Source organism: Ixodes scapularis, unplaced genomic scaffold (genome assembly GCF_016920785.2).
Source record: "Ixodes scapularis isolate PalLabHiFi unplaced genomic scaffold, ASM1692078v2 PGA_scaffold0__279_contigs__length_252992795, whole genome shotgun sequence".
Taxonomy (NCBI): Eukaryota; Metazoa; Arthropoda; class Arachnida; order Ixodida; family Ixodidae; genus Ixodes; species Ixodes scapularis.
This window is the reverse complement of record NW_024609835.1, coordinates 11,466,219-11,610,397: the sequence shown is the minus strand read 5'-3', so window position 1 is coordinate 11,610,397 and position 144,179 is coordinate 11,466,219. Positions and strand designations below refer to the sequence as shown.

At 46.1% G+C, this 144,179-nt stretch overlaps 3 protein-coding genes and 1 pseudogene across 6 annotated transcripts in view; all 4 read right to left on the bottom strand.

Moving 5' to 3' along the window:
* Positions 1–15,631: 15,631 nt before the first annotated feature.
* On the bottom strand, positions 15,632–21,097 carry LOC120846875. Its single transcript, XM_040218777.1, has 3 exons — positions 21,086–21,097; positions 20,934–21,021; positions 15,632–16,131 (listed from the first exon to the last, which is right to left on the bottom strand). Exons 1-3 carry the CDS (start codon positions 21,095–21,097, stop codon positions 15,632–15,634), a joined length of 600 nt encoding a protein of 199 aa, XP_040074711.1.
* A 1,401-nt stretch (positions 21,098–22,498) lies between these two features.
* LOC115318257 lies at positions 22,499–23,301 on the bottom strand (annotated as a pseudogene).
* Positions 23,302–31,534: 8,233 nt separating this feature from the next.
* Positions 31,535–97,252, bottom strand: LOC120846874 (cytochrome P450 3A24-like). The gene is made up of 13 exons (XM_040503978.2): positions 97,157–97,252; positions 87,493–87,545; positions 87,316–87,412; positions 76,612–76,728; positions 69,132–69,220; positions 66,439–66,584; positions 63,552–63,667; positions 42,147–42,294; positions 39,133–39,293; positions 32,705–32,796; positions 32,471–32,614; positions 31,732–31,894; positions 31,535–31,647 (listed from the first exon to the last, which is right to left on the bottom strand). The coding sequence occupies exons 1-13, from the start codon at positions 97,166–97,168 to the stop codon at positions 31,567–31,569; spliced, it is 1,419 nt and encodes a 472-aa protein (XP_040359912.2). The 5' UTR covers positions 97,169–97,252; the 3' UTR covers positions 31,535–31,566.
* A 29,056-nt stretch (positions 97,253–126,308) lies between these two features.
* Positions 126,309–144,179, bottom strand: part of LOC120846867 (C2 domain-containing protein 2) — a 170,554-nt gene continuing 152,683 nt past the window's right edge. For all 4 annotated transcript variants that reach the window (XM_042289321.1, XM_042289295.1, XM_042289301.1 and 1 more), the window contains 6 exons: positions 140,115–140,138; positions 137,184–137,313; positions 133,459–133,566; positions 131,580–131,650; positions 130,863–130,944; positions 126,309–128,211 (listed from right to left, as the gene is read on the bottom strand). In XM_042289321.1, the coding sequence (XP_042145255.1) occupies positions 128,166–128,211; positions 130,863–130,944; positions 131,580–131,650; positions 133,459–133,566; positions 137,184–137,313; positions 140,115–140,138 (461 nt within the window). In that variant the 3' untranslated portion in view covers positions 126,309–128,165. The remainder of the gene's footprint in view (positions 128,212–130,862; positions 130,945–131,579; positions 131,651–133,458; positions 133,567–137,183; positions 137,314–140,114; positions 140,139–144,179) is intronic.

Here is a 144,179-nt window from a genome sequence, read left to right as displayed (position 1 = left end):
TAATCTTTTTTCTAGTCAATAATGCGTACATTAGCTATCTTAATGAGCTGTACCACTCGGCTATCAAGCCCCTCGTAGAATTTGGGGCCTCCTGTTTGACTGTAGGGCGCTGTACGTCGAATTGAAGTTTTGGAATGCATTATATGGGACAAAGGGTGTAATAATACAGCATTTTTTCTGAGAGTGTACATACCTTGCTCAGAAGGAGTGATTTATTTATTCCTTTCCCCTATCATGCGGCACATATAACACAGGACAAACTGGAAGATGTATTAATGACAGATTAAGGGAACCAAACAACAACACCCGATTAGCAAACTCAGGACTTTCGGGCATTCACTGCCGTGACTGTGGGCGCGCCGCGGACTTCAAAAATGGCACCATAATCGGAAAGAACCATCATCAGTTAACACGTGAGGTAATAGAGGCAGGTAACATCATAAAAAGGAGTGACACCTGTTAGTAGTCCATCCATAACGCTTAGGAAAAAGAATTGTCATATCTTGATTCTCGAAGGTAATGTGCGATAGACATTGCTAATTGTTTTGTACAGAAGAGAACGAAGTGAGATGACAAATTAAATACGGGTAAAAGAAAAATGAAAGAAGACGAAAATACGATTTGAGTTGAAAGTCAGCGCGACGTGAGTGACCGTTTTTCTGGTGTGAATGTGAGTGTGAGGGTGCGTGAGTCTACTTTAGCGCTTCTCCTATAACAAAAAAGAGAAATAATGAACAGCTTCCTGCGTCTGTGGGCAAGGTAACGGTAACCTTGACACTTCGTTTGCATTTAAAATGAAGCCACACTTTCTATACTGTATAATGTACTGGTAACTGGCAAGTAAGTTGGACCAGCGTGCATTCTTGCGGCAGCTACGGAACTAGAATGCCTTTTTAGGATCAAAAATGTGCTTGAGCGGTTGGAGGTCTGTTACGATGGTAAACAAACCTCCATACAGATTCTTATAAACTGTCTGTGTGCTATACAAGCTCGCCAACGCTTCTCTTTCGATATAGGCGTAGCTCCGCTCAGCGGCGCTTAACGTTTGCAACGCATAGGCCACTGGCATTTCTTGTCCGTTGGCAACATGATAGATAACTGTACCAACTACATAAGAAGTCATATCAGATGTCAGTTTGAGCGGTTTCGCACCGTAATAAAGCTAGAAAACAGCGTTGCTGCACAGTAGCTGTCTGCAACACTCGAAATTTGCTTTACACTCCTGCGTCCATTTCCATGGGTATTGTTTTTGTCCGAGTTGTTTGTGCCTCGGTTCTGATGTTGAGGCAAGGCGAAAATTTCGCTTAGAAGCTCAGTAAGCCTAAAAAAAACCTCAAATAGTTTTCGTTCTGTGGCTTTGGCGCTTTCAGCGCCGATTCGACCTTTCTTTTTGTTGGCTGCAGTCCACCGCTGCTTATCTCGTGTCCGAGATTCCTGACACTTCTCCGAAACAATCTACACTTTTTGAAATTTACGCAGACTCCGTGCTTCCGCTGTCGCTCCAAAACACGGTCGAAGTTTTCTGCGCTTTCTCGTGTGTTATAATGGAAATTAGAACATCGTCGATGTAACAAGCACTGCTTGGAGTCTGATCCATTACTGACTGAAACAACGCAGGCGCACCTGTTACTCCATAGGGAAGTCGTTGGAACCGGTGTAACCCGAAGTGGGTGTTTACCGTTAGAAGCTCTTGCGAGTGCTCCTCGAGCTCTCGTTACAAGAAGATTTCTATAAGTCGAGGACAGTGAAAACTGTCACTCCCACTACTGCCACAAATTATGTTCCAGGTAGTGGGAACGGGTAGCGATTTCCCTTCAAAAGAAGATTTATTTGACGCAAAATTCCCCACAGAGTCCCATTGTCTTGTTTTTCCTTGGAACAAAGACTGAGGGTGCTGCCGCATCGCTATGTTAAACTCGGTAGATTACACCGCTTTCTTTCAAAGCATTCAGCTCTTTTTCTACGCATTCTCGGAGGGCATAAGGCACAGGCTTTGCTTCGCAAAAGATAGGCCGGGCGTTATTTTATAAAAGTAAGCTTTTTTTGAAGCCCTCGATTACGCCGAATCTACTTTCAAACACGTCACTGTACTAATATTTCAATAGAACTTTTGTCGTGTTCGCGTGCAGTGAAATAATCTGAGAACAGTTCAGTGGCACTTTTGATAACCAGTCGCGACCCGGCAAGGTTACCGTGAATTACCGTTTTTGCATTCTGCGCAAAGATCAACGGCAGAGTGGGGTCGTTTCCCTCGTATCTTTACTCGAACGTTAAGATACCGTTTCACTAGAAACAATCTTTTATTGTAAGCTTTTAGCCTTAAGTCACTTTTTTCGCAGCGTTTGTTCCCGAACGTTTAACGAATTGTGTTTTCGCTCATTATCGAAACAACAGATATTGTACCCACTTTCATTTCGACCTGTTTAACGTCGATCATTACGTTCACTCAGTAGGTGTTTCCTTCGGGTTTCGTTCAACTTTGAAGAATTCAGTTTCCTTTCTCTGCCGTTGTTACTGCTTTGATACTTGTTCTACGCATTTTCGCATTGTGGCCAGGATGTGAGCATTTAAAACACAAGCTCGTTATTTGCGGCCATACCTTTTTGGTTTGTGGGCTACCAGATCCAGTACACGCAACATTTGTCTTTGAATCCGGAAAGTTACTTTTACCTTGACGCTGCGTAGACCTCCGCTGCATCTGACGTCAGTCTGCACGATGGTGCTAGCTGATGGTTCCTCTGTGCGCCTAGAGTCATTAAATAAGCTACGCTTTCAGAGTACCGCATTCCTTTTCTTCGGCACTTTGCCGACAATACAGTCGCTCTATTCAACAATATTCTAGTTCGCTGCGGTATCATTGGACAGCGACAGTCACGTGAGTTGCTATCATCATCATCGCGCTCTTTCAACGCCACCATCTTGGGTCCAGCTACCTTCTGCCTGCTGCTGTTTGCTGTTTACTGCGCGCGCACGCTGAAGTCTGTCGCTCAACACGCACTTCTTCCTTCTTACGTCGAGATACGAACAACACGACCTTGATTCGCTGCCACAGCTGCGGCTACGGCAGCTGGCGCAGGCGACGGCTACAGCTCGGCATGGCTCAGCTACAGTCACTCCTCCATCTGCGCGTGGACCCAAGATGGCGCCGCCTGACGCGCTTCAGACGCGTACTTTGGGAGTTTCGGTACTCTCAAAGCATATTTAGTGACTCTATGTGCGCCGAGCTTCCTTGCTTTTAGGGGCGAAGCTCCTTAGGGGCTAGCCATGTCCGTATGTCCGTCCGCCGTCGGGGGCAGGTGCTCCTGCTTGTAAGCTCACGCGCTCACGTGCTCACGAGCACGTGAGCACGTGCTCTCGTGCTCGTGTAGGGCAAAAAAAGAACCACATCTCCACGTGGTGAATGATGTTGATTGGGGCGATGCTCTGGTGGTGCTTGTCTGCGTAGACGGTGAGCCGCAGCATGCCGAGCCTTTCGTTCGTTTTCATCCATGTCAGAAAGAGAATGTGTGGTATGGAACGTGGTTATATACGCATTTGGATGAAAACGAACGAAAGGCTCGGCACGATGCGGCTCAGCGTCTACGCAGACAAGCACCACCAGAGCTTCGCCCCAATCAACATCATTCACCACGTGGAGATGCGGTTGTTTTTTTCTTTGCGCCTCTTCCATTTCCAAGGCAGAGCTGTTGGCACGGTCAAAAATGAGGTCTTTGTCCTCTGTCCCCGGCTGCCTGCAGCGGATTGCATCATTTGGTTGTCTCACGATGAGAAGGTCTCAAAATGCCTTTTCTAGAAAAGTCCCTCGGTGGCACGTAGCTGCCACTTTCTTGATTTCCACGACATCGTTAATGATGATTTCACCTCGACGTTGATCCCTTCGGTAGAATCTGTATCGTTCCACGAACGCCGAACGCTTGGGAGCGTACATGTTCAGCAGGATCTTAAACACGCCGTCGTGTTTTGCTTCCGCAAGCTCTTTTGGAAAGAGCTGATCTAGAAGCGGGATGAACGCAGCCTCGCCGATAAGCGTGAAAAATATCTGCTGCTTGGTAGCCGGGTCAATCTTGCTTGCAGTTGCGAAAGCTTCAAAGCATTCCACGTAATTTTCTAAGTCGCCCTTCTGCGGTGAGAATTCCGGGAGGTGTCCCAAGACGGGACTGTTGTACAAGGTCCTCTCGGATGTCGTGTAGTCGTTTCCCACGCGCATGGTTATTGAGCAAATAGACTTGCTGACCCACATCCTCCTCGGCACTCTTTCGTTGTGCAAAATACGGACAGACGCTGGGGCAGCAAAGCTTACCGCTTTAGTGACAACATGGCCAACCGTCAAGAAGGAACAAGGATCAAGTGCAAAAGTACTTGTCTTTGCGCTAGTTGGTGATCACTGTTTTGAACCATGGTTAAAAGCGCGAAAAAGACGAACACAAGAAAAAAGGCAAACACGAGAGCTACTCACAACTATATATAAAAAAAGGAAAGGAGTATATATATATATATATATATATATATATATATATATATATATATATATATATATATATATATTTATATATATATATACATATATCATGTTGATACATCTATCGTAACATAGGCTACACAGGCGCAAAGATACCCGCCCTTCTATTCGTTTACATAACTTTATATATTTAAAAAAAAAAACGTATTCTGGCATTATACCGTGCAGTCGACATGTCACTGACGAATTAGGGCGCCTTCTTCGTAATGAAGTGCGCCTCTCGCAGTTCGGGTGCTCTTTGATTCTTGCTTCTACCTAAAATCTTGGTTTTTGGTTCTTGGTCATTGATAAAAAAACGAAGTCATTTAGCCAACAGGCAGACTTTTTTTTATTGGGTCTTTAGGGTCAGAGCAGGTGCAGGTGACAATTAAAAATGAATCAACCAATAAGATCCATGACATATATTTTAAAAGTATGCCCCTTGCAATATATGCCTTTTAGACAGCTGCACTCAATATAAGTTCTTTTACTAAATTTTACTTTTCTGTTTGTCATCTTTCCTCTAAAATATGTATGTAATATCTGCTTTGCCCTTCTTTATTGCGAAGCAAGTTTATTACGATCTGTTTTCGCTCTCAAGAAGGGCTAATACAAACAGATATTTATCTTAGCAGAAAAAAAGAAAAACTGATTCAAAGCAATGTAATCAGTTTCGTTGTGATGTTTATATTACGCTGCACAAATTTAAACATTTATAAACGTTTATAAAGGGGACAAATAAAGACGCAATTAAAACGCGCTTTTGAACACATTGATTATCAGGAAGGTTTGTATAACCAGTTTTCGAGGCATGTTTTTGTGTTTATTACATACCTAGAACCCAGCCCCACCAGTAAATTTGCCCATCATATTGCTGCCTTCTGGAGGATTCATTGTATTAAAGGACATCCATGTGACAAACCACAGTCCTATCGAAGTCAGGGACCTCTCAGTTGGTGGCCGTTCAATAATTAGGCGGAACAAACCACTAGTGTCATCGAATTGGACTAGCATGGGTGCATATGGTGACCGATATAGAGATACGTATTTTTTAACATTTTTTGTTGGTTTGCGTAGATTACTTTCAAAACAAGCATCGTAGCACTTGAGAGTCATTTTATTATTTTGACCTTGTAATTTAAAGCGAGATAACGAATTGATAAACAATATATTGTACCTTATTTCAGTATTGCTAGCCAATGTTTTGAGAAAACAATGTTAAAATATAAATACGTTTTTACAAAATATTTCTAGTTTAAAAATGAACTTTACTTAGCGCATTAATAGTGAATTTTGCTTGCTTTATATTGTGTACTTGCAAATAAGCAAACCTTTGTGGAAGCTTTTAGATAAGATCAAACGACCATGATTGGTCAACATTCCTAATTCACATAAAATAAATTTGTCTATACATTAAAACAAATTTCACATTTTTTGGGGGGAAAATAAAATTTATTTTACGGAACAAATGTGATACAATCGCTGTCGGTGAGATGCGTGTTTTGCGACTTGCGCGGAGTCGGCATTTTGAATAGTTATCTAACACAAAGGTTTGTCGGTAGAGCCTAATCTCTTTTATGTAGAGACTGGGCATACCGTGAAATGATTTAACATTTGTATTGCTTACCAAGAATTGTTTTTTGTAATAAAAAATGGATACAAAATACATAATGAAAAAATTTTTGAATACGGAACTACGTGTCCACGCACTAACGTATTACAGAAAATCGAGAATATTTAGGATTATTGGGACACGTGTACGTGTTCACTGCTTATAAAAGTTTCTATACAAATTTAAGACACTTATTTTTTTTAAACCTTAGCTCAAACGTGGCAGATTACTTATTCTGAAATGTTTTGAATAATCTTTTCAGAAAAGGCCATCTGTATTTTATTGTTCAATTTTCAGAAAATGAGGCCAATATTGAGCTTCATACGCGTCCCTTGATAAAGATATGCGCTAATTTTTGTATTTGCAATTTATGGCGAGTTCAATACTACTAAATTATGAGAACTGTCGTTATTAGAGTAAAGAAAGATAATAAGCTCTAGATTTGAAGGAGGGACAAGAAAAAGCCTGAAAGATATGAGCCTGTGAGCAGAGTCACCCTTGCAAGATTTTGTTGAAATGAGCTGTTCATAAGGAAAGGTTTCTTTTTTTTTTTTTTTTGCTTTAGGTTTTGAGTACGCCATACAACTTTTTTTTTTTGGACAATGAAGAGACTGTACCGATTCCTTGATTTTTGTAACCTCTCTTTTACTTACAAATGTCGGTGTGGGAATGAACTTACAGTGCTCAGCTTACACTCGTCTCTTTATTGAGCCGGATATTTGGCGGCGGTCAATTCAATCGAAAAGTGAGGAACGGGAATGCCGGCGCTAAGAGCTACGAAATATAAGGAGTAATTATTTTAAAAGGTTTTTGTTCTGGTTAATTAAAAAAGAGTCTGCATACGTTTTCCGGTACACAAACAAACAAAAATATATACTTGGTAAGAATTAAAAGTGTCAACCGGGCATGATTGTTCGACCTTATCCGCAAACGCTCTTGTGACAAAATTTGTGTCTTTCTGACAACTTCATTTTAGTTAACATATAACTTAGTTTGCGACTTGAAATATTTTTGTAAATGTTTATCATCGTGACGAACGACTTACCACCAAACACAGGGGCTATTCGCATAAACTATGCATTTCAAATTGTTTTGTAAATGATATGACATATCTAGAACCGAGAAGAAATGCAACAAGCGTGTTTCACCAATCTATACAGCGAACAAAAAGAATATTTGAAGCGATCTGGGCAATATCGCTATGGTGCCTGGATCACGTCTTCGACTGGTGTGTTTAGCGTCCTATCTCGGCCATACATCAAAAGTGGTCCCAATGTGGCAACGAATGACGTCGCAGAAGCCGGAGTGTCAGGCTGTTGCCTGTCGCGATCCTGGCGGTTGGCCGTAGAAATGCTGTCGAAAAGCACGAGCGAACGCGAGTGTCGCTGTCATGACGGCGTCCCAGGCGTCCCAACTTCCAGTTGCTTTAACCTCCGTGGACTGTCGCAGTGGAGAGCGACCTGCAGGAGAACAGGCGTCTGCCACATACACCAGAGCTATTGGGACGCCGCCAGGTTCGCGACCGGCGACAGCAGGACACCTCTATGACGTCATGAGGCGGAAATCGAGGGACTACTTTTTTGGAAGCGGTAAACACACCAGTCGGAGACGCGTTCCAGGCACCTTAGTATCACTAGGGTTGAATATACAAATTTTGATTCGCCCTACGAAAATGCGCTGTAGCTTCTGGAATTGTAACATATTTGGAAGTTTTTGTCTTATAGTAACCACAAAGTGCCTGATGATCTATGTCGAATGAGAATGTTACAATATCTATAGTGCGAGGCTATTTTCAACAAAGAGAGGTCGTTTACTTGGAGCGTACGTAATGGAGATTATATGCACCAACTCATGTTTACAAACAAACCTGAGCGCCCCTAGCGGACGCCACCGGCGCCGCGCATGCGCGAGGGGGGTGTGGGCAAGAAGCTCGCCGTCTCCCATAAACAAACCATTGAAACGCGATGTTGTCGGCGTCGGTGTGAGTCCCCCTGCCCTTTTTCGAGTTCGAATTGTTGATTCTACGTCTTCCTGGCGATGTCTCACTATCTTGAGCGGCGTCAGCGAAATTACCGAAGCTCGTTACACCGCAAACGTTCGCGTGAATAATGTGACATGTGGCGATTCATTCCGCGTGGACGCCGCAGTATCTACGCTAAAGCCTGATTCGCGTGATGAAATTTTGGTCGCAATTTTCAGTCCCGACGCCACTCGGGCTGCAAAAGCGTGAACCGCAGCTGAGATGGTCGACGTCGATACTGAAAATTGCAAGCAGAATCGGACCCACTGAATTAGGCATAACAAGTCGGTGACGGTCACTGGTAATTATGATCAACATCTCCTTGTATCTACTGTTTACATCGAGCCTGCTTACCAATCTTTAAATTTAAGTCTTTTGAGGCCTGCACTTACTTCTTATCGCAAGTACCGGGCCAACATTTAGTCTACGGGCCGGCGTCGTCTAAGAAAGCAGACGACAAGCAGAAACGTTTGACAGAGCAGACGACAGTTCGAACGATCAGGCGGCCGTTTGAACTTGAAGACGCACTGAACGTAGTCCGCAGGTAGTCCGCACAACTTGACGGTTTTCTCGCGTTCATGTTGGAACAAAACAAATTAATCTGATGACCACAAGTATCCGTGAATTCAACCCAAAGTGCTTACCGCCTGAGGAATCGTTGTCCGACGGCGTCTGCTTTTCCCTTTTCACGGCGCATATCCAGATTCTCGGACGAACCGAGCACGTGAAAACTGACCTTCAAATCTTTCCCGACACTTTTGGTACGGCCCCAGTAGCGGCGTTTTGACGAGAAGGCAGGTTTTTGTCTGGTTCCTTTCAAAACAACGCAGGAATACACGTCTGGCATGGGGACTTCTGCCCACAGCCCCAAACCGGAAGTGCGACCGACGCGCCACCACCGCGCCGTGACGTCACAGAGCTGAGTTCGTGTATTAAAATGCCTGAAATAGAAACGTGAAAGAAGAGGAATAAAGTCTTAACGAGAGCGCTGGTAACGGCAGCGACAACAGAAAAGAATAAACACACACCAGGCGAGATACACAGCGGAGCACAGAAGCATCATAAGCACAAAAGGACAAGAAATACAGCATTCTTTACAAAAATACTATGAACCACTGGTATGTAACACGATATGGTTCTATTTTTGTTATTTTGATTCATTGAACGATATTGAGGTCAGGTGAAGTAAAAGAGCTGAAATAACGAGTGTAACCATCTCCTGTTTTCAACAGATTTTAACACATTATTAAATTATTGAGTTCATATATTTATACATTTGTGTTACTTCTGTTTATAAGGTCGTTTAGTCTTGTTCAATATATGCCTGACCAACAACTTATCTGCATTTCCTGAACTAGCTCTGGAGATAATTCTTTCAGTTTCATCTTATTTGTCCTTAGGATATCACGGATTTTTTTACCGTCCACCATACACAATAGTTGATGTTATAAACATGAGTTACGTAGGTTGCTATGGAGCATTTTGCTATGCAGAATTTTGAATGCTTGTTATTTTACGTTAGAGGACATATTATAAGAGGATACTGAAAAGTATTTAGGTTGTTTCATACACTTTTTACTCAAAATGCACTCTAAATGTTTAGGGCTGTGCGTAGTGACGCTATTGGACCCAATAACGCTTTTTAAATTGCATAACGTTAATGGTGTTTCAGCCAGTGTTGCAACTCAAAAATTAAATATCCGCAAAATGCATTCGGAGACGCGCTAAAAACAACTGATGTCAGAGAGCAGGGCAGGAGAATTTGGATTTCAATTTGCTAATTTTTGACTTAGACGCACATTCATGGCGCTTTTGTTTTGAAAACAAAAGCGCCATAAGAGAATGTTCTTTTTACTCAGCTTCCCCCCCCCCCTTTTATACGCAGAACAATGTGCGCTTGTTCACCTTGCTTTTACCGTTAGTCCCAGGTATTTTGCCACGACTAACAAAATTGGCCTCCGCCATCTTGAAGTTTCGTGCGGCAATCGATGCAACTCAAAGTTTCTATAAAACCTTCCACGCATTGCGGAAACGTGTTTACACGGGTGAACTTGACTTGTCTGGCGTGGCCTTGAACTTTTTTTAACCAGTGTAGAAATTTAGGAGCATAAAAACTCCTTTTTCAATTTATGAATATTCTATCAGGCCTAATTAATCTGACGCACTTTGAAAACGCATGCAGGCGTTCACGCGCGGGTCAGTTCACAACATGTTTTAGTGCTTTTCAACATAATATCTAAATGACATTGCTAGCGGCTTTATTTAACCCGCCATATTATGTTGGGAGTAAGCAATGCTGACCAGCACTATGACTTACCAACCAAGCTCACCAAGTAAGTTAGCACTTTGTGATGAATAAACATAAATTCATACATGAAAGACCGCCAGAAAGAACACTAATATGACCTATACCCGGCTTAAAATTTCACCAACTTGAAGACGAAAATTTCTTAATCGCAGACAATATCTAAAAAAAACACACACATTAAACTAGCAACAAGGCGTTAACGCTTTAGTTTTCGAGTTGGGTTATTGCTTGGCTAATGTTTTATTTAAGGTTATTTTCTTTCGATATTGTTATACGCTATCAGTAGTCTGCTTGACGTGTTGCAGTGTTTGGTGTCGTACCCCTAAGCAGGATGTGATCATTTAGATGAGCATAATTATGTACGCCACCACTGATTACACCGAATTTATTGCAGTCTCCTTCGTCGAAATTAGTGATAGCTCATAAAAAACCTTACGCGGACAACTCTGATCACGTGGAACGAAGTCGTGACTGGATCGTTGATTCCGCTTGAACGCACGAAGGAAGACCTTGAATATTTTCTTGACTAGAAGTAACATTCCGTCTCTTGCATTGTCGAGAAACAGATATGTAACTGCTTTGGGGGTTGAAAAACTTGGTCGCCATATCATGCACAACTCGTTATATTTTAAATAAGGAGTACCTAAAAAACCTTTACGCCCCGAATGATACAGTGCTAGAACCAAAAGGACAATGCAGCGCTGTTAGACTTGTTGTTATAAACATATCTGGCGCAATGTTTGGTGATGGTTCTGGTTATTAAGTGTCTAAGATTTTCTTAATAAATATGCGGTTGACAAGGGCAAAGGTTTTCACATTTTAAACAAAAAATTACAGCCTCTCGACGTACACCTTGAAGTGTGGAAACATGCATTTCGGGGTGGGTTGCAGAAAAAAACCGCCGTGTTTCATGCACATATCTGACACGGTATCTATTACTTTTCAGTGCAATACCTAGCTTTTTGCGCAAAACCTTTGGACAGCGTGTCGCGGAACACTAGAAATTATGCCACAAAACACAGCAAAAAGGACGTTTTTCTTTGAACATTTTTATAAGGTTGACCATTTTATGGACCCGTTCCTCACCGCATAATTCCGTGGCTCGGTTGAAATTAGACTTATTTTGATTTCACAAACCCCAAAGGCCCCATCGGGATTCCCTAGAGTGTGTTTCTGTAAAATCACTCAAACAAGGGATGCAACACGGAACAACTATTCCATGCAAACATTTACGAAAACGCGCTATGAACCATCATAAAACATATTCACAAAAAAGTCAGCTAAAAAAAGGGTTACTTCGATTCATCCTGGACAAAAAAATACACTCCAAATTGCAAACGACTAATATAAGGAACAAAAATTAAGCACGGATTCAAAAACAAAATTATCAATATTTAGCAGAGAAAAAGAGGGCTACATTTCAGTTTGGCCTTCGAGGATCGAGAAGAGAGCAATCAGGAATTCAGAATATTATGTTAAAGTGACTATGCACTAAATAATAAACGTTTCACCATGTTAAATATTTAACTAAATGACGTCTATTCGCATTTTCGTTATCATTTTGACGCACCGCTGCCTTTCCATCTATATAACTCTGCTATGAAGGAGTGATCTAAAAAGAGCAGCATATGTCTGTTCCAACATTAATTTCTTCTTGCATGTACCCTCAACTCAAGAGTTCAGAACATGACAATTGCCATTCCTCCGGAGCACCTAGAGGACGACGCAGGTCTTCTTTTCATCGGTATGCAATACTGGAACAATTACAGCCAAGTGAGCGGTGTTTCAAAAATTGTGGAGGTCGGGATTGAAAAGTCTATAAAGTCAACTTCTACAAGTATTACGCCTGAATCAAGAAGAGCAACCTGGACTGGAACCTCAGGAACAGCCTCAAGCGCCCCAGAAATTTTCCAAACAGTGCGGAGTTCGACGATTCCACCACAACAGTCATGTGCGGGAGCATCCATTCTACTGGGTTCTGCTCTACTCGCATTGTTTTTCACAGTCATGTGTGCAGCCCATGTAATAGTGAGTCGGCGCAACGATGGCGCCGAGCATCGCGAAGAGGCTACTACTTCAGGAACTGGTTGCGTTTCTAGCTGACACGAAATGTGCGGTAATAAATTACAAACTAGGCAACACACCTTGCGAGTTTTAAGCATTTTTCTTTTTGTCAACATAGATAAAATCCCACAATTGTGATGAACAAGCCGATTTGGTGGACCTCGCAACTTTCATTGAATTGTTGTATTTCACATTTTAATATTTCATTATAGTACACATGAAAGCATCGGATGGAAGCATCCGTTCAGCGTCTTCTTATATTGTTGTTGAATAATTCTTATTCCAAAAACGGCCGAATTTGAGCTGCAAATCCGCAGACACACAATATATCAGGACGCTCTGAAAGGAGTACTCCAAATGTTTTTGAGATACCTCCTAACTACATTTTATGACTTTTCGGCCTTTACCCGTCCCGGTATGCTATTCAACGTCTCGAAACTCATAATAGTTATTGCGCAAGCAGGAAAGTAAAATGTTGTAGCACCAACAAACAAATATACCCGCACTTTTCAGTGCCATGACGTCAGTAATAGGGAGGCTTGCTAGTTGAGCAAGCCGTCTAAAAAATAGAATATGCCAATCATTAGTTCCTTGCTAAAGCGCGGGTACTGGAGCGAGCTTCCGAAGCCTCCATTTGACAGCATGAAACTGCTTCGAGTCGGTTGGGAACAAGTTTTACAATTCAAAAGGTGGACCCCTGCCTTTCGCTGACGTCACCTTTTTGTTGTCGCCAGCAGAGACTTTCAGTTTGAAAAACACGGTGAGGACCAAAATTGTAAAATCAATAACTTCGTGAAAAAAAAATTATTTGACCTAATATTTGGGATACTATTTTGACGATGTTTGTTGGTGAGTTCAGCGAAATTTGAAGCAAAGCGGAAGCAATGAAAAACCTGCGGAGTAACCCTTATTTCTCCATTATTTGCGACATTCTGGTTTATTTACTGAAATGCGTTATGGAGGGATATTTAAACGTTTTCTACACCGTGGAAGCCCCGAGCTATCCTTCTTCCGCTAGTTGAATCATTCATTAATTTGCAAACAACAAATTGCACACGTCAGACACAATTTAAATGCTAAAAATATGAGTTAAAATATCAAAAATAACTGCACCAAGGATAGTATACAAGCGTTGTGGGCCGGTGATACTAATCGAGATAATTGAATGAGCAAAGAGAGTAGGAGAAACTCGCGGAACTCACGTCGTAAAGTGAACATGACCAAATAACGTGAGATAAAGACAGTCAAACAAACAGTCAAAGCGTTTATTAGAAAATATTAAATCTTGCTTACATTTTCATGAGCTCAAAGTGGGCAATTGAATGTCCCAAGAAGCTGAAGGGGAGGAGATGAGAGCACGTCAGAACGCCGAGCACTGGTTGGAATGGTTAGTTGTTAGACTTAAAGGAGCTGTGCAACAATTTCAGGGTTTTGCTTAAATAATTGTGGAAGTTGATGCCTGATACTTCTGAAGTGCACTACACAAAACAGATTTTGCCTGGGTACCCTACTTTTTATTTAAAAAATTAAAAAGATCCAGGTTTTTGCAACCTTTCAACTCGTACATCATCTTCCGGGTCACGTGCGAAGTGACTTCGATGGGGTAGGCGCGGGGTTCCGGTAAAAATCTGTCTAGAGCCATCAGTGAGCAGCGAGAACTCAACCGCTCGCGACCGCGTGACCACGTGCTGGTGGGCGTAGCCAAGGTGTAGGCGTTGTAAGAGAGGGGGGGGGAGGCAATTTGAGTTGCCTCTTCGTAGTTTTGACGACGACGAAGAAGAGAAGATTTCTAACTCTGGTGAAAAGCAAAATGGTTTTGTTTATTTTTTATTTATTTTTTCCTTTTTGGGAGCCGCTTCCCGCGGGAAAACCGGTTCCCGGGACGAGTCGCTGCCGCTTCGCCCTCGCAACCTCCACAGCGACCCTATTTTTGGGCAACGCGCAGCTCTCGGCTTGCCCTTTTTTATCATTATTAGTGCAACAAGTAAAGCTTGTTCGCCTCAAAACGCCGCTCGGCCAACAACACTCGGCCCGCGCCTGGTCAATTCTCCACATCAGGCGGTCGAACCCGTAGCCCCCTTGGCGACCGAACAGCCGGCCAGTGACAGACGGGTCGAGGAGCACAGTCGTGTTTGATAAAAGAGCAGTAATAAAAAACTGAACGTACACACATACGATCGACATTTTCCAAATACTTATTTTTTTCTCTTTGCGAACAATACGTAGCTATGTTCTAGTTCCAGAAAATCTGTTTTCTCCACCTAGGCCGTGGCCCCACAGACATCTCAAGACGCCTGAAGGTTTTCCCGACCCATTAGAAAAGTTCTTGACATGCTTTCAGACATTTCAAGGCATTGTAAAGGGCACTTCAGACATTTCAGGAGAGCCTCTGACGGGGCCAACGAACCCACCAGGAAATATCGGTGCCCCCTTCAAACATCACAAGAATTCCTGAAGTCCCCTTCACACCCTTTAAAGAATTCCTGACGTCCTTTCAGAGCGATTTTCAATAGGGTAATACCAAAAAACTCGAAAAATGGCGGAATGTAAAAAATGTATTTGAGATAATGAGTATAAGATACTTAGAAATGCAATAAAAATACAGTATCGAATACTCTCGACCAAAAGTATTTGCAAGATACCAAGATACTTCAAGATGTATTTGAAATACCGTATCTTGAGTAGAGTATTTTAGATCATCACAAGTCTGCTCTCTTCTCGTCATCTCTCTCCCTTTCTCGGTGGATAAGTTCGCTCGAGAGAAGGCGGTTAGTGTTTTACGTCTATCCGGAAATACTCCAGCTGTATTGAGGTCAATTTCAGTGCGCTTGCTTAGCGTAAAGCAATATTAGTAAGTCCGGACGCAGCCGATGCGATGGGAACAATCCAAAGAGCGTCAAAAGCATCAAGATGTCCGCGTTTCATCGTCGCTAATCCCATCATGTTGAAAAGAAAGGCTAAGTATGTTCGTGATTGCACGCATGGGTTGGCGCCTTCGACGGCGCTCGGACGTATACCATGAAAGGAGGTAGCAAATATTACGCCAAGTTTAGCGCAATCAGAGACAGCTCGCAAATAATGAAGAGGTTATCGCGAACGCAGCAATGGTCGCACAATGGGAGCTCGATGTTATTTTGCGGCGGCGTCAAATCCAGCGTCGACAGGGAAAAGCAGCCCGACGCCGCCGCCCCCCGTCGGTATGAGGGGGATGTACACGGGGTAGGGAATCCCAACGACGTAGGGCAGCCCATTCGGGTAGTTGACCGCCAACTGAGGGATGAGCACAGCCGACGACGGATCCTGGATGGGGAGCAATGCTCCCAGTGAACTCCCCACGGGTCTGTATCTGGAGAACTGACCGCCGAGGCGGCCTCCGAACTGGCTTTCCAACTGGCTTCCTAAACGGCTTCCAAAAGGGCTCGCAAAGCCAGTTCCAAACTGACTTCCGAAACGCGGTCTGTTCCGATTGCCAAATCGGTTTGCGTACACACTTGCGTAGCTCGCACCCAACGGATAGTAGGCCAGCTGACGACTGTACAAGGGAAGCCGGGACTGCCTCGCCAGCCTGGATTCGGCGATGGATTCAGGCTGACCGAGCGATGTCAGGTTCTCGGAGCTCCTTGGGTGACCTGCAATTGACGGGAAAAAGTACGTAGTCCTCGAACAACATAACACTCGGACAACCAACGCGAACGTTCTTAGAGCGCAGTGCCGATGCGCCAAGAAATCGAGGGGGAGGGAGAGAGGGCGTCAGGAGCTTTGGTTCGAAGTGGGGAGACCGAAAGCTAGAGCTGCCTCTGTGTCCACTGCACTGATCGAACGCGTTAAAACGTGGAACGCCGGTATCCGGCGTTTGGCTCTCGCATTCGAACGCCTTCGACGAGCGCAGTGGCACGGCCACTCGATCCCAGTGGCCGTGGCAGTGGAGACAAAGGAGCTTTACCCTCGAATCATTCGAACCATAGTTCTGACGGCCTCTCTCCTGCTCTGGCTCACTTTCTCGACGCATTCATCATGATGGTAAACAATGAAACAGGGCTAGAAAAAAAAGTTAAAACAGTAAAACGAGAGAAAAGTAAAACTGGTGACATATAGCGTCTCAAGCAGTTCCCTCAAAAGGGGACAACCGTGGTTTCTAAAACCCTCTTCCTTCCCTTTTTTCTGCCTTTTTACTGTTTTCACTCTGTTCTCAAGTCTTACCATGAGTACTCAGAAGAGTGTGCCAGTTGCGTGCTCTCGCCAGGCCGTACAAGAAGAGCATGTTGCGCGCACGTTAGAGATGCTCAAATCGATTTCTCGCGTTAGTGCATTCCGCAACTCACTGCAATGCTACCACTTGTTTTCTCCTTATACTTGCGTATCTAGTTGCGCCATGGTTCTGGCCAGACTATATCCGTAGGTACATTATTGGTTAGGGGAAATATATGTCTAGATCGAGATTGTGGAAGCGTTGAAATGTCACGAAAACCTGCAAATAAAATCACTTTTACTTTTTTTTTGGCGGCGACGGCGAAAAAAAAAGTTTAAAATGGTCGAACGGATGTTTAGACAGCGGCAAGTTCGTCTACCTTAAAACGGCTTCCGGTTTTTCCGCTCTATATGAACCAATTCGGCGGTGCAGCACCCTCCCGAACCTGGGGTCTTGATGAGTATTAAGCGGTAGTGATATCACACGACCGCATGCCTGTTCGCCAATACTCTGATCTCTACTTTCTCGTCAAAAGTACCACGTATAAATAAGTCTATCAACGGGTTCTACCATATTCCTTCGAGCAATAGCCGGGCTGGTTATGAACACAACCCGTAAATCTGCTTTTTGTTTCACGGGAATAGCCAATCACCGCGATCGGAACGAAATGGGCAGTGATTTACGGGACAGAGGTAACGTCTTCACGTGAAATTGCCATCTGCTTAAATCGCATTTTTACGGGAATCGTATGCTTCGCTGTTCGCTCGTTTTTCACGCAGGTTTCGATGATTGGCTGTGCGTGTGTTCTACAGGCAAGACAGTCAGACTTGTGCCTATCTCAAATACTCTACTCAAGATACTGTATCTTAAACACTTTTTGGAGTATCTTGGTATCTTAGAAATACCTTCGATGGAGAGTATTTAATACTCTATTTTAATTACAATTCCGAGTACCTTGTCCTCATTATCTTCAACATTTTTGACATTGCGCCAATTTCCGAGTTTTTCGGTATGAAGTGGGGTGGGCGTGGCACGGGCAATCGTGAACATTCTTTGGAGCAACCGAATCCTGTTGCTAGCTCCGATTAGCTACGGTGACTTTAACTGAGCTCGTGAAAATATCGCTTTTTTGCCGACTGTGACTCATATTTCAGCCCTAAGTTCGTACAATGAAGGTTCTCCCCTCGCCTTCCCAAAGGCACCTTTTGTTTATATACAGTCCCCCCCCCCCCCCCCCTCAAAAAAAAAAATCCTCAAACCAAAGGTGTGGTTTTACAGAAGTAAAGATGCCAGCCTGAGGCGCAACGTAGACCGGGAAACGACCTACGAAAACAATGCAGACTTGAGTGTCAAGAAAATAACAAATAGAAGAAGATGAGAAGTGGACACACACAAAAGTAGACATTTTTGTTTTGCTTTTTGTATATTTGACCCCGCTAAAGCAAAAAGTCGAGGTTTTGTTGTTGTTGTTGTTTTTTCTTTTTTTGTCAGTCCGGCATTAATTTCTCTCGCGAATACTCTCGGTAAGCGAACATTGATAAGCAGAGAACAGTACAGGAAACGAACTAGGAGCTGGGTGACCTCTCAAAGTGCCAACAAAGTGTCCCCCAACGTTGAGTTCTTTTCTGAATGCAACCTATTTGAAGGTGCGACCACTGCCGTGGCTTTTATGTGGGTTCTCTTTGCTATCCATTCACTCATATCCGTGTCCCAAGTTCGTCTATAGTGAAGTATAGGGAATATGGATTGTAGTTACACGATGCGTCTAAGGTGCGCCGCAGGATGTGACATTCAGCGATGTCACTATTGGCGAAGCACTCTGCCCCGTTTCTCAACCCCACACCTCGGTGTTTATCCAACACAAGGCCTGTGCACATGCCCACAGGCCTTGTGGGCATGTTTGTGTCATCTTTTTTAATAGAGCGCGGGGCATAGTGTAATGAAAAAATACCAACAATTAGTGAAGTGACGTTAAGTGCCGGATCTCCCCCAAAAGCAGTCGTCAGAGGATGCGAACTTGTCCCACTTGGGCTTTTGTGCTGAGCTGGGCAGGGTGCATGCTGCATTGTTCATGCAGGCCGGAGTGGTAACAAAAGAGCGCCACCTTCCCTTACCGGAGAACACGAACTCCAGCCGAACGCCGACGCCGCGTTCGGTTCAGCCGAGCGCTGAGCCATTCTATTTGTTGTCCCCATCCATCAAGTTCTAAAGCTAACCGCTGGGGGCGCCACGGTCTGATCTCCTTCAAAATAGATAAAGCGACCTCTTCCTTCTTGTCCCAGAAATATTTTGTAACATCTATCAGTGATATTGCCACGTGCGTTGCCCAGCGAGCCCGTGGCCGAATGGTTACCGCGCTTGGTTCTCGCGCGGAGTCTCCGGGTTCGATACCAGAAGGCGAACGTCTCTTTTATTTATTTCTTCAAACTTGACATTCTGATAAGTTCGAGAATTTTGTCGTCTAATCAGGTTACGAATGTTCTACGCGCCGAACTTTCTACGCCGAATGTTCCAGAGACCCATGCGGTGTACAAAAGGTGCTCCGAGTGGCGGTCCGGAGTCAGTCTCGCCCCAGCGGTCGATCCTGCTGTTGCGCCGACATCGACACCTGCGACGCTGGCCTTTCTCTCTTTACTCTTGGGAACAAGTTCGCCCCATTAAACGTTTAGTTCCTTCAGTAATTCGCCGCCTCGTCATTTATCATTCGTGACAATATTAAGCTATTTGTAGTTGGAGTGCACAAAATAGCCGTACGATACTTTTTTTTCTCGTTTTGTGTTGTTGCGTGCTAATAGACCATTCTGGTAACCCAGATTTGCGTAGCTGCATAATTGTCGTTGTCAATGACGTTGATACAAATTAAGCAATGTGGAAGTATCTTCAAAAGTAACTCAAATACATTTCCAAGTATATGTGCTCTACCCAAGATACTTTACAGTGAAAGTAACTTGAGTAGTATTTTAAATACTTTATGACGCAGGTATTTGGTAAATTAACTTAAATACTTTGAGTATTTTGTCCAACCCCGAGGCAAGTAGACGCGAGGGTTTCGTTCGAAAGAAGAGCGGCTATTACTCGAGCAAATACGGTAATTGAATTTTCCCCGACGCTGTTTGTCAGTGCGTATTTATCCCACCGAAAGTTTGTTTGGGAAGACTTACAACAGAAAATGCGACAATCGCCCTAAACCGCCAGGCCTGCAATCCTATCGAATACGTGCCTATTAAATAACGCCAAGAATGTGCGTATAAAGGCCCATACGCATATTCGCGTTTGAGCGCGGTGCGTTCCGTAGCGGCAAGCGGACGCGTCGCGTTGCGAAGAGCGCTTGCGCCACACTTGTACGCACAGTTGCGTTGACACGCAACTGTGCGTACAACCGCAGTCACGAGCCAATAAGAACGCGCTATCGTCGCTAGCGGCTCACCAATAATAAGCGAAATCCAAGCCAACATGGCGGCGCACAGCGACAGCGTCGAAGTGTTCGATATCGGGACAATCCCGCTGGCGTCCCCGACGTTTTGTCAAGCTTGAACCATCGCAGCCTTTGAAAAACACTCCCGACCGCTCCCCAAAACGAAGAAGCAAGTTCTGCGAGCGAAGAACCGGATACGTCTCGCGGAGTCGGCCGAGTGGCGCGAGCGAACACGACACCCTCCTGTCTCGGCTTCTGATCGGTCAAACCAACACCACCTCAAACGCACCGCAAAGCTTCGGAAAGTTGAGCGAGTCTCTACTCGCTTGCGTCGCGCTACGGAGCGTTGCGGGAAGGCGCGCGTCGCATCGCAAACGACCGCTCCTGACCGCGGGGACGCCGCAACGCACTCAAACGCTTTCAAATGCGAATGTGCGTATGGGCCTTAATACTAAAATTTTGTCATTGTTCATAAAACATGTAGTGAATGCTTCTATATTACTGGCGGCTTTAAAAGGATCGCAGGACGTGGCGATTTGTGTTCACGCTTGCGCTTCGTGATTGGCTGTTGGGCGTTCTTATCGGCTAATCTCATTAGTTGAGGAGCGATAATTAGGTGCTTGGGACTTGATTTCTTAAGCTGGCAGGGACTATACAACATAACTTTACCATAATAGTTTTAGACGCATTTTTATAGCCCCTAACCACCGGCGCCCGGATCATTAGCTTTAGCATTAACTCGAACTACTATATGGGTGAAAAGGCATTGTTGCTTTTACGCCCGAACAGTGCTAAGAAACGTCCGTGTGCGTCCCCAACTGTCTTACCGGACGCCGGGACCGCTGGACCAGTTGAAGGCGCCGCAAATCGAGCGCCGACAAGCAGCCAGGCCGCTCGTGCGAATCGAGCGCTCCCCTTCTCGGGGTGCGGCTTCCGAGCCGCCGGTGTTCGGCGATCGAGTGGCTCGAAAACCACGAGCAGCGGCGTTCATGTCGTACGCACCCCGAGACAAAAAGGATTCTCGAATGGGCGGTGCTTGGGACCCAGATGGCGAGCGTGGACCGATCTCCCCCTTTGTCAACGAGTCTGCTCCAGAGACCCGCTTCGCAATCGCCCAATTTGCGGGTCCAGTTGGCACCGTTTCATGTACGTGGCGTGTCACGGAGTCAAGGCTGTCGGAGTCCGTGTTTGCACAGTCAGGCGTTCCGTGAACTTTCAATGGGGTTGCATAGAGTCAAAGGGAGAATGTCAGGTCGTCTCTCTCTCGAACCGACTCCAGCACGCTGCCTTTCGTCCTGTTCTGGCTAATCTTCGAAGCTCTCTACACGTCCGGGAAGCTCGCGCTGGAACAGGAACTCCTCCTTTCGCAGTCACTTGACCTTTATGCACCGGTGCAGAATAAAGGCGCGTTCACACTCTTGCAACCGAGTACGACCGAGAAAGACTTCTTGAGACCGGATGCGCTGAGCGGAGCTGGTCCTAAGAGATCGCAAGAGGCTTAAAAACCGGTTTGGTCTCTCTCGGTCGTACTCGGTTGCAAGAGTGTGAACGGGCCTTAAGTGTAGGGCTTCCGGTCGTATCTCCATACACCTACCGGAAGTAGACTGCGCTCCACTTTTCTGCACCGGTGCAGGAGGGAAATCGAAAGAAGCTACTTTCGGAAAAAGGGCTTCGCTTCCCCTTGCAATGTTCGTGATTTGCTCGCATTCCGAAGCGAGGAACATCCGCGTGCCGGACTGACGAAATCGCGCGCAGGGCTGAGCATTACAATGGACACTCGATTGGAAAGCGCCTAGATTCTGATAATTTTTTTTTTCTTTTTAGGTCGATAGTAACGTCGGTAGACGCGCTACATTTGAGCATTCTGCGATTTCCCAGTTTCTTCCGATCTAGTTTCATCTTGACTCTCACCTTACTCGTTTAGTGCAGTACTCGAAGCAGCGACTTTCGACCAAAAAAAAAAAACGGATTTTGTGAATTTTCTAAATTGGGATAAGTGTAGGATTTTGTGTTTCCGTTTTTTTCCCCTCTACTGATTCGGTGTTTTAAAGAATTTTGTTGAAAAAGAAAAAAAACAGCACACGGCTGTGGGACTATTCAACCGCGCGTTTCCTGAATACATGGGAAATGTGCCCATACCTAGAAGATGAAGGACGAGATGCACTTCCCAAAGGAAAATGAAAACAGCCTCGGGGACCGTTCACTGAGGGCTGTTTATTTGTTTGTTTGTTTGTTTGTTTATTTGAGTGCCCAAAAACAGCCAAAGCCTAAACATTGGCGCACTTGTTAGTAACATTTCAGATATCATATAAACGCAAACAAGAAAAGTATGGTCGCCTCACACACCTCTAAAGGAAAAACACAGGAATTGAATAGTTGCAAAGCATGAACATTATTTCGATACATGAAGCAAGCAGTTCCTAAAATGAGGTTGGTTAGGGTTGAAAATGTCAATGCCATCTGATTCCAGCTGATTGAAGTAGTTTTGCAGTCGGCCCGAGGGTGACGTGAAATCGCTGTAATTGACGTGGAAAGTGCGACTAGAACGAACATTTCTACCGGGTATATGACAGTTAATAGATGTGACCAGAGAGCTAATATCGTGATTAGAATGTATGCATTTAAACAAGAATAAAAGGTCGCACGAGCATCGTCTTGATGCGAGGTTAGTGATTTGCAATTGTCTGAGCACTTCGTTGTAAGCATATAGATCGTGTGATGGGGATCTAAAATAATAAGTCCTGGCAAATCTTTTCTGTACGCGTTCCACATTATTGGAAGCTGCAGCACTAAGGCTGTTCCAAATCACAGTGCAGAAGTCATGTTTTTTGGAAGAACTATGTTTCGGTAAAGTACGTAGAAAAAGTAAACACTTGAGAAACACTTACTAAATCTTGAAATTGCACCAAGAAGACAAAAACAAGAGCTCACAACGTATGTCGCGTGCGAGTTAAAGTTGAGTTTGGAGTCTAGCATCACTCCCAGATCTTTCATAATCGTAACTCGACTAATCGACGAATTTTCCAAGTAGTACAGAAAGTGAGTTGGATTAGTCTTACGCGTGAAAGATATTATATTTGTTTTTCCATTGTTAAGATCAAGCCCGTTATCTTTACACCATAGACCGATGACGTTGATATCTTCCTGCAGTAGAGCATAATCATTTAATGACGAAATATTTTTATAGATCTTGAGGTCGTCAGGCGAGCTGCAAGAGGCTCGAATGGCGAATGATGTCTTGTACATCTTTAACAAATATATTAAAAAGAAGAGAAACCAGATTGGAACCCTGGGGTACACCAGATGGCACAGGAAAAAAACAAGATGTAACATTTGCGTAGCCGACACAGTTTTCTCTTGCAGAAAGATAACTTTCAAACCAAGAACAGTACTCGTCGCTGAGACCAGAAACAGAAAGTTTGTGTAACAGTAACTTGTGGTTTACACGATCAAATGCCTTGCTACAATCAAAATACACTGCGTCAACTTGCTCTCGCGAACAGACTCTGGGGGCAACATCATTTAAAAAACACGCAAGATTCGTTTCAACAGACCTGCCGCTCAAGAAACCATGTTGAACTTCGGGTATTAAGCGCTTAAAACAGTGTGTTAGATGCTTATGAATGATTTTTTCGAATACCTTCGAAAATGCGGAACGCAATGATATCGGTCTATAGTTTGTGTTATTCGTTGAGGTGATTTAGGAAGAAGGATTACCAAGCCCTTTTTCCAGGCGGTTGGAAAGATAGAGTGCTTCAGCGACATAGAAAATATGTGGTGTAGAATGGGAGCCAGTAAGTCGACACACCCCTTAACTATGAAATTCGGTATGCCATCAAGGCCACAAGATTTTTTAGATGGGAGCTGATTAATTGCCCTAACAACGTCGGCGAGGTCAATTGTCGGAGGAGGAAAATGGTTATGAGTAGTTAGTAAAATCTCTGTGTTTTTGACACTGACTGATGAAAAGGTGGACAGGAAAAACTTTGCGAATTGATTGCATATCTTATCAGGATCAGAAGAATATACTCCGTCAATCATAAGTGAAGCAGAACTCGACCTATCTCGAGTATGCTTTTTAACCAATCGCCAAAAATCCTGGGGACGCTAGAAAACACTTCCTTCGACTTGTCTACGATAAGCCTCTGTATCGCGCTTATACAGTTCTTTGACCGTGGCTCGGCATATTTTAAACCTGTCATAAACTTCGTTGCTGTTAGTAGTGCGGTAAAGACGGTTTAAATGTAACTTTTTGCGCATTACGCGTTTTAATTCGCGAGAGAACCAGGGGGGATATCTGTTTGATCAATCAGTTTGTTTACGAGGTATAAAGCTGTGCATGCCGGTCATCAAAATATTGGTCAAAGCAGTGACCGCCTCGTCAATCGAGTGTAAACGAAGGACGTCGTCCCACGCGTACGCAGCAAGGAAAAGATAAAAGTCAAGATATGAGCCGTTGGCGTAATCAAACCGATATATGTTTTTGTGTTTCACGGACGAGAGAGAGAGAGAGAAACAATTGGATTGCTCACTATTGCAATATTGTAAGTTTCAAGATTAGTAAAAAGAACGTCCAGAGCGTTTCCACATACGTTTGAAGGAACTTCGCCGCGGTAAAGATCGTTGTAGTGAACAAAATTTAAGAGCTGATTTCCTTTACGACAGCTTGACTCTGAAACTTCGCTCGACCACCACGTACCAGGTACATTAAAATCGCCGACAATGATCACGTTAAAGTTGGCGGGGTCGAGTTTTTCTGATAAACTGATCAGAACCTGCTCAAATTCCTTGGAATCGAGAAACGGGGGTATATAATAATTTCCCATTAAAAGATTTTTGGGTCCGCCAGACTTCACTTCAAGCCAAACACATTCTTCATAGCTTTCGAGGTCCAAGCGACGAACTGCCGTAATGTTGTTGCGTATGGCTGTGACTACACTACCACCGTATTTCCGTCCGGTAACTTCGTAATTGTGGTCGCGGCGAAATATGGAGTAGCTGTCACAAAAATATTCATAAGATGAGATGTCACTTAGTAGACAAGTTTCTGTAATACAATACACGTCGTAGTCTGAAAGCGCTACCCCCTCAGAGAACGTATCGGCCTTAGTGCGAAGGCCCCTTACGTTTTGGTAGTAGATTGATAAAGTTTTAAGCTTCCTCCGTGTCTGCATTAGCAAGTTCGTCGGTTCTTAGTACACCACGAAACTGACGAAAGAGACACCCCTCAGGCCACACTAGTGGGTCGTTAGTAATATCAACCGTGTCAGCACTTACTGCGACCTGAAAAGACGAGTATGTAGAAAACTCCTTCTGTGAATCTTGGATTTTTAACGTTACTCGAGCTCGAGGGCTCCCATCCTAGATGTTTTGGTTTTCCACGATTTTGATATAGACCGCCTTGGGGATTACTTTTTGGAGTTTGTCGATATACGAGGGAGTATGAGGTACGATAATTCTGTACTTTGAGTGCCAGGCTCATTGTACAGCGATAGATTTTATGGGCTGTTTCCTCCACTAAGTCGCTAGTCTCGTCCAATACAAAGATTCTTTGTGTTGGGAAATGGTGTGGGGAGGAGGCGAATGATTGCCGCCAAGTTTTCTTTCCTCAGAAACCCGCAGATCCGTTCACCTTCGCGACGGTTTCCATTGAAGGGACGGAAAATCTCCAGCCCTCCCTAGGCGCCCAACAAGAGCAGCACGAGAGAGCGCGCGGGGACGACCGTGGTTCATATGTGTGACGTCACGACAAGGATTCCCAGCTGCGACCGACAAGTTTGATAGTCTCGAGAAAGCACGGCGGGGGGTTCGGATACTGGCATTCTAAAAGTAACACCGTCCAAGTTGACAGTCCGATACCGTTCTTATTTCCGCCAATAAAGCAGAATTTTCTGAACAGCATGCCTGCCGTTCCTTTCATTTCTCTCGGCCTTTTGAATATGATCAAAGTGCAGCCCGACCTGGCTAGGTCAGAACCAGCCGAGTAGAGTCCGCTTTCGGTGGATTTCGCCTCCGGAGAGTTGTCCCCCCATCGACGGAACAAAATCATTCGACTGTTTTTTTTTGTTTTTTTTTTTTTGTTAATGACTACTGGCCACGTGCGCTAGCGAAAGCGTCGCTGTGGTCGGCTTCCCAAGATTAGCCAGACTGGGATTAATTCTGCTTTCCTCAATGGAAACGGTACTGCTTAAAGAACGCGATGACTCCAAGCTTCCATCGTACACAATCCAACTTATCCCCGTCCACTCGAACACGCACCGTTGAATTGATCGTCCCCAACTGATAATCCCGACCCTGATGTCAGGGGTAGGGTGCCGCAGTGACCTTCACCCTTTGCAGTGCCCGATGCCGACAGAACGCACTCACGGGGAAAATACAAAGAAATCGACGAAAACAAAATTACCATTTTTTTAGACCACCTGAGACTGGGTGGAAGAAACACGACGACGTCTCAAAAACAAAATGTCGCCAGAGCACAGTCAGCGCCACAGACGCGTGCAAGGACACGCTCTTTCACGCGCTTCTGAACAAAAAATAAATGTAAAGGTGGAAACAAAATGGCCAGATGTCTCCACCCTAAGCAAAGCGCACATGAAGGCACCCTAGGCAGGAGTAGAGAAACTCTAAAAGGACGCCACCGAACGCGCCGGCACACTACGAGCCCTAGCACGAGCCTCTCTCTTGAAAGTCGGTACAGCCGCTCCTGATATCATGGAACGCAAACCATTTCCATTCCAGAACCCCTCGAACCATTATTTTCAAAAATTGCACCCTGCGCTGTTCAGTTGCAATATCTCTAAGCAGGGGCGTCGAAACGGGGATGGGGAAGGGGGCGACTCCCCCCCCCCCCCCCTCAAGTGGCATCGAAAGAGGGGGAAAGGGGTATAAAAATGGAAGGGGGGGGGGGGGGGAGAGGCTATCGCACCAGCCCCAGACCATAGCCTTCAATATAGTGCCCATATATCTCAGAAAGGTGTAATAAAAAAATCAGTAGAAGGGATATTGCCGCGCGCGCATCTGGCCAAGTAGGCAGCGCGCGCGTGGCCTACCGTTTATCGCGCTTGCCTCCCACGCAGAAGGCCAGGGTTTGATTCCTGGCCGCGGCTACACATTTTTGTTGACAGTGTCATTTATGTTCTGGTGAATTCAAGAACCGTCTTGCTGATTCGAGGTTAGAATGTTCTACGCGCCGAACCTTCTACGCCGAACGATCCAGAAACCCACGAGGGTACATAAGGGGTTCCGCAAGGCGAGCGGAGTCAGTTTCGCCCCAGCGTTCGACTCTGCTGCTACGCCGACTTCGACGCCCGCGACGCTCTGTTATTATCTTTTGCACCCTTTTATATTTTTTTGGCACAAGTTCACCACATTAAACGTTTATTTCTTCCTGTTTATTTCCTGTTTTTTTGGTCACCACCCGTGACAATATCCCCTTCTTCACTAGCCCTCTCTTTCCCTAACATTTGCTACGGCACTTCCTCGCCCATATTTGAGCGTTAATCGTCCCCTTTTTTTATTTCCCTCGGTTTTTCGTCGCCATCCCCCGTCGCCTCATCTCTCACACACTACTGACGTACCCACATAAACCGTCTTTGGGTGACCCCGGTAGCTTTGTTGACACTGGTGGATGATGAGCTCTAAAGCCGGGCGTACACCGCGCATGGCTCCACGATATCACAGATTTTAATCTTCGGCTCGATTGCGAAGCAAAGATTTTGGCCTCAAATAACTCCTTCCCAAAGTTGTGAAACGCCGCTTGGTCGTCCCCAAAAACTTCCACAAACGACGATCTCGCGATGAGAAAGTTCCGAGTATTCACAGCCTGCCTAGGGACAATCGAAACAGCATCGGCTCTAACGCAGCGTAGGGATGTAGGGACACGCGGGCACGACGTCTCCAGTGCAGCCGTTCGATCGGCTAAAGCCCCTTCATGTTCCAAAAGTGGCGCAAGGTGCGTCGATGCACGAGGCACGTGCAGCCCTTGGGAAGATCATGGCGGCACAGCGCAGCTACACTGTAGCGCAGCACTGAGCGACATTTCGGACGCCATGTTCTTCCCGGAAGTGGCGCGCGGCACGTGTCTCGAGCATGTCAACAACAATGAATGGCGCCACTTTTCCCAGGATAGAGGGGCTTTACGATCGGCTGGTCCCACGGTGTTGCTCGCGCGCGCACCGGCGAAGCTCACTACGACTTTGCGTTTCGCAATCTCGCTTAAAGGGGTCAAGAAACGATTTTCCTGCTTCTTCCTCCTTAGCTTTAATCCTCAACTCAAATGCGAATTGTGAAATCACGTGGTAGTGACATTCCTTCGGCACCGGTGCGATGACTCCTAGCTTCCACCGTGCTTTTTATGCACACCATAGAACTTGTCATTCCCCAGTGACAATAAGCTCCGTCAGGGCACTCATTGGCCACGAACGCGAATCCAAATATTCGTCGACGGATTGATTGTTGACGAGCGCATACGTTCGAGTGACGCAGTTCTCGTGTCCAATGCGTGAGCTGGGCTCTGCTGACGTCAATTTGGCGCCGGTGACGCGCTTTGGGAACCGCGGATGTATCATAGTGAAAAGGCGGAGAGCTTTTGAAGGCAAGAAGGTACAAAGTAGTCGGCTATATTTTCAAATGTTCGTACCGAAAAGTTGGCTTTTGACTTTCTAGCCTCTTTCTTTTGGCCCACTAAGCGATATGCGATTAGTAAAGTCCCAATTTAAAATCATTCATCCCAACACGAAATTCGTTTCATGGCCCCTTTAAATGTGAGCACCGAGTGTCTGGATGATTGATATGTCGTCCCGCGAGACGCCATCGTCGCGAGAGTCCAATCAGAACACTCTGCGAACTTTGGCCCCAACTTTGTGTTTGACGGGTTTAGCGACCCTGGACACGTATACGACCAAAAACATCGGTGTGGGCGGCTTTCCAAGCTTAGCCAAACTGGGCGCAATTCCGCTTTCATCGAAGGAAATGAGAGTAATGTAGGGTTGTCAGTATTGACGGTGCTGTTTTTGAGAACGCAGTGACTTCAATCTTCCATCGTACAGAAACTTACCGTCAATTCGATCACGCACCATCGAATTTGTCGTTCTCAGCTGATAACCCTGACGCCACGTGGCCCGGCGCCACAGGTAGGAACTAGAAAGGACGCCAATGAGCGCGTCTATACAGTATACGAGCCATGGCACGAGCCTCTCGCTTCGGAGTCTGGAATGGCCACTCGGGAGTTCATGGAACGCGAACCTTTTTAATTCCGGAACCTCTGGAAACATTATTTCGAAAATTGCACGCTGTACTGTTCCTCCAAGTACTTGGAACTTTTCTGGGCAGAGGCGCTGAAACAAGGGGTTAAGAAGGGGGCGATTCACCCCCTGCCCAAGTAGCCTAGAAAAAAAAAAAAAAAACATAAAGCGGAAGAAAAAAGAGGGGGCCGGGGGGGGGGGGGGGGGGGGGCGATGGCTTCAGCCATAAGCATTTTAGAAAGGCATAATAAATATATAAAAAAGACACATTCGGGGAAAGGAAATTTCCCTTCTCGACTCTTGAAGGCCACGAGTTGTTTGCAAAGGTACTCGATTTTTTCTTTGTAGCCAGAAGCGGTTTTTGGTATTTTATGCATTAAACGCGTCTCGAAATATTATCGTCCCCTTTCAGGTTTCATGATTCTCCTTCCCCGTCGTGCTCACTGACGCTTTCAACCATGGCCAGACCATTTCTCCCCGTCATTTCTTCCGTGTGCCCGTACCGCGATTAGTGATGATCTGGTTCCCCGATGGAGATCAGTTACACCGCGACATTCATCTTAGGATGCCATAGTCCCTGACAACTTAAGGAGTGGCTGATTATGATCACGCTTCCTGCTTCGTTCGCCGGTCTCTCATGCTGCACAATTATTAGTACTATTAGTTTACGTGGCGATTGTAAGACTAGTCGGGAAGGCTAAAGGTCTTTAGAGCGAACTTCTTAAAAGATGGACGAACCAGCGCACGCATGGGCACGAAATGTCGAGCAGATTCGCCGATTGTTTAAAGGAGTTTCTTTAACGTGCCCGTCTGACAGTGGTCTTGCGGTGTGAGCGACAATAGGGAGTTTTCGTAGATCGTTTTTGCCGTCCCGCAAGGGCCCTCCGGAACCCGCTACGATAGCGGGAACTCCACAGTCAAGGCTATCGGCGTGCCGGCGCAGTATCAACTTCTTCGTTGCGGAACGCTTAGCGGAGGAGGCAGCGCGGTCTACGAAAACTCCCTATTAAGAGGTTCCCCCTCGCGTTAATGGTAACGCAAGTACTCAGCTTATAGCTGGTGGAGCATGATCGAGTATTTTTCGACACTATTTTTACAGCAACAAAATATGAGAACACTCGTTTCAATTTGTCGTTGCTGTTTTTGTCCGGTTTGTGGCAGCTGGTATGTCCCTGAGCAATTGTAACCCAATAGCAGTTTTTTCTTTTTCGATTACTCAGATCACACCAAACGTCGGATTCTATTTATGACAGAACTGTATTCACTGGTTTCACTTTCAAGTTACAGAGCCGAGTAACACTCCATTTCTTTATTCGTCGAAGGTGCACACACAAAGCGATTGCATCGGTGATAAAATAGGACTCAAATAAATGACTCTGCTAACGTTCGTACGGTTTCCTGCAACCATGAGAACACAAACTGATTAGTTTGAACATACGTTAAAGGGAGCAACTCCGCTCAATTCCTAAAAATTTAGGCTTACATGTGATTCCATTTCACAAAGCACTACTAAACAGCTCTACGTCCTCGGATTCGCGAAATGTGGAATATTATTTGTGTAATCTTAATTTAAACATCAGCTGATACCGAAACCGAAACTTCGGTTGCGTCAGGCAACGTTGGTCTCGTGCCGTCAGAGTCATGGCCACGTCACGCCAAACCACGTGGTCTTGTGACGTTCGTGGGGGCGAGGGACAGGACACGCGATGGGGGCAGGTCGCTTCGCATGGCGTGGACGGTGATGGCCCGGGGGAGAGGGGAGAAGACGAAAGAGGAGAAGGGGGCGTCGAAATAGACTGATAAGCGCGCAGGGCAGCGCAAACTAGCGCATCCGCGTTACGGTGATCACGAGGACGCCGCTCAGCCAACACCGGGAGGAGAAACTCATGACGTCATCGTTCAATTTCGCTCTCAGAAGTGAAAACAAACAAAACGTGAGAATGACGTAGTCATGCCTTCGACGCAGTGGCTCAATGTTGGCTGCTCCAACTCCGTCGCATTCACTGCGCTAACGATTGCACCTCACGTCGCACGCTGGAGTTGGCAGAATTCGGCGACTTGGCTGATTTCAAAGTTTGCTGGCTAGTTTATTAAATATATAGACGGAATTAGATCGTAATATTTGACATGGGGTCTTCCTATATGATACTGAAGAGGGCTACATAGTTTTCTAAATATTAAAAATGAAGCGGAGTTGCCCTTTAAAATTTGAAATGTTTCACGTAGTCCTCTTCCTGATTCCGACGGTGATATTCTTGGCGTTGAAAACCCCAAATCCAACGACAAATTCCAGGGGTACCTGGAAAGAACATACAAGTAAGTTTTTATTTTTATTTTACGCGTGTGGTAAACAATAAAAAATAACAAAAAAAAATGTTTTTACCTTTGTGTTTTTTGTACGAACAAATTCGACACCGTGAACGGAATGCAGGAGGGACAACTTGACGGCCTCGAGAGCGAACCTCCTGCCAATGCAGTTCCGAGGTCCCGCTCCAAAGGGAAGGTAGGTGTACGGCCGAATACTGTCAACGTTCTCTTCACTGAACCTGTTGGGAAAATGCCATAAAGAATATGACTCAAATACTGCGATGTAAAGAATTCTAGATCACACAGTGATCGCCGAAATGTACCGCTCTACCCACGTGCAATCTGGACACAACTGGTTCTCAGCAAATATTAACATAATAAAATCTGCGAATAACAGTACCCTCTAAAAACATTTGTGCGTCTACTTTCCCGCACAACACTCGGAAAGCCAATCACCGCAACTTACGGAGGCTGCTCAGCGAATGACGATGTCGAAACATCTGTTTAGACCAAAAAACGCAGTCTGAGTTGTGACATTAAGCAATGCAAAACGCCACGCTTGCATTGTTTAATGTCATAACTCAGACTGCATTTTTCGGTCTAAACATATGTTTCGGCATCGTCATTCGCTGAGCTGCCTCCGTAGGTTGCGGCGATTGGCTCTCCGAGTGCTGTGCGGGAAAGCAGTCGCACGGTTTTTTTTTTTTAAAGTGTAGGTGTACGTTCATGTTTTCTCCGATGCCATGAGTTGCCGTTATACAGTGAAGATATCACCAGAAAAAGATATAAACGAAAGATCACTTTGTTGCACGCACCTGTTTGGGTCAAAAGTTTCTGGGTCGGGAAAGTTCTCCGGGTCGTGATGCATTGCGTAGACGGGTATGGCAACCACGCAGCCTTTTGGAACTTGTATTCCGGTCTCACCCAGAACGTAGTCGCTAGCCGCACATCGCTCCAGCCTGAAACATTGAAGGCGAACGTGCGCGAAGGCCAAAAGCACGCATATATTGAATCGACTGAACATGCGATTGGGAACAGCAAACGAGTACCTCGCTCCGGGGGGGAACATCCTCAGCGATTCTGACACAACCCCATGGAGGTACTTGAGCTTTGAAATGACATCCAGGCTTGGCTCTGGTCCCTTGGTAGAGGTCAAGAAAAAGCAGTACAGTAATTTATCCACCTGAATTCTCTTAAATGAACATAATTTTGTGCGGTAATTGGCACTTGACAGCAATCGAAAAAGAAAACAAGTGGCCAGTTTTAACAAAACAACAAACATAATGCGGTGTTGATTGCTTGACTCCAATTGGGTGTTAAAAATTAATACGAGTTTTTATGTAGATACATCTCAATAAAATTTGCAATGAAGCAGAACCTATATGGTAAGATATTCTGCTGTATCTTTGTATTCTCATCTATGTACACACGATGAGACTTGTTCATTGCCAACTACAGAGGGGGCCTAATTTTAACTAAAGCAGGTTTATTTTTTTAAAAAGAGGCCTCATCTCTACGTGGTGAATGATGTTTATTGGGGCGAAGCTCTGGTGCTGCTGATGATACTGTTTTTATTGTTCATAGGTAGTGGTGATGGTGCTGATTTTTATTTATTGCTCATAGGTAGTGCTGAGTTCCGGGTTGCGTTTCGACTTCATTATTACTGCTTTATGGTCGGTGAAATGCAGAGCCAGTGCTTCTTCTAGCGGATCAGCTTGGATGCGCTAGAAGGTCCATGTCAGAAAGAGAATGTTTGGTATGGATAGCGGTTATATACGCAGTTAAGCATTTTACCGCAGCGCCGTCTCGTCTATAAACGTTGAGCCAATGCATGCAAAGTTTAACGCGATTATATACGCATTTGACCGCAGCGCCCTCTCCTGTATAGACGTTGAGCGGCTACATGCAACGTCTCATTCATGACATCCCCAGTTCTTGAGTTCCTACCACATCTCAGAGCCCCCTACTCGTCCCGCAGTCGTGGCCGAGTGGTTAAGGCGATGCACTAGAAATTCATTGGGGTCTCCCCGCACAGGTTCGAATCCTGTCGTCTGCGCAAACCTTTTTTTCAATTTTTTACGAAGACAGATGGGATGGCAATCGATGTGAGCACGGACGCCGGACAAGGCTAGACCCTAAGGAGCTTCGCTCCTAAAAAAATCTGTGAAAGGCATACTAATGCGATTTGTGCAGGTGAGTTATTGCGGCCAGGGGAACATATTATAGGAGGCTAATTTCCATAATAAATTAAATAATTAACTAACCTTTCTTAATTAGCTTTTTAATAAGTGGAAATAAACGTACGTTTTAAAAAGCAGAAACTTGCTGAGCATCATGGAAAACCACTAAATCAGTCAAGACTCAACTGATTACTTCGTGCTTCCGGGATATTCTCATTTCAACCTAAATAGAAATGATAGGCTAGGCGGTGGTGTTGCTAAGTTGGTAATAAATGAAAGAAATTGTGAGATATTAAAATCGTTCTGCTAAATTACTGATTTTTATGAGGTTGTAACTGTACATTTTAAAAATACGCTGCTCTCCGTTGTATATAGGCCACCGAAATCTCCGGTCATACCGTTTTTTTTTTTAATTTTGCGGATACATTGATCAATTATGTCAATGATAACAATTACAAGGTAATTATGGGTGGTGACTTCAACATTGATATGATTTCGAACTCTGGTCAAAAAATCTCTTTCTCAAATCTTATTGCTTCAAATGGGTTGTCGAATGGTATCACACATCCTACAAGAATAACAAATACGTCATCTTCTATGCTTGATTTGTTCATCACGAACTATGAAAAATCGGTGGTATCATCAGGTGTTCTTTCTACTGATATCAGTGATAATCTTCCCATTTATTTTTGCTTGTACAGTGAGCACTCCCAGAAAAACCGCAGTGACCCTGTTCCAGTGATTAAAGTTCAGTCTATCACCCCTGATCAATCGCGTAGGTTTCGAGAAGAAATTGAAAAGACATCTTGGGAACATATTTTTTCAACAAAATCAACAAATTCCTTAGATAATTTATTCCTCAATACATTTACTGCAATTTATAGTAGACATTTTCCTTTTGTCAACTTCAAAGCATCTAAGAAGTCACGTAGGCCTTGGGTTACGCCAAAGCTACTCTCAATGATACGGGTTAAGACTAATTTATATCAAAATTTTTTACGAACAAAAGAGATTAGCAAGCTTGAAACCTTTAAAAAATACCGCAACAAACTCACAAGTCTGCTAGGAAATGCTAAGCGTGACTACTTCAATAATCTTTTCGATCCGTTAGAAACTAAGAACCCTGACATTATGTGGAAGAAGATACGGTCAGTACAGAATCATAAGCCCTATCAAAACGTGCCCCATGAAATAAGTATAAACTCCATTACAGTAACAGAAGTGAACATGGCAAATGCTTTCAATAAGTTCTTTGTAAATGTTGGTACTTCTGGTGTGTCATCGTCCTGCTTAAACAAAGTTCTAGATTTCATGCCAGTATCGAATACGAAATTGATGTTCTTACTCCCCACGGATGAGTCAGAAGTCTACTCGACCGTCATAAATCTTAAAAATAGCAAAAGCTATATCGACGCCGATAACATTCAGGTAAAACCTATAAAATACGTCATTGATATTATTGCACCATATTTAAGATCCATATACAACCTCGCATTAGGAACAGGCTGTTTTCCCCTAAGAATGAAGCTGTCAAAAATTAGTGTTCTTCATAAAGGCGGTGATAGGCTTGACATCAATACCTATAGGCCCATCTCAATCCTTCCTGTCTTTTCTAAATCACTTGAAAAACTAATACACAATAGACTCATAACACATCTTGATAAGCACGCTTTAATTTCCGATGCGCAATTCGGTTTTCGTAAACATCGATCTACCGAATTGGCTTTATTAAACCAGAAAGAACAAACTGTGAAAGCTTTTGACGAAAGAAAGATGACACTGGGCATCTTTCTTGATTACTCAAAAGCCTTTGATTCCATCGATCATGATATTTTACTTGGCAAATTAGCATTTTTTGGAATAAGAGGCGTAGCATTCGATCTCATAAAATAATACATAAAAAATAGGAATCAATACGTGTCTTTTCTGAATTTTCATTCGGACAGGCTTTCTATCAAATCGGGTGTTCTTCAGGGTAGCATTTTAGGCCCATTTCTATTTATATTATACATAAACGACATTGTGCATATGGCCAAAAGCGATGATGTAAAGCTGATAATTTACGCTGATAATACAAGAATTTTCTTCTCCCATAACAATCTTTGTACTTCCATTGCTACAGTGCATGAAGTGCTAGAACAAATCGCCACCTGGACGCTTAACAACAAATTAAAATTAAACTGTAAAAAGACCAAAGCTATTTTGTTTAGGCCCAAAAATAGGAAAATAAATAATCTACCTCATCTTACAATAAACAATGAAGAAATTGAGTTTGTAGATTGTATTAAAACTCTGGGTGTGTTTTTTTCTTGTGATAGGAGCTGGAATGCACGCATAGACTCTGTGCAAGCAAAACTATCTAAAAATGTAGGCCTACTTACAAAGTTTAAATGTTTACTTCCTACTCGAATAAAATTAACTATATATAATGCATTAATTTGTTCTCACTTAAATTACTGTAACCTGATATGGGGCACCACAACAAAAATTAATCCGAATAAGTTGCATCTATTGCAAAAGAAGGCCGTACGTGCAATTTCAGGAACTCCATTTCTTCATCCCACAAAATCACTATTCAAATCCCTAAATGTCAAAACCGTCGAGCAACTGTATCCTTACAAGCTTCTGTCAACGTATCACAGGGCTCTTCAGCACAATAATGTTCATTTTATTAAACTAACCAACCTAAAACATCGCCTCATCCTACGCAACTTATAAGACAAAATGAACCCTGGATGATTCGCCCAACGCGTACAAATTACCTCAGACGCTCCATTTCGGATTGTCCACCACGTTAAATAGTTTGTACAGAAAGGGTCGACATTTTGAGTCACTATCACATAGGGAATTAAAAGAACTTACTTTTCTATGCGATTTTTGAATACTGTTTATATTTTTCGTTATGAACAGGATGCATTATTTCATGTACGATTGTATCATTGCTTTAAATAGTCGAGTTTTTCTTTCACTGGCCTGCGTATTTTCCGTCTATACGTTTTCAACAAATTGAGTATTGTACAAATCAAGTTTTTGCATTGGTTTGTACTCGTCTCTGTACACTGTGTAGTTGTAGTCCAAATTTTAGTTGTTAAATTGTGTTTGAAGCTGTCGCGAACTGCACGGGGGCTAGGACCCTTGTCCAGCTGCTCTTTAGCAGCTTTTTGTCCCAGTCCCTGTTGTCACGTAAAATGTGGGAACAAATACACTTGATTTCATTTGAAGCACGTGGCGAACGCGGGGTTGCACCCAATATTCCCACTCGTGGAACAGCCAGCTGGTAAAACACCAAGTAGATACATCTGCGCTTTCCCCCCGATCGCTTTGCGCCTGTTGCGCGAGGGGCGACTTTGGTGCATCCCCGTGGTTGGCGCCTGCTTGGAGTCTCGCTGAAATGACTGATTTAGTGCTTTTCGATGACGCTCAGCAAGTTTCTAAGTGAAAGCGTACGTTTATTTCCACTAATTATCGAGTTACTTCGGACATTTTAGTTAATTATTTCATTTGTCGCGAGAATCGGCCCAATATGTTATGTCCCCCCGAACGTATAACTCACCTGGACTGACCGAATTCGTCTACCTTTCAGTGAGGTTATTAAAATAAATCTGTTATTATAGTGGGCGAATGCCAGTTCGAGTCGAAGAGCGCAATGTCATTACCAGCTTTAATACTGTTAAGAAAACCGGTTGTCGTTGCTTCGCTTCCACTGCGAAGGTTATGACTGACGCGGTGCTATTCGATTTGAACCGCTCTTCGCACACCCTTAATGAAAATCAAACACGCTGCAGATTGGCTTTCTACAATTTGCATTACTACGCGAACTTTTCTTTTCATCCTGCACTGTCCACCCCTGCACTGTCAACTAAATAGGAAATATGGACATTATTTTTGAATGAATAAAAACTTAACTAATGGCGCCGACAGTTGCTTTAATACCTTTAATTGAATAAATTACCGGACTATTTTGCGGACTTGAGCGGACTAGTCCTTAGCAGAACATGTGATCGTTCATAAATACTGGAACATGATTTAGGTTATTATAGAAGCTGTCGTTTCTGCATAAATATGCTAGATAAATCTTACATCCTCACCCAATAGTTCCACCGCAGAAAAATAGGTGTGGTGTTTTTAATAATACTTATAAAACTAACAAAAAAAGTTTTAAAAAAATTCGTTGGGGATCATTTGTTTATTTAGGCAGGCATACTGGAGGATTAACCGAATACACATTACACGGTGTCATGAAAGCTCAGGAAGAGCAAATAGTAGAAGTAAAACGTACAGTAAACAACAACCACAATTCAGTAACTAAATATTTGACGAGATGATAGCGACCACGTTATAGAGGCGAAGACGCGTCATCATCTTAGAACACGTATCAGAAACATGATTTTTTTTACAGCGGAGCTGTTAAAGGGTTACTCCGGCGATTTTTTGAGCTACCTCAACTAACCATATTTTCTTACTCGCCGGCCTTTACCCTTTCCGGTATGCTATTTAGTATCGCGAAATTCCTAATAGTTATTGCCAAATCGGCAAATGAAAATTATGCAAAAACCAACATTCAAATATACACGCACTTTTCAGTGCCGTGACGTCAGTGGAAGGCAACTTGCCAGTCGGGCGAGCAGTCTAAAAAATAGAATATGCCAATCATTTGTTCCGTGCTGGAGCGCGGGGACTGGAGCGAGCTTCCAAAGCATTCATTTGACACCATGAAACTGCTTCGAATCAGTTGAGAACAAATTCTACAGTCCAAAGAGTGAACCCCTGCACTTCCACTGACGTCACTTTTTCGTTGTTGCCAGTAGATACTTTCCGTTTGAAAAACACGGTGAGTACCAAAATTGTAAATTCAATAACTTCGTAAAAAAAATTATTTTGACCTAATATTTGGGATACTATTTTGGCGATGTTGTTTGGCGAGCTTAGCAAAATTTCAAGCAAATCGGAGACCATGAAGAAATCGCCGGAGTACCCATTTAAGAGCTAGGTTCCCCAGGATCGTGTCCGTGTATGTTGACACAAACCTACCTGGACAGCTACCGCCATCTATAAGCGACGGCGGCAAGCACACAACCGGTAAGGTTTCCGCCGTCGCTCGTATAGATGGCGGCAACCTTTCCAGCTATCATAGAAGAATGGATAGTTGGGCGCGTTGGTGGGAATTCATCGTAGGAAACGGAGCGAAAAACAGACGACGACGAAGAAGAAGCACACAGTGTATCGAGTAGAGCTCCGCTGGTCTTCACGAGAGTGGAAAGGCATGATTTCTGCTGGAAATGCATGAGACGCCTTACGTGTTGTCTGAAGCAATCATCGGCTTCCTCCCTGAGTTTCGCTTGTGTTTCGGGATGCAGGCTGAGAAGATAGAGAGTAAAAGCGAGCACCCCTGACGTCGTATCTTGGCCAGCAAGAAAGAAGAGAACGCACTGCGCCATGGCCTCATCTTCGGTTAAGGCTGCAAGAGTCCAGGAGCAATACAAATGAGCAAGGACGAGTATCATTCGAAGAGTTATCTATCAGCGATACTAGGGGCCTTTTCTCCCTTTGGCCCATGGGCGCTGCCATCTCTTGTGACGTGGCCGCCGTAAAGTGGCTTCAACTTGTCGCTCCCTAGCTCACCGCCATGGCGTTGGATTGGTGCCTTACTTTGTAAAATGTAGTCCGGTGTCGTTTGCCATCATTTCGCGCACAACATCTGCAGATGTGTTTGTTACACGTTTTGACTATTTTCACCAGACAGGTGTGAGGAAAGGGGAGGGAAGGGAATCAGCGTTATCTCTGGCACACATTGATTGCGTATATGACTAACCGCTCATTCACACTGGAAGCGGATCCGCGTTCGGAAAGCGGTTGCGAACGCGGTTGTATAAAGATCCAGTGCAATTGCGCGCGCACTTGATGTCATCGAGTGCGCGTGCAATCGCACTGCATCTTTATAGACACTTTACATGCGCGCCAGCTTACAGCCGCCATTGCTGACCTTCTCTTGTCTTACCGAGATACTGAGACGCCAAAGAGGGCGTTGAAGAGCTTCCACATAAGGCTATGGCTGTGGAGCAGGACACAGTAGAATCTAAAATAACAATAACAAGTCCTACTGCGGCAACGATTAAGTGATGTAAACAGAATAAGAGGAAACATAAACTGAAGGTCGGTAATGGCGGCGCCCACGCACAGGTGGTGCAAAGCGTCTATACAACCGCGTTCGCAACCGCTTTGCGAACGCGGATCCGCTTCCAGTGTGAATGAGCGGTAAGCCATCATGATTGACAGCCCAATTCCGTATGACAACCCGAATTCGCTCAATCAGGCGGCACATTCGGATTAAATAGCGCAATGTATATTTCGAATCGCCTATTTAGGGTCTTAAGGAAGGTGGGGGAAAAAAAAGTAATAAGCGAAATGAGCAACTATGTGCATTTTCTGAAAGCGCCGACCTTCCGTAAATAAACTTTAAAAATTTTTGGTTTTGGAAATATTGGGGGATAGGTAACGAACGTGTAACTTGCACTTTATCTAATTTTAGGAATAATGATAACGTCAACATCAGGCTGATTTGTGTGTTCGTGAGTTTACACTAAAATATGTTAGACGTTCCTAATCGTTTTTTTTTTTTCGATATCAGCATTTGCTTGATCTGCTTATTTATGAACTTAAAGAAAGTGCACATCGTGTTTGGTTCAATTTCAGCAGTCCTTCGAGTGTTTTAACAATTTTTTTAAGACAGAATTGAATTAATTTATTTGAATTATTTTAACGCATAAATTAATACTAACCCCCTCCCCCCCCCAAAAAAAAAGGAAAAGACGGCACAGACAGTTTGAGTGTGCTGATGGCCCTAATAATGTTACTGCGAAGAGAAGTCGTCTGCATGAAAATCACCCAAGCGTAGCTTTTTCAATGCCGGATAGCGTTAAGTGGCTAGAGTCGCCAAAATGTACAAAGCGCATCTGTTTCAACGAAACATTATCTGTCTACAGAGATTCATGAAATTATGCCTAGCATTCGAATTCAGCCTAACTTGCCGAGGGTGACTTTTCTGACGTCCTTTAATTTAATTTGGCAAATTTTACGCAAATAACACACTTGTCAAACTTCACTTGACGGGCCTGTCACTTATACAATATTGATTATATGACTGCTTAGATTGCCTGCGTTATTATAGGAGACGTTTCCAGCCTCTAAGGTTTAGAAAAAGTTGGTGTCCGCAAAAATCAAACGGTAAGCAGCTAACTTGCGACTTCACGCGTTCTTCGGATTTCAGCAGAATATAATCGGGTTATCGAGCTGCTTTTGATTCCTGTGCATCTATGCATTCATCTCTTCATTAGTTTATTTTTCTGGAAACTAGGGTGAGCGCGGAACGGTCGTAGACAATTAAATCCCTGCGGTGCATAAGTTTCGTCGCCGAAACTGATCGAAATTAAGGACGAGCATGACGACACGCATCATAAAGTTCTAGTAAAAAGTCCACGATTATGACTCGAAACCTCTGCAAAAGTAACTCGGTACCGCTGTCGCATTGGTGGTGTGCTACAACGGGCATATTTGCATCCAAACATTGCGCGAAAATGACTAAGACACCAACAGAGCCGTGAGCGCGCTGAAACTGAAGCCAACCAAATCGAAGCCACGCAATGGCGGTAAGTGCGCCAGCGCCCTCTATCCGCCGGTCGTGTAGCTACTCAGATGAAAAGGCCTATCGTCAGAATAGTATAAGTTTGCCAGGTAGCTGATCGTGCATTTTTTGCGGCTTTGACTGAAACTTAACGAAAAAGGATGGCGCGTGGGACACAAAGGGATCAGCAGAAGCGGTCGTGCGACCGCTTTCAGAACAGGGAACCTTCAAAGCAGAGCTCGACACACACCGATCAGAGCGAGATAGACAATCGGCTCACAGAAAGGGAAATAGAAAATGTAGAAAAAAACATGTTTTGCATTCTCCAAAAATAACCTAAAAAGGAGGCGATGAAGACGGAAAATATTTTTGGGATAAACAAATATCACGGGAGAATGCTGATGACATGAATTTGGGAGCAAAACTGAATACACAACAAAAGGAAAACATGAAAGTAAAGCAAGCACCAACAAAGCGAAAAGTACAGGCACAAATTAACGGGATCAGTAAATATAAAAATGTCCCTCGATAAAGAAACAAAAGAAAACAAAAAACATGTGCGGTCAAAATAACAATTTATGAAAACCTAAAAAATAAAATGGGAAAACATTTTATTCAAATATTTTATCAAATATTCTGATCGACAAAACTTAAGCGGCATGTATTCTAGAACAAGGAATAAACGCAGACCTTTAACTCTTCCAGCAAACGAAGTCTCCGTCTTAATCTCGGAGTCAAGGTTGAAGAGCTTCTCGTCAGCTGATCTGGTTATTTCATCTGTAGCTGCAATGGCTCCTTCTCGCGTATCCATCATAAGTTGCAGGAAATCCTCCCGTCGCTAAGAAAGGGGAAATGAAAAAGAAATAAAAGTGGACTATCTCTACTCACTTTCTCAAAACGCAATGAAAAAAAAAACGAAAAAAGTGTATTGCGAGACATTGGAGGTTAAAATATATACACACGCACTAATCGGGTTTAAAAATAGCAAAGAAGACACGAAAAAATTTGGTCGAAGCTGAAGAAAATACTGCGTCTTGTGTCCTGTTTCATTGGTATCTGGTTTAAAAACCTAAGCTTGTTGGGAAACCATGACGCACTCCTACTACTGGTTTCCCTACGTTACATCTTCAGCGATGGGAGCGGCATTTAACCTTTTGCAGCAGGCAAAATACAGGATCGGAGCAGTCGCTGACATTTTTGGAGCAGATGGCACCATCTGTTAGCACGTCACTTGAAAATGGGATCGCATCGCTATACGAGTTCATATCTGATAATGATTAAGGGCCTCTCTTTGGTACTGAGTTATGTTACTTATTACCTTTTCTAGTAAATATAGAAAGGACGCAAAAGGAACACGCAGCTTTAATTCTTATTAGAAATAAGACTCAAGTCAGAGTAAGTTCCATTTACAATGGGTGTTACAGAAAATGTTGAAAAATGAAGCATAGCCCAACGCTTTAGTTGAGATAAAGCTTTTGTTTCTCTCCATCTTCTAGACTCGGTAGTTCATCTAGCCTGTAAATATAATCCCCATAAAATGACGGCGAAAGTTAGCATATCGGATAAAACATTTACCGATAAAATACTTCCCACAAAGCTTTATGAACACCGAACTCGAGACATAACTATCCTGAACTGCAAGAACAACCACCCACAAAAAAATATTAAAACCTTTAGTTTCCTCTTAAAAGGAACACCACGCTTTAGCGGCGTTCGCACCAAGGTAGAGTCAAGTTCGCTGCCCTTTCGATCATCTGCTGCACGGGAACTACCTTGACTACCGCAACTATTCAAATATCGAAAAGCGTTTTTTTTTTTCCTTCGTTCTCGGCAACCTTTTAAGATTAGCGGTCAACCTACAGTGAATACAAAAAATGCTAAGACTGAGCACAATTTGCGAGCCCATCGCACTAAAGCTGCCCCACGTCAGCCGCTGCTCTTAGCACCCCGCATTGCAAAGCGGTGGAGCTTGAGGCGCTGATGTAAGGCCGTGAAGGTTCACGCAAGCGGCGCAAGTGCCACGGTACACTGGAACCACGGCATGGAGGCAGGTAGCAGACGTGATTTTCAAGTCGCCTGCAGTGAAACACTGGTTCTGTCTTACTACAGTGGCCAACTATTTCCAACATTTTTCTCTCGAGCCCCGAACATCTCCGACATCGTCTGAAAATGAAAGCGATGAGCTGTCGGGACGCAGGCGACGCTACGAGTCGAAGCGCCATTTCGTCTGCTTCTTGCACAGGGGTTGTGAATCGGTCAAAACGTCCAGCTCTTCTGGGCTGATATCGAAACCAATAGTGGGCAGACCTCGAGGCCTCGAACACTGAGGTCTGTCCACTATCCTTCCAATCAAAGCCAATCAGAGATCGGCGTCCTTATGACGTCACCGCAAGCCCTCCGGATAAGGAGTTTTCGCAGACCGCGTTTCCGCCTCCTGAACGAAGAAGCCGCTGCTGCGCCTGCGCGCCGACGGCCTTCGCTGTCGAGTTTCGGCTAGCTAGCCGGTTGCGGAGGGCGTTGCGGGACGGCCAAAACGATCGACGAAAACTCCCGAATAGAACCGATGAAACAGAATGAAAGTGCGACATTGCACAGGTCGAATTGTACACGCGCTTTGGTCGGCTAAAGCCGCTGAAACAATCGAGCGCAGCGAATGCCCCTAGATTGGCGCTTTTAGTATGTGTGTCTTAGTGGCCGTTTCAGTCTTCGACTGTACTTTGACATAAGAAACAAACTATACGCTATAAACGCCATGAAGTGGGACCGGACATTTCATCGAACGCCGTTTCGTCGAACGCCGTTTCATCGAAGCCGTTTCATCGAATGCCGTTTCATCGAACGCCGTTTCATCGAACACCGTTTCATCGAAGCCGTTTCATCGAAGGCCGTTTTATCGAACGCCAGGGTGACATTCCCGCTTCCTGAAGCTGGTCGGAGGTGCCCATCCGGGGTTCTGGAAGTATTTGGCTTGCATCGCCGCAGAACATCAACTGACGGAAGACAAGCTGGACGCGATGCTGAGTTCCCAAGAGCCTCCTCGCCAGAAGAAGGCCATAGCGGCAAGAAATGGGAAGGTCCGCCTTTTTTATGAGAACCGACGGAGCATGGCTGTGGGGGACTTTTTGAGAGCAATTGCTCATCATTTGAAACGGCGAATGGCTGTCGCACGAACACATGACCCCCTTAAAGTTTTAAAATAACATTTGAAGTGACGTACTTACTTTTGACTTCATTAAATCTTAAAACTAAAAAAAAAAAAAAAAATTTTTCGTTGTAGTTTTATAAATAGCACCTCAGCTTTAGCTACTGCAAGCTTCGGGCAGTAAAAAAGTATCAATAGCAAGACATGAGAGGCTAGGAGGCTCACATGGCTTAAGTTGTTGCGCCTGCACAAAACCTAAGTGTCTTCTGGCCTCCATGAGTTGGAGTGCGCTCTTACCGGGAGTGCGACTTTTTATTCATTTGTTACAACACCCTCAAGGCTCATCGAGTAATACAGAAGGGGTGAACAGATACGCACAATGTGCGAAACAAACATAAAAATGGGTACAAATATCCTCATGGGTTACTTGCATCAAAATAAATTGCATCAGCTACAAGTTTGGACATCAAAAAACCTGAAGATGAAATGGGAGAATGACACGAAAATGCACTCGATCCGTGCATAAAAGAGCATCTTTCACATTTTTTATATAAAAGACATTCGATGAAACGGCCGTCAGCAATTCGATGAAACGGCTTTCGATGAAACGGCGTTCGATGAAACGTCCATTTTTTCGATGAAACGGTGTTCGACGAAACGGCGTTCAATGAAATGTCCGGGAACCGCCATGAAGTACTTATTTGTGCCATTTTCGTTTCCTCCTACTTCTATCAATATTAAAACCGACCAACAATAACTTGCGTTATATACATATCTTTTGCTCTGTTTGAGCCCACCTCGGCGCACGCGAGGCGCAATTCTTAACAAAAATTGCATTTTGGCGCAAGATGTGGCAGACTTTCGGTCATGGCGCAGTTTGGCGCAGATGGCGCAGCATTTCGATTACTGCATCTTCCTTTTTTGCCTGTTTCATTTACAGACTTATTTTGTTGCGCCTTAGTTCAGTTGGCATGTTTTCTTTTTTGTTTTCTTTTTCTGGATCAAGCAAATCTTCCATCGTACACCGGAGACACGGAAAAATAAAAAAACGGACAAAACAACAACAAGTCTCAAACACAGCTTCTAGTTTATTTATGTTGTACAACATAAATTGGAAAGCTTAACCCCCTTTTCGGGTGGTCGTCAGGGTTGCCTAAAGAAACACCAAAACCCTGATTTAACTTGTCAGGTTGGAGTGGTATACGACATTCCGTTGCGGTGTGGACTGTCTTATGTAGGGCAAACTGGTCGCTGTTTGGATGAAAGGTTGCTAGAACATAAAAGGGCGGTAAAAGACAAAGCGCAGCATTCAGAAATAGCTAAACATGTTGTAGACTGCAATCACTCTCAGCCTGAGTGGGGGGATACCCAGGTATTGCATAAAGAGAAAGAAAATGGTAGGAGAGTTGTGAGGGAGACTTCGTGTATTTTGGCGCGTGGCAAATGTGTCAGACACGTCCTTGGCTTTCGGTAGTGAACTAAAACGCTTTCTAGGTCTCTATTTTTTTTTCTTTTTTTTTTTTTTTTTTTGGAGGGGGGTTTGAACGTTAATTCCGTGTCTGTTTGATAGGTCTGTTATCGGTTGTAACTGGTCCTTTCCGAAATTTTTTTTTTTTGGGGGGGGGGGGGGGGGCGGGGAGGGGGGGGGGGCGTGTTTGCAACGTTAGCAGGGTTTGTTTGAGTGCCTGTTATCATGGATTTGAAAGGAGGTCGTCTGGGTCAGTTTTTGGTTGGTATGGAAGGAAGGGAGGTAGCATGTGTCATTGGTTCAGTTTGAGATGTCGTTGATAAAGTGGAGAGGAGGTCTGTCGACCTTTGGAGAGGAGGGTTGTGGTGTATATATAAGAGCGGAGGTGTTCAAATAAACTAGAAGCTGTGTTTGAGACTTGTTGTTGCTTTGTCCGTTTTTTTTTTTTTTATCTTTCCGTGTCTCCGGTTTACGATGGAAGTTCTTCACCAGCTCGCCTGTGCTTTCACCCTTTCTTCAAGCAAATCGCCTAACATGTTTTCAAAAATGTAGAGCTGAAAAATTGATGTCATAAAAATGATTCGTTTTTTTTTTTTTTTTTTTTTTTTGTAATAACGGTTAAATCATTTTTTACTGGACCTCAAAGCAAAATAAATAACGCTTGCATTTTGAGACAGACCACTCCTAAATAATGATATAATGACAGCTCTTAGGCCAGGGTGACCCGGCCTAAGAGCTGCAAACAAAACCACGAAACTTCCAAGAGCCGCGGGGGATGTCAAACTTTTGTCTAGAGCAATAAACGTAACTGAAACTTTTTTCAATCCATCCGAGTCAGAAGCGGTTGTACTGTACGTAAGGTGACGTAGCAGCACAAGACTACCAAACCGTAATCTGTCTTTCTATTTACCACGCGTTCCATTTCTCTTTTTCGGGAAGTGCTCGTATGACCGGGAGAAAGAGGGCGTGGAAGCGGGGGGGGGGGGGGGGGGGGGGGTAGGGGAGGGAGCCGCACTTTAACACGCAAAGATCCCCAGCTTGGTCACCCCTGGTCTATAGTCAAAAGTTATACCACAACCATTTATTTTTACTCGTAGCCATTTTATACATAATCGAAGCTAATATAGGCAGCATATTTGTAGCCAACGTGGCCTTTGCGACGCCTAGCTTACTATAGGATGTATCCGGCGAGTGAATACCTTCCATTTGTAGCATCATTTCCAATTCTATAAAAGGTGCCTCTCCGAGTGCCAGTCAGCGTGCCGTCAATCGAGGCGAGCATCCCTGCTGCGGTTGTAGCACGATTCCCCCGATGTCCTTTGCCCCGTCCCAAATGCCCCGTGCCGTTTCCCCCGGGTGTCGAAATCCCCGTCTCGCTCCCCCGCGTGCGAATAGAGAGTTTTCGTAGACCGCGTTGCCTCCTCCGCTAAGCGTTCCGCAACGAAGAAGTTGCTACTGCGCCTGCGCGCCGATAGCCTTGACTGTGGAGTTCCCGCTATCGTAGCGGGTTGCGGAGGGCCTTGCGGGACGGCGAAAACGATCTACGAAAACTCCCTAATATCCCCGTGCCCATTCGCCCGCTGTGCCCGTGTGGACGGTTCGGCTACGTGTTTTGCGGTGCGCGGACATTTTGGTGCACGGATTGGTACGCGTTTTCAGTGGAATACACGTCGGCGCGCGGACTTTTCGGCGCACGGAATATCCGATGCGTGTTCAATTGAACGCGTACTTTTTCATCGGTTATTACTAAAATATGGGGTGCTATTTCATCACCTTCCTTTTCATCTTCTGCACATTACTTTTTCGCATTTGTTAATGCACTAGCAGAGGTGCATTCGTTAATGCACCTCTGCTACTAGTCGACCTGCATCTTGACCTTGACCGGGAAACATTCACTGTGGAAAATACCGTAAAAGTGTCGAATTACTCGACCTCAACATCCTAGATTGCAATGTTATCACCGCTTCCAGAAATCACCAAACGTTCTCAGGTTTTTTTTTTTTGTGTGTGTGTGTGTGTGTGTGTGTGTGTGTGTGTGTGTGTGTGTGTGTGTGTGTGTGTGTGTGTGTGTGTGTGTGTGTGCTCCCGTGCGTGTGTGTGTGTGTGTGTGTGCTCCCGTGCGTGTGTGTGTGTATGTGTGTGCGGATGAACTCAGAATGAGTAGATGTGTTGTTAGCTTTCCGTTTTGCCCTTCGTCTTGTAAAGGAGTACGCAAACTGGCGCTGTGGCCGTGGCGAGCCGGAAGAAGTTCATGGCAAAGCAGGGGAGACTTCACTCCTCGCCACGACTCGTTCCGGCAAGCTACGGCGTCCCGTCCCGTGCCGTGTTCCATGACGAAACCACTGGATTACGCCAATAACATTCGCGAGCGGGGTGGAGAGGAGGTCAAGGCTACGGCAAGGCGTTAAGGCCCTGTCACACACAGACAACCGTTGGACAACTCTGTCGGGCAACACCAGCAAATCGTGTTGCCGGGGACCCTGTCACACCGCGGCAACAACAGTCGGGCAACATGTTGCTGCTGCCCGGCAACCGTGTTAACCGATTTGTTCTCCGACCACCCTGACACACCGCGCTGACGGCGGGGAAAACACGGGGAACATTCCGCCATCTTGATTGTTTACCTTCGCTCGTGTGTGGCGCGGCGTCGCTGGAAATGCGACTCTACAAAGTGCTAGTGCGTTCGTTCGAAGGGCCGGAAATTACTACGGGACGACATCAACCAGTGATTGCGATTAGAAAACTTGACACGGGGAGCATTTCCCACAATTTCTATTTTAATAAGGTGTTGTTCATTCGCTGACAAAGCAGATAGCCCTAACCGAGGAAAGTGAGATCGCTAACGTAAAGGACCCATGAAACGATTTTCGTACTTCCGGCCCAATAAGATGGCGTTTGGGGATGCCCCTGAACTTATACAATGTTTCGCGGTCACGTGCGCATGACGCGCCGCGGGGTACGTGGCTTCCGGTCTTGTCCTCTCCTTTGCACTGTGGGCGTTGCTACAGCGACAGCAGACCCTCCCCCCCTCTCCCCATTAAAAGGCTGCTAAGACCGGCCATTTTGACGGTGTGGAATGCACGTTGCAAAAGAACCCTGGAAGCTCGCCATCAGCACGCGCTCAGCAGTCGCACACACTGCTATGGCCGCCAGTGAATACCTCCTATACTCTGTTTCACCTTGTGTTGTACCGCAGGAAAGGCTACAAGCGCAAGCTCCTTGCTCTAGGGCACACCTCGGCGGCACAAGCGGCACGCTACGAGCTCCCCCTTACACAAACGGTTCTCAACATTTTTTTTAAATTTTTTAGACTTCTTATTGACTTTCCGCGATCCTACTGAATTCCTTTATAAACACACTTTGTTTTGACTATTGTAAAAAAACTTTCAAACAAAAAAATATTGAATTTTTTTGTAGACTTATTTATAAAAAATTAAAAGGAACTTGTAAAGACGTTTTTCTGCCGGCTATTTTCTAAAAAAATTCAAAAGGAAAAAAATAGATTCTGTTTTGTAGACTTCTTTTGTAGGTTATTTTCTAAAAAGTAAAAAGAACTTATTGACATTATTGCTTTATATTATTTTATATAAAGATACATTTTTTTATTATTTAATTTGGTCTGCGGTCGTGTGCGGAATCCGATATCATGTTTTTTTTTTGTTTTTTTTTACTTTTTATTGAAAATATGTTGACTTCTTGTTCACTCTGATTACTTTCTTTTGACTGACATGACAACCTGTTGACATGGTCAACAGAAAGTTTGTTGATTTTGTGTTGAAACTTTTTTATGATTTTCTTCTGCCTGAGTCAAAAGAAAAGCTATTGACTTTCCATTAACTCTACGTTGGATCTTTCTCTGTTGACTTCCTGTTGAAAGTGTTATCAGAAATAGTACAGACGTTCTGTTTACTTCGTGTTTAAATTATTCAGTTGACTTTGTAGCCAGTGTCAAAAGAAAAGCTATAAACTTTCTGTTGACTTGTTGACTTTTTATTGAACATAATACATCTTGGCTAAATGTCAAGTCACTAAGTTTCTCAATAGTCTCTGACAAGTTGAGAACCGTAGGGAGGAGCTTCCGTTCTCCTGCCTCCAGCGCGAGCTTTCTATCCTTGACAACTCTTCGACGTCTCGCGCCCCTCCAGGTCGACCGCGCAGTCAAAGCACGACGGAAGGCATGGGGCGCGTGCTGGAGGCCAGGCGTTCGAAAAACACGTTCAGCCGTTCTCACTTTGTAGATGACTATCGTGGCATTATTGATCCTATTGAACTAGTAAAGAAGAGCAAAATAACTATTTTAAAGTGGAGCAACCGCCTTGACTGGCTTCGCCCTGAGTGGTGATATGCAGAGAAGCGATAACATTTGTTCTATGAGCCGTTTTTGTGGATGTTGTTTTAGCGACTACACGAAATTATTATTAGTTGTACCAATGCTTTTTAGTAAGAGATATAAGTCCACGAACTTCGAAACACTGTCTTCCCTTTGACAGACTTTCGAGAAGGAGAACGGAGACCTGGAAACTTAGTAAGTGCTGAGGTGGTCACCGGCCAAATGATATGTAGGCTATAACGCTTCGATATGTAGGCTATATAAGGCTCTGGTGCTGTCAACAGGACTGTGTTTCTGGTGTTGAGTGCTTGATGCTGTTTTTGTAGTTTACATTGCTTATTCGTGGGATGTGTTTGTACCAAAAAGACACTATTTCCTAACGAAATTCAAAGATATATTTAAAAAATTGAGTGTTTTTTTAAACGTTAATCTGCGGTCTCGTCACAAGGAATTCAACAAAATTTATGTAAGAAGGAATTCAAAAGAATGTATGTAAGAAGGAATTCTAAAAACATTAAGTGGCCAATTTTAATTAGGAATTAAATAAGTTGTCAAAAGAAAGTCTAAAAAACATAAAAAAACTTTTAAAAGAAATTCGACTCCAAAAAATTTTCAACAAAAATTCAAAAGAATTTAACTACACATTTTTGTAAGGGCGCGCTTCTAGCCTTCGCCGCGATACAACATAAGGTGCTACGGAGTATAGTTGCAGGCAGGCGAACCTAGGGTGCCTTCATGTGCGCTTTGCTTGAGGCCGGTTCACACATGCAGCGAAGCGCAGCGCTTCTCACGTGTCATCCGCTACTTATCGTCTGCCGTGAGCAACAGTTTCGACAGTGGAATACCAAGCTGGTAGACGCTGCCGTCAGCACGCGCCTAGCGCGAGGTCAGCGCTACGCTTGTAGCGCTCCGCTGCATGTGTGAACACGCCTTTACCCCCCATTCACACTGGAAGCGGATCCGCGTTCGCGAAGCGGTTGCGAAAGCGGTTGTATAAAGATCCAGTGCAATTGCACGCGCATTTGATGTCATCGTGTGCGCGTGCAATTGTACTGAATCCTTATACAACCGCGTTCGCAACCGCCTTGCGAACGCGGATCCGCTTCCAGTGTGAATGAGCCAGTGGAGATACCTGGCCATTTTGTTCTCCCACTTTTTCATTTATTTTTTGTTCAGAAGCGCGTGAAAGAGCGTGTCCCTGCACGCGTCTGTAACGCTGACTGTGCTATGGCGACATTTTGTTTTTGTCGATTTCTTCGTATTTTCCCCGTGAGCGCGTGTTCTCGGCATCGGGTACTACAAAGGGTGGCATCACTCTAAACCGAAGACCATTGAGGCGCCCTAGGCGAACCAGGCGCACGAGAAAGAAAACGAACCTCGCAGCTGCCGAAACGTGGTTTTTATATCGCGTTGATCCCGCCGCTCGTCCGGTAGCAGCCAGCCAACGTTGCAAGGCAGCGGAGCAGCGGGGATGCTTTGGCTTATTCCGGAGAGACTGAACAAGAATATAAAACTTTCGATTCATTTGCTTACGTTGAACGAAATCATTTCTAAACGTTGCCATTAAACTGAGAATATACTCGTTCAAAAGAGATCTCAGTAACCGCACCCGTCGTGACGTCACAAAGTTAGTTCCTATGGCCGCCATGCGTGAAGTCAAGTCAACAAATTGTTCCTTTTTGCTTCTGCGGTTCCGCAGCGCATTCGCGACATTTCGAGAGAAGTGGTCGTGTTTTATGGTCCTTGCGCTAAAGTAAACAAAAAAAGTAGGCTGCACGTTCTCTCGATGTTAAAATCGTTCATGGGCCATTGATGTTCGGGATTTACGCCACCGATTGAAGTATTTCTTGCGGGCTATTGCTTTCATGCGGTTCCTATTCCTACTGTAAAAACGAGTTAACACAGTCAGTACCCCAGAGCGTCTTTTGAAGCGTGGAGTTGAGCTGAACTGACAGTGCTTAAAACTGCAAAACCGACAAGATCAGTCTTCGTAACAATCGGTGGAATAAATATTTTTCAACGCTGTCTATTTGCCTACAGCCTGCTAGTGATGGCTTCATTCCCTAAGATGTCCTGGGTATTTTTGAAACAAATCAGGTGTCTGGTAGCGGCTGTTCCAAAGTTCCAAATATCAACAATCATGATCAAAGTCGTCGTTTTAATGCTTCGATTTTATAATCTTTGCTTTCCTGGATTTTTTTTACTATTATACTTTATCAGTAGATGAGTAGGTATGCCATTTTATTTCACAAACAGTAATGTGAGGTGGTCTCTCGGCAGTTCTTATTTCCGTCTGAACGTTCACGACCGTAGCTGTGACCATTTCGAATATCGATATCCGTAATTCCACAGTAAAAAGGTTCATCAAATTCTTCTAGCTGCACGCCAGCCTTAATTATTCTTAAATAACGTTTTAGGAGCCTTTTATTTGAGTAAGACGTTATTGATAGTGGACCAGCTCCGCCATCGAAGCTATCTGTGTTGTCGTGTTGCCGGTTCTAAATTCACTCAGCCAGCGATCAGGGCAACGCACGTTGTCCAACACAAGTTGCTGCAATTTTTGTTGCCGAAAGCTGTCATACCGAGACAACATTTTCGTTGTCGTCCATGTTGCGCTACTCTTGCCCCGATGCGATAGTTTCGTCGGACAACACGGGGGCGAGCAACAAGTTGCCCGAGTGTTGGACTACGTGTTGGGTTGCTATTGCCGTCGTGTTGCCTCAGTGTGACAGGGCGTTAAAGGCCCGTTCCCACACTTGAGACCACTCAGAACTGAGTACCTTGGAATATATCTCTTACGACGAGAGGACACACTGGCGCCATCTGTTGGGTAGCAGTGTAAACTTGGCGGTCCGGCATATCTCCTATTTCTCTCGCGCATTATCCTTTCATTATTGGCTCGAAGAACTTTAGTCAACGTTATAAACGAGCCTTTCTCATAGGCGTTACGCGCACTTGACCTCGGAAATCCCGCCAAACCGTCGCTCTTGTGAAATGCAGTTCCAGGGTCACCGCATAGATGGCGCCAGCGTGCCAGTGTCCTCAGAAATTTCAAGAGATTTGAACAGGTCTCTCTCGGTCGCACTCGGTTGCAAAGAGTGTGAACGGGCCTCGAGGCTTATGTCCCGGCGACTGGTGGTCGAATCATAAGACAACGGAAGAAAAAGTCAGCAAGCACTCCCGCCTGAACGAGCCTTTCCGGTCCGTGTATCCCGAACTGCTGTGTGCTGACATCCTTGGCCACCGGTTCCCGTGTCCAAGGGTATTCTTGTTACCGCCAATTTATTACCCGCGAATCAGTAGTACTTAACGTTTACAACAATTGGTATAATTCACTCACGACAGTCATGAATAACCCTTGTCCATCTCTGTAGACCAGGGGTCTCCAAAACCCGGTCTCCAGATGGCCGTTCTGCTGCGGTCTTTCCAGTGACGCCCTGCAGCAAAGCCAAAGCATGGCCCCGCGACGTGCACTAGAAGCGTAATATTTTTTCATCGTGCTCCACTGTCCATAATCCCCTGTTTCATGTCAGTGTAACTGTGCTAAAATTTATTTGCGTTCTCTAGTATATCGTGCTTATAGAGGCTTGTGTCATAAGTCTCGCATATTGTCATCATAGGGTCTAGCGTTCTCATTCGTCGTCTGCCCGTGTGAGTACGCAGAAGTTCCTATGCACTTGTGGCCGTCAAAAGACCCAACAGATGCCAGTAAAGAAGAAGCATCGCCGACAAGCTCCAGTGCGCCTTTTGCACGTGCGAAAGACCACTGGGGCATGAACACGCGCGTCCCGAGGCTGAAGCTCTGACAAAACCGCCATTCTCATTCTAACTGATCCCGGCACTCGGTCAGTTAGCTAGCTCCGAGTTTATAATGGTAATTAAAAATAGTTTCTATTTTAAGTAGGATGGAAGTCCACGTGTTTGCAGCGCTACATTGGTGACCCGGGCTCGGACCTCTAGCTTCTCACCAACCGTGCCACATCCCTTCGACAGCAATGACGGAGTCTGGACCGCCAACTGGTTCTCCCGCCGCTGATCCTATCTTGCCGGCTGCACACATCGCCAGCGCAAGTTTCAAGCTGCCCACTTTTTGGGATGGCGAAGTGGAACTGGTTCTTGCACATCGAGGCCCTGTTCCGTTCTCATCGGATTGCCTCCCAAAGGTCCCGTTTTGACTTTGTAGTAGCCGCGCTACCTCAGGCTACAGCCGCGATTGTCCGTGACATTCTTCGTGCACCACCAGACAATCCATTCGATCACCTTAAAGATGAACTTATTCGCCGCACCACGGCGTCAGAACAACGCCGACTTCAGCAGCTCTTGACATCTGACGAATTGGGTGATCGAAAACCAACGGACCTTCTGCGACGTATGCATCAGCTACTCGGCGACAGACCAGACAGAGTCGAGGAACCAATTTTCCGGGAACTATTCCTTCAGAGGTTCCCAAGCAACGTCCGCATGATCCTGTCCGCTTCGGAAACACCATCTACCGAGGCCCTAGCTCGCATGGCTGATAGGATCATGGAGGTGAATACACCTGCCATTGCTACTCTCTCTTCAACGACACCTTCATCGAACCAAGCGGTTGACCGTCTAAAGAGACTCAACGACGTCGTCCTACAGCTCTCAAGAAGGATGGGCCAACTCTCTTCTGAGGTGTCATCTCTCCGTGTCACGGAGTCATCTTTCTCAAGCAACCGTCGGGGATCATCCAGGTTTCGACCCAGAGCAAGCAGATCTCTTTCCGCCGAAGCAAGCGGATTGTGCTGGTATCACAAACGATTTGGCGACATGGTCCACCGCTGCATTTCTCCCTGTACTTACCAGAGAAACTTCCCAACCATGCATTCAAGACGGCGAATGCCGTGGTACCTGATGTCAGCCGTCTTTTCTTTATCACGGAGAAGAATACGAAAATGTATTTTCTGGTCGACACAGGGGCGGAGATCAGCGTAATACCTCCAACTTCAGACGATCGCCGACACCGCCAAAACTGCTTGACACTTCAAGCTGCAAATGGTTCTCCCATCTCAACGTTTGGGGAAAGATCGCTCACGCCAGATATTGGTCTTTGTCGCACTTTTCGCTGGGTGTTTTTAATAGCCGAGGTCCCTCAACCCAATCTTGGAGCCGACTTTCTACGCTTCTTCAACCTTATTTTGGACGTACGACGTAAAGAACTGACTGACGCGGGAACGCGACTCAGCATACAGGGGTTATGCTCAGACAAACCGCCCCTCAGTCCCATCATTTCAAAGGTCATGACCGATTCTCCATGGCACAACATCCTCGAAAAATTCCCCGCCCTCACACGGCCATCTATAACAGAACGACCTGTCAAACACACCGTAACTCATTGCATTGAAACAACCGGTCCTCCCGTGTTCTCCCGACCACGCCGTCTTGCTCCAGACCGTTACCAGGTCGCCAAGAACGAGTTCAACCATATGCTTGAACTTGGCCTGGTACGCCCTTCTTCCAGCAACTGGTCTACTCCACTTCATATGGTACCCAAAAAGTCAGGTGATTGGAGACCTTGCGGCGATTATAGAGCCCTTAACAAGGTCACGACTCCTGACCGGTTTCCTATACCCCATATTCATGACTTCACCGGTACCATCGCAGGATCAACAATATTCTCCAAGATTGACCTTATTAAGGCCTATCACCAAATCCCGGTGGTACCGTCCGACATTCCTAAGACAGCGATTATTACACCTTTGGGATTATTCGAATTTTTGCGCATGCCTTTCGGCCTCCGTAATACTGCACAAACATTCCAACGTTTTGTGGACCATATCTTGAGAAGGCTCTCGTTCTGCTTTGCATACTTAGACGACATCCTTGTCTTCAGCCACACTGCAACAGAACACGAGGAGCATCTTCATACTACATTTTCAAGGTTAGACGACTACGGCGTTACCATACAACTTGAAAAATGTGAGTTTGGCGTGCCGGCACTTGACTTCCTTGGCCACCACCTTGACCGAAATGGAATACGTCCACTACAGTCTCGAGTCCTAGCAATCAATGACTTTCCCGTGCCGTCAACGGTGAAGCAGTTGCGAGAATTTCTCGGCCTACTGAACTTTTACCGTCGATTTCTTCCAAATGCAGCAGCAACACTCAAACCGCTCAACACCTTACTAGCGGGAATTAAGAGCAAAATCGCACCACTTGTGTGGAATGACACAGCAACTGCCGCGTTTACTACTGTTAGAAAGCAACTTGCTGATGCAGTACTTTTGACTCATTCACACTGTGATGCCCCCTTTTCATTAATGGTGGATGCTTCTGAGGCTGCAGTTGGTGCAGTTTTTCAACAGTATCTCGGGGGCAAGTGGTACCCGATTGGATTTTTCTCCAAAGCTCTCTCTCCAGCTGAAACCCGTTATAGCACCTTCGGCCGAGAATTGCTCGCCATCTACCTCTCTGTGAAATACTTCCGGTACTTACTCGAAGGACGTCAGTTTTCTATCTACACCGACCACAAGCCGCTCATATATGCAATGACCTCTAGCGCCACGCACTCACCTCGAAAAATCAGGCACCTTGCCTTTGTCTCCGAGTTTACCACAGACATTGACTGTTACCATGACTGTGAATGCAACAGGCGCCACACGTCCTTTCATCGACTATCCTGCACTGGCCACGTCACAAACTCTGGACAATAGCTTCAACAACTCCGAACATCAACAACTGCCCTTGTCCTAGAAGACGTCCAGCTGAATTCACCTTCAGTGAAATTGGTTTGCGACATGTCAACTGGCACTCCTCGACCTTATCTACCCCCCGAATTCAGACGAAAGATCTTCGACATTTACCATTCTCTATCACACCCTGGCATTCGTGCCACTCAACGCTTAATTGCAAAGCGATATGTGTGGCTTCGAATGAACACAGACGTTCGTCACTGGGCTCGGACATGTCTAAAGTGTCAACAAACCAAGATTCATCGTCATACCACTACCCCAATTTCAACATTTCTTTCTCCAGATGCAAGATTTTCTCATGCACACATTGACCTCGTCGGTCCCCTCCCGCCGTCAAGAGGATACCGCTACATGTTGACCTGCATCGACCGATTCACACGTTGGCCCGAAGTGTGTCCCATTGTCGACGTGTCTGCAGAGACGGTCGCGAAATCCTTTTTGTCAACTTGGATAAGTCGATTTGGCGTTCCGGCGACTATAACAACGGATAGAGGACGACAATTCCAAAGCCGGTTATTCGAAGAAATTTCACACCTACTCGGCATTAAGCATATTTCAAGGACAGCATACCATCCCGCTTCTAACGGACTAGTCGAAAGATTTCATAGGCAACTAAAAGCAGCACTGAAGGCTTCAGACACCACATCCTGGTCAGAAGCCCTCCCCATGATTCTTCTAGGAATCCGAACTACGCTCAAAGAGGACACCGACTGCACCGTAGCCGAACTAGTCTATGGATGTTCGCTTCGTCTGCCAGGGGACCTTTTAGTTGCCTCACCAGACGCGGAGTTGCCAGACCCTCTCAACTACGTAACACGACTTAAAACAATGATGCAGGCCCTTCAGCCCGTTCCCTTTCGCAAACCACGTCAACCACAGGTGTTCGTGAGCCCCGATCTGGAAACGGCAACCCATGTATTTGTCCGAAATGATGCAGTAAGGCGGCCACTACAGCCTCCGTATACCGGTCCTTTTAAAGTAATTTCGCGATCGTCCAAATATTACAGGCTTAACATTAATGGCAAAGAAGACACAGTATCAATAGACAGGTTGAAACCCGCTCACATGGGCAACACACTCGAAACAAATGCAAGTAACCTTAAGTCTTCCAACGCCTCCACAAAAGCTGAGACAAACGACTCAACTAAAGGGCATCCTACGACAACCACAACCAAGGCACCGACAAAAAATACGACTCCCAAAAGGGTGCACTTTGTTACTAAACCTCTTCCACACCATCGTAGCACACGACGCGTTCCCCGTCCTGTGACTATAGGGGGGAGCTCCTGTGGCCGTCAAAAGACCGAACAGATGCCAGTAAAGAAGAAGCATCGCCGACAACCTCCAGTGCGCATTTTGCACGTGCGAAAGACCACTGGGGCATGAACACGCGCGTCCCGAGGCTGAAGCTCTGACAAAACCGCCATTCTCATTCTAACTGATCCCGGCACTCGGTCAGTTAGCTAGCTCCGAATTTACAATGGTAATTAAAAATAGTTTCTATTTTAAGTAGGATGGAAGTCCACGTGTTTTCAGCGCTACACACTTTTACTTGGGGTTGGTGAGTTTTCCGGGTGAAAATTATTCTGCAATGTCATAATTAGCGCCGCGTTCAGTTTAAAAAATAAAGCGTAAATGTACAGAGTGTGTCAAAAAAAAATTTACACGGTCTTTTTTTACCGCAAAAATAAACTAGGCATCGCCGAACGCTCATTTTCTGTCCAAATGTAGAGCTGGAGGTCACAACCAGATGCCAAAGTTTCAACCCGATCCGATAACTTAATCAAAAGTTATAAATGATTTTCTGAAAATTTCTCTGGGAAAATGGCGGCCGACGCAGTTTTCAAACACATGGGGCTCTATGGCACCAGAAGCCGAAAACGAGCAAAAATGGGCTCCATTTTCCCATTGAAATTTTCAGCAAATCACTTATAACTTTTGAATAAGTAATCGGATCGGGCTGAAACTTCGGCATCTGGTTGTGACCTCTAGCTGTATCTTTGGGCGGAAAATGAGCGTTCGGCAATGCCTAGTTTATTTTTGCGGTAAAAAAGACCGTGTAAATTTTCATTTGTGACACCCTGTAGTTGTTCATCCTCCTGAATTAAAAAAAAGAATTGCTCTATATTTTATTTTTGTATTTAAATGCTTATATAGGTATATTAATGCGAAAGCATTAACTATGTTGGGTGAAAACAGCTGAACAAAGGAAGAAGGATGACAGGACAAAAAAAAAGGCGGACCGATCGCTGGACTACCAACTGTTTTATTACATCTTCCTATACTTCTATTTATTTATGTCCATTCCTCCTTTTCTTCTTTTTTTTCCCCTATTGCTTTTATTTTGTGCTCTTATTTTTTCTCTAATTTTATCAATTACCCACGAAGGGTGTCGTGTAGAAAAAAGTTTCTCTTTGGCTTGCAAGGCGATTGAAGGAATGCTCACGCACTTGTCATATTCTTCATCTATAGCAAAGGTGGCCCAACCGCGGCTCGCGAGCCGCATGCGGCTCTTTGCTTGTTCAAGTGCGGCTCGCGGATACCTCGTAAGGGACCCCCCCACCCACCCCCCCTTTCGCCCCTTTCCGCGTTTCTCCAGGAAAAAAAGAAAGGATTTCAGAATAAAACACACTGCAGCTTGCAGTTTGACAGCCTTGTACTCCCATACGTACAGTCGTACAGCCTTGTGCCCCCCTACGTACAGTCAGACTCTGAACAAAAGTTACGTTTGCCCTGCCCCCCCCCCCCCCCCCCCCCCCCGCGGCTCTTAGAAGTTCCGTGGTTTTGTTTGCGGCTCTTAGGCCTCCTGGTCTATAGCAAGGTTCTCTAACACATCCCTCGCAACCTGTTTTTTATGGTGGCCTACTATGTGAAGATGGTCGAACCCTCTTTATACCGGCATGTCCGACAATAGGCGGCTAAATGTTCTGGTACCACGGGGTTCCTAAGGTTTGCTGCATGTTCGCGCGCTCGGTCGCTAATACATCGACCGGTCTTTCCGATGTAGCAGGGCCCACGTGTTAGCAGTATGTTATATCTAACTTCCTTTTCACAGGGAGTGTATTGTGGTCGGTGCCTGGTGTTACACTTTTCTTTAGTGTTGATTGGTGCCCGATTAATTTTGCGGCACATTGAATATGCCTTATTAGGCGCCGAACGGAGGACTTGCACGTTCTGCCGGTTCGCTATCTTTTTTAACTTATGGGTAACCCTGTGAATATATTATATATAGGATAACAACAAAGGGTGGTCTGGGTTTTTTTGTTCGTTGACTCGTAACATTATTTTTCTTGATGGTGAGGTATATTTTCTCACAGATGGAGGCCATCGTGGGTTTCGGGTATCCCGCATTATGAAGTCGAGACATTTGGGTGTCAAAACTTTTGTGGGACTGGATGTTGATATGATTTCTTTAGGCTCGCTGCGAGAGCTGAGATGGCCACAGCTTGCTTCACGTTCTATGAATGTTCCGATCCCTAAGAAAGAAATGCCTTCCCCGATCGTGCTTGATATTTCCAACGTACATGCCCCGTTTGGAATGTCAAAGCTAAATCCAGAAACCGAATGGAATTTTCCACAGGAGTAGACCCACGCAGCGTTGTTGGAACATTGTCACGGTGGTGTTGAGGACCCGTCTTCTTTTTCGTTAATTTGTGCGGTGCATAAAATAAGAAAATTGTCCACGTATATAAAGATTGCCGCTATGTGCGTATTTTTAGGACGTCCTGGATGGCTCGTCCACAGATGGCAAAATAACTATCCGCATAAAAGTGGAGCCACTTGTGAGCCAATACACACTCTCCTCTTTTGCATGTACTGGTGTTCTTGATGAGCTACTACAGTGGCTGTAACCGCCACAAAAGGCGAAAGAAATGCCCGTTCTCCCATTGGCTGAGGGAAACGGCTCCTGGAAAGCCACTGGCGGCCGCTGCAGGAGAGCGCGCTCGGCCGCCGCTCTCGTCTCGGGCGTTGACTGGGGCCCAGAGAGAGCTTCTGCGTCTCTCGGCGTCGAGGAACGTGGCGGCGCCTGAGGCATCTGCATCGCCGGCGGCCGCAACCGCGCCAGTAGCGAAACGTCCACGCCACGACGCCGCAGTCGAAGTAAGGGAACGGAAGAACGACATTCGCGCTTTCGCATTCATAACTCATGGGAAGTGCTTAGAAATAGTGGAAACAGCGCGCAAACGACAAGGACGGGAGGAAAAGGAGTACACAGGACGAGCGCTGAACTGACAACTGAATATTTATTGAAAAGGACCCAACGAAGAAAACACCCACAAAAAAACACACTCGCATCAACACGTGTCCATGAAAGTAATCTCCTTCTTATGTAAATACACAGAAGTTTGACTCACGCGGTTCTGTTCCCCCTCCTTCTTTATTCCATACGCTTCTAAAATTTCCCTGGCTGTTTTATCAGCTCCCCTCCCCATGATTGTGATCTTGTTGAAATCAGGATGACATTTGCATGTTCCGCAGTGCAGGGGCAAATGCCCTCCTGCTGTTGCACTAAGCGACCAGTCATGTTCGCGTGCCCTTTCATTTATGCAACGGCCCGTTTGCCCGATGTAAACTCTTCCACAGCTTAACGGGATCCTGTACACCACTCCGATCGCACAATCCACGTACTTCTTTCTGTGGTTTACAGTGCATTGGTTCCCACCCCCCCCTCCTCTCGGCTACTTTAGAACAAAGGTGTGCCAGCTTACGAGGCGCCGAAAACACGACAGGGACATCAAACCTCCCCGCCACCTTTTTCAGGTTGTGGGAAATTCTGTGCTGATACGGGATAACCTGAGGCCTCTTGCTAGGTCTATCCAGCCGCTGATGAGGTCCCCCCTTAATCTTTCTTAACAGCGTTTCCGCTACCGCCAGCAAAACAGAAGAAAGGTATCCCCCTGCTGCAAGCCGCCCTGTCTGCTGTTCAAAGCTCTCTGCCATAGAATGGGGACAGGACTTATCAAGGGCAGCCTGCATACACGAAGACGCTATGCTTCGTTTGACGAGCTTTGAGTGGGCGGAGTCGAAGGGCAGAAGTCCCTTTTTCGTACGAGGATGGTAGGCCCAACATACGTGACTTCCTGTGAACTGTAGTTTTAAATCTAAATACTGGAGGCAGAACCCATCTTGGAGTTCATGAGTAAACCTCAGTCCCCCAGAGTTTTTTGCAAAAACTTCCATCACCTTTTTGACAACCTGATCCTCGAGGACCCCCCCAGACGATTTAGTGAGCACGAGGTAATCGTCCACATATCTGAACACTTTCCCAACGCTGTTTCCGTCCAAATTTTCTACAATAGCTCGATCGCACATGGCCAAATAAATGTCGCAGAGAATGGGCGCTACACTTGAGCCTATACATATTCCTTCGTTCTGCAAATAGTAACCACCGTCAAACAGGACAAACGTCGATTGTAAATAAAACTCCAACAGTTCCAGAAAGCCATCAACCCCCACCCCACTTGCGTTCTGAAATGGAATCACCCCGTTTCTATCGATACACTCACGCACCGAAGCAAAAAGGCGCTCATGGGGTACGGAATAAAACAAATCCTCGACATCAATGGAAAACGCTGCTGCATCTGCGCGTACGCCATTGCTAAGATACTCCACAACCGCCTGTGAATTGCGCACTAAAAACGGGTCAAAAAGTTCCAGGTATCTGCTTTCCTGTTAGCAGGGTAATAAAATATCTTTTTCACAATTTCTTCATTTTTATTAGGTTATTTATTTTCCGGTCCTGGAGACTGCGAGAGATCCCTATCCCCGTTTTCACCTCAAGAACCCTAGTAAAAGGAGTCCGGCTCCTCGCGGAACATTACTAATTTCCCCCTTTATTTAAAGAATCAAGATATGCGCAGGTGCATTTTAGATTAGGTATGTGTTACCTAATCAAGAAATGCACGGGTTTGAAACGCAAAAGCATCGCTTTTTCCTCCGACAACCAAATCTTGTAAGAACTACTTCTCCCGGCGTATGAACAATGCGCAGAGCCTCTTTTTTTCTTGAGGTGAACGCGAGTATAGACCTTTTCCGCTTACTCTCGCCCCCGACCGCCAAGTAGGCATATCCGGTATGGGCGACGAAAAAATATCAGAACGTTTCAACCTGCAAACAGTAAAAAAATAGAGGGGAGGCAAAGCGAGAATGTGCGACGGTTACGTTTACGCCCTAAATGCCTTCTGTTGGCGTGGCGACGGCAAAACAATGTTTTCGCCCATACTGGAAGTGACGACAATTCAAGATGGCGACGCGCTTGCGAAAAACGTCTATAGTCGGGCCCTTTAACCGAAACGCTCGGAGACCCCTGCTGGAGACTGTCATTGGTGGAACGCGTATAAGTAGGCGGTATTTCGTTCGCAGCTGCGCATCTTCCGCGTAAAACCCCCGTGTAATACATAAAACAAATAGATCGCTATAAATGGGAATGTGTGCTTACAGTTTGGGTTTTGTTCCGATTCTCAATGATCCCGAGGCAGAGGTTCCTGAAGTAGAGAAGGATATCCGAGTTGAAGGCCCTCATTTTTAGCAGTCTGAAGAGTCTCGGGAAGAAAACTGAAACATACAAAATAGGAAAGCAAAATAAATATTTTCAAAATTGATATCCTAAGATTCGTTTCCCACGGAATGCACATTAAACATTTCATCGCTTACGTCATTTCTAAGGCTAAATAAAACGTCAAAACAGCATCGATTCGATCAGGACCGCGAAAATAACCCTAGCATGGTCATCATGCGCACCAAAGTGACAAACTTCGACACGCACGCACGGGAATGATTTTGTAAAAAAGAAAACTAAACTGCAATCAACTTATTATTCATAAATACCGATACACGTCAATTTGCTACCATTTGCAACACCATTATAAAACAGTCATTTCCAACCATTTCATACAGCTATCATAAAGCATGACCTCGAGTGAAAAGCATATTCCTTTCATGCTTCAACATAGTGAGCGTTTATATGATAGTCAAATAAGATAGCAACATTTTGTCGCGAAGAGTTTTGTGTTCTGATGACCGAAATACTTCTGCTAACATTATGTACAATGCCTTATATTTTGAAGTAGATATGTGGGCAACAATCATATTTGGGATCATGACAAGAGTATAGGATCACAACCTGACACCGCTATATAAACAAATCAGGCTTCATATTGCACGATCGATTCTTCGATCGTCGTCTAATACGGGGTCGTCCTTTTAGAGCGCAGCTCTTAGGGGCCCGTTTCCGGCTTGAGCGGCGTCGCCGTCGCCGTCGGCGTAACCGCGAGGTCACGTGACCCCCCCCCCCCCCCCGAGGTCACGTGACCCACCCAAGTCACGTGACTCCCCTAGGTCACGTGACCCCCTGAAGTCACGTGACTTCTGGGGTCACGTGACACCCCTAGGTCACGTGACCCCTAGAAGTCACGTGACCCCAGAAGTCACGTGACCCCTGAAGTCAGTCACGTGACCCCCTAAGGTCATGTGACCCCTTCAGGTCACGTGACCCCCGAGGTCACGTGACCCCCAAAGGTCACGTGAGCCCCTGAGGTCACGTGACCCCCTGAAGTCACGTGACCTCAAGGAGTCACCTATCCCTCAGTACGCTTCCATCTTCCTCCTCAAGAGCTGCGCTCTAACCGGCGTTACAGGGAATTGTAAACGGCTTTCATTTTTCGATTACATTAAAACATTCCAAATAGTTCTGGTCGAACTAGAACGCATCAGCATGTCTAATACTTTGTAAATATATTCGATGACTATGCCGGTATCGGACTATGCTATCAACTTTCCAACTTTGCTGGGATGGATGGGGGTGTTTATTTTACTACGAATCCAGAAACGAGTTGCTGAGTGAAATGAAGCAAGAAGTATACGAGCGAGACTCAATAAAACTTGCAGACACCTGTGAGAAACACAACAAAAAATCTGAAGGCGTCTATCATATGGTGAATTCCACTCGTAGATCTGGAGCGCTTTCCAAAATCCGCGAGGGAGGCAAAATTCCGCTCCGTGGGACCCGCCCCGTATCGACGAGGGGAAGATAAACCTGCATTTTTGGAGCGACCTCCCCCACACCCCTCCCCACCCCTTCTCCTTCCGCCGTTCAAAATGGCCGCTGCTCGAACTTGACCAGCCCACCAACGCCTCAGCCGGCTGATCTTTCCGACGAGCAGTGACGACTGTCACTGCTTAGCTGCAGAAGTAACACGCGACACAGGCCGGGCGGAATTATACGTACCACGGCGCCCATGTCACAAATAGCGAAGACGTCCGCGTTCGGCACCGTCACATACCTTTCGGCCGCCTCGAAGCGGCGGGGCACGGACAGCGATTGCCAGCGGTGGAGTTCAGATTGCTAGTACGACTTTAATAAACACAGAGGTAGCAAACCATCACTTGCGCGGTCGTTGCCTAACCACTTCTTGCTTTATTTCACGGGAAAACGCCGATGGAATGCAGTGTAAAAAGGTAAACAATCACTGGCTGCAGAATGAATAGGCCTAACCTTCCGTCTGCCTCCGGCTTTTCTGTCGTTCTTCCTCGGTGATCACAGATGTCAGCGCTTACGATTTGCCACGCTCCACATTCCCGGCTTTTTATCCCTGATCTACGCGAGGTAGAAGCGTTCGAGCCATCACAGTCCAGAGTAAACAACCGACGCACCCGAACAGATCCAACTCCACGACCCGACGGTGCGGCGTGGCCCGACCGGCCCGCCGATCTCTCCAACCTCGCCGCGCATGCGCACCGCCGATTTAGACGGAAATCACGTGGGCCGCTCTGTCAATTTCCGGAGAGATCTGTGAAATCCCGCAGAGCAAGTTCGGCGGAGTTTGGGGCGCTCCGTGGAGCGGGCGCTGCCAGAGATCTACGAGCGGAAGATGACCAACTTGAGCCAGATCTGCGAGCGGAATATGCGCGCTCCAAATGGAGCGCTTTTGGAGCGCTCGAGATCTGCGAGCGGAATTCACCAATAGACAACACCTAGGCATCCCTGTAAAACTGTAGATTCTAGGGGCTCACAGAAAAGTGGAAGGGGATGAATATTAACATATAGTTCAGGTGGCATGAACGAGGCTAGAAAAAGACGAAATAAGAGAGGGGGTAGACAACGTAGCCTATGTTCCAAGAAAAAAAAAGAGTGAGCTTGGAACCTCAATCTAGATAAGCCTAAACAAAAGTTCAGCCCCGAACGTGATTGTGCCAGCATCCGGAGCGAATAAGGAGGCTTAAATCCTGAACATTTCAAATAAAAGCGTCGGGATATTGAAAACAAAAACACACATGCTTCCAAGTGAACCCTGCATGGTGCAGTTGTAAGGCCTTGTTCTACTTACAGAGACAGACTAGTCGCAGCGTTATTTTGCCCGAAAAAGCCTGCCTGGCTTTGGTGACAAACTCGTTGCTCTGCTCAGTGTGCGAGTCCAGTCGGGTGCCGAAGGCGCACCTGGCAATCACATCGAGGGAGTAGTTGCCATAAAATCTACAAAAAATAATTGAATGTTAACAAAACACAATACTTCATAGTAATAGGATTACCTTAAGAGCTACGTATTCGTTAGGATTTACCAAATGTAATTGACTCGCTTCCCGAGTCAGCTCCAGACACTACGTACAAAGACATACCACCGATTGAAGGATTGTAAGGCATCAGGTTAGGGTTAGGGGGACCTTCTCGAGCGTACCTCACAGTTTGAATTGTAACACAATAATTCATAATATTCACATTACCTTAAAAGCTAGGTATTCATAAGCAGTTAATAAATGCAATTGACTTGCTTCTCCAAAACCCCTATACTTCACACAAAAAGCGCACACTCCTAATTGAAACATCTTAAGGCATCTACTTGGAGGATCTTATCAAGCCGACCTTAGCGAATGCTTAGAAGGCTCGGAAACAGTCGAGCATATGTCACAGTTTCAGGTTAGTGATGCCACCCAAGTGTCGCAAGGTTCTGACCCAAAGCCAGGTTTCCCTATTTGTATTTTGGGCAAATTTAAATAAGTCATTCGCACTTTTATCAGATATTTTATGATTCTTCCATCCCCGAATCAAACCTTTCGTTATTTTTGCCGTCGTCTTCGCCAAGTTATTCCTCTCGGGAGCTGAGCCAAAGCAGCTTTAAGTTATCCCCTGATCGTATTGTAGGGTCCGCACGCACCGCTAGGCGCGTCCGGTCTCAAGAATAGAAAAAGAGAAAAAAAGGGCAGGTGTGAGCTCCACGCTCCCGAGGATCATGAGTTCCTTCCCAGACGCCACCGCCATCCAACGCTTCGGATGGCCGTCTCCCGCCTGCCCCTTCAGCCGTAACTGCTGACCCGGACGTGATAGCAAACTGCAGAAATGCCGGAAGAAGAGCCATCGGGTCCGCCGCAAGTCGCTGTTGCAGCAGCCGCAGTCCGCCTCCCACCGCACTGGGACTGCGATCTGCGAATTGGGTTCCTGCAAGCGGAATCCCAATTCCCCCTCGCAGGGGTAACCAGATCGGGTGAAAGGACCAGGCAGGAGACGGCCGATCCAAGGGCGTTGTATTTCGGTGGCGTCTAGGAAGGAACTGATCCTCGTGAGAGGAGAGCTCACGATTTTTTTTTTTTTCTGTTCTTGAGAATGGACGCGCATAGCGGTGCGTTCAGTGCCCGCAGTATTAAACTAATAAAATATCTGTCCTTCTGCTATTTGTATTTTAACCTCCCCGTTCAGAATGCCCTCTGAAACCTTTAAAGGACCCATGAAACGAATTTTGGGCTGGAGTAAATCAATTTATATTGGGATTTTACTAATAGCGCATCGTTGAGTGGGCCAAAAGAACAAAGGTAGAAAGTAAGAAGCCTGACTTTCGCTACGAAAATTTGCAAAACATAGCGGACTATTTCGTACCTCCTTCCCTTCGTAAACTCTCCGCCTTTTCACTGTGATACATCCGCGGACCCCGCAGCGCGTCACCGGGCTACTAGCCACCATAACCGGGCCCCCGCAGCGCGTCACCAGGGCCCAAGCGCACGTCACACGACACCGGACCTCACTTAATCCCTTTACCTCCAAGCTGACATGGCGGTGGAAGCTACGCGCTTGCCGGACCAATCAGCCGTCTCCCTTTCATCACCTGTCCTCATTCTCTGCGGGTCGGTATGCGCGAGAGAGCATGATCACGTGGAAAATGTGTGGCTGGCCCAACGAGCACGTAGCTTCCACAGCACTGTCAGCTTCGGGGTGAACGGGGTGGGGAAAGCAACTATACTCCGTTTCACCTTCAGTCCGAGCGCAGTCGACGCCACGAGCTATTCCAGCCGATCCAGCGCCGGGAAAAAATCGCGTGACCTGCCGGTTTAAACGTAAACATTTTTGACAGAGGTCTGTGGTCTGCCGCAGAGGACAGAGGTCTGTCGCTCTGCCCCACCTGCCGGTGGGGCAGAGCGACGCAGGGAGCTCAAAATCACATAAGACTCTCTCCCCGCTGGATTGGCTGGGATGGCTCGTAAGGTCCGCTGCGCTCGGACTGAAGGTGAAACGGAGTATAGTCGGAATTTTGAGCGACGGGCTAATCTTCTAGGGGGACAGTGGCTGTGTCCGGCTAGTCAAGCGAGATTCCGAGCAAGAGGGGACTCCCCCCTTTTTGACTTCTTGAACTGTTTGGTACAATGCGTGATTTATGAGTTGAGGAGGAAAGCTAAACAGAAAAAAGTTGAAAAAGCGTTTCATGACTCCTTTAAGATACACACAAACAAAAGAATTACGATGAGCACGAGCAGCGCGATTTTAAAATCTGTTTATTCAACTAAAAAGAATAGGACTACGGGTCCACGGCAAGCAAAACAGTTTGAAAATCTTCCTTCCCCTTCTCATTTTTATTTGTAATTGTTGTATCTCAAAAAAAAAATTTAACGCGTCCGTCATTCTTTTGTTTTGTTTTGAATGAATATATATATATATATATATATATGTGTGTGTCTGCGTGTGTATTCAATAGACACAAATACAATTTTTTTAATAAACACTGAAATATAGAAGCAAATGCCGATTTTCACTCACTGTTTAAGGTCCAGTTCTCCCCCTTTTTCAGCTGTTTCTTTCAAGTGTTCCGCTGTTTTTCGAGCACAATCAGCGATCAAATTATTCATCTGTAAGAATATATCCATATATATATTTTTTTTCTTTTGAAAATGACGTTAAACACTTGGGACTGGGATACAGAAAACGAAAGCACTCAAAAGTTGATGTGTAAGAAAGGAAAAGTTAGAAAACGTGCTAAACTTGCACTATTCACCTGAACTCTCAGTGTTCTCTTTATGACCTTCGAACTTTGCTTAGAATCTACCCTTTCTGAAACTAGAATTCTGATCTAACAGGAGGCATTGAAGTGCTTCCGATGTTACAGTGCACAAAGGCAGACATACATTTTGCAGAGGCACAGAAAAGGCGGACACTCACACAGCGCTGTTTTCTGCCGTTCAGCGCTGCGTGACTATCTGTTGTGTGCCTCTGCAAATGGCGTCTGCTTTTGTGCGCTGTAACACGGGACGTATGAACAACCAACTCGCCCAAGCTGCACTGTTAACATGCTTAACTGAAATGCTCATTAACCAAAAAAATGTAGAGGCCAATATGATTGATCTTTGTTCCTTATACACAAATTAGCCTACTACTTAGCTCTCAAAACGAATGGAAATTTGTTGGATACCTGTCCAGATGTAAATACTCTATGTCGTTTTTCTTCTACACTGTAATGAAGGTCCTTCTTATGGTGACATTATGTTTATTTTTGAGTAGTGTTATGCTCATAGTGACGCGCATAAAATAGTGCAGTGCTCATTTCTAACTTTACCACTGTGGAGAGATCCACCATTTCGTGTCTTTCCAACGCACTGCGGAGGTTGCGAATGACACGTACCAATATTAAATTCGAATCTCTCTTGGCACATTCCTATTCGTAAGATTCTATCATTCATTCACCCCGAAGAAAAGGAAACGAATGGGTTGAAGTGCAGCTGTACGCACCGCACTAAGCCATTCTTGGAAAACCCCGTTCCTTTTGTTTATTTCGACGACGAATGGGCTATGCTTGGCTCCGAGCAGTGTCCTGCTGTGAACGAGAATTTCTCGAACCAACTCGTGTCCGTCACGAAAACATTCGCCATTATAAAAAGCACACGAGGAAAGGTGGAAGTGCCCTGTTTCGAGCCTTTATGCTAACGCCCAGATGCCGGAATTGAAATAGAACGCGTACGCCACACAAGTTTCCAATCCTTTTTTCCACATTTCGTCTTTCGCCCGCAAGCCTATCCTTCTAGAGGAGGATTCTTGCAACACCTTGGACAAGGGAACTTCAGCGGACTTCTGGCCAGAACATTATTTGTAGGAATCTGGCAGGCACTCCTCTCACCTGCATCATAATTAATTTGTTATGAGTTCAGCAAAGGCCCATAACACCCCTAGCAGTTACGGCTACCTGGAACAATTATGAAAATTTGAACGCATGTTTTGCCGTTCGCTTTATAAAAGTCACAAATTTGAGAATCTCGCCAAAGACAAATGTGTGCTCACAATTGGAAAAAGCTACGAAGAAATGTTTATAATCGATCATGAGGCCCTTGTAACAGCTCAGAACCCTGAAGGTTGACTGAGTGAGACAGAGTTAAAGCGTGGCGTTCTGATCGAGATAGGGTGTAGCCTATCTTCTGGGAACCAAGTGTTCCCGCGGGAACCGGACAAAATGGCCCGGATAAAATGGCCACAGACAAAATGTCACGGGAAAAAATGGTCCCTGAGAAAATGGTTCGAACAAAATGGTCCCAATTGTAAAACCAGAGAAAGCTTTCCCAAACGTTTTTGTGGGGTTTGTTCTTGCTCCTTATATCTTTTTTATTAACTCTATCCCAACATCTAAAAATATAAATATGCGCAATATACCAATACAAAAATCCAATTACAAAATTAATACTTTAAAGGGGCGGTGCAACGATATTCAATCAGAATGTTTTTCACTTTACACGAGATTACTGGCACTAGTGGGACTCAAGGATACTCGCACACAACGCCACTGACCAAGAAACACCTTTGATGCGCTGTAATTTCAAGGACAAAAGCAATCACTTTCATTCAATCTCTCCTTCGCAAAACTTGATGACGTAGCTGGACGGTAGCAGTACCGCCCAGTGACGATATTTGAATGCGGCTCATAGATTGGACCCGAGCATGGCGTGGACACTCGATTTGGGCTCGTGATAATCGATACCTCGAGAACCATTCGGGTAGTGGCCCGTGTCCAATCGCTGCAATGACGACAACAGCCGAACCATAACAACGTCTGGAACTCAGCGCGTGTCCTGTGCCTTACCCACCCCAGCGCGTGGCTATGATCAACATTGGCGGCATATAAGCGGCTCCAGATCACGTGGCCGCTTGTTCTGGCTGCGAGTTGAGGGGGTGAACTTTGCTCGTTTTTCTTAATTTTTTTCTGCGACTTCGATTGCGTGTGGTGAAAAACAAATGGGTACTTCACAGGTCATTAACGTCAGGAATCCGTTCTAAGCGGTATTTTCGCAAAATACAAAAATCGTTGCACCGCCCCTTTAAGTACAGTAGTTAGTTTTAAGTTTGAATTGGAACTTGATGCTGATAATTCAAACCGACCAGTGCAATATTTTCCTTTCATTGAACTACACAAATAAAACTGGTGAAAAATGTGCGTGATGAATGCCTTTCACTCATCACGTCTTATAGTTTTTTTTTAAACACGGAACTTTATTAACGATTTTAGGATTAATTGCAACGATTTTAGGATTAAAAGAATCGGCCTCTCTTTATTTTTACGTTGTTTATCGTATCCCCGGAGGATAGAGAAGACATATCCTTCATTAAAAAATGTCGCGATTCCGCTGCATAATCGCAAAGCCAAAGTCGAGCTTTTTCCCCCACCTAAAGCCGCGAGTGGCAGCCAAAGGAACTGCGGCGAGAAGCTTAGGTGACCTCGCTCCGCTCTAAGCTGCAGCGCAACGCCCGCTGATGCCAGCAGAGAGAGAGAGAGGAAGCGTCCTCCGAGAGAGCACGTGGGAACCTACACGGCACTATGAATGACGTCACTAGGAGGGGGACCAAATGTGACCCTGAAGACTGGGAGCGAGTGGAGAAGTGCCAAAAATGCCAAAACTTGTCTTTCTTTTTTTTTACACAACAATTAGGACACGCAAGCGAAATCGGTTTTTTCTTCTTGACTTCAAAAGTGTCACAAGGCAACTTCCAGAAATGTTTGACTGAAGACCGGATAGCTTTTAAAGTAAAACATTAAGTTCACAAAAAGTAACTATACCGCATCGAATTAAAGCTGACAGCGGGAGCTCCGGAAGAGTTGTATTAAGCAGCGGAATAGTATATTGTTTGTTCTAGTTGGTTAATCGACATAATGAAAAAAAAGAAAAAAGAAAAGCGCGAAATAGACGGTATAAAGTCGAAGAAGCGCACGTGGGAGAGGCGCCTGTCTGGTGTGTGCTTCCCCGACTTTGTCCGGTTTCTTCCGTGTTTTCGTAATGAGAGTGAACGTTCGAGCTCACTGGCATCGCCGCAGATGCAGTGCGGCATTCCGACCGGCAGTGTAAGGGCAGCATTACCAGCGGACGCACTCGATTTCATCATGAAATGCGCGTTGATCTGAACTGGATGTTGAAGCGTTCGCCACCGCCTCGCGAAGGACCCCAGAACCTCTCTGATTTATTAGGTATCGGACAGCCTTGGAACCACGAAGATGCAAACCCCTCCGCCATAGGCCCCTACAAGAACTGTATTATAAGAACATTAAACGTCTGTTTAGTAGAACTACAGAATAGCACTTCACAAAATATTAAAGAGTGTCTGAAATTCACTCGGGACTATTCTGTCCAGAATTGCACTAGGGATTATCTTGTTATGGGTCATTTTGCGCGGGCCATCGTGTCCGGGTTCATTTTGTCCTACATTCGTTCCCCGCATCCCTATCTAAGCCTCGCTCAAGCAGGGCGTGGCTGCCTCTGTGTCGATTGCGCTAACCGGATCTCCCTTCTCGGGTGAGCTGCCACCCTTCGGGACCATTCCTACTTGGAAGCGTCTGCTTTTCCGGGGAGCGAAGCTACTACCGTCGCTCAATCATAGGCGCGTCCATTTCCCGCAGGCAACACAAGCCGATCCAAAACAACGGCCGAGGGCTCTCGGCAGGGGAGTGCCTTGCTCCACGGAGCTCCATTTGAGGCTCTTCCCCTTCCTCGATGTGGCAGGACTGGTGGTCCTGCCACATCGAGGCAGCGCCGATACTTCGGACTTGGGAAAAGCGTGTTGGCATCTTATGTCGATAAACGCGTCGTTCCACGGGCCCACACGCTTACTGCGTTTTTAGGTGTATACCCAGAATCTTTAAAAGCTACTGATAGGGGTTCATGACGTGCCTGTGACAGATTTCGATGTATGCATTTGTTTCAATGTTTCTCACTTGATGCGCTAACCTCACAGTGTATAAGGACGGACTCGACTATCAGCGGCCTTATTGCGTTTACCCGGAGGTAACGTAGCGTGTAGCAACCGCAGAATAACACGACGGTCGTGGCCGAACAGGTTAAATATCAATTTCGTGTAATCCAACTTGACATCAAACAGCCCTGGAAAAGTACATGTTTCTTCATTTCCAAAAAGCCAAAGCCACGCCTCGAAATTTCGCGAGATAAAATCCACAACTAAACAAATGCTTCGACAAATATTTGAGCTCATACTCGAGCATATCACTTCTTGCCATTCGTGATAAGAATAGACTGGGCGTAAGAGAAACAGCCTTCTTAAGTAACGCTCTAGTCAGGGTAGGTTTCATTTACACTGGGAAAAAAATGGTTGGAAAGGAAATCATAGCGCAACACGTTGTTAGGATACATCCTTCCTCCTTTCCTCATCTTACATTCGGGAGTCTGTTTAGCCCGTAAACGTAAGTTCTGTAAAATGCCAGAAAGAACCAGCATATAGGCAAAACGCGTCTAGCAATAAAAATGCGACCCGGAGGTTTCATGAATCTACCAAAGTCGAGACCCTAATATCATAAACTGAAGAAACAGCCACCCAAAACATTCTACGAGTCTCCACTTGCGCTTTCAGGGTGACAATGCTCTTTAGCGGCGTAGGAACCAGATTTCCATCGAAGTTCGCTACTGTTTCGATCGACAGCTGCACGGGAACTCCTGTGACTGCCGTATTCACTCAAATAGAGACCGCTGTTTTCTTCCCTCTTTCCCCGCTCAATTGTCTTGTTAGTTAGAGATTAATTTAGAGTGAAGACCAAGAAGGTCGACCCGTCAGAATCCCGAGCATAATTTGCGTGCCTCTCGCGCTACCCAAACGCTCCGCCGGATCAGCAGCTGCTCCTAGCGCTCCGGGGCAAAGCGGTGAAGCTCGACGCTCCGCACGCTGGTCAGAGGCGGCGAAGCTTGGAGCGAGCGGTGCCACGCTACTCTGCAGCTACGGAACAAAGTCACGTGGTACACACGATAATCGAGTTATCAGGAGTGCGAGACCCTGTCTTATCGCAGTATCGGCAATCCAACTATTTTACCAAGTTTTCTCGGGACCCTTAGTTCCCGACATCGACGACATGGTCTGGAAATTGAGACGATGTGAGCGGTCAAGCAGCCAGCGCATTCACCGGCCAGAGCGGTTGGTGCCCAGTGTCAACGGCTCTGACCGGTTGATTGGCAGAATCAAAAACGCGACATGATGGCATTGGTCATCTCCTTGTACCCGTTCTTAAACGAATCAAGTGCCGCCTTTGTCACCTGACTAGCGCTGTTACTACGTGCATTTGGGGTTGTATGTGTTCGAACCTTCGAATGTGCTCTGACCTAAGACGAAACTAAGTATTCAGTGAGTAGGGACGCAGTGAAATTCATATTTGCGCAACTTTTCTTCTACTTCTCACACTGGGATGGACCGATAATAAAATATTTTTGTTCGCGCTTTAAGCCCATCTCGGCGCATGGGTGGCGCAATTCCTAGCAAAAATGCATTTTGGTGCGAGATGTAACTGTCACAAAATCCGGCTATGTTACGTTATTCGTGACACAAAATCCGACTGTGTTACGTTATCCATTCTCCCGGGCTAGACTAGACGCGTCCTTCCAAGAAATTCGCGGGGTGTGGGGGCTTGGACCCAGCTCCCACGAAAACGAAGCGATGCTGCCTTTGGGGGAGGATGAAGGGGCGAGCGGGCCAGCGTCCCATGGGTTTCTTTTTGTTTCGTTTCCCACGCCTGCGTGCTGGAGTGCGGGGGCCCGTCCAGGGGGACTCTTTGGGGCAAAGGCGAGCAGTCTGAGCGGGAAACTCGGAAGCAACAGGCGGGGAATCGAAGCGTCGAGTCCGTGGAGCTCAACGGTAGCGGGCCAGGTCCGGACTGGGGAAGACTCGGACGACGAAGTGTGTGTGTTTGATTGTGTGGCCGCTTCAAGCAGCCCAACCCACCGTGGTACCGCCGGGACCATTCCTTCCCCTTTCGGACAGCGCCTCGCAAGACCGTCCCTTCCGGACACTGTGAGACGAGATTTCCCCTCCACTCGCATTTTTCTTTATAGTAATTAAGGTACCCGTATTTCTGTAGTTGGTTTTTATTCTCACGGGTGTCCGATTGTATTAACTGATAACATTTAAGCTGCGAAGTTGTTATCTTTCCATGTTCGGGGAAGCTCCCGCGTAAGAGATGGTTAATGCATTGCAGTGAGCGGTAGACTTTGGGTTTTGCCTAATTCGTTGTGTGTTGAGTGATTTCATCTTCGCCACCAGTGCACCGGCCGGGTGAAGTGCGTTCGAGTCCTATTGTTTTCGCAGCTCGGCACTTGTTAACCTTTTTTTTTTGTCTTTTGTTTTGTTTTATTTTGTTTGTAGTATTAAATTCGTTTGGTTGCAAAACTGTGGTCTCCCCTTCACTGGCAAGACTCCACCGAGGCGTGGACCTATCGCCGGGTCGGCAGTCCTTTGTGTTTAAGCAGAGAATATCAGCAAACCTGTGACAGTAACAGGCCTTCGTTCATGTCGCAATGGACCTTTTCCACATACCGACGGCACCAGGCGGTGGCTGCACGAACTAAAAATCGAGGAAGTGGCCTACCTGCGCTACTAATCGATAATGGGAGCTACGCTACCAGTTTCTTCGATCTCTGAGCTGCGGCGAGTGCCCAACGCGACTTCGAAGAGGAGCATCCGTGGCGTCCACCCAAACATCCTGCTTTTCGTTCCGTCCACTTTCTTTTTTTCTGTGAGGCAATTATATATATGCTGCAATTAAGTGTTCGACTCGCTGATCCCCAGCCTCCTTCCGAATTTCCTCGATTTTTCGTGCCGCCTTCCGCCGCTTGGCATCGGGCGTTCGGGCGTGCGCAGAACGCTTCTCGGAAAAGGTTGATTTGGCGCAAGTTGCGCAGCACTTGCCTCACTGCTATAAGCGCCGAGTTTGTCGGCTCCTTTTAGGGCAAACTTTAGGTTCGTACATAATCCAAAGTGTAAATGAACAAACCTTGCGCAGCTTTCCAGTAGAAAACGCTGGACTTGCTGCGGGTCGGATCTTCCTCCATTTCTCAACAGGTAGAAATCCCATCATGTTGTCCATAAGTGGATCGGCAAATTTCATCTCCTGCACATAAAACAAAACACACACACACACAACAGAGTAGTTTCATTTGAAACTGAACACGCTTGTCGGGGTGGGTCTTAAGATTTTTTTTTTTTTTTAACATATGTGGTTGCCCTTTTTCTGCAAAGAACAAAACCGTTTTCCAGAAATTGTTTTAAAACATATTTTGCTTCACGCAAAAAATATTAAGTGAAGCAGGGTGAAAATCTGTTTTTTACTCCGGGATTGTTCTACCCAGTTCTATGCGCTGGTATGAAAACGGAAAGCATACAAAACTCACAGGTATTTTTTGTGCGCGTGCAAGTTATTTCGTCTATTTTTTAGTTAAAAAAAAAAGTACTTTTGCATTTTTGTTTATTGAGGTAAAAAATGCCAAACATCGTCTCTTTGAAAATCCAGTGGCATCCTCAGAGCCTTGTAACTCATGAGTTATTATATTTGTCGCTTACCAAATACTATGCGTGTGTAGTCCTACACATGGGCTATCGGCGGGCATAAGTTTATTTTATCTTATCTTCACTTAATTGTTTATATAAATTTTGAAATATCGTCGAAAATGAGATTAACCGATATTTTGAACCCATTTTATCGAAAAAGGCCATTTTCTATTTCGTTCAATTTTTTTTTTTTTTTTTTTCATTTTTGCTGCCGATCATAGGAACCTTCAATAGGTGACCGGCGTTTGGCAGCAGCCGCAAAGCACTCTGGGTATTCTTCACTTCCGTTTCGTAGCTAGCAGCCGACGCAGCCCCAGGACGGCTATGGAAGCGTGTGCGGGTGTTGAAACCCGATCAATCCGGGCCACCTTCCTCTGCTGCTGGGTGACTTACGCAGTTCTGAACGTCTCAAATTACTTCTACGGATATGTTAAGTAGTAGTCGGTACGCAGAAGCATCGAGAACGGCCACGAAAGCGCAGAGCGAGTGCGGCCGGCGGCAAGCTGCACTCGCACCGCGCTTTCCGGGCCTTCGCATGAAAACTCAGGTTAGATGTTTCGTTTTCCTTTTGAGCCAGCGTTTTTTTATCTGGGTACTGTTTATTTTTGGTGGTTACGTTAGATCACATCACGACTGAAATAAGTGCGAATGTAAGCCGTAGGACGCGGCCAGCTGAAATGCCCGATCGGAGGTCTGGCGTACTTTTCTCATTTTGTTAGAACACCTGAGACTGGGTAAGAAAATCTTGAAGCAATCAAAAGTTGAAGACAGGGAAAGAAGTCGGTCAGACGGCGTTTCAAACTCAGGTAATATGATTTCTCGCGCGATTGAAACGCCACTTCCGTACACAAGTTAGTTTCGATGACATCTGACTACGTGACAATCCTTGCTTTTTAACACTAAAAATTGGTTTGCTCTGTATGTTTATACAGCCATGATGGAGATGCGCCTCAACGGGTAATCGGTCTCTTAGCAGTAGATGAGAAATTTAGCCAGTGCAGTACAACCACTAACCTGGGGTTTTTAACATGCATCACGCAGTAGTGATCACACGGACCCGTGCCGGTACGAAACTCATCCAGATCGAAACGGGCGAGGGCGGTTGGCAACCGAGCCCAGGAGGTTCCCAGCGCAAGCTTTCGCTCCACGCTCCGAGCTGAGACGCGTTAGCCCACTCGGCCACTTCCTCCCCTGCTTTTTAACACTCACGCGTTTTTGGTACTTCGACTAGGTTGTCCCCCGTAAACTACCATATCCCCCACCCCCTCTCACGTTTTATTTTTTTTTTTTTTTTAATGATGTCGAGTAAGAAAGCATGCATGAACGAGCACCGATTGTGATATGAGCTACGCAGGGTCGTACTACCGCGCTTTATTATCGGTCAATATGAAGGTGCCGCCATTTGCTTTTACTGCTTTATATTACAGCAAGCTGACCTGTTCTTTTGTTTATTTATATTATAGTAAGTCACCCATTCACCGCCGCTTCGCGGGAACAGTCTGCGGCGGCTGATTACAGAAAAAGTTAATCCGAGTTGTCGATATAAGAATTAAACGGCCTGGCGATGGCACTGTATGTCGACGAAACGTCATGCCATGAACTGATTGCCTGCGAGATCGCATCGCGCGTTCTCGCGGATGTCTTGTACAACAAGCAGTGCTCACCCCTTCGCGGCTTAATCGAGACCTTTTTGGTGGGTGCCAAAAGACTGTTAGAGATCGTTATTTCCCGCGGCCCCTACCTGAAGACAGAACACGTTCTACTGGCCTGTAACAATATTGGCCACGCATAAACGGTCACCGACGTTTGTCTGTCACAGGTCACTTCGCTCCGTCACTCGCTTAACAGCGACGACCCATCGTTGCTTCCATGCTTTGTTTCACGGGAATTGGAACATCGTATGCCCTCTATGGCTTGCGTTAGAACAACGTATTGCGGAACTGCGAACCATTTTCACCGCGAAAACAGCACGGCTACCACGCCTAGAAGGGCTCTTGATGCAGCTGGACGAGCCACGACCGGCACCGGACGAACCGGAACCGTGAAGTCACGTGGTGCCTCGCTTCAGATGACGAAACTTCCGGCTCAAACGCCGGTCACCAATTGGCTTGCTGCGATTTCCCCCTTTTTTTTTTTTTTTTTTTTTTTGTGCCTTCTTTAGGAGTAAGCTCAATCGCTCCCACTTTCTCGGAACGGCCAAACGCAGTTTCCGCAGGTCGGCTTCACTGCAAAGAATATACTGCTTATTTTTGTGTTAAAAGGCAGCGGGTAAATTTATTTTGATTGAGAATACTCGTGCTTGGCTACATATTGTGTTTTCTTAATTTGGTAATGGTGGCAACTGACATTCCTTTGTTCGATCGTTAGTGGTGCAGCGGATGTTCCATTATCCGATGTTTAAAGCCAGGGCACAAAGGGCGGAGAAAACGGAACGGAGCTCTTTATGTAGCCAGACTGGGGTCATTAATCTGTTTGTGCTATACACAGCTTGTAAGGCACGTACAGCACGCCCGGCCCTTGGCGCTATGTCCGTTACACCCAGGAAGCATCCAGCACGGGACGCCAATCCATAATGTGTCTTGTCGCGAGCGATCAAATAACCATGTGATTGCCTGTTCGTTATTCTCAGTGTGTATATCAAAATATGTAAAATCACGTGGCCCTCTTTAAGAAGGAAAAAAAAAGTTTACAGAAGGAGAGTGGGGAAAACGGACTGAGTTTACATGAAGCGAAGACATTTTTTCACAGAACACAAACACCAATTGGCGATAAATAGTCACTTTTACTAATTAGCGCTAATATATTTAGAATGCACTTGACAGCCAATATGTTGCTGCGCTTTAATTAGTCTAGTTCACGAGCAACGCAATATTGGAACTTTTTGACAACGGCATTGGCTTGCTCCTGCGGAGAAGATCGAGCGCGGGGGCCGAGCTGAACTTTGTACCACAACGCTCGGATGCAGCCAAGAAGTTCAACAGCGTGGTAAGTCGAGACGGACAGAACGAAAGCTGGAGCCAAAGCGAGCGCGAGCGGTGAACCCGAGACGGTGGCCCTTCTGTTTCAACGAATGTGTGCAGATAAAAATATAAGTGTGGGGTTTTGTTCAAGACTGATCGATATCTCTGATGCCAAGAAGCAACGATCCCCACACTAACAGAAGGCAGCAAAAGCAGTCACTTAATGTCTCTGCAGACTTTTAGGTTCTCCACTTTGTCGCACCGAGCTTAATGCAAAGATTCTACAGCTTTCGGGAAAATGGAAAAGCCATTTGACGATTTTATTTTAGGTGGCCACGGTAGATCTGCTTTGGCTAGGCACACGTTGCTTTGGTTTGGGAATAAATAAAGCTTTGTACTATTTTCTCCTTCAAAATGAAGCGCGTCCGGCCAAGGCGGGCTTGGCACCGCTGCATAAACAGCATCGGCGAATCTGTCTTTCATATTGCCGGAGACTGTACACCTCCTGCTAATTTCACCTTAGGTTCCAGGCCTGGCTCGCGAACTGTGCACCACATAGGTGAGAAGCGTAACGTAATCCTTTGAGAGCAGCCACTGAGGGCCATTCTTATTTCTTGTGCTTCCTGAATATATCGATTTCTTTCTCCAGTAAGTCGAAAAGCACAACGCTTTCTGTCACTGTTTTCATTTTTCTTTCCAACGAAGTCCTTTGACGTCCGTATCAGGGAGCCGTCCTGCGAACGAAAATCGTGTGTTGTGGCGAGGTGCTTCAAGCCTTACAACCTGCGTATAACACAAACAGACATATGACCCCGGTCTGGCTACATGAAGAGCTCGTTCCGTTTTCTCCGTTCTTTGTGCCCTGGCTTTAGACATCGGATAATGGAACATCCGCTGTACCGCTAACGATCGGACTAAGGAATGTCAGTTGCCATCATTACAAAATCAAGAGAATGCTATATGTAGCCAAGCACGAGTGTTCTTAATAAAAATAAATTTACCCGCTGCTTTTTAATACAAAAATAAGAAGTATAGTCTTTGCAGCGAAGCTGCCCTGCGGAAACTGCGTTTGGCAGTTCCGAGAAAGTGGAAGCAATTTCGATTCCTTCTAGGGAAGATACAACAAAAAAAGAACGAAATCGCATCTGTAGGGGAGACCAAGAGATGGCGCCAGGAGCGCATCGTGATCTAGATAAGCGCGTGCGCCGCGAGACGCGGGGTACTTTTCGCCGCTTGATGCTAGGATAATAAACGTTTTGGGTCTGCTTCGTCTACCCTCGTCTGCTTCGTCTGCCCGGCTGGCGCGTCGCGCCCAGAGCACACAAGCTCTGAACATGGTGTCAGAAGTGGGATACACCTGCTCGTAGTCAGCGCTACCGCCATGCCGGACGAAGAAAAGAGCGTCCACCTCGGGGCCACGGGGCTTCAACCGCCGTCGCCGTTCGTCTTCACGAGCCCAGGCGAATGGACAACGTGGATTCAAACCTACGAGGACTACGCCTTCGCCACCGGTCTACGTTCTGCAAGCGACGAAACGCAAGTAAGAACGTTGCTTTATTGCATGGGTCCGCAAGCTCGTACCGTACTAGCTTCGCTTGGCGTGCCAACCCCGGAGACGCAACCGTTTGCCGCCGTCAAGGAGAGGCTGACTCAACACTTCGTTCATCCGGCGAACGAAATTTACGAAAGCCGAAGATTTCACCGCAGGACTCAGCAGCCTGGGGAAACAGTCGACGCGTTTTTCACGGAGCTTCGAACCCTAATCAGACGCTGCAACTACAACAGCCCCGAGATAGAAGACCGCCTAGTGCGTGACAAGTTCGTAGTCGGCTTATTGGACGAGAAGCTATCGGACCAGCTGTGCCGTTCCACACGACTCACCGCAGACGAAGCACTTTTACAAGCCCGCCAGCACGAAGATGCTGAGAGGGAGCGCGCTTCTCGTTCGGCGCAAGCTCCAGCGGCCTTGAACGTCAATGCGACGAAGAAAAAGACTGCGTCATCCGATCCGTCGTCGCGCGCATGTAACCGGCAGCAGCGTTTGGACAACGCAGTTTGTGGAAATTGTGGGCGTTCTGCGCATGACCGCAAGGATTGTCCAGCACGGAAGGCAACTTGCAATTTCTGTAAAAAGCAAGGTCATTTTGCAGAAATTTGTCGCGCGAAGAAGCGCAAGGAGAAGTTGGGCTCCGTCGAACTCTGCTCTGTTCGTACGCAACGGGCAAGATACGTCGAAGTAAGCGTCAACGGCCACGTGACAAGGTTCAAGGTGGACTCGGGAGCAGACGTCACCGTCGTTCCGCCGTCGCTTCCAGGCGTTCCTCGCAAGCTCGACGCAGTGGAAGGAGAGCTTATCGGCCCGGGGAACCAGCCACCGCCTGTTTTGGGCACTTTCCAAGCTACTCTGGCGTGGAAGAACAAGTGCACCGTCCAACAGCTTTACGTCATGCGGGCTCAAACTACACCGCTTCTAGGGTTACCTGCGATAGAAGCTCTCGGCGTGGTCAAGTTTGTGAACACCACCTCCGCCCAGTCCGGGAAAACGGATGGACGTGTCCCGTCTTCCGACGCTCGTGTCAGCTGTGTTTCATCTTCTGACGCCCATATCTTTAAAGGACTGGGCGAACTCCAAGAAAAGTACACCATTCGTCTGAAGTCAGGGGCTCAGCCATACTCGTTGAGCGTTCCAAGACGAATACCGCTGCCGCTCTTTGACGTCGTCAAGAGAGAACTTGATGCCATGGAAGCTCAAGGTGTCATCAGAAGGGTTGACAAGCCGACAGCATGGTGCTCCGGACTTGTCGTCGTCCCCAAGTCGTCGGGTGGGTACAGGCTGTGCATCGACCTGACCAAGTTAAACCAAGTCATCGAGCGGGAGCGATACGTCCTGCCGACGGTTGACCAGATCCTGGGGCAGCTAGGCGACGCCAAAGTGTTTTCAAAACTCGACGCGACCTCCAGTTTCCACCAAATCAAGCTCAGCGACGCAAGCGAAGAATTAACGACGTTCATCACGCCGTTTGGTCGCTACTGCTACCGTCGTCTGCCATTTGGTCTGGCGTCTGCACCCGAATATTTTCAACGTCAAATGTCACGGGTCCTGGAGGGGTTGCCTGGCGTCGTGAATATGATCGACGATGTCCTTGTTTACGGTAGAGACCTCGAACAGCACGATCAACGCCTTGCTGAGGTACTCCGACGACTTGAGCAAGCCGGGGTCAAGCTCAACGACCAGAAGTGTGAATTCCGGGTTCCCTCGGTCAAGTGCCTCGGAGTCGTCGTCGATGGAGATGGTATCTCGCCGGATCCCGACAAGCTTCGTGCCATTCGGGAGCTTCCTCCGCCAACGGACGTTGCAGGTGTTCGCCGTCTACTAGGGATGGTGAACCACATTGGACGCTTCCTGCCGCACCTTTCGGACGTAACTGCCCCCATCCGTTCACTTCTCAACAAGTCAAGCGCATGGTCCTGGGGCGCAAGCCAAGATGACGCGTTCAAGCGGTTGAAGGCTATGCTGAGCTCGGAAACCTGCATGGCAAAGTACCATCCACGCTATCCTACGATACTGTCCGCAGACGCAAGCTCATTTGGCCTGGGAGCGGTACTGCTGCAAGATCAGCCGTCCGGAGCTCGTCGTGCTGTGGCCTTCGCTTCAAGGTCCTCGACTCCGACTGAAGCACGCTACAGTCAGACAGAAAAGGAAGCTCTCGCCGTGACCTGGGCTGTTCTTCGGTTCGACCAGTATCTGCGTGGGCTTAGTTTTACCGTGGAATCGGATCACCTGCCTCTCGTCGCCCTGCTGGGAAAAAAGGAGCTGGAGTTGCTGCCACCGCGAATTCAGCGAATGCGCATAAAGCTGATGCGCTACCAATTCGACGTTCGGCACGTACCAGGTAGACTTCTTGCCACGGCGGACACGCTGTCACGTGCCCCTTGCGATGTCCGGTCTTCTTCTACAGTATTCTCTGTCGAAATTATCGCTAGCGAGATATTTAAAGGTCTTCCACCTCCCCTCGCTAACAGGCTGGAAGAGGTTCGTCGTCGACAAGCTGAAGATGGAGAATGTTCTCTCGTCGTCCGCTACTGCCAAGAGGGATGGCCAGACAAGAGGAAGCTGCCTCCCAACTTGGTGCCGTATTGGAAAGAGAGAGGAAGGTTGACAGTCTCGGAGGACCTTCTTCTGCTGGACTGCCGCCTCGTTATTCCTGCTGCTCTGCGTAGCAACGTCCTGGCCCTTCTGCACGACGGCCATCAAGGACTTCGCCGCTGTAAGGAGAGAGCCAGAGAAAGCGTCTGGTGGCCTAACTGCAACAGCCACATCGAACATTTGGTCACCAGCTGTGACAAGTGTGCGAAAACAAGGGTTGTACACTCGGAGCCCTTGATGTCAACGCCTACACCATATCGGCCATGGCAACGCCTAGCCATTGACTTGTTTCAGCTGAAAGGCCGTGATTATGTTCTCATGGTGGACTGTTACTCTCGGTTTCCGGAAGTCGTCTCCTTGAGCTCTACGTCAGCCTCAGCCGTTATCGCGGCTATCAAGAGCTACTTTTCCCGACATGGGATACCGGACGTTGTACGGACAGACAATGGTCCGCAGTTTGCTTCACAGGAATTCGCAAACTTTGCTCTGTCATACGGTTTCGAGCATGAGACCAGTAGCCCTCGGTACCCGCAGAGTAATGGCGCAGTAGAGCGCATGATGCGCACAGTGAAGGATTTTTTGTACAAGTCCGAAGACCCATACCTAGCGCTTCTCACCTACCGGGACACTCCGGGCGTCGCGGGAGTCTCTCCTGCCATGTTGCTGATGGGTCGGCGGTTAAAGACGCGTCTTCCTGCTCTGCCGCAGCGACTCGCACCAGTTCAGCCAAGCCACGAGAGGTTCCGGGCTCAAGACTCCAGGAATAAGGTCCGGCAGGCGAGAGACTTCAATCGCCGGCACAACGCTCGCTCTCTTAATCCTCTCAAGCCAGGTGACAGCGTCTGGGTCACGGATGCCAGCTGTCAAGCACGTGTCCTGAGCCCTGCCCAACGACCACGGTCGTACGTCGTAGAGACTCCCAAGGGAATCCTACAGCGAAACCGCCGGCACCTGGTGCCCTTCTCGCCGACCGTTACTGCGAGGGAGTCTGTCGAGCTTCCTGCTGCCGAAGAGCCTCCAGGACAACCACCCGAAGAAGGTCAGCCTGGAAAGTTGCCCACTGCGGGCTGCTCTTCATCCTCTCTGGATCGTGCATCTTCCCCGCAAGGTGTTACAAGATCACGCTATGGACGTGCCATCAAGCCACCAAGACGGTTGGACTTGTAAACATCGCTTTCTTTCGAACTGTGTAACTAGAGTGCAGTAACGAGCTCCGGGGGGAGATGTAGGGGAGACCAAGAGATGGCGCCAGGAGCGCATCGTGATCTAGATAAGCGCGTGCGCCGCGAGACGCGGGGTACTTTTCGCCGCTTGATGCTAGGATAATAAACGTTGTGGGTCTGCTTCGTCTACCCTCGTCTGCTTCGTCTGCCCGGCTGGCGCGTCGCGCCCAGAGCACACAAGCTCTGAACAGCATCAAGCCAATTGAAAGTTCATATGATCGACAGCAATATTTAAACAAAATTGAAAGAAATGAAAATGGCCTTTTTCGATAAATCGGTTCAAAATATCGGTTAATCTCATTTTCGACGATATTTCAAATTTTATATAAACAATTCCGTGGAGATAAAATAAACTAAACTTATGCCAGTCGATAGCCAATGTATAGGGCTACACCCGCATAGTATTTGGTAAGCGTCAAATATAACTCATGAGTTGCAAGGCTCTGAAGATGTCACCGAATTGTCAAAGACACGACGTTTGTCCTTTTTTACCTCAATAAACAAAAATACAACAGTATTTTCCTTTGAACTCGAAAATAGTCGAAATAATATACAAGAGCACAAAAAATTACTGTGAGTTTTCTATGCTTTCCGTATTCATACCAGCGTACAGAATTGGGTAAAAAAATCGCGGAGTAAAAAACAAATTTTCACCCTGCTCCACTCAACATTTTTGTGTGAAACGAAATATTTTTAATCAAATTTCGAAAAGTTGTTTTGTGCTTTCCAGAAATATATATATATATATATATATATATTTTTTCAAATCGAAAGACTTACCCCGACAAGCGTGTTCGATTTCAAATGAAACCGCCCCACGAAACAAGTACACCACTTGACCCAACATAGCAGCAAATTTAAAGGATATAGAAGAGCAGAAACATCCTTTATGCGTACGCAGGCGGAGGCGTTATTAAAGAAAACCTGCCAACGATTCTAGCTTTAGTTTTACTCGTCCTCTAGGTATAACGGAGTATCTGTTCAGCAGGTACACCAACGTTAATATTTGCTGCATGGTGGGGCATGGGGAGCCAAAACTACCTTGGATTATTCGATTCAACCTTGGAGTTGGTTGAATCGAATAATTTTCTATAGAGTGCGCTTAGTGTCACACCGTTGAAATATTTTCTTTTGTAATCCCTCGGTAGCGTCTGAATAGTTCTTTTCAGGCATGCGTTACTTTGCTCCTCTTTTAGGATTAACAAACAGAGCAACTTCGTAAAATTATTATTTACACGTAGAGAAAAAAGAACTTCACATTGATTTTTTGTCTAGCCCGTAGAAATGGAATGTGCCCAGATTTCCCTTTCGGCCACAATTATTGACAACTATACGTAATGTACAATGAGTAATAAAAATAGCTTTATAACAAGAATAATGTATTTCCGGCACAACTACTTAGCCAAGAGTATGAGTCCCGCAATTTTTTCATGCGAAAGAAGCAAAAGTCAACTGTTCCGTGGTAACAGTTGAATTCGCAACACTGCGCCATCCGTGTTCAGGATGGAAATCCCGCGTGATCCCAACGAGGCGTCATAACTAAAACAAATGTTTTCCTGTTACACCCGCTCTTTACCCGAAAATGTAAAAAGCAAACATCTACAATGACATCCTTCCTCGAAACGCTTTTTTTTTTTTAATTCTAGTTTTCTAATTTTAATTTAAGTGGCAAGAAAGAATAAACTTTCCAGTGCTTTAAATAATTACTTATCCGTGACTGCAAGCGTCTACTCCGTATATATGGCGACTCCAGTTACCTGAGCTCTTGTTTCGTGTATGCAACTGCATATTACAGTTCGAACATCCAATATCTTACTCACCCTTCTATTTGGCAAGGAAGAGAAGTCTTTGACGAGAACGAACTTCACCAGTTCAGGATCGCACACGAAGAGCACCGGTTTCCCGAATTCGTAGACACTACAAATAAATCCAAAGTAAGAGGAATGAAAGTTTATAACTTAGCTAAAAAGAGCATCTCAAGATGTATGGGGACTCACCCAAATAGTTTCCCGAATTGAGTGTACCGCTCTTGGTCCACAAGATGAAATGGCTGAAATAGAAAACACAAGGCAATGGCCGTTTGCAAGTGGAAATAACGAAAACATTATGTATTGCACCAACTACCCGTCCATGATTGCTTATGCTCATCCGCAATGGCCGTGACTTATAATTCGGATTCCGTTTTTTCGGAGTTTATTTCTAGTGAATTTCGGAGGCTGTTTTTCGGAATTTATTTTCCGCTGAAAATCGGGGGCTCATCGGAGTTTATTTCGTTAGATTTTTAATTCTTCGAATTTCTAAGTTAAATCTTACTGTATTCTAAATAAACAAAATGAAAAAAAATAATAAAGTTCGGACACAGACCCGATCTAAATTAATGAGAACTCATCTGTCTCGAATCTTATTTCTGGAGCCGCTATTGACATAAGCATTCTTGCTATTGGCAGTATTAGCTATCCCAAGACCGATCCCCCAATGAAGTGTTGCCTCAATGACAGTCGATGCTTGGAAAGAACTAAGCTTCTGGACGTAGTCGTTGAAAAGCATGGAAGCGTACGCTGCCCTCTCTTTTCATTGAAATATATGGGTTCGTAGCATCCACTGCTCTGGAAACAATACACCTCGTTCCTATAAGCAGCGCAAATAGCATGGCCCAGAGTGGAAACATAAACGATGACTTTTGTCTTGACCCAGAGGTACTGAACGAACCTTAAAAAGCTAAGAAGTAAACCCGTTTTTTTTTTTTTTTTTTTTTTTGGCGGTGGAAGATTTTAAGGGAAAAACACAAATGGCCTTTCCTTAATACCCCCTAACCCTACGCTCTTAAAGAAAAAAATATCGAAAACATGGTCTTTTTCGTCTTTTGCCGTCGTGACCTCCATGTTCAAGGTTTTTTAGATAAATTCTAATGGACAGAAATTTTATCCACGAGGGCTATTCGGATTTTTTCGGATTCATCTGAAAACATGGAATTCTATTTATTCTGCCCAGTTGTGGTACTTTGTGCTTTAAATATATTTCCAGCCGACTAAAAAACGTTTCTCTTCATACTCTAAAATCAACTTAAGACTAGAAATGCTCTGACAAAAGAAAATACGTTCCGGTATGTCGGGCAATCTCTAACCCCAGTTCGCCATGGTTCACTCTTAATACGAAGAGAATGCTAAGGAAGAAAGAGAGGCTATTCCAGTCGGCAAAAAGAAAAGATAATGATGACGCCTCGTTGTCTTGCTTCCGTGAATTTGCTAAAACTTGTAAACGTGAAATAAGAACGGCGAAACGTATTTTTTTTGGAAACGACCTGTATAACATTCTTATCTCAAATCCACGGAGATTCTGGAAAATTATCAATCCTCCTTCAAAGAAAAGTCCGATCATCTCAGATCCGACTGGAAATCAGCCGACTGAAAGTGAAGTATGTGACAGATTTAATGAATATTTCAGTAGCGTCTTCACTCGCGAAACGTTCCCCATGCCGCAATTAGCTTTTCTGGACGCACTTGGCGAAATGGGGTGAATAAATATTTCTTCTGAAGGAGTATCAAAATTAATAGAGCAACTTCCAGTCAGCTCTGCTCCTGGTCGCGACGGGATAAACAGTAAGATTTTAAAAATTACTAAGCACATCTCGTCCCTGTACCTGGGTAAAATTTTGAACCAATCACTTATTACTGGTATGCTTCCCAATGACTGGAGACATGCAGACGTCATTCCAATTTTTAAGTCTGGGTCATTTGACGATCTGAGCAATTACAGGTATTTCTTTAACAAGTGTATGTAGTAAGCTCCTTGAACATATTATTTTTACAGCCATAATGCAGTTTCTTGATATCAATAATGTATTATTTTCTAACCAGCATGGATTTTGTAGGAATCGATCATGCACAACACAGCTTTTCGAGTTGGTAACCGATATCCACAGTAATCTTAACTCACGAAAACAAACAGACGCTCTCTTTATAGACTTTTCGAAAGCTTTCGACCGTGTGCCACACTACAGACTTATAGTAAAATTACAAAACTTAAAAATTAATGTAACTGTAGTTAATTGGATAAAAACTTTTCTTACGACTAGAACCCAATCCGTACGTCTAGGTGAAACATCTTCACAATCCTTACCAGTTATTTCAGGCGTACCACAGGGTACTGTACTGGGCCCATTGCTCTTCCTTATTTATATAAATGATATCGGTTATCGCCTGGGAAGCTGCAGTGTGTTCGTCTGTTTGCTGTCGATCTTGTCGTTTATCACGCTATTTCCAGTGAAGATGATTGCCTAACATTACAAAAATACCTATCCCTAATTGAAACCTGGTGCGCCGAGTGGCTTATGTCCATTAATCATAATAAATGTAAATGTGTATCTTTTTTTAAATCCCGTAATCCAGTAAATTACACCTATCAACTTACATCCCAGCCCATTGAAAAGGTTTCATCTCTTAAATACCTTGGCGTGCACTTAAGCTCTGAACTCTCATGGAGAACTCATATTGAACACATAACTTCCGGTGCTAATAAAACTTTAGGTTTTCTAAGACGCCATCTTAGTCAAGCTTCACCGAAAATCAAACAGCTGTCATACTGCACCCTTGTTAGATCCAAGATGGAATACGCTCGTACCATTTGGAACCCCCATCAGGCTTACCTATCCGACATGTTAGAATCAATCCAAAACCGCGCAACTAGATTCATTCTTGCTGACTACTCACCCACGAGCATCTCTGCCCTTAAGGCTTCTTTATCACTACCTCTCCTTAATACTAGACGCACCGTAGATAGATTATCCTTTTTTCATAACCTGTTTTACAAGCCCTGGACTGACCATGAATCCTTCTCTTCAGCCAGTCATGTCTCCCTACGCCGTGATGATTGCCAGAAGATAGAAAGGCCCTTTGCCAGAACCAACATTTTAAAAAACTCTCCCCTTTTTTTGTGTATACGGGATTGGAATGCGCTACCTGAGTCCATTGTAACAATTACTGATCATGCCTTGTTTTTAGCAGAACTTACTAAGCATATGATTGTATAATGAAGATATTGCACTGTAAAATAACAGATGTTCTTTCAACCTATTTGTTCCTATATTTGATTTCAACCCTTGAAGTGTTATATTATGTTTTATGTTACCCCCCTTATGTAATGCCCCCCAGGGGCCCTTAAGGTACAATAAATGAAATGAAATGAAATATATCTACGTTTTATGATCTAGAAAATTTACGTCCGAAAAATAAATTCAAGTGAACAGTTTGGAATTCACATCCAATCAATAAAATCGAAAATGTTTTTAAGAGCAATATATTGTCACGAATGACAAATGATGCAGCGGTGAATAACTGGAGAAACTAAACGTTCAATAGGGCGAACTTAAGCTAAAAAAGAAGAGAGAGAAGAAGGCTAGCGTCGGCAGGCGTCGATGGCGGGGTAACAGCAGGATCAAGTTCTGGGGCAAGACTGATTTTGGCTCGTCACGCGGAACACTTTTTATACCCGCGTGAGTCTCTGGAACATTGGACGTAGAACGTTCGACGCGTAGAACATTCGGAACTCGATTAGACAACAAGGTTCTCGAACTTACCAGAATGTCAAGTTGACAGAATAAAGAAGAGTCTACCTCTCCCTGGAGTCGAACCTGGAGCCTCCGCGCGGCAGCCAAGCACGGTAGCCATTCGGCCACGGACGCGCACGCTCGGCAACGCGCCTGGCATTACTCCCCCAATTAAAAAGAGCATCGTCTCTATGCAACGTGCAAGGGAACAAACCAAAGCAAAACAAATAGAGAAACAATGGGAAATCCGGAAGCTGGTAAAGTACAGTTCTACCAAGCGTAGCGCGGCATCACAGTTCAGTCTTATCGCGCGTAGTACGGCTTGAGGCGTACAACGTGGACGACTTCAAGTCGTGGTGGGCGGCGTGATATTCTTGTTCCGTCGGGCATGACCTCGTAGTTTAGATCCTCGAGTCGACAAAGCACCTTGTATGTTCCAGCGGTTTAACAGCTTCTTGCTGAGAGGGCGGCGGCGAAAGGGTGTCCACAGCCCCACTCCGTCTCCGGGCTGAAAGTGGACGAAGGCGACGACGAAGGTTGTACCGTTCCGCGTCGGTAATGGATCCGCAGGTGGGCGAGCTGGCGTACCTCCTCTGCTCCTTGGTTTATCAACTGGGCGTCGTCGGTTCCGTCGACTGCTGGGTCGCGGGGAAGCATTGCGTCGAGTATCGTTGTCACCTTTCTGCCATGCGCCCTCTGGAATGGTGTCATTCTGGTGATTTCTTGAACTGCAGCGTTGTAGCAAACGTGACGAACGACAATACTTCACCCCATATCTTGTGCTCAACGTCGGCGTACATAGCGATCATGTCGGCGATGGTCTTGTGTAGCCGCTCTGTCAGTCCGCTGCTCTGTGGAGGGCATGCCGTGGTCCGACGGTGTTTGGCGTGGCTTAGATGAAATATCTTTTTGGTCAGCTGCACCATGAACGATGACATCCGTTTTGTAATGAGGACTTAAGGAGCAACATTCCGTAGGACGACGGACTCGACAAAGAACTTGACGACTTCCATAGCAGTGCCCGACGGAAAGGCTTTTGTCTCGGCGTATCGTGTTAGATAATCAGTGGCTACGAGTATCCAACGGTTTCCCAGGGTCCCCTCCGCAAATGAACCAAGTAGATCCATTTCGATCTACAGGAACGGCGCAGTTGGCGGAGGAGACCCGCCGGCTTCGACGGTGCTTTCTTGCGTCGCTGGAACTTGAGACATGACCGTGTGTAGAGCTGGACGGTTTTGGGGGGCTTGGTGCAGTAATACTTTTCACAAATGTAACACAGATGTCCGGACGTCGCGTCGTCGTGACATGCTTGCGAGATCTCCTCTCGAACTATGGAGATGAAACTTTAGCACAGCAAATTACACAACTTCTCAATAGGTACGACAAATTTTGGATATGGCAGAAGTAGCAACATCTCTCAATAGTTTAAAGAAAATAATGAAGACTTTTATTTTTGAAAACGTGTAAAATCTTGCGTAGAAATGTATATTTTCAAGTATTTTTCCTTTTGCATTGCATTGTGTTTCCTTTGCAATGGACTGTTCCTCTTTTCTGCAGTGCATTTTTTTTTCGTGTGTGTGTGAGCTGTTGGTTTGGCACACTGCGCTGTGCGTTGTTTTTATTTTAATTATATATATATATATATATATTTTTTTTTTGGCTGCGTTGCACTGAAACCTGTATGGGGTGTGAGACCCTGGTCAGGTGAATTTTTCCACCTTCTGTCCTGCCACCCCAACCAAAATGGCTAATAAATGAATGAAATGAAATGAAGATCGGTTTTGATTACCAGCATACACGGTGAGTTGTGGTCCCCAAGTTCTTTTTGTAGAGTACATCCCGTCGAATGGCGAAGGTCGGCAGGGCTCGTGAGAAAACACGTGGCACGGTACTCCCGCGCCATTCCAGGTGCTCTATTAGGGCGCGCAGCTCAGGATCGCCTCGTTGACGTTGTGCCATGTCGTCGGTGTTCACTGCGCCTAGGAAGCACTCGTCGTCGTCGTCGCTGCTGCCGGAAGTCTTTTCGACAGGGGCTCTGGAGAGACAGTCGCCGTCATTGTGCTTGCGGCTTGACTTGTAGATCACAGTTATGCTGAACTCTTGTAGTCGGTGACTCTATCGAGCGAGGCATCCTGAAGGGTCCTTGAGGTTGGCAAGCCAGGAGAGCGAGTAGTGGTCCGTGACTACGTGGAACTGGCCCCCGTACAAGTACGGACGAAACTTTGTGATTGACCAGACGACCCCAAGACACTCTTTTTCAGTCGTGGAGTAATTTCTCTCCGCCTTGGACACTGTCGGACTTACGTAGGCGATGAATCGCTCGGTGTCTTCTTGCGCTTGAACCAGTACCGCTCCTTTCTTGCGCTTGAACCAGTACCGCTCTAAGTCCTGCGTTAATAACGTCCGTGTGAAGCTCGGTTTCCGCATTTTGATAAAATTATCTAAGAGCAGGAGGTATCTGGAGTGTTCGCTTCAGCTCGTTAAATGCCTGTTGCTGGTCCTCGGCCAATTCGAACTTCTCGGTGTCCTTCGTAAGGTTCGTGAACGGTTCTGAAATCCTAGCGAAATCCAGAAACGAAGCACCGATAGTATGTACATAGTCCAAGGAATCTTCGCAAGGCCTTCTTGCCTGTCGGCGCTGGAAATGCCGCCACGGCGCGAGTCTTCTCTGCGTCTGGGCGAACGCCTTTGTTACTAACCACGTGGCCTAGGAACTTCAGTTCGTCATAAGCGAACCGACACTTTGACGGCTTGAGGATGAGTCTGGCGGTCCGTATGGCTGGGAGAACAGCCCGGAGTCGTCGCAAGTGCTCGTCGAAGTCGCTTGAAAGCACTACGACGTCGTCAAGGTAGACGAGACAGCTCTGCCACTTCAGTACTGGCAGTACGGTGTTCATGGCACGTTGGAGAGTGACTGGCCCCCTGCATAGTCTAAGGGCATGACTTTAAACTCGTACAGCTCATCCGGCGTGACGAAAGCTGTCTTCTCTATGTCCCGTTCATGGACTTCGAATGCCAGTAGCCGCCCTTCACTTAGATCGATGAAAAGTATCCAGAGTGGCGCAGCCGGTCTGGCGTGTCGTCGATGCCGGGTAGTGGATAGACGTCTTTCTTCGCCACCGCATTCAGCTGCCGGTAGTCCGCGCAGAAACTAAAGCCGGGGGTCACACTGCTCATACATCATACAAAAGACAGTCTGCGAACGTATTCGAACGCGAGTCACCGCGAGATCCGTGCTTCGAATGCCGTATGGCAAGGAGTTCAAGGAGAAACTAGCGCACCCCATATTCGAATCAAGGACTCGTGTTTGCAGACTGTCTTTTGTATGATGTATGAGCAGGGCGACCCGTGCTTAAGCGTTCCGTCCTTCTTCTAAAACAGTACGACTGGAGAGGCCCTGGAACTGCTTGAAGGCTCTGTTATGCCGTCGTTCAGCATATCTTGAACTTCCTCCTGGATTACCTTTCTTTCTCTTACGGAGACTCTGTACGGCGATCGACGCACAGGGAGCGCGTCTTCCTCAGTAACGATGCTTTGCAACAGCGGTTTGGCGCACCTTCGACGACGTCGCAAAGCAGTCGCTGTATTTGGTGAGGAGGTTAATCAGCTACCGTCGTTTCGGGCCCAGAAGCTTAGGGTCAATGTCGAGCTACGCTGGCGACGTACTGTCTTGCTGAGGTGGCGATGACTTTTGTGTAATTGCGGCAATTTCTACGGAGTTCCCCAGTTCCTCGACGTGGCCCACAGTGGCACCTCTCGTGAGGTGTTGCGTTTCTTGTCGGAAGTTTATGACGTGGACCGCAGTGCGCCCACCCTTAAGTGCCGGTATGCTCCTCTTGCGGCGGCTATTCCTGTTCCCAAGAGAAAGTGTACGTTGCCTTCCAGAACAACTTGCGCTGCAGGTAGTTGCATCGGTCAAGACGGGTACATGTGATCGCGGCGGCAGGTTTACGTGGTCGACAGCCACTCGAACGGCGACTGACATTGTTTAGGGTTTCTCTGGAGGCGGAAGAGGTCGTTGCGTCACCCTGTTCTCCCCAAGGTCGATGACAGCGCCGTATTTAAACAGAAAGTCCGTGCTGTAAATGACGTCACTTGCACAGTCTTGTAAAACGACGAATTTCACAGGACACGACACGTCACGCCGTGAATTTCGACCCGAGCAGTGCACCTTCCGACAGGCGGGATAAGGTATCCTCCAGCGGTTCGTATCTGCGGCCCATCCCACGGCGTCGTCACTTTTCGAAAGCGGCGAGAGAGTCTCCCACTCAAGGCTGCGCAGTCTGCTCCGGTGTTTACGAGAGCTAATGCGTCGTGGCCGTCGATAACAAAGTTTCGGATGTTGGGCACCGTTGCAGCGGCATCGTTGTGATACCTGGTGTCGAAAGAGTGGGAGCGCTCCGGCGTTCTTGGAGGCTCTTTACATCGGTCGTCTTCGGCAACGCCACTTCCACGAGGCGCAGATAGTGCTCCCGGCGACATAGGGGGAGACAGACTTTCTCGGCGGGGTCGTGGCGCTGGACACGCTGAACGTCTTGGCGATAGTGAGCGGGATTTTCAGGGCGAAGAGGCGGCGCTGCACTCTCCGAAAAAAAAAAAAGGTGTATTCTTACACCCTTCGTCCCATACAATACACCCCAAAACTTCAGTTGGACATACAGCGCACTGACGTCCATCCAACGGCACTAACTTTCACGTGAGGCTTGATAGCCGTGTGGTACAGCTTATGAAAATAGCTGATGTACGTGTTACTGACTGCAAAAAAAAAAATAATCGGTGCTCTTCTGGCTTTATAGCAGAACCTCAGTGTTTTCTCTCAGTGGTCTTTGATACGTACATTTCATAAGTTATATCGCTCCGTTCTCAAGCCCCTCGTAAAATTTGGGGCCGTCTGTTCGACTCGAGTGCATCGAACTGAAGTTTCGGAATGTATTCCATGGGTCCAAAGGGTGTAAGGTGACAGCCTGAGTGTGAGGATGGCGAACGTCGGAGGTCTGTCACGAGGGTGTTATCTTGGGTGCGGGTGGAACCCGCGCAGTCCCCGGTAGGGGCATCGATGGTAGATGGGGTCGGCTTGTGACAGCAGATGGGGCGTCAATCCCTCCATACGTCAGTTTTCCTTGGTGTGTCTCGGCGGTCTCACTGATGTCGTCCGCCGTGGCGTTGGGTGTACGCTTGCGTTGTTCCCGTCGTGATGCCACCAGTAATGTTCAGCAAATGGCGGCGGTCGTCGAGCCATCGCGGCGTAATTCAGCGTCGGCTCTTCGGCTGCAGTCACGCTAACAGTGGCATCTGGCAGGAACGCTCGCTAAACCTCGTCTCGTACAACCTCGGCGATGGAAATTGGGGCCGGGCGCTCAACAGCCGGGGTTTGTTGATGATGTCGTTGTCCGTTTCATCGTCGGCGTCGTCATCATGCTATCGTCGAGGTCGTAGCCAGGGGCTTTGTCTAGTTCGTAGTCCGGGTCGTTTCGAGGCCATAGTTGAGGTCGTCGTTAATGTCACAGTTGGATTCATCGTCGAATGTTTTCAGGGGACGTCGTGTTCACGGTCATCGTCTTCGGAGCTATCGTGGTCAGTGCACAGCTGGTACGCATCGTGGGTGTCGTTACCCCGCACCTCCGCCAAAATGTCACGAATAAGAATATGAACTTGATTAATAAAACTTAAAATTAGCGTTTATGTTTTTAAATAAAATAATTTTAAATACGTATACAGAAGTATGGTTAAGCAGAACGGTACAGTGCATGATGATTTTTCAATATTGTTATCACGGCTTGCCTTTTTCTGAAAACGTAAGTAATGGTACTTCAAACAAAATTCAACGTTTTAATCATAACAACCTCTAACGTTAACTTATCGAACAAAATGCCCAACACACGAAGCCGTGATTTACGGGCGCTAACAGAATTATCATTATTACCTTAAAAAAATTAAAAAATTCAGTGCCCGGAGCTCTTCAGGATGGTACATAACGTATACGTTATATATCGGTCTTAGTTTCGCTCGAAAGTTCCTTCGTCAAAAAGAAGGCCTTGTTGTCAGTTAAAAATAGGACTACTCGCAATTCTAGCTTTTTTTATATAGCTTTAGAACATCCGTCATAAAATGATCACCTTGAACAGCATTCGTCTTGCGGCTCCAAATATGAGGGAGAAGTTTTCGTGGACAACATTCTGGTCTTTCCAGTAATTCCTGTACCTGGCTGCATACCTGAAATAGTCGAAGGAGCAAAAGAAAACTTCTCATACGTGCAGCGGCGCAGACTTTCCATTTTGCCGGGGAGGAGGGGGGGGGGGGGGGGGGGGGGGGGTGCTGCGCGTTACCTTCTCGACAGAACTCGAGATAGAAGCTAACGAAAGCCCGCTGGGATTCCATTTCCTATGTATTTCGTCAATAAAGGCAACGTGGGCGTAATTTTGTTTACATGCCACGACTAGAAGCTCGTTACATGGCACGTAAACAGCGTCTCGGTAAGGATCATGGCCCGGGCCCGGGGGAGGCTCTGCCCCCCCCCCCCCCCCCCCCTAGATTTCACCAGGGGGTGCGCGAGCCCCGATGCCGCCCCATAGTCTACGCCTATGCACACGTGTACAAAATAGAAATCATAGGTAACTTCAATCCTCGTACACCGCAAACGTAATTATAAGGAAAACTTCGTAGCCTACGTTATTAAATATTGTGTATTCATACATTATTGGACTTTATGGTATTGCTAGACAGTGGTGGGCCTTTATTAAACTATCGTCCGATGACTGCCTGGTGGCCGGCTATAATTACTGGAAATAAATTATAAACTTTTGTATTTCACGTCTTTCTCACCAAGTAATCTCAATACCACATTCCTTTTTTGTTGCAAACTAGCGACATTCTTTTTTTTTGTTGTTGTTTCTAGGATTGTCGAACTAACCGGGGGTATTTGACAAAACCAATCGAGAGTTCGATTCCCATCAATGATTAAGTTAACAGCTATTAAAGCAAATTTCGGGCAGCATACTGCAAAATGCTGATATACAATAAGGAAGGGAAAAGGGTCACTCCACAAACGAGCGTCTAAAACAGATACGTTTCCGCCCCGTTCTAACGTAGCTTATTCTATTTAGGGGACTCTGAGTAACAACATTTTTCTGCATTGCGGGTAGCCACTATTGACCCATTTTACGCACCCATAGAAACTCTCGCCCAGTGCTACGGTGTGGTTTTTTTTTTTGTTTTTTTTTGGTTTTCTTTTTAACAGTTTATTTTAAGAACGTGATATTATTTTTTTTTATTTGATTAATTTGCGAACCACTACACTTTTGCGTGTACCTCCCAATTATTTTATTTTCATTTAAAGTATCTGCGCCTCAATAATTACTCTCGCGTTCGCATTTTCCTTGGAGCTGTTCGCTTTATTTCAGAAGAGTGCCGTAAGGTATGCAATCTTTCCGCTTATTCCCATTGGCATATGAAGAACTGTACCTGTCCCGCGGGTGTGCCTTTGCAGGGGAGCCAAATTTAGTAGAATAGGTCAGTTACGGAGCTACCCCTATATAGATGCTTCCTAAAATCAGCACCGTCACGCAGTCGGGGCTTCAAGGAATGACCTAACGTGTTGAAAACGCTCGATTTTCGCCGAGCTGGAGCAGCGTCATCGCTTAATAACGCTGTGTCGTCTAGGTGATAAACGAATTCCCTCCTTTCACCACACTCAGTGAATTCCCCTTTCTTGGCTACAAAAATTCCCTTTTGAAGGTACTTGCCCGCAAAATTCTGAGATATCCCCGCATATTTTTGTACGTTCTTTGCCCTTATTTTCGCATATAAACTGACCAGTATCATACTGGTCAGTTTATACTTTTCTAAACTACATGAAAGAACCCTTAGACGGGGCCGCATCCCGGCGCCTACGAGTCGCTCAGGCCCCTCTATCTTACACCGTGACTTTCTCTTCTGAAAACTTCTAAACCACAATACTTTTTCTTTTTTATAATATACAGCTTTCTTTAAAGTTTTCCCCGAATTCTCTCGTTAATCCTTAAATTACCTGCCAAATGCGTTAAAATTCCCATTTCACTTTTTGCTGGAATTGAGACCGAAATTTTCAGGAAAAAGCGCGAATTGCCTGCATGGAACATCGCTGACCGCACTCAGACACGAGCAGCAGCTCACGACCCATTCGACGCGAGAACGAGCTGGCGCCATCTGTCCGTGGAATACTTGTAGTTCCCGTAAATTTCCTATTTCTCACGCATCATTTTTTTTTCTCTCTAGATTATTGGCTGGAATATATTTGCCAGTGTTATTAAGCACCATTTCTCGTAGTAGAATTGATCTCGCAAATAGGTAAAAAGCATCGCTCTAGTGAAATGCAGTTTTGGGGCCACCAGATAGATGGCGCCGGCGTGCCGTCTGTTCTAGAGTAACTGTATAGGCTCTGCTTGCAGAGCCAGAGTATCGCGTTCCTTTTCCTTTCGCCGCCATCTCCGTATTGGCGGAGGAGTGGTCACGTGCGCAGAACTGGAGCCGAAGTTCGTGCGGGAAAGCGGCCTTCCAGAGCGCCGAGTTTCGGGGGAACATATTTTCCGCTTTCCGTTCGCAAAAGATAAATCCTAGACCAAAATCGAACAAACCGAAAGCTTCCTAAGTCATTGAATATTATGTGTATCAACTAGATACAGTACAATCCCGTTTATTTATAACGCGAGCGATGTTCTGAGACATTCGTTTTCAGGGTATGTGAAGCAGACGACACGGACGGCGGTCGCGTTCCCCGCGTCCGCGGCTCTCGCGGAGTGATTCGCGATCCCGGTACGCGACCGGCACATCCGGCCATGTTGGCGAGTCGCCGAGCTCTCGTTAGAAAGCGTGGGGACGGCGTTTTCGTCAGCTGCTACGTCGCTTGCCGCATTAAATTTTGCATGCGCGTAGAAAGAGCCCCGTGAAAATGACAGGCTGTAGTGTTACCAAGTGCACAATACGCGCAGACAGTGGCTTGTACCGGATTCCAACGACGAGACACGATGTGAGACGCCGCCTCGTCTGGCTTTCTCGTATGGGAAGATCATTTTTAATTATTGTCTGCCCTTTTACAATACCCCAAAAGATTTCTGCAGGCAGTTGTATGGATGAACATGTTTTAGAGACTGTTAGTGCTGTGCCTGTTCGCAATTTTTTCAATGGACCATGTCGGTGGTAGTAAAACAGTTTAATAGGTTCAGCAAAATGTTCAAAATAGAAGAGAAAGCGAGATGTAGGTTGGTGTCACACACTGAAAGTAGACAGAGCTCTATCGCCCTATTCTCGGGGCGGAATAAACTGGTCAGTAGGAAAACAGTCAATCTCGGCATCATTCTGGTCCCTTCAACGATTTGGACTGCGTTTTCAAAGCCTTATCCGCAATGAAAGTGGAACGTCGGTGGACTTTTTTTATATTAGGCAGTTTGCACCTTGCGGCATCTCCCAGAATTCGGAGCACCGTCTAACATTTATTATTCGCGAGCCCCTAATGTTTGCGATTCAAGCTAATTCAAAATTTAGCCCAACTTGAAAGCATGCGAAAATTCCAGTCTCCAAGAGCTCTCAATTCGGGCGTCTCGAATTCGTAAATTGGCAAAAACTCCGGATAAAAAAAAAAAAAAAAAAAAAAAAAAGTTGTACATTATTTTAGCATAAAAGTGGGGGTACTCGACATTCCTCAGATTCGCATATAATTGGAACGCACGAAGGTAAAGCACCTTTTCGTTTACATAATATCTAATAAACTGTCTGCCAAAAAAAAAAAAAAAAAATCAGGTTGAGCAGCGGCATTGCTTTTCGATTAAACAGAAGAGGAAAATAATGCCTGCGTTTGTTTGCTGCTTGCGATCGCTCGAGGGGAAATGTCCTCAAAAAGTTGGGCACACAGCGAGCTCACGACGCTATCTGCGTCCCAGCAACAGAGACTTGACGACTTCATTTCACACGCGACTCGCGGGACCCGCGGGTGCGTACGCGGGTGCGTTTTTTGCGGGAAGGAGACAGGAAACTACGGGACAACGATCACGGTGCATGCGCGGCTCGTCGCCGCACGCCGCACTATTTTCCTTCCGCAGCGCGCCGCAGCACGCCTCAGCACGCCGCCTCCTCGCATCTGCGCCTTCGTGCCCCTGCAAAAACCGACCGTGGCTTCCCGCAGTGCTTGGCTCCAGAATGGCACCATTGCGGTACTCTGCTCCGCAAGCGGAGCATATACAGTTACTCTAGTCTGTTCCCTCGTCGTATAATTGGAATCTCCGTGTCGATCGTGCAGCGCGATGGCCGACGCAGGTCGCAGGTAGAAAAGCGCTCCACTAGGCCTAACTTCCTACCCCAGCCAGCATTCGTTCGGCTGAAATCCGAACCCCACGGGGTTCCACCCCGGACCCCATCGTCAACCCTGGACGACGCCGTAGTCGGGTATCCCGCTTCACCAGCGGACGCTGAGGACCAGGCCTCCCTGAACCCGAACTGCACCCCGAGAAGGGCATTCAATGGCAAGATCCGCGTCCTCACAAAGACGCAGGTAATGAACCAGGCAGCCAGGAATCCATACCCGGCACCCTCAACTGAAAACATCGCAGCGATGCAAAGCTCAGCGCAATCACCACTGAGCGTGGACCCAGCAGAGTGGAAGATGTACCTTGAATTTCAGCAATTGCGAGAAACCTTCAACGCGTTTTTGCAGAACCAAGAAGAGGTAGCAGAATTCATGTCTCTCAAGCAAGAGCTAAAAGAGTACATGGCTCACAAGCAAGAAATTCAAACATTTCTTCAAAGCAAATCGAGCACGTCTTCCGAAGGCGAAGCAGCGGCAAATCCTCCCGAGAAAGACGACGACGTTGGAAACAATATGACACCAATGAATGAAGACAAAGGCAACGACGGTGAATGGCAGCCCTCTCGTAGGCGCAAGCACCGCAGCTCAGACAACGCGCAGAATACTACATCACGCACTGCACCCACGCAGACAGTTGTGCTCAAGCCAACCTGTAAGGCCGAAGTATATAGGTTTACCGGGAGAGACATCTGTGCCGCTATTGAGAAGACCGGCGTGCGCAACAAAGATGGCTTCTCGGTACATATGAGCGAGAAAACCAACACGATTTCAATAACCACAAAGAATCCACTCATCACAAGTAAGCTGCTCTCCATCGGAGAAATAAAAAAGGATGACAAGACGTATGAGGTCACACCTTACATGGCTATGGCTGGCAATCAAGTCAAGGGAGTGATCTATCTGCACGGCTCCGACAATAAGGAAACGCCCGAAACTCTCATGCAAGACCTCATGTGTCGAACAAATAAGATTGTTGCGGCCAGAGTGATAGGCAGATCCGGCAGGACCGTCCTTATCACATTTGAAGGCAAGTCCATTCCAAAATACGTACGTTTCTTATACGAATCCTACCCAGTATCATCGTACAGACCACGACCCGTAGTCTGCTTCAACTGTCACGAAATCGGACATAAGTCAGATGTCTGTCCCAATAAAACTAGCCGTTGCGACAAGTGTGGACACGACCACAGCAAGGACAGCGACTGCGAGCTACAACCCAAATGCCACAACTGCGGAGGCTCTCATGTGGCCACCAGCAATGATTGTCCCAAGCGCAGGATTCCGCCGAAGAGGCGAACGACGCACACAGCCACGCCTCCACAAGAGAACAAAACAAACAAACCGGCCCCCACAAAAGGAGCCCCGGGCCCGCCCCCAGTGATACCAAACACACCAAGTAAGGGAGCATGGAGCACTCCCTTATGTTTCACCGATACTGGCGCACCGGTGGTACTTGGCATGCCATCCAACAAACAGGCAGAAACACCCTCAGCAACCGTAGAGCTCGCCATCTGGCAAAGCAAGGTAGAGGCAAGAATGACCTCCGTAGAAACTTCGATAAAAGAAATGAAGCAAATGTTAGGGACCTTATTGAGCAAGCTCAATGTATAATCAGTCCCATCAGAAGACACGCAATCACACCGACAAAAAGAAATATATGCCTTGGATCATGCAATGGAACTGCAGAGGATTTCAAACCAAAGCTGCGGAACTTAAACTTCGATTTCAAGACAAGAGAGTAGAAAAACCAGCAATGATTCTCTTGCAAGAGGCGGATTGTGAGAACATAACACTTCCGGGCTATGTCACATTCACAACGCCCACCATAACAAGGCACAAAGGAGCCACGCCCCGTTCTTATGGTATAGCTGCAACACTGGTTCATAAAGGAGTACACCACGCAAAAATCGACACGTCAAATATCAGCGATAATAATAAAGAGGTGATCGGCATCAAGATCAAGATCGGTAGCAAGACCCTGAATGTTTTTAATGTCTATATCAGACCAACTATAACGGAAGACAAAGACTGCAAATGGCTCGACCAACTTTTAACGGACAAAACACCAACGATTCTTTGTGGCGATTTTAACGCCAGACACACGATGTGGGGATACAAAACGACGAACAGGAGAGGAAGGTCCATCAAGAAGTTGTGCGGGACTCATAATCTCGTACTTCTTAACGACAAAGACACGCCGACAATGATATCCCAAAACCCTTCGCAGGCCGACACGTCGCCGGACCTAACATGGGCCTCCAAGGGGCTCCGAATGTCCTGGCACGCCTCGCCAGACTCCATGGGCAGCGACCACGTTCCGATTCACATCGAACTACACAACCAGACATCACCGCGGAGGAAGACCCACTTCGTTAAATGGGACAACTTTCGAAAAGTCATCGCCAACCTCCCCGGCCAAGACTTAGCCCAAAAGATCCAGACGGCACTCGAGCAAGCCATGGAAACTTATAACATAAAAGACTACGCCCCAACCCCGGACCTCCATCTCCTAAACCTATGGGCAAGTCGGCTTCAAGCCCTACAACGCTACCGGAAGAAGAGCTCTAAACAGCTACGAATCAAGCTTAACCTAGCCACAGCCAGAGCCAGACGCTACACACTTGAGCTAAGCCGGCATAGATGGAGGTCACACTGCAACTCATTCAACGAGAAAACGGGCCTGAAGAAAGTATGGCGCACGTACAAATGCATGGCTGGTAAAACTAGATCTGTAGGTACCAGCGGCAACCTAGCCCTCAGTCTAGGACTCACGGAAGAAGAGGTAGCAGAACTCGCGGGAGACATATTCTTTCCGCAGCCAACAACGGCACCCCCAGCGGACTGCTATGAGCCTAGCAAGATCCAAGTACCGACCGACGAGGATCTCCCATTCACCATGGGAGAGCTGCAGGCAGCTCTCGCCAAAGCAAAGGCGAACACGGCACCTGGGCCAGACCGAGTTACGGTTGCGGCGCTACGAAACCTGCCTGAGAAGGACACCGCCGACCTTCTAGACTGGATCAACAGGATCTGGGAAGAGGGCATCATTCCGACAGAATGGAAGACATCCACTGTCCTTCCGATCACAAAACCAGGCAAAATTCCATCCGACCTCCGGAATCTCCGCCCAATTTCTCTCACTTCGAACTTCTGCAAGCTTATGGAAAGAATGGTCCTAGCTCGAATCACATGGATCCTCGAAACACACCGGAAACTGCACCCTATGCAGACGGGGTTTCGTCCCAACCTCTCGACTCAAGACAGCCTGGCGCTTATACACAAGGACATGACCGAAAACCCTGCCAATGCAAAGCCCAGAACGATGGTCGCCATCGACATAAAAAAGGCTTTTGACACAATACCTCACGACACAGTAATCCGCGCAGCGGAAAGAAGAGGACTACATGGACGCATACTCAACTTCATCAAGGCATTCCTGAAGGACAGGCAGTTTCATGTAATCATAGGTCGCATCAAAGGAACCCCCAAAACTAACCACATCGGGGTCCCCCAAGGGGCGGTAATATCCCCCACTTTATTTAACATGGCTATGACGGACCTGGCCTTCGAACTCCAAGAGATCGATGACCTAGGATTTACTATATATGCTGATGATGTCACATTATGGACTATTAAAGGAACCGCCTCGAAACAACAGGCCATACTTCAAGAAGCCTTAAACGTCACCGACAAATTCATGAAAAAAAAACGGGACTGCAGATATCTACCGAAAAGACTGCCCATATGACCATAACTAGCAAACGAGCCCGAGGCAAGCATAACATCCAGCTATTCCTTAACGGTGCTCCCATACAACCACAACCCAGAATCAAGGTTTTAGGCCTAACTTTCGACGAAGACGGTAGAGCTACAAGCTGGCAGAAGCAAATCAAGGCTCAGTGGAAGGACGGACTCAACCTACTCAAACGGATTACCAGCAAATCATGGGGATGTCAGGAGGATTTGCTCCGAAGATTAGTCCGAGCACTGCTCGTCTCCAGAGCAGTGTACGGAATAAACTATCTTAGGCTCACTGCGACGCAAAGAGAAACTCGAGGTTCTCAACAGGTCCGCAATGAGGGTAATCACAGGCCTGCCAAAAATAACACCCATCAAGGAACTGCACAAAGCAGCTCAGGTCAACACCATCGAAGAGATCGCACAAGAAATGAAGATCAGTCAGTACAACAGGCTGGAGAAGACATGGCACGGACGCATCATACTAGAAAAACTAGGCAGAAGGACGTGGTGCATTCCAAGCAACCAACCATCACAGCCTCCGTGGGAGGACGAACCTGTCGTCTCCCTCAAACCTATACCCATGAATCAAGGTGAAGGACACAGGAAACGTCGCGCAGCTGCAGCAAAAAAACACCTCGAAGATCTCGGAAGACTTAGGGAACAGGAAGACGTCGAAATCCTATATACGGACGCAGCTAGAGACAATGACGGGAGAACGGCCGTAGCCTGGTTAGCAGAGAGCTCCTCCAAGAAGGAGGGTAAGCTCGCACCAATAACACCCAGCACAAAAACAGCAGAACTGCTCGCCATCCAGTTAGCAATTGAAGCTCATGTAGAAAGCACCAACAAACACCTGTACATATTCACCGACTCGAAGGAAGCGGTTAAGGAATGCCTTCACATAGGCAGCAAGAACAATATTACACGAAAAATCAAGAATTTAGCAAAAACACTACGTCTTAAAGGAAGGCGGCTCGAACTGTCATGGATTCCGGGACACATGGAAATTCCAGGAAACGAAGAGGCGAACGAGGCCGCGAGGGCTAGACTACAAGATGACGTACCCTCACAAGGACTCGCCTCCTCTTCGGTCAAAGAGAAACCCGTGGCACCGGACCCAGAGGAACAGAAAGAGATGGAGCGGATAGCCAGGAAACAACGACTGGCATCCCTGCTGCCCATGGACGACTGCCCCATCCCACCAGGCTTTACCAGATGGGAGAGGGTATGCATCCGAAGGCTCCAGACATGCACAGCCCTGACCCCAGTATGGCGTGCTCGATTTTATAAGCCTACTTCACCGAACGATCCCGGCCCAGACCCGCTCTGTAAAACTTGCAGCGTACCTGCTACCTGCCAGCACCTTATATGGGACTGTCAGGCCACCAGCAAGGAAAGACAAGCTGCCATACACGAACTGCCCGCGGAAGCCAGACCCACAAACTACCGAGAATGGACAAGACCGGCCAGTGACAACGTCAACAGGAAACAAATATTAACCTCTCTGTTGGGCTACGTATGCTCGGCGGGCCTTCCTCAAATCATTTAACTTCCTCCCATTCCCCTACCCTCATCACCCTATTCCCTAACCCATCAAGGCTAGATGATATTTATCAAGAAGCCTTGACATAACCCTCTCATCAATAAAAAAACGTTTGACCACCACCGTCGTATAATTGGGACCTCGGTCGTGATTCGACAGTATGGGAACCAACTTGAACACTCGCCGCGACGACGGGCAGTCCACACAACTGCGTGGGAAGGCAGGCTCTCCGGTTCATCGAATGAAGGCACCGACTGATTTGTGGCTGTTGGGGTAGGTATGACATTCGGGAAGGGGACGCTTCTTTTGCAAGCCGGTACGGGCAGTCACCTGATACGAAAAAGAAGGTTACCACCTGCGGAAACCTGGCTCCTTATTTTCGTCCGGTTTTCCTTTCCCTTGTCCGGCATTTCTCCTCGCGTTTCTCGTTGCATTATCTTTCGCTAGAAGCTAGAACCTGGGCATCGAGTTCCAATGAAACGCGTCATGTTTCTGTGTTCGACGGTCGGCGAAACTGTAAAGGTCTTCCTCTGTGGTCGCGGCTCCAACGAGCGCGTTTGTTTCACGCCTAGATACGACAATCTTTTTCAAACCGCCCGAGGCGGGGCGGACAACGAGAATAGAAAGGAACAGAATCCCACAAGGCAACCTCTTAAAGGGCAACTCCACTCAAAAAGTCGACCCTATCGAAATGACTGATATCGCTTTAGGAGGTCAAAATACGGTCATACCCAAAATATCACGTCAAACCGACGCCGCGTTACCGATTAATACCAATATTAGAAATGTTCTCCCGGCTCGTTTAGCGGCCCGAAAGCGGGTGAGCAACGCTGGCACCGGGTGAGCTAGTGAAGCAACACTGGGAATGACGTAGGTCTAGTCCTACGCTCTCGTACGGACGCCGCGAACGCTTCGTTTCCCGTGGCATTCTGCGATTCTGCTGACGGCAAGAGGTGTCTACCACTTTATCCTGTGTTCTCCTATTTTTATTAGCGTTCAGGCAGTTGCTTTAATTCCAGCATTGCTTCCGCGACAGCGCGGAAGAGAGCGAAGCTGTGCTGCTCGCTCACGCGCGCGTCGTGGAGCCGGAGAGATTCGCCGGTCTCGCGTTGGGCAATGTCGAGCAGGATTTGTAGTGCTGTGGGTTGCACCAACAACCGGGTGCGCAACCCGGAGCTGCGGTTCCACCAGTTCCCAAGAGACCGGAAGAGGCACAAGGTGTGGGTCGGTGCCGTTCGCCGGATAGACTTCGGAAGACCGTTGACTCCGAGCTCCAACGCGAAGCTCTGCTCCCAGAACTTTACGTCAGACACCTACACACGGGATCTGCGGCTGCTGACTGTTGCAGGTTTCACCACGAAACAGGCGTCTTTGAAGAACGATGCGGTGCCGTCGCTGTTCGCGTACCGTCCGCCGGCTGCTCCAGCACGATCGGCCGGACGCAGCAGGTCGCGGCTGATCTAACTAGCGTGCACATAAAGGCACCTTGGCTTTAACAACTTAGACCACTTGTGGATAGATCTGTCCATCTATCTCCCATTATTTCGTTTTCTCGGTCCGCGCGCAAGAAACAAATACAGTCACGCTGCGTCGGCACCGACCGCGTCATATTTATAGCAATCGGATTCGCTTTTCGGCCGGCAAATTTATAAATACACACTAAAACTTACTACATTTGATGCATATCAACAAAGTGAAGCGGTAAAAAAAGAAAATGTGCATCTAACCTTCTGTTTTGAAACTCCACGTGCGACTGAGCCGACCTTGTCGGCGCGTCGGCTCAGAAGCGCGGGACTAGAACTACGTCATGCCGACGACGCGCCACTAGTATCAGTGTTGCCAAGCTGCTTCAACCGGTAGTTTCGGTTTCGCCGTGCCACCGGACCGATTCTTGCATTCGCGATATCTACAAAACTATACACACTACCGAAAAACAAATTATATCTTGTGATTCAGGGTCGCCGGCTTCGACTAAACAGATCATAAAGGCCCGTCCACACTCTTGCAACCGAGTGCGACCGAGAGAGACCAAACCGGTTTTTAAGCCTCTTGCGATCTCTTAGGACCAGCTCCGCTCAGTGCATCCGGTCCCAAGAAGTCTTTCTCGGTCGTACTCGGTTGCAAGAGTGTGAACGCGCCTTTAGCCAAAAATTGTAAAAATGGAGTGGAGTTGCCCTTTAAGCTCAGCTGACTCTAGGACAGTGGCGGATCCAAGGGGGGGGCGGTGGGGGCGATCGCCCCCCCCAAACGCCTTGCCATTTTTTTTTTTTTTTTGTGGAGCCATTTTTTTATTTTTTTGTCTTTTTGCTCGCTTTTAAAGCACATCCCTTGGTACGCCAAAAAGTGTGGGGGCAACCCGAAGGGAGTGACGCTGTTGCTTCACTTTCAAGAGCATTCGTAGTGTTACTTATGCGCCATGAAGCCCCTGTTGTCTTTCTTTTGTACGTTTTGATCCTCCTAGACACCGAGAGGAAAATATGACTCAGGAACAACCAGGAAACTGGTACATTATTGACACACGCGTCATACAATGCCACATTGCCGCGTTTTGTCTCGCGCGTATCCCGTTACGTGAATAATTATTTCCGTAAAAAAAGCACGCTGAATACTGAAATTTGGTCTGCATGAAGCTAATAAAACTTGGGAATGAAATTAAATTATACCTTGGTAGAAAGTCTGTGCCAACCGGGGCGTACTTCTCGAAGCGAAATCTCGCGCGGAATTATGCACCTCTTTGACGGGCGGTAAACTCGGCAATCTCAAATCGGCATTTCTTTTTCCCCGGAAAGGACTTGCCGAAGGCAGTCATTTATGGCTCACGCAAAGTGAACAGGCTAAGGCACGTCTCAGTGAAGCTTGAGACTTGTGTCTAGGTTTAGCTGGCACTAAACAAAAACTTTCGTTGGGTGCCTTCACTCCAACTGTCGCATTTTGCCCCGCGTCTCATTTGGCCCATCTTACCCTACTTCACTTTGGACAAACGCAATCTATTAGTTTTGGAGCTTCCCCCACACGAGTGTTCGTGCGGTCGAGGTGTTTTTTGACATATCAGTAGTAGTAACCAGGCATTGTGCGCAGCTTTTATCGGCGCCCAGCATGCTCGGGCTCACAAGCGCTTAGCTTCGAAAGCATACACTGTAAAAAAGTAACCGTCAAATTTACGGCGCTATACGCTAATAAAAACTACGAGTACGCCGTGAAGAGGAATTATCTGAAATGCACCGTAAACGAGCAAAAAAAACCGAGAGGGAAACGCAAAACTTCATGGAGCAAGAAAACAGAAAGAAAAGACGCCCTTCGCTAATTGGTCACCACTCTTCACCTTTCGGAAGCTGCGGGAACCCAGAGAGTCTCCTCTCGCCCCTTCACCTCCTTTCTTTGTCCGCGCCAGCCGCGCCAACGCAGAGCGTAACTGCCTTAACTGAAAAAGGAAAAAAAAAAGAGAACTAAGGGCAAACAGTAGAGCAACAATGCGACTAGCTAGAAGCATAAACAAAAGAAAGGAACGTTGGTTGGGACAACGCGGAAAGAAGTGGAAAAAGCTGACGTTCAGTTCATTTTCCCGCCTTCCCACCCGTCTCCGCGCCATTTTGTCTTCGCTCGTTTGTGGCATTCCCGGATTTTTGTGCACCTGAAAATTTGGAGCGGAAGGCAACTGGATACTCGAGGCAGGTATTTCACTATCAATCTGCTGCTTGATTGGCAAGGATAGTGTAATGGTGGCATAAATACAACACTCTAAAAGATGTTTACTTGCAGAATTTGTAGTTTCTGTTCAAGCACGCTTGATGGTTGTGCAATTCGATGAGCACGTTTTCAGCTCTCGAATTCTTCAGTGTGTGGACGAAGGATGCTGTCGCCAGTTTGTTACGTATGATGCTCTCAGGTGTCATATTTTGAGAAGACATAGGCATTGGTACGCCTAAGGGAAGTTTGGTTTGTTTCGAGGAGTTTGGAAAGCTTTCAGTGCACTTTGCCACCATGCCTAGAGGAGTGCCACACAAGGGAGGCTTTGCTAAAACATCTAAAAGGCCACATCACCGACAGTATTTTGTTTTCGTATTCGTGCTCCAACTGTCAGAAGGTGCGAAATCATAGTTCGATCACGGCACATTTTAACTGGGCGCATTTACGAGTGACGGGTTTCTTGGGCGACGGCGCATCGCCTGCAGGCCCGCTTCAGGTTGAGGACTCTTCGACTCGGTCGACTAGTGCGGATTCTGATGAAGACGGTGCTGTTAACGTGATGCAATTCCCTAATGATAACTACGGCGTGTTAATGTCTTTGTCTGCAGGACAAAAAAGGAAGGCCGTAAAATACGACCTTGTTTTTTTTTACGCTTCTTATGCCGGTATCAACAGCTCAAAAAACCATTTATGAATTTCAACGTCGGCATTTCTTGTACAAACAATACATGTTCGGCAAACTTGCTGAAGGCCTTCAAAACGTGCTTGGTTCAGTCGAGGTTCATAACATCATTGAGTTCATAACATCACTATACAATGATGTTATGAACCTGAATACTACCACCTTTCTCGCCGTTTAAATTGCACCGTAAAAATAACGGCGCGCTGTAAATTTTTTTTTTTTTACCGCAAATTTGAAGGCCGACCGTAGATTTCTACGGTCCCCGTTTAAATTTATCGTAAACCAAATTTACAGTGCACCGTTATTTTTACTGTACAAGTTTGGCAGCATCAGCTGCCTGGTATTTGACCGTAAATTTTACGGTCAAATTTACAGTCAGGACGCTACAGTGTAGCGTCCTGACTGGTGCCCCATACGAGCAGGCACGTATGGCGTGCACGTGAATATAGCTTTGGTAGGCTTGCAATTGCACGTGATTTTCCGCACGAGCAGAGACATTGCGTTGGCCAGATGCCCAGCTTTCTGAGGATATGCAGTCAAAAGTACGGGAGCGTGTGCCTTGGTGTGCATAGCCACAGAAAGTTCAAAGAGTTCATCCCCTACAGGTAAACCGATACAAAAGCTCTCAAGATCTATATTATGTTATCAGAGTTTAGTAAAAACGATGGCTCCACAAAAAATATAAACACCCCCCCCCCCCCCCCCCCCCGTTTTACGCCGAGGAACCGCCCCCCCCAAAATGGAGGTCTGGATCCGCCCCTGCTCTAGGAGGTATGTCAGATCTTTCGTGCGCGCTTGTGTTCTCAACTTGTCGGCGTTTCTTTATGTTTGCTGTGGTTGGTTGGCGACTTTGAGAATGTTGCAACTTGCTTATAGAAAGAGTCCACTGTAGACAAAAATACAAGGCGTTTCCAATGCCCTCGAATTAGAGCGCAGTTCTTGAGGAGGAGGTGGTTACGTAGAGGAGGCTCCTCCTCATACTTACCCTCCCTTCCTCCTCTTCTGCTCCCCTCCAATTTAGGGGAAAATTTCCCGCTAAACTTAGCGTGGAAATTTTTCTGGCTAGCAGGGAAAATTGTCCGCTAATTCTAGCGGGAAAAATTTTTTGCTAAATTTAGCGGGGAAATTTACCCATAAGGCAACGCGCGGTGACGTCATCTATGACGTCACTGGTGACCCTCGTGACGTCCCACATGACGTCACGTGTGACGTCATCATGGGGAACGTCCCATAATGCACTCGCGGTTACGCCGACGGCGACGCCGCTCAAGCCGGAAACGGGCACCTAAGAGCTGCGCTCTAAAAACCAGTCAGCGGAGTTAGACGTTGCCATCTGTCATTCTCTTTCACTTTGGATTCTTCTCGTTCTCCACCCAGCATGAGCAGTGGCGTAGCCAGAGGCGGGGCTCCTGAGGCTTCGGTCTTCCCCTCCCAGCCCACCCTATGACATACAGACGTATTCCAAGTTATGGACATTCCAACCACCGCCCGCCCCCGGCACGGTCGAAAATCGTTTTTTGGAATTACGTTCCGTGGACCACTTTTCATGGGCACACATTTCGTCGACACTAACGTTTCATGGACCCTCGCTACGGGAATCGCAGGCTGTACGGACCTTTCGTCACGCGTGTATCATTGGGGGTAACCCATCCGCCCGCCCGTCAGCAGGTCGCCACGTCGCGGTGAGTTGCTGACATAATAAAGAGTGAATTGTTTTATTTGCGCCTTTCCTTCTGCCTTTGGTGCAATTTGTTGTAGCCATCTGTCGAAACCGATGCCACCGTTGAGATTCTTGGCGTGCTTCCGAAGCATGGCTTGTCCGTCGCAATCCGACATCGCGGGCCTCCGCACCACGAAGAGCGGTTTCCTTTGGGAAAATCCCTCTCTGCCCTTCCCCCTTAAAAACAAATGGGCGATGGAGAAACACTGCAGACAGCGAACACTACCAAGATAAAAAAAACTGAGGCGGGACGACGTAGTTGTTCACGTGATCTCTATTCTATCGCCTGACTGCTCCGTACCGGCGTGCACAAAAGAAGTCCCTTCGGGGAGGAGGCTAGAGTAACGAAAAAACAAACGAACGAATTTGGTAGAACTCCATTCATGGTGCAACAGCTTTTCGACGTACTTTATCCGATTTTCCTCATAGAACCTTCAAATGCGCGCAGCTCATTCCTGCTTAACAAAACGCACAAAGAAAGCCGTAAAACCGGATGTCCTTCAGGTAACCGAAAGTTCAGCCATGTTCGTTTACGTTTAGATTGGAGTAGCCCACGGTGTAGGAAGTGTGTGGCCTCAAAGGGTGCGCATTTTCGGCAGCGATTTGAAGTGCAGGGGGAGCGGCCAATGACGTCACGGACGTCCATTATATATTTGGTGTTCTTTGACGTAAACACGTTTTCTTTTGGATGCCGCCGACTGCATTTTAAAACGTCGGTCGGTCGGCGAGTGTGTGCGCGTGGTCGGGTGCTCGGCGGCTCGGCGGTGTGCTTGCTGATGTATGTCGACGAGCCGCCTTTGCTCGTCGCGTATCCAGAGACAGTGTTTTCCAATTTCGTTCGCCCGGTGCCGTCGGTCACTCCTGTTGCAAAAGACGACTCGTAGTGACTACAGTAACGTCCGACGGCACTTTTGCAGAGCGTTCAAGTGCCGTCCGACGATACTCCACCGACACTACGTATTCCGCGCTAAGTGCCGTCCGAAAGTCTCGTATAAAACGAGTTGTCGAAACATGATTTCCGAAGCAGTAGCGTGGCGCTTAGCGGTTAAAATATCTGCCCCATGCGTAAGCAGTCGTGGGTTCGAACCGCAGAAAGCTTACTTTTTTTTTTTTTTTTTGGGGGGGGGGGGGGGGGGTGGGGGGGGGGGGGGGGCATTTGGCGATATTTACGACATTTCTTTTTTACAACTGACACTGAAGAAAAAAAAATGCTGTCGACGACAGTGCTAAAAGCACGAGCTAGTTGCTTTGGACAGCGCTGCACGAGCGCTCCTGCAGCGGGTGGTGCAGTCATGCCAGTCAAGGCTACTCGCTCGCCGCTTGCACGGCCTTCGCAGCTATTCTATGCAAGGGCGATAATCCGTCGTATTACACACAGGTACAACTCCCGAAAAGTGCGTACAAAAAATTACTGCGGCTTGGCTCTGTTACCTCCGGTACACGTAATCCTCATTTGCAACAGGAGTGACGGACGGCACCGGGCGAAGTCTTAAAATGGAGAACGCTTACTTTGATGTTTCTGAGAACGCGACGAGTGCAGGCGGCAACAAGACAACACGCACCAGCGCGGACACCGCCGAGCCGCCGAGCACCCGGCCACGCACACGCCGAGCGACCGACATTTCAAAATGCATTCAGCAGCACCCAAAGAAAACGTGTTGTTAACGTCAAAATAACTATGACGTCAAAATAAAAGCTGTTATTTTGACGTCCGTGACGTCATTGGACACGCCCCCTGTATAGCAAATCGGTGCCGAAAATACGCAGCCACCATCATAGGACCCCGCCCGCTGAAGAACTTTAGCCCGAACGTGGACACTTTAAGCTCCAACTATTCAATAAAAAAAAATTGAAAACACTCACAAGTACAGGAGGACCAGAGCTGTCACCAACAAGAGTATCCAATCCAAAACGCCCATGCATTTCATCCTCAACACGTCGACGCCTTGCACAGCGGCACGCGTGGAAACGATGCCTCCCTGCAGAACGAACTCCTCAAAGTATAGCCTGAATTTCTACAGCGCTCTTTCCTTATATCAGACGTTCTAACGACAACCAAGCTCGGCGACAAAAACTAAAAGACACCCAAACATCAACGTTCTTCCGAAACCGCCAGCGGCCGTCATAGCCTCTCCAATACGTAGCTGCGCGGAAGACCTGAGAGAGCGAAGGATAGGATGGGCAAGGAGAAAAGCTGTTGCCGTAGGCGACGACCTCGGGCGTGCGTGTGGTGCGCGGCCGACTGTCTTTCTGTCCTTGACGGAGGGGAAGGGGGTAGTGGGCCGTTTCAAAACATCGCGCAAAGGGAGTGTCTCTCTTTTTTTTTCTTTTTTTGTTTTCTTGCATGTCAGATTGACATTTTGATCGCAGACTTTTGAATAAACCGCCGGATGGATGGATAGATGGTAATGGCTATTCCCTTTGCAACGGGCGGCAGCTTGCGCCACCCTACCATTTCGTCATCTTTTCTTTTCTTTTTTTAAATTTGCATGAATTTTGTTATAACAAACCCCCCCCCCCCCCCCCTTTCAAAGTGATTCCGTTGCTTATTTTTTTATCTGTACTTTTATTATCCTTTCCTAGATCTCTTCCAGTGTCTGCTGGTACCCCTCGGTCTTTTTTCCCTGTGCACTGATGTGCTCCCAGAACCTTTTTTGCCGCATTCCTACCCTGCTGGTTTATCTATCATCCACTGGACCCCTGCCCTCCCAGTTTTGGCCTGTATTAATGCTGATGCCTCCAGCTTTCTTTCCTGAAATTCCTCCCATTTTGATGCTACTTTGGCTAGTGTGGCCCCCTTTTTCTCTACCCATCTGTGTTCTTTAGATGCCGCTTGGCGTCTCGATATTGCTGCCTTAACCTCTTTATCCCACCAGCTTTCGAGCTTGCGTTTTAGTTTCCTTTCTCCTTGTTTGATTCGATATTCCTCTTACGCTCTTTTGAAAACACTAATTAAGTCTTCATATGTCCTTTCTCTTTCCGGTTGCTTGGATACTATGTTCTCGGTTCGCCTAGATATGTTTATCATTTAAGTTATTCCTACCTTCTTGTTTTTGATTTTGCATTTCTGGTTTTACTGTGCCAAATCTGATCTTGATTCTCATATGGCCGCTCCCCAGACTTTTTGTGCCTTCCTCATCTATTTCTATACCTCCTAAAACCTGTCGTATATCTTACGCGACATTAAACAGTAGTCAATAGTCGAGTGCGAGTTCTTTCTTTCCTATGTTATCTTTCCATCACATTTCACCTGAGCGTTAACCAATACCAGATCAAGAGATTCGCAGAACTCCTCTGTTGTATCCGTATGTCCATCAAAGACTTCCAAATGTGCATTCATGTCCCCCAAGATAATTATTTCCTTGTTAGTGCCGATTTGCCTAACGTCTCCTGATATACATGTCAAGTGCTCTGTATTTTCCTACCCTGCATCTCTCCCTGTTTTTAGATACGCAAAACCCAGGATTGTGTCTAAACCCCCAATATTGCCTTTGACCCACATGTGTTCCCTGCAGCCCTCTCGCTCCCTTTCCCATTCCTGACCCTTCACTAGCGCCCCTAATCCCCCTCCCTTGCGTTCCCCATCGGCCCGGTTGCATCCCATCCAATGATATCCCGGTATGTATGGTGGTTCTTCCATATCCCTCAGATGTGTTTCTGCTAATCCATACACTACAAAGTTTTCGCTTTGTAATTGCTCCTCAATCTCCTTCCACTTTATTCTGTTCCTGCCCCCTGAGTGTTTATGGACCCTATGTTAAGCTGTTTCTTAGTCCTGCGAGGCTTCCTCTCACTCTCCCAAACCCTCCCCCTTACATCTACACTTTTGCCCTCATTTCATACCTCGGCAAACCTCACTCATGAGGGCCCTCACTCACCCTCACTCACCCTCATCTTCACAGGTGAGGTGAGGGTGAGTGAGTTTCTGAACCAGGAAAATTCATGAGTGTGAGGGTGAGTGAGGGCTGTGAGGGCGGTGAGGGCCGTGAGGGCTGTGAGGGCGGTGAGGGCCGTGAGGGCGGTGAGGGCGGTGAGGGCCGTGAGGGCGGTGAGGGCCGTGAGGGCGGTGAGGGTCGTGAGTGCGTGAGAGGCGTGAGGGCGGTGAGTGGCGTGAGGGCCATGAGTGCGTGAGTGGTGTGAGGGCGGTGAGTGCGTGCGGGGTGTGAGGGCCATGAGTGCGTGAGGGCAGTGAGTGGCATGAGAGGCGTGAGGGCCGTGAGGGCCATGAGGGCGGTGAGTGCATGAGGTGTGTGAGGGCCATGAGTGCGTGAGGGCGGTGAGTGCGTGAGGTCCCCTTCAGATCGAGCATCTTTCTCAGCAATTGTGGTGTTAATGGCGGGTTGTTCTCTAGCTTTCCCTAGATCGACACGAATTGCTGAGATCGGGTCCGGCTCGAAATAAGCAAGCAACTCGGAGCAATTCGAATACGTTTGAAGCGGCTGCATCCAGTCAGGGGCGCAAAATTTTCACGTGATGCCTCGTGCCGGTGATGATGACACCGAATGACTTGGTTCTGGTTTGAAATCGATCGTTTTTTTTTTGGAAATAAACTGTTTCAGAAAGTTGCATTAGTATTCTTAACGAAGTTTAAATGCATAAAAGCACGTTTATAACGCGTGATTCTGTCTAAATAGTGCAAGAAAAAATAAAATTTTATGATGACGATGGCAAATTGCAGCAATTGGTTGCTGCGTGTGATCGCGGGCGGCCCGTGTTGCTGGTGTTGCGCCGTAAAGTTTCTGGGCGAAATTGCCCCATCTGAAGCTGGCCTGAGTGGCGTGAGGGCCATGAGTGCGTGAGGGGTGTGAGGGGTGTGAGGGCCGCATGGGCAGTGAGGGGCGTGAGGGCGGTGAGAGGCGTGAGGGCGGTGAGTGGCGTGAGGGCGGTGAGTGGCGTGAGGGCCGTGAGGGCGGTGAGGGCCGTGAGGGCGGTGAGGACGGTGGGGGCGGTGAGTGGCGTGAGGGCGGGGAGTGGCGTGAGTGCGTGAGGGCCGTGAGGGCCGTGAGGGCGGTGAGGACGGTGAGGGCCGTGAGGGCGGTGAGGGCGGTGAGTGGCGTGAGGGCTGTGAGTGCGTGAGGGCCGTGAGGGCCATGAGGGCCGTGAGGGCCGTGAGGGCTATGAGTGCGTGAGGGCCGTGAGGGCGGTGAGGGCGGTGAGTGGCGTGAGGGCAATGAGTGTCGTGAAGGCCATGAGTGAGTGAGGGGCATGAGGGCGGTGAGGGGCGTGAGGGCCGTGAGGGGCGTGAGGACCGTGAGGGCGGTGAGTGCGTGAGGGCCGTGAGGTTCAGTGAGGGTGGGTGAAGGGCTGAAGGTGAGTGTGACTGTGAGGGTGAGGGTGAGTGAGGGGCTGAAGGTGAGTGTAGCTGTGATGGTGAGGGTGAGTGAGGGGCTTAGGTGAGTGTGGCTGTGAGGGTGAGGGTGAGTGAGGGCGACCTAAAATGCCGACCTCTGCCTCATTTACACCGGCGCCCTCAGGGCTTCGGGACCCCCCAATAAATGTACGATGCGACGTCCAACCCTATCGCCTACCGTGCTCCCAGTGGTTCCACTGTAGTGGATGCCCCATGTAAAAGTGCCGGGCCAGCCTCGTACACCACCCTGTTTACTTCCATTACTCCGTACTCAAATTGTTGGCTCAACCCCCTTATCACCCGGTTAGCTTCCACCACCCGCTTTTCTATCTGCAAAGACTGTCCCCAGACCTCTGGGACGGTGCATATTTGCACATGCACCGTCTCAGAGACCTCCCTCGGCTTACATAACCCCAACTCCATCTGCCTGGAGAGGTTCTGGCTTTGTCCCTTTAACACATCATTTAGTCCTGGGTGTACCACCACTAAGTTCTCTCCCTCCCTGTTTTCCCGCACCTCGATCGCTTTGGTCATAGCGTCTACCATGCACTTTCCTGACTCGGCTACTACGTTTGCCCTCCCATACCCTTTCACCCTATCCAGCAGCCCCTCCTTAACCCTTGTTATGTTCGAGTCTCCGACCACCAGCACCCTCTTAACCCCCGACTGCCTGTCTTCACCCCCTCCAGCTATCTGTGCTCTCTCCCCCTCAACTTCTGCTGCCTTTCTCGAGCCCTGCTGTACTGCAACACTGTACAGCTGTGCAGACTCCTTTCCTACAATCAACTACCTCGCCACTATTTAACTGGCCGCCTTGTCTGCCGCCCCCACAGCTGTCTTCTCTGCCACCTCCCCCTTTTTCTTATTAACTACTCCTGTCAGTTGCTGCACCATCTCCTCACAGTTCTTATGCTGCTCCAACTCCGCCTTCAACTCTTTCCCCTGTCTAAGCTCCTTCACCTGTCGCTCAAGTTCGGCTCGCTGTTACCGTTCTCGTCTCAGCTCTCCCGCCACGCTGTCTACCTTACTTTCCCAGTCCCTGGTCTCTCCCCTCGGCCGGTCAGCCGCTTCTGCGACCCTTGGATGCATCATCTGGCTCCGACGCTAGCACTGGCCCTTCACCATCACAGCACCCACACACCGAAACCAAGGGGCGCCTGCCCACCCGGCTACCTGAGTGTCCGACCTCCATCCCTAGGGGATACCCGCGGGCGGCCCAGGTCCGGCTACGCCGAATCATAACCGGCTGTGCATGGACACCTTATAGCCTGGCCCGCTTCGGGCTACGTTCGCCAAAACATTCAATACGCGACCGGTGTAGTTCGACCCCTACATCGGCCCCTCAAGCCAATCAAACCGCCGGGCTAATCCCCGATACTTCCATTAACACCCAGTCCTCAGCGCATCTCGCCACCCTGCGCCACCTGCTCTGGGAGTGCCCGCCAAGGCGAAAGGAGAGGGACATAGCATTCGCGCAGCTCGGTCCACCACCACAAATGACGTTCGAGGCCTGCACGGCACCGACAGGCCCCACAGACGTCAAGAGGCGGGTCTTCAACTCACTCATGGCTTACGTGAAGACGGCCGGTTTGGCCGGCCTTCTGTAAGCAATCTTCCCCTCCCCCCTCGCACCCCCTCTCCCATTCCTGCATCCTCATGCCCTTCCCCTTCACGACAAGGCCGGTCGCGTCGTACCCTCCTAAATATGAATAAAACGTATCCAACTACAACCATTCCCTGGTCATCTCCTCGACATCCTCTTTGGCCCTCTTAATCAAATCTCCGACCTGCGCCTCGAGCTGAACCCACTTCTCCCGCTCTACCCCTATCTCCTGTTTCAACTCCTGAACCGCATCCGCCCATTCCCTTCCTATTCTCCTAAAACCAAGTGCTGCCTTCTCGCAACTCTAGCAGGTAAAGTTGCTCTCCTCGGCTTCTGCTACAGTTTTGATCTCCGTCTCCATCATGCAGCACCAACGGCGACACTCCTCACATTCTACATCGGGTCCTTCTTTTACTTTAGGCTGCGCATCCTTCTTCCGTCGCGTATTCACCATTGCCTACCGACACACAGCGCGACCCTACGACAAATATCTCATCAAAACTCAAACCAAGAAAGCCTCGGTACGCCTCTGCCCGCACCACCAACTAGCCCGCCAAAAACTTCAAACGTGCAAGTGGTTCGGTCTCGTGACCCTACATAAAATGCCTGCTTTAACCCAACTATCCTATCGCTACTTTAAAAACTGCTTTCTACTACCCCATAAAACCACCAGCGTAAGAGCACAAGTGCTTTACAGCACGGCATACTTGGGTAGTAATTCAATTACAGTAATTAAATTACTGTAATTTAATTACTTTTCCTGGTAATTTGTAATTGTAATAATTACTTTTGGCTAAAAGGAATTGTAATTGTAATTTAATTACTTTCTAGCATCAGTAATTGCTAGATTTCAGGCACAATTACAATTACTTTTGCAAGATTTTGTGGCGGCGGCGCTTTTCCCCCCTGGCCAAGGAGACGACAGTACAGCCAAAGCGACAGGGGAGAGAGCGTCTCCAAACCTGCTAAAAAAAATGGAAAAGAGGGATGGGCAAGAGAGGCTGGGATAGAACGGAATGAAAGATTTTGTAGACTGTAAAACGATTTAATGAAGAATTTGAAAAATAATTTGATAAATGAGGGCTACATCCGCGTCCGTTTTCGTTCCTGTCGTAGTTGAATCTGACTCTTCGTCTCGTTTGCTTCCTGTTGCTCCTGCTTCTAGGGGTCTTTCTTATTTCTCATTCCCACACGGGGGCATCGGAGGTCGAAGTCGAGCTGGTTGGCTCCGATCACATCATCCGGTCGAGGCGGGCAGGTTCGAGGTTCTCCTTACGCGTCTTCGCCGCTAGCATATTCGCTTACATATTTCAGTCAAGTTTGGAACTTTTTTGTTCATGAAATTATTCTCTTTTCTTTATGAGTTTTTCACGTCCTTCTATTCTATCTCGTATGTTGATACCACTAACAGTAAGTCGTGCTACTCTAACATCGAGGCGAAGAAGCAAAGAAGCAGCAGGTCTCATTAACACCGACTCACCCTGCCTTACTTCCAACTGTTGTTGCTACACTGCTCTTCCTTCTCCCAATCCTCGTCTACCTTTTTGTATAAATCTTCATTATTTATTGTTCGCTCTACCTAACCCTTTCAACCGTTTGTCAGCCTGATTGAACGAGATTCCAAAACTTACAAACCGCGGCTTTAGCTGTAGGGAGCTTGTTTTGGCATGTGTTGTTCGTTGAAGGCTTCTTTTTTATAGAGGGCTTGGCTTGGCACTTTGTTTTTACACCTCTATCGTGACCCTCCACGCGTTGTCCTCTCGTCTTGGCCTGTGGAACCGTCCCGAGGCGCGCAGTGCTGCTTTGCATTGAGAAGCTGCAACAGTCTTATCTACAATGGAAAAGGAAAGGCTGCCGGGGCCTTGTTGCGAAAAATTCTCTATACAGATTAGCACCAATGAAAAAAACTATAATCGTGAGGAGCAAACTCTCCGCACCGTTTCTGAAAACAAATTCAATAAACCGAAAGGCGACCTTCAGTTTGCGGAAACACTTGCAGGTAGGCAACTTTCTTGTTACTTTGAATAATACTTACAGTTATAAAAAAAATAATAATAATAGCTCGTCTATATCTTCCAGCTGAAACACGCTCAAGTAAATCGTGAAATCGAGGCGTCCAAGAGGCCGCAGTTGTGGAATAATTCGCGGATTATAATTTTCGCGACGCGGTGCGGTCGCGATATAGATTCCAATGTGTTTACATTTTTTTTCGCGAATTGTAGGTGATTCGCGAAATTCGCGAAAATAAAGTTGTTTGCAGTGTATCATGAATTTTCCGAGGTTGTTCTTGCCATGCTAAATTCAAATCGGTCTTTTTTATGAGACGCATAACATCGATACAATCATTGCTATCCTAATGATTAGCTACATGACGATCCTAAATTTATTATTTATCTCAGGAGCTTTTTGTGTGTTACCGTGTACTGAATTAACCCAGAATCCCTGGTAATAGAGTTGCTAGAGTTGCTGCTATTGTGACACTAGTTTTGTGGAAGCGACCACAGTTTGCGTGCTACGGTTACCCACATTTGGCATGTTACAAGTCCACAGACAGGGAGAGGCAGCGAATCATTGTGGCTGAAATGTTTTCGTAAGTTGTCGTATCCTTTAAATGTTTGATGTCGTTTACAAGTTTCTCTTATTAGTCATTTTTACGTGAGTTTTATGATACCAGTACTGTCGCATATTTGTTTCCTTATATTATTTTTAAGTTTATTTTTTCTTGGTTTGACTCGGATACCATTTGCATAAGCTCTAAGGAGATTCACCTCGCACCCGTGAATTTGTCGCCATTTTTTATGTTTTGAGAATATATGAACGCAGGAGTTCATTACTCCAAACTATTAAGTTATATAATCCATTTAACAAATTTCATAAAAGGAAAGTACGATGCGTGACATTTATACAGCGGCCATATAACTCGTTTACAGTTATATCGCCCAATGTGGGGGGTAACTCTCAGAAATAAGTAATTGTAAAGTAACTGCATTACTTTTAAAAAGTAATTTGTAATTGCAATGAACTACTTTTGCGTAGTAGTAATTGTAATTGTAGTTAAACTACTTTTGGAGCTAAGTAATTGTAATTGTAGTTAAATTACATTTTGAAAGTAATTTACCCATGTATGCAGCACGGCGCCAAACCTGGAGGATCAACCTCAATGGGGTGTGTCTCTTGCCTTTAGTTCGCAACACCAACAATGAAGATCCAACAAGCAAGCCTATCGCTACGTTAAAAACTGCTACCCCATAAACACACCCGCCACAAAACTAAATACACAAAAAATCACTTAGCTTCGCAGGGGCTCTAGAAAACACGTCCTCTTTGTCAGCTGACGAGCAGCACCCATCTTCGCGCCGATTGGGATAGACGCAGTGTTGTCTGCGTCCGCCCGAACCTAACCTTACCTGTCCTAACCTAACCTAAACCAACCTTCTCCCTTGTTGATCTATAGCTCGTCGTCCATACTGGAGTCAAGACCGTGAAAAAAGTTTGAAGCATTACACAAAATCGTACTCTAATATTCATTTTTATTTATTTTTATTTATTTCCAATACTACTAACCCCATTCGGGGTTGTTGTAGGGTGGTACAGTTTGAAATACTACAAGCAGAAAAAAAATATTCAACGCACAATTTGCAGGTCAATATTCAAAGCAAATATAGAAGTCAAGAATGAAAAAATTAGTAAACAACTTCAATACAATTGGTGCATTGCACTTTTAAAAACAGCACAAATTATTAGTTTATGATGAAAAGTGGGTATCTCCGTTATTGAGGAAGATTTCAATAGGAAAGGAATGAACACCATTTTGAGGCGGGTGGTTCCATTCGTTAATGGTTCGGGGAAAAAAACGAGAACTTAAAGCAGCTATTATGAGCGACGTCTTCCTCGTAAAGCTTGCCATGGTTGTATCGTGTTAATCGTTGGCTTGTAAGGATAATTTTCTTTTGGTAGGTTGAAGTGATCGTTGGCTAATTCGTATAAAAATTTTAGTCTAGCAATTTTCGCTCTTCTTTCTAGAGAGGAGAGACCCAGTTGCCTGGAAAGTTCAGAGGGAGAGACGTGCCTACTATACTTATGGCAAATAAACCTCGCGGTCATTCTCCGAACTCTTTATATCTATTGATGCCGGAGACTGTGTGGGGGAACCAGACGATGTTGGCGTACTTGAGCGTAGGACGTATTAAAGTTTTGTAGGCTAGTCATTTAGTGGCAGGAGATGCAAATTTTAAATCTTGTTTAAGAAAACTCAGTTTGTGTAAAGCTTTATTATTTGTGGAGGGAATGTGTGAGTCCCAACGCAAATTTTGACTTATGTTGAGGCCGAGGTATTTGTATTCACCGACTTGTTTCAAGAGGTTATTGCCTATCTGGTAAGGAAAGGAGTATTGTTGTCTTTTATTGGTTATGGTCATAAATAGTTTTATTCGAATTTATTTCCACCTGCCAATCATGGCACCACTTTATGACGTGTTGAAGTGCATTACTAATTCAAATGTCCCGCCAAACACTGCTTAAAATCTGCCGAATTCGCTAACCTTCCTTATATATGAATAATCATACAATTTAGCTGTCTAGCTACGGCTCCTAAATTTTGAAACCGATGCAAGGTCAAGTTAACGTCACAGACGTCGACCGGACTGCACCACAAAGCCCAGCCCGAGGTCAAATATTTTCGTTCTCTAAAAGCATCTATGCTTTTATTTTATTTTTCCAGCGCGATGTAGCGAAGAGCGTTGCACACGTCTTACGCAAATTGGCCCGGGCCAAATGTTTTGTGGCAGTTTTCAATTTGTGATGCATATCGTTGGAAAGGTCACGACAGGAGGAGTCTAACGGTTCCAGTCTCGTTAACCCTGTGGGAGCAAGAGTCTCCCACCACGGCCAGAGGCCGCTGCCGAATGCCCAAACTGGACAACGGCCGAGGCGCGCAATAGCGCACGTACATGACAGGCTCAGAAGCCTATAAAAGAGGGCACACGCCCACAGAACGGAGGAAGACGGACCGTGGTCACGGAGGCGTGCAGTTCCAACGCTACGGCAATGTTTTACGTTTCTACTAACAACCCATTCCTGTCACGTTAATAAATGTAGTTTCTCGTTTTGGAAACCCAGGCTTCGTGTTGTTCCTCCCGGATGGGCGTGCAGCAAGGCAACCTTACCACAACCCCTAGGAGCTCAGATATTCCGTGCTGAAAATGAAGATCATAAGGATTGTGCGGCTTTTTCCTTTGAAACCGTCTAGCTCGAAAAACCTCCGTGCCCCAGAATAATAATAATAGAAAGAATAATGAGGAATGTCAGCTATTGTCCCGATTCACGCGCCATCAGTGCTCCAGTCTAACTCCAGTCGGGTCTTTGTTGTCTTCTCAGACTGCACGCGCGATCCGTTGTCTCGTGTTTCCGTTGTTGACATTTCCAGACTGGTCCTGTGGCAGTTGGCCCCTGGTGCCTCTGGAGTCCACGCTGCCCGGCGCCTGCTTGAGGCAGCCCAAAACGTCCGCGAGCGCCCCTTCAAGGGGAAACCGACAATGATCCGTTGAAGGTCGCAGCAGGCGCTGTAAGAAGAGGCTGCTCTACTCTCTCTGCGTCTTTTTCGCCCTACCGACAGAAGGTAGAAGTTTTTTTTAGATCGTACCCTTTCCTACAAAACAATCTCCGCAAGGCATTGTTTATATTTTGGTGAAACATAGCAGGACGTAGAACAGTACACACTTTGACAGAGTAACCACATCGCTAGGTAATTAATTGCATGCTGCTCACCATGCACAGAACAGTCCACAACACTCTCCTCAAATTTCATATTCTTGCACATTTAATTGAGCATCAAAATGTACTGTTGCTCGAGATCTATATTTGGAATGCACATTTATGGTGGACTTCCTCACTAAATTTTCATGTGTTTCAACTAACTTGTGCAATGACAAAAAAAAAAAAAAAAAAAAAAGCTAGTGTACGCTATGCGCATAGTACCAATGCAGTATTTTTTATGATGGGCCAAACTGGCTAATTAACGCAGATTAATTAGCCGACTTTTTAAATATTACTCTGTTTGCAAATTGTCTGAAGTGAAAGTTGCAGACCATGATGAAGCATCCTATCACTTTATTTTCATCTAGGTAAGTTCTTGTGTATAATTTTTCGAGTTCTAAAAAAGGCGCGCGAAATTTAAAAAAAAAAAAAAAAATATTCTGTGATTAAGTTGCGTGATATTTTTTTATTTTTTTTAAGTTTCACGCAAAATTGACTTTTTGAAGAACGAAAATTACAAACACCAGCTACCTTCATGGAAAAGACGACGAAATGTTTCGCAACACGCTCTAAAACTTTTGTATCCGAGAGTTTCTGTACAAATTAATATTTAGAGAACTAATTATTCTGTGGGTATTAGCCAGTTTGGCACATATACACGACTTGCACAATAGAACTTAACAATACCGCATTGATTCAACATGCATAAAATCACCAACTCTTGTTAATTCTTGGCACAAATTAGGTGAAACACCCAGTATATGCACATAATTTATGTATCAAAATCAGATCTCAGCTTAGTATTTCTGCAGGGTGTGCAAGCTCGGCTACTTTAAGGACAACACCACCATGTAGAACAACTGTCTTTTAATGGCGTGTGGGTTATACAGGGACACAATGTGCAGAAATTAAGTATATCGTGCCTCTATTATAAACAAAACGCAGCACATATACATAATAAGTCCTTACAGCAGGCATCTTATTGAAAGAAATATCATTTGCATGCACCATGCCACTGCATTGCAGACCCAGTAAAGTCTCTGAAAAGAATGTGAACACCTTTAATTTCACATATGTCAGCCTCCTTTGCAATACCGTAATAGGAAGAGAGGATAAAAGTTAATCACCAATAAAAACAGTTCTTTAGCAATTCTAAGCACAGATTTTAAAGGTACCTCAGATTGAAAGCAGCGCACAACAGATTCTAAAATTTATTTGCAGGAGATACTCTAATGTGACTAGATTTTCGGGCAATTTGGAAATGTACTGATTCCTCTAAAAAATGGAATGAACAGTGATCAAAACATTAAAAAAAATGATTACCCAGCCCAATTTTTTTTTTCCATTTTTAAATTTTGTTAAAATGTTTAACACTGAAAGACTAGATGCACGAGCAAGAAACCTGGTTGTGCAACATTTCAGCACCTTGTCAGAAATAAGAGGACAAAAAAGTAGGCACATTGGCAAATTTAATTACCATTTAAACCAGTATCCAGAAGTAGCACGAAAAACAAGAAAAAAAAAACAATTCTGAGTCAAGTAAACTGCATCTGCATCAAGCACAAGTACTCCCCGACATAAAAACTTATCCCATAAAAGAATAAACACACAGGCTGTGCATAACATGAAGAGGTTGTAAGAGGACATTTCCATCTGATAACTACCTATGCCTTAAAATAGAGTACTCTCATAACAACCCACATGCATGAGGCACTTTTTGCAGAGCACAAGCAATCTATATGTGCCTAATTAAATTTAAAAACACAGTCAAGGCCAACATTAGTTGTTCTAAGAAAAGCAAGATGCCGAAGGTTTAAGCAGGACAATATTATGGGTGTACTACAAGATGCAGAAATTATTAGTAGTGTCTCAGCAAAGAAGGTGCACTATTCACATTATGAAACCTGACACTCTTTTAGCAATCAATGCATTTTAACTTCATGAAAGTAGATTTCACTCAATTCAGGCACACATTTGTTTCGAAAGTCCTTTTTAAACAAATATTCTGGAAATATTTAAAAACTTTCAGCTTTAATTAGGGTAAGAACTTGATGCCTCTTAATATGTCAAAAGTTCCAGCACTTTGCCTTTTTAAAGAAATTGAAGATAATGATAACAGAGTACAGTCAATTATAGCGATACAGAAAAAAACACGCACACACACAACTCACTGCAGAGTCCATTCAACAGAGTTACATGCACGCAAATGCATGTCCTTAGATGCATAAAACATTTTATTTGTCTAAAGATTTCATTCGAAACAGTATAACTACTTATGTACAGGCAAACAAACAAAGACATGTGACTGCAGTCTTTTTTTCAGACCTGCAGCAGTCTTATTGCTCGCGCAATCAAAAACGACGCAACTCTTAAAATCTGAATGCAAATTGATCCATTTTGCTCGTCAGCATTAAAACAAAAAGTGCACTCTTATTAATGCATTCTAAAATAAAAAAAAAAAGGTTAACATTGTGAATGCGTAACAAGCGGTCAAATGCTGATGCTACCGGAGCATACCAGAGGTCCAAAATGTCTTCTCTGCCGACGTCGCATTCAGTGTCGCCTTTCACTTGGTCTCTGTGCTTGTAACACGAGTTGGTCAAAAGAAACAATCGAGTCCACTCTCCGACCAATGCGACGGCTGCGCACGACGTCGGGGAACGGACGTACGGTGTCACCTCGCCGTGCAGCAAGCCGTGAATGCTCTCATCAACTTGCCTTCATCCTGGGAGGGTGTGGATCTTCCACTGGTTCCCTGGTGGTCACACAATAAGAGTCGGGCATTAAGGGCACACATCACTGGCAAGTCTGAAATCTCAAAAAATTTACGAAAGGATTTACATTACATCACGAAACTGTTAATGCATTTCTTAAATGGTCTGACCAAGAACCACCAAATGAGCTACGCTTTGAAGTAACGTTTCCTTGGCCATAGTGTCCACAACATCAGTGTTGCAAGTAGCCACCAGCTTTCACCAGTGCCTTACAGAAAATGCAGTGTGCTTTGCCATCATCCTGCTTGCCAAGACAGTTCACTTCAAGCGAGCAAAAAAAAGCACTGCTAGGGTACCCTACATAATTAATTCAAAGGAGAAAACAAATTTTGCTGAGCTGTATTGTGTCTGTGCTGTACTGGTACATAAGCAGGCTCAAGGGTTATCCTCACAGCCTCATCGTGAAGAGAAGTCACAAAATACACGCTCGGGTCTAAAAGCGGCTCGACGGCCGCTTTTAGCTCGGCCTGTCGAGCCTGTGTCAGAAAAACAACACCTGAAAAGTGTTTGTAGCTACATTTAAATTAAATTAACCTTGTGATCGACTTTTCACTCCATGAATGAACCATATGGTGAGTGATGAGATAGCTTGCATATGACATAGTATTGGCTTCAGAAGAGATAGATACAAGGTAAACCTATTTGAAAGTAGGTTGACCAATCATAAAGAAAGCCTCTGTGTGTACTTTGCCACCAGAGCACAACGTGCCCGCTTAAAAGAGTGACCCGCTTTAGGAGATTGAGCAAACGTTATACCCAGCACTAACCAACCACCCCTCTCTCTGTAGCTTCAATTTATTTATTTATTTACGAGCCCTCAGGGCCCTCGCAGTTCTGAGGGTACTTGCAAATATATAAATAAATAAACAGAAAGAGTGACCTGCTCTGGGACACTGGACATCACATGCCCAAAAGAGTGATCTGCTTTGAAAGGCATTGCATCTAAACTAAACACTGGACCTACTTTGAGACACTGAACATAACGCACCCAAAACAGAAACTTGTTTTCAGACATGTGAGCATGACATACCATATTTTCCCGTGTATAAGACGTACCCCCCACTTTTCGCAAGTTTCTAAGTGAAAATTAGCATATAAGATGCACCTGTGTATAATATGCACCGCCGAAAATTTTGGAAAAAAAGTGTGTCTTATACATCGGAAAGTATGGTACTCAAAAGGGTGGCCCCGACTTGGGATGCTAAGCGCATATTCAAAAGAGTGACATAGAGAGTGCAACACTATGTATCCAAAAGAGTGACCTCCTTTGAGGTGCCAAGCATGGTGTTCTACTTGAAAAAAAAAAAAAATAACCTGCTTCGAGACATCCGAGTAGCAAATTGTTTATACTGCCGGAAATTAGTCTGCCTCGATGGGTGTCTGGTGTCTCAGCTGTAAGCGAGGAATCTAGCCAGTGCAGTAGATACATGACCCCACGCTGGTACAATGCTCATCCAGATCGAGACGGGCAGGGGTGGGGATTGAACCCAGGATCCCGGGGTTCTGCGGCGCAAGCTTTCGCTCCCCGTGCTCCGAGCTGGTGTGCGCCAGCTCACACAAATGCCGGGAGATTGGCCACCGATCGCCCCACATCCGAGTAGAATGTACAGTTGGCTGCAAGGGTTTACGGGACACGGGAACGCCTGCCAAAATGCGCCCCTGCGCCTTCTTATGGAGCGACGCAAATCTCAAGAAGCACGCTTTGCGCGTGCACGTCATTTCGTGCTCATGGCCGTGTTTTTTACACGCTTTTGTCCGATGCGCACGAGATAGCTGGGATTGGTGCAAGATGCCTCTTTGCCAGCCGTCATTCTGTGCGTCTCAGTCACCGCGATGGGCGACAGAGCTCGCATGCTCCAGGCATCATTTCGGGGCACCTTGTGCCGGTCCCCGTTGTCTTCTGCGCGTTGGACGGAAGCTAGTAAAAAAGACGCAACAGTGAGCACGGAAGGAAGTGCATTCTCGAAGCACGAGTCTTGAGAGTGGCCATGTGCCTTCAGAAGGTGCAGCAAGTCCTCTTGGCTGGAAGTCCCGTGTCCCACAAACTTCTGCTGGCGACTGTTCATAAAGAGTGACATGCACGCCTTGGGACAATGAGCATTGTACCCTAAAGGGTGACCTGCTTTGGGACAGTTTGACCTATAGATTGTATTTGAAAATACCCTCTTCTCTGACAAAATCAAACAGCTCTTACATACTTTATGGGAAAGCAAATAAGCAGAACCCCATTCTCGCAAAAACAACCTCTTTTAAAAAAAATAAGGTAGCCTGGAATTTAACTTTTTTGTACAACCTTGCCTGCTTTGAAATGCAATATTGCATCCAATGTCTACTTTATAAAGCCTTTCGAGAAAGAATATAGTACTGAACAAAAAAGTGAAAGGTTCCCAACTTACATGCCTGTAAAGAACAGAGAGATATGCGCAATGGCCTGAGTGTACAAAAAGACACGAAACTAACGTAAGAACTGTAATTGCTTCTCCTCCATATAAGAAAAATATTTGTAGTAACAAGATTCGAGTGACATAGGGATCATTTTGATGCTGATATTGACAGTGCTCGAGAAAAAATACCTCTTCATCTATAATTAGTAATAAGCAATAAAGTGACCTCGGAACATTTGGAAACTTACATTTGCATTGTGCCCACAGAACTGTTTTTGCACACAGTTTCTGTTTTCACGTGGCAAGACTTGTGGCAAAGCAAGTTGCATCCTGGGAGCAGAAAAAGATTACGAGAAGATATTAACGGGGGTTTAAAATTGAAAAGGGTATTTGAACCTAATTAAAATAAAGACTACACGAAAAAAAAAAAATGCTGCGCAATATCTCTACAGTAAAAACTAGCAGCCATACTGAAACTATGAATGAACTGTAGAAAAGTTGAAGTATGCCTTCAATAGTGGTGGGACAGGCTGTTTAGATACCGATATTAATGGAGATACGATGCGGTCAGGTTTTCACCGAAAAAATGCTCGCCATAGTAAAAACAAAAATGATACATACAGCTATATTAAGGATCTCTTCTTTCGTTTTTGTCTGTCATCTACGCAGTATGTCACCACAGATATTTTGTGTTATTGACTTCATCCTGGCTTTTAGTATCATTGACTTAATCGTCTGGACAGCTCTTCAAAATAAAAATAAATTGCATCAAAGAATCGAGGAGGTCCTGAAATGTCAAATTTTGGTCTAAATTTATTCAGCTTTGAGTAAAGTTACGCCTTTTAGTCAAAGGGCTATGTACCTCTTTGAAGAAATATCGACATCAAATAATATGTCAAAAAATAGGATATGTATGGTTCTCTTCACTTTGACACTGCAAGCTCAGAAATAAAAGGCGCGCTCACCCCTACACACGTAGCCTTGCTTTCCTAGCCTTCGTGTGAGTAGCCTCGCACAGATGTGACATGCAGTCCCCCTGCAAAAAGGAAGCATTGTGTTTGTCAAGAAGGAGCTCTCCAGAGCCCATGACGCGTGGGAGCGTCCCAATTTTAGCAAAGTGTTCCGCTATTTTGTTGGAAGTTTACCGTGGGTTTCCTGGAGCCTACCCCTAGTTGCACGATTCTAATGTGCAACTCTTTTTTCCCCAAACAATGCACCGTAAATTATATGCGCATAACAATCAGACCGAAAGAGCAAAATTAAACGAAAGCCTCGGTCGGTATCGGAAGGACAGCCCCATTGATGTGGACGTAACATGCTGCGGTGTTAACATTAGGTGGCACAAACTATTGCCCGATACAATGGGTGCAGTAAATATCAACCATCCATCGCATGTTGTCAACCATCACTTGCACGTTTTCGCATTCGCCACTTTTATTTTCAAAAACATGGCTCCAATGGCATGTTGCGTTATTCCTGCAAACCCACGATTGTCTTTTAAATGCCTCCAACACAGACTCCCCTCCTTTTACCGAGCTTTGGCAGCACACTCCAAGCTCACCAGACGTCAAAGTGTTATCAAAGGTAGAAAACTCGGGCTAAGAACTTTCTCATTTGCAAGGAAAAAAAAGTTATCTTCATTACAACGTTTCTTTTAAGTTGACACACCCCCTAGGAGGGTGGTCATGCTAGAGGATGCATAACAGAATTTCAGGTCTGTTGGTTAAGTGGGAAGGAAATTAGGGCAGCTTTTATCAGCAAAACGCCTACATTGTTTAGTTAATCTAAAATATCACAATATTCAAGATTTTTATTCGCTCAATACGTAGCAGAATGCCTAGGAAATGCGGCTATAAAAAGCTTTTTGTAAAAAGACTTATTTCTATCAGTCTTCTCTTCCGCAAAATTCGTCAACTTTTTCGTCTTCTGTGTCTTCGACAAAATGTCAACATTTTTTACGAAAGACATCCATAAAGTGACAAACTCCATAGCCGCAATGCTTATTAAATTTCCGTCAGGAAAAGGGAAGAATGAGCCCTCCCTGTATTGCAATTATCGAACGATAGATTGACCAAAATGGAACTTTTACCAAAAAGTGGAATGGAGAAAAATGTGTGCGCTCCAAACCCTACCTTTTCTTTAGCTTCTGTGGACAGAAATAATTTATAAAAAATTAACTATGCAGTGTAGACTAGTGAAAAGTTCTGGGAATACTCTAGATTTTGGTGGATAGAAATATGTAATTTTTCAAAATCAATGTTTTTTGCACAATATTTGTTTTTCTGGGTAGTGTGTCCCCTTAAGCAAAAAGTAATCGTCCTGGGAGGAAAAAAAAATTAATTGAAGCAGGACTGCACGCTCTGGACGTTGTGGTCTAGGAATGGTGGGAAACGTCTTCTCGAGACTCCGACAAGGCCTAGTATTCTGTTCACGACATTGGCAACACAGCAGGTTTCTCCCACTAAACTAAGAACCAAAGAGTTAAGTGAAAGAAAAAAAGAAGCGAGATGCTACGAATATGCGAGAACCTGTGGGACACCAGGCTCCTGAGGAGCAAACCATTCGGCCTCCACAAAATACCGTTTCACTATCGAAAAAGAAGGCGTATCCTTCCTTCCCATGCCACATCTTCGCGACCAGAATGGCAACCTTAATTTGCTGGAAATACCAGAATGACCAGAACAGCTACGATCTGCGATCGATAATAAGCTGTCCCGCTCACAATGCAGGCAGACAAAAGCGGCGTGTTGGTTAAATGGCATTCCCCAATGAAGTAAATGAATCCTGCAGTGATAGAGAAGCAGCTGCTCTACTGAAAAGATGCCTTTACACCTTTGAACTTACCCAGGCAGATGTTTTGCCACAAACACGTGGTCGTTGTAGATGTGCAGCTTCACGCCTTTCCTCCGCCACTTGCTTCGGTGGGCCAGAGACGGGGGAATCAGGTAGTGCCTGCCGAGAGAGCAAGATTGCGTTGGCAAGCAAAACGGGACAACGAGGCATCTGTGTCACAGACAGGGCAACACTACACTACCAGCAATTACCCTGTGAGACACAGTTTTAGTTTGGAGCGGTCGAAAGTATGCAAAGCAAACTATGAAGTATTGCGTCTAAAGTATACAACCAGAAGCTAGTCGTGTGCAAATGGTGGATGTTTTCAGTTTTAAGCGAATTCAAAGCAAATACTGGTTTTAGCCGAATATTTTAGAATCAAATATCAAACAGTTCCTCCAAGCATTTCACTACTGCACCATGCTTAAACGAAAACCGAGCTGAACTTGTGAAGGTTGTTCCTGAGCTTCTACTTGTTAACTTTGAAGCTCAGTTAATTTTAATGTAACTATATTTATAAACTGCGGCACAACAATGAATTTCTTGCCGTTATCCCAATCGAGGGGATTTCTAAATCTGCTCGCTATATGCAAATAATTTCTTCAATTACAAACTTGACAAAAGAAATTAAACTTGCCTCAATCATTTTGATAAACCGAAGGAACAATAAATGTGTAGTGCATGTGTTAAGCCTGCGTTATGATTTGCTATGCTTGGCTGCAGGGAGCTTTAAATGGTAGGAATGGGCGAATATTCAGTTATTACGAATAGCCAATCGAATTCTGTTCTATTCGACATTCGCTTTGAATCGAATTATTCGACAATATAAAATTATTCGAACCTTCTAAATACAGTCAAACCAGACTATATCGAACCCGTTTACATCGAATTATTCCTTATATTGAACAATTTTTGTGCACAGTAATGTTACAGCGATAATATATAACAAAAACTATGGTTCCATCGAACAAAAATAGCAGCCGCTACCGATATATCGAACTGCCAAGAGCGCCGTTTTGCTCTGCAAGCTGGCTTTTTTTTTTTTTTTTCTTTTTCTTCCGGGCGGCCGCGTCGACCGCCCGGAAGAAAAAATATATTTTACGGAGGGAGCGGAGAGAGGGTGCTTCGCGCTCCCTCTCCCCGCTCTTTCCGCAAAAGAGAATATTATTTTTTTTCTCCCAAGCGGCTAAAGGCCCGTTCACATTCTTGCGACTGCTTGCGACCTCTTAAACCTGGGTTCCTTAAAACTTCTTAAACCAGAGAACACACTGGCGCCATCTATTGGGAAGCAGTGTAAACTCGGCGGTCCGGCATATTTTTTTTATTTCTCGCGCAATATCCTTTTTTTTTGGGGGCTCGAAAAACTTTTGTCCATGTTATAAACGAGCCTTTCTATGGGTATTACGCACATTTGACCTCGGAAATCCCGCAAAACCTTCGCTTTTGTGAAATGCAGTTGTAGGGTCACCGCATAGATGGCGCCACAATGTCAGTGTGTTCCCTCATTCTAGAAACATTTAAGAAGTTGTAAGAGATCTCGTCTCTCTCAGTCGTACTCGGTCGCAAGAGTGTGAACGGGCCTTAACGCAACCGCCGGGAAGAAAAAAAATTACACCATCTTCCCGAGGGGAACCATGGGGTGATGCGGAGCATCGTTCCATCACACTTCATCGGAAGAACGGAGTGAAGTGGAGTCAACAGCGGTGAACTGAACGCGCGCAGAAGTTGGTTTGCTCTTTAGGTTTATACAGCCTTGATGGAGATGCGCCTCAACGGGTAACCGGTCTCTTAGCTGTAGATGAGAAATTTAGCCAGTGCAGTACAACCGCTAACCTGGGATTCTTAACGTGCATCACGCAGTAGTGATCACACGAACGCGTGCCGGTACGAAGCTCATCCAGATCGAAACGGGCGGGGGCGGCGGGGATCGAACCCAGGAGGTTGCCAGCGCAAGCTTTCGCTTTACGCTCCGAGCTGAGACGCGTTAGCCCACTCGGCCACTTCCTCCCCTTGAACGCGCGCAGCGCGCTACCGCTGCTTATATTCACACTTGAAGGAGAGGAAACTGGAGGAGGAGAGTTGCGCATGCGGTGTGAGTAGAAGCGAACGCACGCGAAGTGCACGCAGATGGTAGAGAGAGAGAAAGCGGAGAGAATAACGCGCAGCTGTTGGAGAGAGGGAAGGAGGAGAGTTGCACATGCGTGGTGTGAGTGCGGACTACGACGCCGCGGGACATAGGCCCGAGCAAGAGATGCTCCGCATCTAAAAGTTAGCTTGCTCTGCTAGCCGGCTTCCCCCAACGCACAACCGTTTTAGGGGAAAGCCAACTTGCAGAGCAAAACGGCGCTGTGCAGGTGCTCCTGCTCGGACGTGCTCCGTGCTCTCGGCGTAGTTAGGCGCTAATGCGCGAATATAGAAAACAGCGGCCTCAGCATTTTGGAGTCCGTCGACAGCGTAGAAATATATATCTATCGCGGATGCAATGCAGCAGAAGATGCAAGTCTACTTCATTTTGTAATATTTCACCAGAAAGTATTTTTGAGAGCGGAATTCATTAAAACTTTTATATCGAATTACCCGCTATATCGAACTGGTAGACTTTTTTTGCGAGTTCGATATAAACGGGTTTGACTTACTCTGGCTTGGATTTCCGGCCAGGTGACGCAAGCTTCCGACCCATTTCGTGCTCCCGAACTCAATACACTTGAAATTAACAATTACGGTACTTCTAATACCAAATAAGGGCAAATATAAAACTATAGTTGAAACATATCTTGTGGTATTTGTTGCTTGTACTATTCAAACTATTCGATTCAAAATTATTCGGTCAAAAAAAAACTCTGCGCTTTGAATTCGATTCGGATTCAAAATCCTCTATTCGCTAATGCCTATGGTTTTGGATGTGCTGCACACACGGCACTCATTATCTTGGGGTTTATCAGAATGATTGGGACAAGCTTAAATTTCTTCAAGAGTAGGAGGTGTCACGAGCACATTTTAATGAGATGTTTTCCATGGGTTCTGCTTCTTTGGTGGGTGCATGTAGGGCCTTAAATTCTAAGTACTCTCAGAATTTTAAGAGTCCCTTGTGGCAACTGAAGTTAATCGCGAGGCGAGGATGTTTACTGTGCCCTTTACTCTATCAATCGATTCTTGTCTGAAGTTCCGACGTCGCATGTCCACTGCACTATCCCTTGAAACATTACGATTCCACCCCTTGTCGGGAATCAGCTGCGCATGCTGACAGTCTTCTGCAGCAGCAAACTTTGCTAAACTAGAATCCTCACAGAGTTTGCTCAACTGTACTTGTTGCTTACAAAACAACAGCCTAATCATCTGAGATTCATATCCCTGGTGTGGGTTTACTCTTTTGCTTCGAAGGCCACTTCTTCGATGTCGCCCTGTTGGCACTCTGCGCTCACTGCACCACTGTCTCAGGCGCCCGCCCCTGGCTGGTGCTCACCCGATACCACGCAGAAGAAAAGGGCCCGGACCTTTCCCCCCGAACGTTATCGCACGAGGATCCACGCAGCGTCATTTAGCTCGCTTCAGCACTGCCGACAGCACATCTTCCAGTGTCTCACTACAAGCTCGACGCTAGCACGTGGCGATGCCAAGACGGACGCGTCTGCCATCTCGCGGCATTTTTCGAGTTTCAGCATGTTTGCCACTTGGGGTGGGACCCACTAACGATGACGTCACGTGCGGGCCTCCTTTTCTCGATGGCGTTTGCTCACCTGAGCACCCCGTCCTCCTTTGCCTCCACAACGAGGAGCGACTTGTCGCTGACAAAGGTCCGGCTCGACGCTGCGCTGATCCCAGAGCCCTCGCTGATGCTACTCCGCGTGCTGCCATTGTTGCGGGCACCTGGAACGTCAAAAAAGCACCCAGTGAATCAACATGGTTCCTGACTGAAATGAGTCAAGGTCAAGTTAGGCTTTTTACCAGTGGCATAATATAATTGATTAGTACTGTAGACAATAAAGCCTGATTCACACACTTGCGATTGCTTAGGAGTCTGTGCCTTAAAACTACTTCAAATCTTTTATGACGAGCAAACACACTGGTGGCGTCTATTGGGAAGCTGTGAAACACTTGGCATTTCGGTATATTTCTTTTTTCTTTTTTTTTTTTCAAGCATCATTCTTTCTTTTTTGGTTTGAAAAACTTTTGACATTGCTGTAAATGACCATTTTTCATAGGGAGTACTACAGGGTGTCCCCCCCAAGAAATTGCAGGGTTTTTTCCGCCGCTAAACTAAAGTATGCATCGCCAAATGCCCATTCTCCAAGTAAAGCTAGGAGTGCTATAAGTCCGTACCAGATGTCAAAGTTTCAGCCCGAACCTATACACAAACTCATCTCTGTTACGTCACGGCGCGGTGGTGGCGCGTCAGTCGCACTTCCGGTCTGGAACTGTGGGCAGAAGTCCCCATGCCAGACATGTATTCCTGCGTTGTTTTGAAAGGAACCAAACAAAAACCTGCCTTCTCGTAAAAAACCTGCGCTGTCGTACCAAAAGTGTCGAGAAAAGTTTGAAGGTCAGTTTTCACGTGCTCGGTTCGTCCGAGGATCTGGATATGTGCCGTGAAAAGGGCAAAGCAGACGCCGTCGGACAAAGATTGCTTAAGTGGGAAGCACTTTGGGTTGAATTCACGGATACTTGTGGTCATCAGATTTATTTGTTTTGTTCCAACATGAACGCGAGAAAACCGTCAAGTTGTGCGGACCACCTGCGGATTACGTTCAGTGCGTCTTCAAGTTCAAACGGCCTTCTGATCATCTGAGCTGTCCTCTGCTCTTTCAAACGTTTCTGCTTGTCGTCTGCTCTCTTAGACGACGCCGGCCCGTAGACCAATGGTGGCGCGGTACTTGCGATAAGAAGTAAGTGCAGGCCTCAAAAGACTTAAATTTGAAGGTTGGTAAGCAGGCTCGATGTAAACAGTAGATACAAGGAGATGTTGACCACTGTTACCAGGGACCATCACTGACTTGCTATGCCTAAATGACTTAATCCGATCCTGCTTGCGATTTTCAGTATCGACGTCAACCATCTCAGCTACGGTTCACGCTTTTGCAGCCCGAGCGGCGTCGCGACTGAAAATTGCGAGCAAAATCTCATCATGTGAACTTAGCATTAGCGTACATACTGCGGCGTCCACGCGGAATGAATCGCCACATGTCACATTATTCACGCTAAGTTTTGCGGTGTAACGAGCCTCGGTAATTTCGCTGACGCCGCTCAAGTAGTCGGACATCGCCAGGAGGACGTAGAATCAACAATTTGAACGCGAAGAAGAGCACGGGGACTCACACCGACGCCGGCAACATTGTATTTCAATGGTTTTTTATGGGCAATGACGAGCTTCTTGCCCACACCCCCATTGCGCATGCGCGGCGGCGGTGGCGTCCGCTAGGGGCGCTCCAGTTTGTTTGTAAACGTGAGTTGGTGTATAGTATGTCTCGTCAAAAGTTTTAAGTGATGTTCTAAAAAATTCAATGGGAAAATGGAACCTATTTTTGCCCGTTTACGGTTTCTGGCGCCATAGAGCTCCATGTATTCAAAAGCTCCGTCGGCCGCCATTTTCCCTTTGAAATTTTCAGAAAATAACGTAACTTTTGAATAAAATATTAGCTTGGGCTGAAACTAGGGCACCTGGTTCTGATCTCAAGTGCTGCCTTTGGGTGGAGAAATGAGCGTTCGGCGATGCATAGTTTACTTTTGCGGTGGAAAAAACCCTGCGAATATTTGTGTGGGACACCCCGTATAAATATTTGTTGCGACAAATACCACGAAACCTTCGCTCTAGTGAAATGCAGTTCGAGGGTCCCCTCGTACATGACGTAGCGTGATCTCTCGTCGTACAAGAATGCAAGAACTCAGTTGTAAGGGAATGCAAGTGTGTGAACGAGCCTTTAATTTGTGCAAAAACCTCAGTTTTGCAACTCGAAAGATATTGCAAAACATTTATGGCATAAATAGACCGCACGATGGTAACAAATATATCACGCAACACTCCCAGTAGCGAAATTTTGTGCTTGCAAAATATTCCCGGAACCAACACTTTGCGAAATACATTAAAATTGAGCCCACGAAAATAGTGGTTTGTAGCAAATAAGTTCCAGCTTCAGTGACTCATTGCTTCCAAAGCAACAATGCGAGCAACTGTAGCCTAGTGACATATCTGTAGCAAATTATACAAATACATTTTAGAATTATGTCGATGAATATAGAGGCATTTGTGCCGATTTAGTCTCAGCGTCAGCAACACACATTATCGCCTCCTCAAGCTCTACTGTGAGCGGAGTGCTGCATAAAAACAGAACTGTCACAATATTTTTTCAGCACTCGAAATTAAGTCACTGGTCAGCACTAGCTGCACAGCCGGATGTTGTAGGAGATATTGTAACAAATTCTTGTCTTAACGGGACAAATGTACCCAAGTAATAAGGAATTAAATGACACACTTACACCTTGGGCATAATACATATGGTAGAAACCAATTCTGCAGTATTTTTAAACTTTCAAAGCGCTGCAGCATGTTCTCAACACACAGTTAGAAAAAAAAGCTTGCCTGTGACAAGTGCTTAATGTTGTGCCTATGCAACGATATAGAAATCACTCGAGCATTTTTGAAACAAAGGAAATATTTTGGCAGTGGCACATACCTGGAACATCCAAGTGAGAGTTTCCTGAAGAAAATGAACAAAACTGGTTATCGCAACTGAAGCATGAAGAAAACAAACGACATAAGAACCTATGGCACAGAGAGAGGAAAAAAGTGTAATATATAATTGTACCGATTGAGCATGCAAAGTCAAACTGGTGTCAGAGTTGCATTTGTATGTTTGAGGAAGGTATTTCCCATTTGGTAGTCAAAACAAGCACCAAATTATTGATTTATAGCATACCAATGGGAATAAGTATCTCAACAAGCGAGATCACAGTTAGAACAAAGAGACAAAGTTTTCCCCATCTTTTCCACAACACGAGGACAGCCAGTGAAATTAGGTACGGAAGAGTCGGAATGTGCTTGCATATAGCATCCATTTGACCGGTAAGAGTGGGCTGTTTGATGCAACCTTGTATTGTATTATGTGAGAATGTGGCAGTGCAGGTTTGGTTCATGCTAACTATCATCTAGTAGTTAAGAGTAGTATGCGCACATGCAATAACTACCTTCTGGAGAGAAAATAAAAATATTTGAAGCCACACAGAAAGGTAAGACTCTACCAATCCAAAGGTCTGGAGAAGCACATAAACGAGGCACATGTGAGCAATTGACATTTCAGCAGGTGATTTCACCCTAGACCACTTCTATGGTGGACAAGAAGTATCAACTTGCGATGACATAAAGGCAGCATGCATAGAACTGATCTGCAGTGTGAGTTCTGCCTAGAACGTCCGACCAATGCAAGATATTTTAGGCCTTACCTTTTATGCAACAACATCTCAGAAATGCATGAGGAATAAAACGAGAATGATTTCAATTACTTCCATGCTCGGGGCGAAGGTTGAAAATTATGACACCCATGCAAAACAACTGCAATACCCATAACTTGCATAATCGAGTTTAAAGAGCTGCATGAGGGTGCATCATTAAAAAAGCTGCCATTTCCTCGGTAATATCCATTAAAAAATTATAATGAGAATAGAGGCTTTATATTGCATTACTATAAAATTTGCATACACGGAGCCATTCTCATTTTTGTTTTGGGAAATACATACATGTTTAATTTACAAACACTATATTCACGAGTGAAAAAAAAAGATTATATACCCTAGTCCTTGCCATCTTTGTTGCACATGCAATAATGGCTTGTCTGATCGAAGGTAAGTTTTGTATGTTATTCATTAAACAAAGCCAATCAGCTAAACTAAACCGTGGAACAATGGTACACCAAACGTGACTGCACAATCAATAATTACCCCCATGAATACGGGTTTTAACGGTAACACAATATTGCTCCACTTTTCCCAGTGAGATTTCAAACTGCCGATGGAAGAACTTGCGAAAAATGTCACCATACCCCATGGTGCAGCTTTTTCATAGTAGAAGTAAGAAAAAAGAGGGTTGTGCACGAGAGGTTTTGTCCCGTGCTGAAAAATCAGAATGCTTCGAAACACAAGTGCAGTTAGTACAACTAAGCGGGGACAAACTTCTGTGCAGTCAATACTTTACAAACATTTTAGTATAAGAATTGCTTTCGAAACACCAACGTTACTGGATCGGCAAAGCTGACAAGCTCAGAGAGAAAAGTGCCGCGCTGTCATTCACTGCTGTGTCAAAAATGATGAAACTCATCATTTTTGTTTGGGTTCACAAAGTGTATTACCAACAACTGCTGCCAGTGTGATAATGTCTGGATTGGGACATTTCCTGGGACGTTTGAGGTAAATTCACGCCCTTCAGGCTTGCATAGTGTTGCTAATGTTCAACGTTCAGCATCGGAGCAGGCAAGCTCGAAGAAATGGCTGCATCTGGCTGCATTTTTCGTGGTTTCCTGCACAAGAACCGTTGTATTTTGGTCGTTTGCAAACTGAAATACCGGGAATGTCCCTCTTCTGGTGTTCTGTGTTTGTGTCCGAAGCTTAAGCATAAACTGCTGCATACAGTCCAAATCCACTACAGGAAAGAATGCCAATTTGAAGACATCTTCATCACTTAAAGGAATGAGGCTGTTTTTGAACTTTTATTCGGCTACGTCGAGGCCTACTACTGAAACATCTGAGGTAGTGGAAACGGCTATTCCTCTCGTGTGTTCTTTACGTAACAACCCTGGTCCCTTGCGTGTGCGTGCCATTCCGGGGACGTGTGCCTAAGGGGTAAGAATTTCAAGACATCACTTCCGATCAGCTGATCAGTGCAGATTCATGCGTGCATACTTTGGAGATTTATGTGTGCACCGGCAGTTGATATTAGAGCCGTTAGTTTTACAGTACCTGCTAGAGCAACAGTGTACAAATTGTGAGACACTCTCATTGTTTATGTGAAAAGAGTTCATTGTTTTGAGCATATATGCATGCTCCAGTGCCTGGTACAGCAACACGCTTGTTGACGTGCTTATATGAGCACATTAATTTCAATTTGCTTTATGTCAACTTTCCGAAGCACGACCAATGCAGACCTCGTCAACTGAGCCAATCTAGTAACGCTGGTCAGCACCAACATAATGCTGCGCGCGCCAGGGGCCAAGAAGGCAGCGCGTGCCTGGCCTAACAGTTATTGTGCCTGCCTCCCGTGCGAAGAAAAGCAGGGTTCGGTTCCTGGCAGCGACGCATCTTTTTTTTATTCCTGCAATTTGGTGTCCTGGTAAATTCGAGAATCCTGTTGCTTGTTCGAGGTCCGAATGTTCTATGTGTCGAACCTTCTACGTCGATTGTTCCAGAAGCCCACGCATGTGCAGAAGGGACTCCGCGTGGCGAGCCGCAGTCAGTCTCGCCCCAGCGATCAATCCTGCTGTTACGCTGCTAGCGACGGCCGCGACGCTCTATTGTAATATTCTGTTTCCTTTCTTTGTTTTGGCCCCATTAAACATTCAGTTTACTCAGTGATTCGCCGCCTCATCCCTTGTCATTCGTGGCAATATATTAATTTTTTTCTCTGTAGTCTTCACGCGTGTTTAACTCCTTCTTTTCATAGGCAGCTGTTTAGGCCTTTGGTGTACACTATAAATTTATATTTACTAATCATACGCAAATAGTGGATTTTGAGTTCGAAGTGGTTTTGGCCGAATATTTTCGAATCGAATATTGAATAGTTTCTCTAAGCCTTCCACCACTGTTGCACTATGCTTAAACAAAAACCCAGCTAAACTGGTGAAAGTTGCTCTCAAACTTCCACTTGTCCATTAATAAGCTAATTTTAATTTAACTATATTTATGGACCTCAGAAAGTTTAATGTTTTGGGATGGCAAGTGAACACCGGATTTCACATAATATTAAACCTACAGAGATGTCCAGCTATACCTAATTGAGTGGATTTACAAATCTTGTTATATGCAAATATTAATATTTCAATTCAGAATTTAAAAAAAGAAAAGATTCCCAAATGATGAACGCAGGTTGTCAGTGCACCTCTTCCTAACATATACATTGACTAACAGCCACAGTTTAATTTTGAAAAATTTACTGCAATGCAGATCAATGTGCACAAAGTCTCAGTTTCTTTTTAAATACACCAGTCGCGTGCGTGCAGTATACCGCTTTGAAAGTATGCTTTTTTCCCAAGCACGCAATTGCGATTTTCATACTCTTTAAGGGGGGACACTACCCAAAAAAGTAAATTTTTGAACCACTTGTCTGTTTTAAGTTATATTTACAGGGCTTGTTCCTGTTGATGTTGAGAACATTTCTGCCAAATTTTGTTAACCTGGGTAGGGTACAAAAAAAACTGCAAACGTTCAAAGATGAAAGTGGGCGTGCCTGCGTAGGAAAACTATCATTTTGAAATTACTTATAAATTTGTTGTTTTCATGAGTTATATTGCATTAGGGCAGTTCAGAGCAGATAACTATGGAGCTATATTTCTATGTTATACCATCTTTCATGACAAAAAAGCCACATAAACACAAATACAGTTTTTTAGATTTCCATCCTTTGTTCAAAATTTTTGTTTTTGATCATGAAAAATGACAAAAATAAAAAATACAAGCTCATAGTTATCTTCCCCTTAAAATTTGACCCCAGAAAAACTCATAAAAATGAATCCAAGTTATGTTATAACAAAATG

What these genes read in the sequence shown, in the direction of transcription:
- LOC120846875 (XM_040218777.1), bottom strand. An exon ending in TCCAGCGGTCCCGGCGTCCG is followed by an intron (nt 16,132 to 20,933) that starts GTAAGACAGTTG and finishes CGTCAATTGCAG; the next exon opens with GTCACCCAAGGAGCTCCGAG.
- LOC120846874 (XM_040503978.2), bottom strand. An exon ending in CTTCCTTGCCAAATAGAAGG is followed by an intron (nt 76,729 to 87,315) that starts GTGAGTAAGATA and finishes TTTTATGTGCAG; the next exon opens with GAGATGAAATTTGCCGATCC. An exon ending in ATGTTCCCCCCCGGAGCGAG is followed by an intron (nt 32,615 to 32,704) that starts GTACTCGTTTGC and finishes TCAATGTTTCAG; the next exon opens with GCTGGAGCGATGTGCGGCTA.